Source organism: Cetorhinus maximus, chromosome 1 (genome assembly GCF_964194155.1).
Source record: "Cetorhinus maximus chromosome 1, sCetMax3.hap1.1, whole genome shotgun sequence".
NCBI classification, from domain to species: Eukaryota; Metazoa; Chordata; class Chondrichthyes; order Lamniformes; family Cetorhinidae; genus Cetorhinus; species Cetorhinus maximus.
Window position 1 is genome coordinate 144,516,472 of NC_135879.1, and position 144,179 is coordinate 144,660,650.

At 44.1% G+C, this 144,179-nt stretch overlaps 1 protein-coding gene across 2 annotated transcripts; it reads left to right on the top strand.

Moving 5' to 3' along the window:
- The first annotated feature begins 13,112 nt into the window (after window positions 1-13,112).
- pdgfra (platelet-derived growth factor receptor, alpha polypeptide) lies at window positions 13,113-72,827 on the top strand. Of its 2 annotated transcripts, none has more exons than XM_078547924.1 (23): window positions 13,113-13,249; window positions 33,099-33,174; window positions 34,974-35,285; window positions 37,791-38,057; window positions 40,525-40,655; window positions 44,445-44,619; window positions 48,163-48,352; window positions 50,257-50,372; window positions 51,720-51,846; window positions 52,097-52,293; window positions 52,893-52,987; window positions 53,774-53,906; window positions 54,804-54,908; window positions 55,475-55,585; window positions 56,084-56,237; window positions 58,796-58,962; window positions 64,816-64,934; window positions 65,073-65,195; window positions 65,554-65,665; window positions 66,539-66,638; window positions 66,760-66,865; window positions 67,717-67,955; window positions 72,532-72,827. In XM_078547924.1, the coding sequence occupies exons 2-23, from the start codon at window positions 33,114-33,116 to the stop codon at window positions 72,677-72,679; spliced, it is 3,288 nt and encodes a 1,095-aa protein (XP_078404050.1). In that variant the 5' UTR covers window positions 13,113-13,249; window positions 33,099-33,113; the 3' UTR covers window positions 72,680-72,827. The 2 variants fall into 2 exon arrangements, with proteins under 2 accessions (XP_078404050.1, XP_078404044.1); XM_078547918.1 differs by lacking the exon at window positions 13,113-13,249 and adding an exon at window positions 13,411-14,083.
- Window positions 72,828-144,179: the final 71,352 nt, after the last annotated feature.

Sequence of the window (144,179 nt, forward strand, 5' to 3'; positions counted from 1 at the left end):
GTCTCCTTAGGCAGCACCTTCTAAACCCACGACCATCTAGAAGGGCAAGGGCCGCAAACACATGGGAACACCACCACCTGGAAGTTCCCCTCCAAGCCACTCACCAACTTGGCTTGGAAATATATCGCTGTTCCTTCACTGTCGCTGTGTCAAAATCCTGGAACTCCTTCCCTAACAGCACTGTGGGTGTACCTACATCACATGGACTGCAGCGGTTCAAGAAGGCAGTTTGCCATCTCCTTCTCAAGGGCACTAGGGATGGACAATAAATGCTGGCCTAGCCAGAGATGCCCAGATCACGTTAAAAAAAAACACTATCGTCCTGATGGCTCACAATACTTCCAAGTTTCATATTATGTGTAAATTTTGAAATTAGGCTTTGTACACCAAGGTCTGCATCATTAATATATAACAGGAAGAGCAGGAGTGCTAATATTGATCCCTGGGAAACTCCACTGTAAACCTTCTTCCAGTCCAAAAAACAATTGTTTACCATGACCCTTTGCTTCTTGTCTCTCAGCGAACTTTGTATCCATGTAGCTACTGTCCCTTTTATTTAATGAAAGCTAGCTTTGCTCACAAATCCATTGTGTGACACTTTATCAAATGCCCTTGGAAGTCTATATACACCACATCAACAGCATTACATCATCAAGCTCCTCTGTTACCACATCAAAACCTAATTTGCTCTTAACAAATCCATGTTGGCTTGTCTTAATTAGCCCTCATTTGACTATTATGTTGTCCCAAATTAACATTTCTTAAAGCTTCCCCACCACTGAGTTTAAACTGACTGGCCTATTGTTGCTGGGCTTATCTTTACACCCTTTTTTGAACAAAGGTGTAACATTTGCAATTCTCCATCCTATGGCACCATCTCTGACTTTAAGGAAGATTGGAAAGTTACGGCCAGTGCCTCCACAATTTCAACTCTTAACTCATTCATTATCCTTGGATGTATTTCATCCGGTCCTGGTGCCTTATCAACATTAAATACAGATCGCCTGTCCAACACCTCATCCTTATCAATTTTAAACCCTTGAAATACCTGAACTACCTCCTCTTTCACCGTGACCTGGGCATCATCTTCTTCCTTGGTAAAGACAGATACAGAGTATTCATGTAATACCTCAGCCATGCCCCCTGCCTCCATGTGTAAATCCCCTTTTTGATCCCCAATAGGCCACACTCTTCCTCTTACCACTCTTTTATGATTTACAATAAAATCCTGTTGAGTCAAATCCCAGAGGATCCACCCAGACATTCATGTTAAGTGGAGCTTTGTGATAGTCGAGGAGACCCCATTCCCACATGAACGCATCTCTGTGTGACCCGATATGCCTAAAAACATGGCCTGTGTCAAAAACAACAGATTCAAATGACAAATGAAAACAGTAAAGCAGTAAATGTGTGAAAAAGCTTTTATTCAATTTGTTCATACCTTACAATGGCCTGACCTTGGAAAAGGCTAGAGCTTTGCATTGAAAAATGTCAGGAGTTACTTTTGGAAAATCTCTGTGATCTTTCTCTGCTTGGTGTGATGGCTTTTGACCTGAGCGATACAGTTTGCTACGTCATCAATGCAGCCAAACATGTTTCCAGTGTTTTCGTGCTGTGGTGTGAAATCCCAGAGTTTCTCTATAGCCTTTGCGGCATCAGCTAGGGAAGCATGCTAGTGAGGGGACAGGCATTCATCAGACTCCTCAGGATCATCAGCCTCTTTGGGCTCCCCAGTTGAAGAACGTACCACATCTGTCAGTTCCCTGTGCGGCTTGCGGCATCGTTCACATCCATGTGAGTATCCATGATTGTCTCTGTGCTGGCCTCCAGCAGATGAGCAAAAAGGTTGGTTGGCCTCAGCCTCCTCCTCCTCATTCTCGATGTCTTGTGTAGTCATAACCTGTTTGAACTCAGTGTGATGGAGGCTGTTGGCAATTATGGCATCTGTCACCAATTCCATGCTTTGTTCATCAGGAACATGGCCTCTACAACAGTTGGATTGTACTTCGCTTCTTAACAATGGTGTCAATAACCTGACAGATCAGCTGCCATCGGTAGTGGGTTTTCAGGTTCCCAATTACCTCCTGCTCTATTGGCTGGAGTTTGGCTATGGTTTTGGGAGGCAAGAACATCAGCTTGATGCTCATGAGGCCAGCGATGTCACGGTGTGCGGGGCAGCTGTGTGTAATGATGACAATCTTCCTTTTCTTTCACTGATATGTTTTGTCCATTTTCCTGATCTATGTCTCAAGCATGCTGGAGGTCATCCAGGTAGTTTTGTTAACCTCGTGCTGTGTGGGTAGAGTCTTGACATTTGCAAAGCAACATGGCTCACTTCATTGTTCCACTTTCCATCATTGCACGTTTCACTTTAAACATCAGAGAGTTGTCTGCAAAAGACAGTAAATAGTCCAGTTTCATCCATGTTAAAAATGTCTCATGGTGCATATTTTTTCAAGACCTGGACGAGACCATTTTGGAGCCTATCATTTGTCATTGCTGCGGTAACCACCGCACCCTCAATGCTTACTGCGTGGAAGATGATGCCGTTTCTTGTCTTGAATCAGCCCAGACTTCTGTCACTGCAGATATGGTCCATGTGGCTCAGCTTCTTTGCCAAGGTGACTCCCCTTCCCTCCAGGATTGGACCAGAGATGGGAATGTTCTGTGCTCAGGCTATCTTGAACCAAGTTAACAGAGCTTCTTCAACATTGGGATAGGCAGCCATTCTCATCCTCTCCCTTGCTGTAGACAATGCCTGTTTGCCAAACTGTTCAAAGATGTTCACCTTGTTTCATAATGGTGGACAAGCTCGATGGTGGAATCTCCCATTCCTTCACAACATCTGCTTTCTGTTTCATGCCATGGGTTTCCACCTGCTGCATCAATTTCACCTTCTCTCTGATCAACGACACATTTAACTTTCTCACAGGTTTAGCCATACTCACAGGCTCTGCATGTTTTTTCCACAGGGAGATCTTGATGTCAAATGATGGCTTGCCCAGCATTCTATGATTTTACGCGCTTGTGTGGTCTATCTCTGCTCTGATTGGTCGGCACTGTCATATGACAAGCTTAGTCAAGCTTGGCTAGTTCAGAGTAGCCAGTGTGGAATTTCGGCTTACCATAGACATGGTTCTGTGAGATTTTCTGTTCTGCCAATGGGATTGGTTGATGACTTCGACTGGAATTTCGTGTCATCTGAGTTTGACTCATTGTGGTTTCATTGTATCTGCCTATAGAATACTTTTGGTTTCCCTTTTATGTTAGTTGCCAGTCTCTTCTCATACTCTTTCTTAGCTTTTATTTGCTTTTTTAATTCCCATCTTTACCTTCTATATTCAACCTCGTTCTCAATTGTATTATCCACCTGATATCTGCCATAAGCACACATTTTCTGCTTCATCTTAATCTCTATCTCTTTCGTCATCCAGCAAGCTCTGGATTTGTTTGCCCTATCTTTCACTTTTGAGGGCGTATACCTTGACTGTATTTGAACAATCTCATCTTTAAAGATAGCCCATTGTTCAGTCACAGTTTTGCCTCCTAATCTTTAATTCCAATTTATCTGGGCCAAATCCATTCTTAACCCATTGAAGTTGGCTTCCTCTCAGTTAATTATTTTTATTCTGGAGGGCTCATTGTCCTTTTCCAAAGCCAACTAAACCTTATGATACAATGATCACTATCCCCTAAATGTTCCCCCACTGACACTTGATCTACTTGACCTACCTCATTCCCAAGAACCAGGTCCAGCAGTGCCTCCTTTCCCATTGGACTGGAAACATACTGTGGTAGAACATTCTCCTGAACATACTCCAGCAAATCTTTCCCCTCTCGGCCCTTTTACACTATTACTATCACAGTCTATATTTGGATAAGTAATGTCCCCTATTATAATTACTCTATATTTTATTTGCATCTCTACAATTTTCTTGCAAATTTGTTCCTCTACATCTTTCCCAGTAGTTGGTGGTCTATAGACTACACTGAGCAATATTCCTTAGCTCTGGCCAAATAGATTCTGTCCATGACCCATCTGGGGCATCCTCTTTCTTCAGCACTGCAATGTTCACCTTAATCAATGCCATCACCCCATCTCCTCCTCTCCTGAACACCTTTTATCCAGGAATATTTAACACCCAGTCCTCCCTCTCTTTGAGCCAGGTCTCTGTTATAGCATCAACATCATATTTCCCCATGTATTTCTGTGCCTGTAACTCATCAATCTGATTTGCCACTCCATGCATGCATAGTAACCCTGATTTGGACTTTATTACTTTTTCCCTTAACACTGACCCCCATCTAATAACTTACTGTTTCCTCCTCTAGTATTATCTGTTTCTCCCAGCATTCTTTGCAACTTGGTATTCATCTTTTGTATTACAAAAATTGCAACAGCAATTTTTAAAAATTATACATTCATCCATGGGATACAGGCGTCACTGGCTAGGCCCTTATTGAGAGGCCAGTTAAAGTCAACCACATGGGTCTGGAGTCATATGTAGGCCAGACCAGGTAAGGATTTCCTTCCCTAAAGAGCACCAGTGAACCAGATGGGTTTTTACAACCCATCATCAGACTTTTATAAAAATTGGACCTCAATTTCACATCTGCTATGACAGGATTCAAACCCCTGTCCCCAGAACATTACCCTGGGCCTCTGGATTGCTAGTCCAGCAACAGTACCATTACACCACCACCTCCCTACAAATTGCCTGCAAGGAAATTGGTCCTGGCTCTGGTTAGGTGCAACCCATCCAGCCTGTACAGGTCCCATCTCCCCCAGAGCTGGTCCCAATGTTCCAATAATCTAAAGCCTCCCTCCTGCACCATATTTCCAGCCACACATTCATCTGCTTTATCCTCTTATTTCTATATTCACTTGTGCATTTTACTGAGAATAATCTGGAGATTACTACTTTTGAGGTTATGCTAGGCAATTTCCCACCTAGCTTCCTAAATTCTGCCTGCAGGACCACATCCCTCTTTCTGCCTATGTCATTCGTACCTTTGTGGACCACAACTTCTGGCTGTTCACCCTCCCCCCTCAGTGCTCTGCAGTCACTCAGTGACACTCTTGACCCTGACACCAGAGAGGCAACACACATTCCTGGATTCCTATTTGTGGCCACAGAAACACTTGTCTGCTCCCCTAACTATTGAATCTCCTATGGCTATTACTCTTCCAGTCTTTGTACCATCCTGTACAGCTGAGCCAGCCGTGATGCCACGGACTTGCCTCTGGCTACACTCCCCAGATGAACCATCTCTCTCAACAATATTTAGAACTGAATACTGGTCGGAGATCAGGATGCACTGGGGGACTCCTGCACTACCTGCCTGTTCCTTCTTGATTGTCTGCAGGTCACCCACTCCCTGTCGGCATACTCTTAAACTGCGGGGTAACCACACCTATAAATGTGCTATCCACAAAACTCTCAATCTCGCGGATCATTTACCCTTGTTATAATATACAGAATAGTAACATTAAGGGGAACGTCTTCAATATTGAAGTCTGAACCATTAATATTCAAAATTCCATTCTATTTTCGTAAAGGTCCCTCCTGTAATTTAAAAAGAAACCCCGATGTGGAATTGAGTTCGGAAAGGACTCCAGGGCCTTGTTCTGCGCTTTGCAACGCTCTCGCTGTAGAATTGACAATTCGCAGTGTCTCAATTTTCCTTTATTATGGAGCAGACTTTTCATTTCAGCTCCAGTGTCAACGAAGAACAGATTTTCATCTGTTTTTTCAGACACAAGAGTACTGACCATTCGCTCCTGCAGCCGCACATCCTCCAGAAGCTCCTCCACATCAGTAATGTGTCTGCCGGACTCAGGCGTCCTCTGCTGGCCATCATCTGATCACATTGAACAGCGTCTGCAGTCACCAGCAAGCGCTAAAGCGGGCTGTCTGGTACAATTTAATCGGACGCACAGGGACCAGGGCCTCCTACATTGCTAATCTACACAACTACGGGACCCGGGCCATGTCACCCGAGATTTACTAAACACAACCGGGTCTGTTCGTTTTCTGCTATTTAACAACAGAGGCGATCTCCGTGAAGATATAGGTATCTTCAGCACCGCGAAAGGACATACATTTCAGGATTGACAAAGAGGATGGAGCGGAATAAAGAGACAAAGTCCAAATGAAGAAACTCGAACACGGAAGTATATAGATGTACAGTATACATTTTAATGATATACACGTCCATCTTCTGTCTGTTTTACTATGAACTGTTTTCTTCTGATTCCATGGATTGCAATTTATATTTGCCGTCTGTAATTTAGGATATGAAACAATGCAAACACATTGCACATTCCACAGCAACATGTCTCTATGGCCGATAGAATGCTTCAAAATCCAAATCGCATCCCCCTTAACTACTTAGATAGGTGCTGTTTCTTTTACACTCCACATATACACACTACAATAGAACCCATAACACATGGGTCCACTTGGGCTCCTTATCAGCTGTCTGGTGCCTCATCTAATTCTTTTGTTGGATTTGACTTTGCAAAGCACTAGAGTAAACATAATTTCTGAATGGATTCACCCATTGTGTAACTCGATTAATTACATCAATTCGCGTAAAAATCATTGCGAAATGACAATAGGCCGTTGCCACATTTACGCAATTAAGCCAAAATTCCTACAATTTTGTGATGATTATTGCGCCAGGTACTTAGCAAAATAGACAGTCCGTACCCGGAACTCTTACATCGGGAAATAACAAATGTAGAGCTGCAAGGTCAGAATGTCATGGTTCTGAGAGGCAGACATCTCTCTAGTCACCCAGAAATGTGCCAAGCTCAGCAATGCCATTGTCTTGTTAGTGTTCATTCAGGCTCTCGACTTTACAGTCGCTGCCCTGTTTTGTGAGCACCGTTTTGTCTCTCCCTTTACTGAATCCTTTTGCTCGTAGTTCTAAATAATACAACGAACGATGCAATACAAAATGTCTTATAAACTTACAAGATCGCTGTAATTCTTAGGCAACACGTAGTAATGAGGCCAGATTTATCTACTGGATCTCATATTAAATGAATTAACCCCATACTTTTCGGCTTGGGTAACATTCCTTCCTAGATTTGGTAAATAGCCTGTAAGCCGTCGATAGTCACGTCGGTTCAACACCTGATATTCAGACACGATTTATATCGGTCTGTCAGTCTCCCTGTTGCCTATCGCTTTTTATCTCTCTTTGACTATCACCTACGGATCTATCTGCCTACATATATCTATCACACCCATTCTGCTGCCTTCTATTTGTTTACATTCCGATTTACCTCAGAACTGTATTCAACATGCTGTTTTTCGATATAAAAAAGTATTTCGTGTAATGCTACATTTCGCACCACTTGTGGACAGGCTTCGAGCTTGTTCTGACCGTTAGAAATCATCGAATCAGCACTAGGACCCCGGGTAAGCACCGAGAATGGGCAGGACTCAGTTTGCATCCGAGGATAGCAGTAGATCTTCGGGATACAAGGAAAACTGTCGCTGCATCGCGCTACTGCTGCGAGTTTGTCATATGTAGAGTCTGAAGTACTGAGTTATACTGCAGGCTGCGATTCGCACCCAGTCGATAGAGGGAGAGAGAGAGAGAGAGCTCTCCACATTCATGGCCAAAGTTCCACTCCGCTTGGCTACAAGTTGAGATTCAGCTTTCTAAGAGAATTCATAAGCTAATGCTAAGGTTATGCAGCGTCCAAGCGCCTCGACAGATTATTTCAGCATTTTCTAAAGCCGGGGTTTATACCAGATAGGAGTTATATTTACACTTGCTAAATTCAACCGATGGCGAGATAACCTCCTGGCAGGGAACTGGGAGTGGGGGTTGGGCGGTCGTTGGGGGACGGGGGCAGCCTCATACTATCTGACTTTAATACACTAGGTAGATACTTCAGGGTGTGATTCTTGAATTATACCATCGATCAGTCCCAATGTTCAGCCCCAATCAATCTGCAGCTCACAAAACTTTCAAAAGGAGAAAAGCTATATGCATATGCTCCAGAAATAGTCGGAATATTGAATAAAAACGCAAATGGTTGAAGAGAGAATGGCATTATTGAATGGTATTCTAGTTTATATTGAAGGGTTAACCAGTGATCTGGATTATGGTGGAATGAGTTAGATGGGAGATGGCCTTTACCCATTCCTCACTCCCAGAAAATACTACAATCATAAAAGCAAAATACTGCGGATGCTGGAAACCTGAAATAAACGGAAAATGCTGGAAAAGCTCAGCAGGTCTAGCAGCATCTATAGAGAGAGAAAGAGTTAACGTTTCGAGACCATATGACTCTTCTTCAGAAAATACTACAACTCGTGGTCTAATGTGAAAAGACATTAAAAGGCCCCGTTTCTTAAAATTGAGTTAGTGGCTCGGCCAATGCTGTTACCGACTGTTTGAAGAATATTCGTGATGAAAACAGACAGGACGATAGTTTGCAGCCAAGTAGGTGCCTTCCTGCAGAAAGGAGTGTTGAAGGATGCAATGAGGAGACCAATAGGGGCAGCTAGTCGATATGAAAATGTTTGTGCCTCTCCCTAACTAAATAGTTAATTTATTCCTACATTATCATGACCTAGACTGATCAAGTTGGGGAAATTCAGCACCAGCAGAGTTATTGGGACAGTGCCACTGAAAATTAGTTCAACTACCACCTTCAGGAGCGAATAGGGAATAATCTGGGAATAGTAAAGACCTAATTTCAGCCAGCATCAAATTACAGATACCCTAAAGCTGACAAACCACTCAAACTCCGAAACAAACCTGATCGATTATGGTCATAAAAGCGAGCTTGCACATTGGAAATCATGGAGCTACTTGTTGTAAATGTTAAGCATGAGCGAGCATCAGCCTGTAAAACTACTTTTTAAAGATGGGGTCGCAAGCTTACAGTGGAGTCCTGATGTCATTGTGCGCGCTCACACTCACAACTCCGTCTAGTTTGCAACTTCAAACTTTACACACAAAAAAATAATAAAACACCCCCTCCCCCAACCCCCAGCTTCAGGCATTATTCATATGGAGCAAATGATTTGCCCTGAATAAAGGAACAACACTCACTGCAGGGGCTGTGGCTACGATATGTCACAGAGGCTGGCCTGTAATAGTGCAGGAAGCTAATGTTTTACTGAATATTCGACAAAAACATTTGGCATGGTGTGTGCTCATTGTGATTGGTCATTTTGTCTGCCAGCGCTGTGTGACATATGGTCAGGGGAGCTGGCATTGAGGTGACTGGGGGAGGACCCTCAGCAAGCCATCGAGGGACACATATGGTGTGCATTTTAACGCTTTCTATCAGACGTATGGCCTGATAAGAAACAAATAAACAAACAGACCTGTCAATTTGGGAGACATTTTTACCCTCCCTTTACCCATTAGGACCACACAGAGCTACCCTGCTTGTTGGGCAGTTTCTTTAATTGCTTTTCCCGGTAGATTTATTCATTCTACTGTCAGGAACTGACTCCAGCTGCTCCGACTTACTGATCAAACCGCGCTAGGCAAAAGGAACGAAAAGTGAAGGGGCTGCTTTAAATAAAGGGATTCGCAAATACCTGGTAAAATGTTTTTCGATACTGCCATGATAAAAATCGAGGCAATGAAATGAGGAGTTTGTCTTCTCTCATTAAATTAAATGGAGCAGATTAGCTGCAAGGAGAGGGGTAATTGTGTTTCAGGCACAAAGCCCTTGTGCCAAACTCCCAAGATCTGCAAATAACTTCTCACACAGGGGAGCCGATTTTTTTTTTGCGAAATGTTTGTTGAGGAGCGCGAACCAGAGATGGTTGGAATGAGACTGGTAATTACAGTTAGGTGGGCTCAAAGCAGCCAGGGTCATTGCTCATTCTCCCGTGAGTGACAGGCTCCGCTCTCGCTGGCTGCGGGCCCACCAGGAAACTGCATCTTCATCGACCTGGGTGATGAGAAACAGGTCGATCCTTTGATTTCCGTTCTGTAATGCTGTCGTTTGGGGCAGATTTATTTGCTTAAAAGAGATGCACATCGAAACATCCATTTTGAACAAGGTCACAATACAGATGGAAAATGAATTCCAGCTAGCCGCCGGAGTGTGGACCCAGGCAGCAAATTGCATGTTATCGAAGGGAATGGAGTGAAATCTAGGGTGTCGCCTCGTCTCAGACTGTGTATAAAAACAATGGCTGTACCCGTGATGTTCAGGATAAAACTTGATGAGGAGAAAGCATTCGGTTTATTTGTGTTCGATTGGAGTGTCATCTTCAAAGATTTACACGGTTGTGCTGTCGACTGTTTGTGTGAAGATATATGTATCACTGCAGACCCGGACCCTTTATCTATAGCGTATCGATACATATCTGGATTGGTCGAGTGCACAATAACGCTAGCATTTCCCCTGATCTATGAAGAAACATTCTGCGCCACTGTTTTCCTAACATGTTTGTGCACGATTACAAAAATATCCCAATCCAAAACGCAAGTGTTGCTCTGGGGTTAGGTTTGAACAGAACAAGGACAGATGATGAGGCAGGTTTACACCTATGTGCTGTGTTCCTGCCCCTTGAGCTCAGATGCACAGCAGCAAATGCGAGGGGCCCTCTGCACTAGGGCAATGAGGAACCTCAGTTAAGACCATAAGACATAGGAGCAGAAATTAGGCCATTCGGCCCATCGAGTCTGCTCCGCCATTCAATCATGGCTGATAAGTTTCTCAACCCCCATTCTCCCGCCTTCTCCCCGTAACCTTTGATCCCCTTACCAATCAAGAACCTATCTCGGTCTTAAATATGCTCAATGACCTGGCCTCCACAGCCTTCTGTGGCAATGAGTTTCATAGAAACCCATAGTTAAGCCCCATCAAGGGACAAATTATCTCCCCAGCCAATCTTGTCAACCTTTGCTTTCATCCACCCGAACAACCGTGAGCATCCTCCCGAGGTGAGGGGGTCAAGGGTGCCCCTCTAGAGTTGAATTGCCTTCAAGGTGACACGTTTAGTGGTGAGATGTTGAAATTAGAACCCCCATGACAGATACCCGAGTCAGACAGGTCTGCAGTGTCCAGGGCACTGATGGCTACTGACCATCCAGCCAGGCTCACTGTGAGGAGCTGGAGAGGTAGGCTGGTCACTGGAGGTCACACTCCTCCAAACTGCCCTGGACAATTCCGCAGCTCAGTACGCCGAGGGGTATGGGCCTGGGTCGAGGCGCAGGGGGTGACCGAGTGCTGGCAAATGGCATTTTAGTAGCCCAGCAACAAATGTCCCACCTTCGCTTTGCATCAAGTTTACTCTGCGCTTGATCCATGTACTGTACGCATTATCCCGACAGTCATCTGTATGTTTGCAAGGGCCAGTAATGGCTTTCAGGATGCAATAATTCACTCACTTGGAAACAAAGTATCATTCCGTCTATCCAACAATGTACAACCCAGTACTATAGCTATACTTGTAATATAACTGCACTCTAATCACAGTGGCTCATTCTCATTCACAGACTGCCTGCAAGTTAACGGAGTTGGACGTTAAAGGGCAGCTAAAAGAAACTTAGTTAATTTCCTAATTTGAAAATCGTTGAACAAACCTCGCGCATATACAAACAGAAAGAGTGAACACTGGACAAACCCGAGAGAAAAGGACCGAGAAAAACAGTGAAGTACACAGGAGGCAAAAGGGGTCAGAAAAAGTCGATAGAAAGAGAGGAGGGGGAGGCAAAAAAATACAGATGCAAAAAAACCTAGAACTTTTCCTGTTTGAAAGCCCAGCTTATTGATCAGCGCATGTACAGTCACTATTACTTGATAACATGTCCATGTTTACATCAAAAACATTCCAATGTGTCCCAGATAACGAGTGCTTTCGGGGTAATACGGTATCTCTGAGAGGCTCCCCAGATTGGCCTCGCTGTTGCCTCCAATGATTTCCTGAAGCACATGTGGAAGTAATAGTTGGCCTGTACTCACAGAGCTGAAGATATATTACTGCAGCTAGCGGCTGGAGGCAAGATGAGAAACAGCACAGAGCAACAAAAAAAAATAACAGGAGAACTAACCAAGCCGCTCCTTCTAGCGGACACCCAGAGCAAGCACGTACTTTACACACTCATTTACAACCCCCACCCCCCGTCTTATTTCAATATCTCCCCCCACTCCCCACCCGCTCTCCCCTCCCCACTCCTTGGGCTGTTTTTGCCCCAGTGATGATCTGCCCCTGCTGAAGAGGGACAGGCCAAGCCTGCTAGACAAACAGACATTTTAGAATGACCATATCGTGTATCCAAATTGGGGTTTTCAATGCAAAGAGACGAGGCAATTGTTGGCACCACCTCAGATCTGGGCAAAACACCCCCCCCCCACCCCCACCACCATACAGAACAAGGGCGCCCCCCTCCCCACCATACAGAACAAGGGCGCCCCCCCCACCATACAGAACAAGGGCGCCCCCCACCCCCACCATACAGAACAAGGGCGCCGCCTCCTTTCACCGATGGAAGTTGTTTTATGTCATTATTTAAAGCGATCGGTTCACCACATAGTGAATAATTATACCTAGTGTTAAGGAATGCCTGGTTTTCTCTAACCCTAAAACAATCTGCCCTTCTCTCTGCAGATTCGTTGTGGTTGAAAAGTAAAAACTTTCTATGCAGTTCTTCCCCCCCCCCCCCCAATAAACTCGCCGAATTCCCCCTCAACTTCAGGCAGTTTTCATTTCTGTACTTTCTGTAAGGGTACATTTGTACTGAGCACTTATGGCCAACAATTCAGCAGCGGCTTAGTATGAGATGGAAACCCATTCATAAGGAGCAGCAGTTCGTGTGAGCGCATTCTCACAAGGTGGGGGGGGGGGGGGGGGGGGGTATGCAAAAGAGAAAAAAAACATTTCCCTCCATATAAAACTTTCTTCAAAAAGCACATATGGCAACTTTCTGAGCAAGCCAGGCCTGGATGTGACTGTGCCCTGCGTGGATAAGAGTTTCGGAGGCCCAACCTTCACAGTCAGAAAGCAACAGGGCTCCAAGCGCTGACTGAAAGCTGCCGACTCTTATTCTGAAGCGACCACAGGGACTTCATTTCCTGACAGTTATTTACTTAGAGCAGATGATTAGGTTTTTGGAAGGATGGACTGCAACATTGAATCAATTACAAGCCGCCGTTCCTTGCGCCCATTAACAACCTGAGCCCAGCTCCAGTGTTAAATTGTACATGTTGCCACGGGTTGGAATTGGACTTTGTGGATTTTCCACTTTGAGCAAGGTAAGGGAAAGGAGGAGGAGGAGGGAGGAGGGGGGGGAGGGGGGGCGGGGGCGAGATCAATTTATTAAGGGGGGGGTGTGGGGGGCGAGATCTAGATTCATTAGGGGGGAGGTAGTTTGTTTTATCTCCTTGTGTAAAGCAAAGCGTTCCAGAGGAGGGACGGGGAACCCAGATTGGGACCAGAGCTGCCTTCGCCCAGCCTGGATGGACACAAACATCCAAACACTTGTAGAATTGTTCCGACTTTATTCTTTGAGAGCCTTGAGCTGGTTGTGTTCATATCGCCGACTGCTCTCAGAAGACTGTTGACTTTGGCAAGGAATGGTGTGTGAAAATTGTGCGTTTCTTTGACTTGGGTGCGCGTTTGAGTTTGGAAGTGAACTGCTTATCTGGGACTGTGGCATGTTTGTGCTGTGTTGCTGTGGGGTGGGGGAAGTGTTCCCTGGACCGTGTTGTGTCACGTTAGCCCGCCCGCTGCATTTTACTTGGACAGCCCTTTAAGCTGATGGCTCCATTGCGTAAATTCTGTAATGACAAACACATTGGCGCTCACTGTGGAAGCCATCGGGTGCCTGCGTCAGGGATTTAAGGAATTTCGAACGAAATAGAGGCTTTTTTTTTGGGAATACTCCGCTGTCCTGGGATCGAGGGTGGCGGAGGGAGAGATTTTGGGATTGTTCAGGAGCCCCTGCCATGCGGATGAATCACGTAAACAGGAAGGAAAGAAGAAGTGTGCCAGCAAAGTTAGACAGTCTGTGAAGCGAGGCGATACCGGGAGGTTTGTGTGAAACTATCGCTGGGGCGAGAAGGGAAAGTGGCATTGGGGCAATCGAGGTAAGAATCACAGTGCTTTATTTTAGTTCTGAGTCTCTTTGTTGATTTTCTATTCACCTCGCTCTTCATCACTTGGCTCTATTTCCACTTACAACCCACTCTCAACATATCTGACTATTTCTTTGAATCCTCTCCTTCATTCAACCCTTTATCCATGTCGATGGGAATGATCAATAAGCCCTGAGCTTTTCCCCGCAGTTAATTCAGTCCGAGTTGCCGTCTTTACCCCCACTCTCTCATCTATTCCCCTCTCTTTTTCCCCCTCACACGTCCTCTATCCTCTTCTCTCTCTCTCTATTTCTCCCTCCTCTCTCCCCCTCTCTGTAATACATCTGTCATCTATTATATGTTCCCCCACTCTTCCACTTCGGGACTTATCTTTAAAAAAACACAGCATCTGATTTCGGAGTTCCCCAGCTCCGCTTGCCCAGCTGCACGGTTCCCCTCTTCCTGTGTCCGAGATTCACGGTGCAATCTCTTCCCCCCCCCCCCCCCCACCACCACACACACACACACACACACACACCCCCTTCCCTTTCCTGTCATTCTCTCCCACATTGTGCCAGATTTTCGCACAGGAGATTGAAAAGCAGCAGACGGGCGAGCAAGCAGCCATTTGGCCCGGAGCTCTCAGTGCCTTTTCCCAGTGCCAAAACGCAGCGGGAGGATTGGAGGAACCGGGGCTGTGCTCGGTGGCACTGGAAGGGTTAACGGGAGCCAAGGCGATTAAAGAAACCGCGCAGAGAGCGGCTACCCGTGCTCTGTTGGTAGCTGGCACTTTAAGGGGCAGCATTATTTAGATATGTAAAGTCTGAAACAATGGAGCTTCTGTAAGACTATCTTGATAAAACAATTTCTCTCCCAGAGAAACCCTTTCTGTTTGTCTCAGTTTGATCCCTTTAGGCGACTGTTATAAACCATTATAACCTGGTTTTTTTTTAAAAACGATGGTGATCCTGTGGTCATGTAGTTTGATTCTGTGAGAAGAGTTCAATCCTTTATTAACCCCTGGCTGTGTTGAGTAAGATTTCTAACCGGGGTTCAAACCAGCCAGTGATGCAAGTCACTTTCTCAGAAGTTCGGACTGGGAGAGGAGAGTTGCTCCTTAACCTATTCAAGTTGCCAGCTCAAAGAAGCCCAGGAGGGGTTTCACTGAACAGACCCTTCCTTCATTTGTAACATGAGAGAGGTGCGCTTTGCCCAATCGCTCCTCTAAGTTTGTGAGGGATTGAATGTAGGATTTGGCGGTGGTTTTGGTTCTGCCCTTGTCACCCTGGAGTCTACACCCCTTTTTGATGGACTCCAGAAGCTGAACATTCAAGGGCGGTTCGCAGAATCTGATAAATAAGTACAGGGATTGTGTCAGACTTTTACTACAGTAAGCAGTGCAACCTTTCAGACTGAACTCAAATAGTCTCCAAAAGCACTCGGGGTTACACTCTGCACAGATAGTGTGAACCCTCTTTGCACAGGGCACCTCATGTCCCCGTGAACAGCCTCTGGCAGGCAAGATGCTAATGGCAGGGTGGGGGATCAATCTTTTCACTACAAATCACAAGCTGTGGGTTCCAAATCAGAAACCCCAACCTGTGCAGGCTTGAATTGCCTAAAGGTAGAACTGAGTGGCATCGACCCTATAGCTCTGCAAGATGCTTGTGGGCATGTTGTTATTATATTTCTCTGTAGCATGGATGAAATTAAACGTGTTTATCAAGTTTTTTCTTTGTCTTCTTCAAAGGGCACGTTGTTTGCAATGAAGAATATTGGATAAATAATTTAAATGCTGAATATATCACTTTCTGTTCAACTCACATCTTGCAACCATTAAAAGAGGTTTAAAAGTGTCACGGCAGCAAGACAAATGGCGGCCTCCCACAGATTAACACGCATGATGGGAAAACTGGTTGTATTTATTTTCGCCCATACTGATCAAAATATTTCAAGAACAGAATGTGTGTGCACATATATCCCTAACATAATAACGTACACCAGCTCGATCCCTCGCTGCGCATCTCACTTTCGCCTGCACAAGTAAATAGAATATAAATTTACATACATGTAAATAAAGCCCCATGCGTACACCTATCACTCCCCCTCTGGACCAGGGCAGAATTGCAGGTGGGATTGAACAATAAGTAACTCATTTGCGCCACTCTCGTTCCCTGCTGACTGCGAATAAATGGTAATAACTAGATTCCAGGAAGTGACATTTCCAGGGGGTAATCGAATTGACAAGGATTGTTTCCACTCATTGTTGTCTCTGTGATATCACAATGAGATTGTTACTCGTGTCTGCATCGAGGGAGCGATACACTCATGGGCTTCTATTTACAAAAACGGACACTAGTCATAGACTATCCACCTATAAGGATTCGGTGCCCTCAATGCTCTGGCGAGTTACAACAGACCAGTCAGAGAGGCAGAACAAAACTAACACTGACAATAAATGACATAATATTGACTGACAGATTACTGATATTACCTCGCTAGTGCAGCAATAGCTAGTTTGATAGACTACACATGTACACCCATTTACTCCACGCAGGTTATTGGGAAACACGAATAATATAAACTTCAATTACAATTAATGAAAATTTTAAAATCTGGCGTGCTTCACTGGGCTTTGCTTGAAAGGTGTTGAGAGAATTATATGTTCCCAGATGTATCAGAGAGCCATACTTTGGTTTGATGCAGTAATGCAAGCACTTCTATGGTAATCCCACAGCGCCAGGGTCTCCGAAAGTGTTGTGTTTGTAAACAACTCTGCTTATTTCATGTTTACCATTTTTAGTTAGCATTCATCTAAGGGACAGAGTATATCTTGAAACTAAAATAGCCGTTTCTACTTGCTCTCTGAGCCTGTGTTTTAAAGTGGGGAAATACTCCCACTTCTCCGAAGCTCGATGGCAAGAAAAGTTAATAATGGGAAAGTTAATAACACGAGCTCATGATTGAAATTTAGTTCAGAAATCTGACAGTTTGTTTTGTTTGATTGCTCGGTTTCTCAGAAATAATTTTAAAAATATATATCTTTGTTTGTTCGGCCTGGTTACTGGGATACCCACGGGCGAATCGCCTCTGTATTTGGAAAGCAACTGAACTTCCAAGAAAGGCTTGTTTTTTTTTCCACTTTCCTGTGCAATGGGTTCCCGTTATAAACCATCTGTTACAAAGGATGAGGATTTCTGTTTATTTGGTTTGGAAAAGCCAAAAAGATGTTAATCTGATTGGGTAAATAATCCAATAAATGATTAAACAGATTAATTAGAATTTTGTTCAAGGTACGTGCATTTGACTTATTGAGAAGGGGTGCTTTTTAATGTGCTGCCCTTCACATAATGTGGAGATTTTGCTTCTGGACTTGTATTTTTACTGGGCCGGAGTTATATAGATTTATTTGGCTAACATTGTAACACGTTGACGGGTTGTTTCCCCTTTCAGAGGCTAAACTGCAAATACAGTAGCATAGCCACGTTAGGAAAAAGTACAAAATTACAGTGTTGAAAGTAAATATATACAGCAAAATATACAGTTAGAGTAGGATGTTGTGTCTGTGCAAAGGACTTTTGTGCGTCTACTGCCTTTCTAAATGATAGGGTGGGGGTTGGTTTGTACCCTAACTGTTTAGACAACACCCTGCTGCATCCAGACTGCTGTTCAATGGAGACACAGCTCCCCCTCGTGGACAATCTCCCGCAGTGTGAAAATTTACACTTTCCACCGTTCCTTTTCCTGCTTTTCCAGCGAAGTTCTCAATGGGCTGCTTATCATTTTCTGGCAGAACGCAGTTTTAGCCAAAGGCGATATGAGGAAAAGCTGTTTTATGCAGCAGTGAGTGGTTAGGGTCTGGACTGCACCTCCTGAGAGAGTGATGGAGGCTTTCAAAAGAGAATTGGATAATTATCTAAATAGCGATAAAAAGATTGCAAGACTAGGGGGAAAGGGCACACAAATGGGGCTGGCTGAGTTGGTCCAGCAGAGATTCTGCACTGACACGATGAGGCGAATGGCCTGCTGCAGCGCTGGAACCATCTTATGAATTTGTAAGTTCATAGCAAGACAATCTATTTAAATGGTAATGCTATAATTGACATTATAGCAATATAATTAATATCAATAATACTATTTAAATGAATCTATTCATAAGTAAGTGAGCTAGTACTAAATTTGCAATAATTTGACTGAAAATGCAGCTGCAAAAGTGTTAAGAAATTGATTATCTAGCCTCAGTCCCAAACCCTCATATGTCGAGTCCTGGCTGGCAAAATTAAGGCACGTTTACTAAATGTATAGTAAAGAAAGTGCAATTTGGTTAAGCATATATTTCAAGATTTTTTCTGTGTAACAGTACAGAAGATACATTCAGTGCAGCCCAAACCAATTGAACAAATCTCCCATCACAACCTCCCACCCCCCAAATTCAAATCGACAATTCTGAATTCAGATTTTAGTTTTACAAAGCAGCATTTTGCCTGAGTTGAATAATTGCCTGCATTTACCTGCTTGGTTCTGCAACCTATCTGTGATTTTGATCACAGTTTTGTGACTGTGCTCTAAGATCAAAGTGAGAGAGGATGTAATGTTGTGGATGATGTGTATTCAAGGTCTGGGGACCTTATCTGCAAATGCTGTCTCCGGGGTGGGGGGGGGGTCAGTATACTGCCAGTTTACCAGATTTATTGTGTTAGACATTTTCCTCCCATTCACCAATCACCTGCTAAATAATTACAGATGATGTTATGCCAAGCAGGACCTAAACAGGAATGTACAGAATCCTAGTTGGTGGGAGGAGGGGGGTGGGGGAGCGGTAGGGGGAGTCGTAATTTTCCTGTAACCTGATGTATCACAGCAAGAAATCAAGGGAAGAGGATGAGATGAAACTCATACCCCACCTGACACTAAGGAGAGGGACACATTTGTCAGTATTCTAGTGAAATAGAAACACACCTTCAAAGGTTATAAATTTTGCTAGATATCCCTAATATCTCCTTATGTGCCTTGGTGTCAAATTTTGTTTGTTAATGCTGTTGTGAGTTCCTTGGGACGTTTTACAATGTGAAAGGTGCTAGGTAAATGCAAGTTGTTGTTGCTTCATAGTATATTGTTTGAATAGTTGAAAGTTGGCACAATCTACTCATTTTTAATGTATTTGAATTTCTACTCTATGCCCCTAATCTCCCCCATCCTATATACTCTTATTATAGTATAATTATAGGAATTAACCATGGAGCAATAGAGGTTAGATACCTCTCTACAGCAAGCACAGTGGTCATCAGAATTTTACCATTGCAGGACATTTCTGGTGTGCTGTATGTGTAATGAAAACGGAAACTGATTCTTTATTAAACAAGTGTCACGATCCTTGACCGGACACCCGAGCTTTTTGGTATGATTCCTGTTAGGGACCAGTAACTTTTTGTTTAAAGTAGGCAAAGTTTGAGATTTAAGACACTTGTTTAGAAAATAAAGCCACAGGATTCTACAGGTTTTGAACAAACAAAAATAAACTTCACTATACAAGGTCAGAAAGATAAAACAATTTACAATATCTACCTTACACTCTATCATTCATGGTTAATATGAGGTACATGTGAATTAACAGGAAAACTGTGGTTGAACACACCACACTGCAAAATAAGTGGGAGATGCGTCCATGGATTTCTCAACAATCCACCCAGATGTCAGTAAACATTGTGAGTCAACCAATCTCACTAAAACTCTGTCTATCTCACGAGGGAATCCAGTCTTCACCTTTGAAGATCTTGCCTTGGAATTCTCTCCAAAAGTCACTCCAACTCAGATGGCCTCAATGATGGCTCACCTCACAAGGTTTCAATCTTATTTTCCTAGATTCCGTTCCCTTGGATTCCCAAGCATGCACTCAAGCACAAATTCATAAGCACAACTTCAGCTCTTTGGCTGCACCGAGCAGAATACTTCTGCCCCAAAGGGCTTTGCCTCAATGGCCCCAGCATGGAGTCATCAACATTCTACTGCCTTCTTCAATCTCCAGGGCTCCTTCTAAGCCCTCTTCAATTGCTAGGGCTTTTCCTGAGCCACTTAAAGTCTGCCGACTGTCGCCCTTATTCTGTTTGGAGCCTCTTTCACTGCGCCTCTTTCTTAGCTGGGGCGTGAATGAGTACATGCATTGCATTAACTAATGCCTGTGAATGTGATTGAAAGCTGATACAAGCTGTGGTAAAACTTTGGCAATTTTCGGATCTACTTGCATTTTTCCAGTCTTTCGTGGGATGTGGGTATCGCTGGCTCATCCAGCATTTATTGCCTAACCCTAATTGCCCTTGACCAGGTGCTGGTGAGCCACTGCCTTGAATTACTACAATCCATGTGTGGTAGGTACAACCATAGTGCTGTTAGGAGGGAAGTTCCAGGTTCTTGACCCAGTGAGAGTGAAGGAACAGTGATATAGTTGCAAATCAGGATGGTGAATGGCTTGGAGGGGAACTTCTTGGTGGTGGTATTCCCGTGCATCTGCTGCCTTCTAGGTGGCAGAGGTTGCAGGTTTAGAAGGTGCTGTCTAAGGAGTCTTGGTGAGTTGTTGCAGTGCATCTTGCAGATGGTACACACTGCTGCTACTGTGCATCGGTGGTGAAAGGAGTGAATATTGAAGGTGATGGATGGGGTGCCAATCAAGTGGACTGCTTTGTCCTGGATGGTGTTGAACTTTTTGAGTGTCGTTGGAGCTGGATTAATCTAACAAATGGAGAGTATTCCATCACACTCCTGACTTGTGCCTCATAGATAGTGGACAGGCTTTGGGGAGTCAGAATCACAATTGTTACAATGCAGAAGGATACCCTTTGGCCCATTGTGTCCATACAGGTTCTCTGAATGAGCAACTCATTTAGTGCCATTCCCCTGCCTCTCCCTGTAACCCTGTACATTCTTCCTTTTTAGATAACAGTCTAATTCCCTCAATGGTTCAGTTGAACCTGCATCCACCACACTCTCAGGCAGTGCATTCCAGATCCTAACCACTAGCTGCGTGATTTTTCCCCTATCACTTTTGCTTTTTTTACTAATTACTTTAAATCTGTGCCCTCTCATTCTTGATCCTTTCATGACTGGGAACAGTTTCTCCCTATCTACTCTGTCCAGACCCCTCATGATTTTGAATACCGCCATCAAATCTCCTCTCACTTTCTCTCCTCCAAGGGAAACAGTCCCAACTTTTCCAATCTATCTTCATAACTGAAGTTCCTTATCTCTGGAACCATTCTTGTGAAACCTTTCTGCACCCTCTCTAGTGCCTTCATATCCTTCCTAAAGTGTGGCACCCAGAACTGGACACAATACTCTAGCTGAGGCCAAGCTGGTGACTTATACAAATTCAATATAACCTCCTTTTTCTTGTACTCAGTGCCCCTATTAATCAAGCCTAGGATATTGTATGCTTTATTAACCACGCTCTCAACCTGTCTGCCACCACCATTCACACATACACCCATGTCCCTCTGCTCCTGCACCCCCTTTAGAGTTGTACCCTTTATTTTATATTGTCTCTCCATGTTCTTCCCACAAAAATGAATCACTTCATATTTCTCTGCATTGCACTTCATCTGCCACCCAGTCCATCAACTTGTATATGTTCTTTTGAAGTTCTACACTATCCTCCTCACAGTTCACAATACTTCCAAGTTTTGTATCATCCGCAAACTTTGAAATTTTGCCCAGTACACTGAGATCTAGAGAGTTACTAGATTACTCAATGCTCAACAGTGTTTGCTGAGTCTATTCCCTGAATTGTTTCTGTCTGCATTCATTACCACAGATGTAATCGCTACAATGGCTTTCTCAATCCAGTAGGAGATGGGGTTTTGGAGAGGGAGGTTGGGTCGAGAGGGGGTGGATGGGGTTGGAGATTGGGTGGGCAGTATCCTTCTCACCGACCACACCAAGGTCTTCCTCTCCTAAAGATCGCCTGGCTGAGCCTGGGGAAACTCGCCCTTTGTAGGAAGCTGCTGTGAATGGAGGTCAAGCCTGGAACCTGAACTTTACAAATGTAAGTCCTATTCTTCCCTTTTCCGTTGTTCTTGAGTCTCTTACTCTTCAAGCAATACTTTCAGAGTATTACACTCTAATATGTCACAACTAATAGAGGAGATTGTATTTTCCGGTCATAGTATAATTGAGAGCTATTACCTTACTGGAGCTTTCAGATCCAGGCTATCAGTCAATCAAAACAATTAAATAAAACTCAAAACATGTATCTATGATATCTTTAATTTAATTTATGGGTATTACTGTAGCACAATCAAAGCGGAAATACAGATCAGTGAAATTGCTTTAGGGAACCAATTTTTAATGCTATTATTGAGTGATGTGTTGCATCCTTTAACAGGGAGTATGGGTTGGTATTTGATTCTTGAGGTTTTAACTAAATGCGTTCAGCAATTATCAGTACAATAAAATGAAATACTTCCTAAAGTCCATTTGTTTGTTCAAGGATTGTAATGATTGACAGTTTCCTATCCTCTCCCCTCTTATCAAATGCTGCTTCATTTTCAGACCTTATTTTGCCTTTCCGCTAAAAGATTATAGTGGGGTCACCATTCTTCAAATAAAGGAACCTATTGTGCTACACACAGGATAGCATTGAATGAGATAATAGGAACTGTGTAAGATAAAACAACAAATTTACCAAATGTTCCAGTACAAGATGATCACTTTGTAAGCATTGATAGTTGAATTTCTGTGGACTGGTAACTTTGTGGGATAATGTTAAATTGTAATTGATTCTCTTTTACAAGTCTCCATATGCACAAACAGGTCCCCTGGACACAGATATACTCTTTCATCTCTGCACAATCATTCACACATGTTTCATGCACATATACATATCTCTACATCTACGCATGCACAGAATATGTAAGTGTTTACATACAGTACTTAGCGGGGTGTTCGGGCTGATGGTTCCTCATACAAGAAGGTCTGATGGAGCAAGAACCAGTAGCAATCACAGAGTGCATTATTGGATTGAAGCTAGATGCCGGAATGACCAGTCAAAAAGTAGCTAGTACTGGTGCATCCAGTATTTGAATGTTGCATGTGAATTATAATTGAAAATCCTGGTGTGCTTTGGCTAAACTCAATGCAACTATTGTTTCAGGTGGCCATCAATGGTGATATTTTTGACTGTTATTTAATAGGAGTTCCAGCTCTGGGGAACTTGTCCAAAAAGAACCAAATTACTAAAATGTTGATGTTGTATTCTAATTAACTGATTAGCAGTCTGAATACAAGCTGAATATATTACATGTCCTAATTAGCCCTATTTTTTCCATAAACATAATATATCAGACTTGGTCTACTATTTATTTTGAAGAATGATATAAACTGAGGGCTCCCAGATTTCTTCACAAAATCAAATAAGTAATTCCTTTCTATTTCACACACTTTAGTTTGTGATGAAGACCATGCAAGATAAAAGATAATAACTGTATTTTACATTAAAGTCAGGTTTACAAAATTAATGGAGTTTTCAAAATGGGTGTCAGCTTGCATGTCTCACATACAGGAAATGACACCATTGAGTTCGCGATCAGCTCACTATGTCATAACTAAAACACCCTGTGCTTTCCAATTGGAATAGTTTTCTGCTTAAACTGGATGTAAATTAAGAACTGCAACTTTAGAAGAATAATTCAGAGTGAGCTCCTACCATAATTCTGCTCTGAAGAATGACTGAGGTGAGGGGGAATTTCTTCATTCAGAGAGTGCTGAATCTTTGGAATTCTCGACTGGGGGTGGAGAGGGTTGTGGAAGCTCAATCATTGAGCACCTTCAAAACAAAAACCAATAGATTTCTGGATGCTGATGACATTAAGGGTTATGGGGGTAGTGGGAAAAAATGGCATAGAAGAAGATGATCTGTTTGAATGGTGAAGCAGGCTGAATGGCCTACTCCTCTATGTTACATCCTGAAAATTTCTGCTGGCTGTGAGAGCTGCAAGTGAGAAGCTCCATGCAATGGAATGGCAGCTTTTATCATCTTCAGGCTCCTTTGTAATCTGCTCAACCTCCATTTGATTTGCTGCAGATCAACCCAGGGTTATTAAGGTTGCAGTTAAGTACATTTACTCTCACTGTCTATTCATTTGCACTTCACACTGATACAGCAAGTCCTTGCTTAAGATGTGTAGTGTGTTCCTGAAAAGCGCAACTTTAAATGAAACAATGTTTAATGCATTAGATTTTCCCATTATAACCAATGTAAAAGCTGTCGTTGTGTTCAGTTGGACCTTTCTCATCAGTAAAAACATTAAAACATTATACCCTGTAAGTTCAAATACTTGACATTGCTAAATTCCCATATTTGTAAATGAAATAACTTTCAAAATAAATAAAAAATGAAATATGCTGACTCTTTCTACTCACCTCTGGCACGCTGACTCTCCGGCTCACTGTCTGCCTGGCTTGCTGCCTTTTCTGCTCCCCAACCCTTCCACTTGCTGCTTCTCCCGCTGCCCAGCACTCCAGCTTGCTGCTTCTCCCGCTGCCCAACCCTTCCACTTTCTGCTTCTCCCGCTGCCCAGCACTCCAGCTTGCTGCCTCTCCCGCTGCCCAGCACTCCAGATTGCTGCCTCTCCCGCTGCCCAGCACTCCAGCTTGCTGCTTCTCCCGCTGCCCAGCACTCCAGCTTGCTGCCTCTCCCACTGCCCAGCACTCCAGCTTGCTGCTTCTCCCGCTGCCCAGCACTCCAGATTGCTGCCTCTCCCACTGCCCAGCACTCCAGCTTGCTGCCTTTCACACTGCCCAGCACTCCAGCTTGCTGCCTCTCCCACTGCCCAGCACTCCAGCTTGCTGCTTCTCCCACTGCCCAGCACTCCAGCTTGCTGCCTCTCCCGCTGCCCAGCACTCCAGCTTGCTGCCTCTCCCGCTGCCCAGCACTCCAGCTTGCTGCCTCTCCCGCTGCCCAGCACTCCAGCTTGCTGCCTCTCCCACTGCCCAGCACTCCAGCTTGCTGCCTCTCCCACTGCCCAGCACTCCAGCTTGCTGCCTGTCCTGCTCTCTGATCCTCTGGCTCGATGTTTTTCCCACTCCCTGACCCTCCTGGTTGCCGCCAATCGTGCTCGCTGTACCTCCCTCTTGCTGACCCGCCCCCTTGTCGACCCTCCCTGTCGCCAAACCTTTCACCTTCTTGCTGACCTGCCCTCTCACTGACCCTCCTGCCTCCTCGTTGACCGTCCCTTTCACTGACCCTCCTGCGTCCTTGGTGAAATTGAAATCACTAGGGAAACGGTACTGAGAAAATTGATGCAGCTGCAGGCTGACAAATCTTCTGATCCCGATGGACTACATCCGAGGGTCTTAAAAGAGGTGGCTGATGAGGTAGTTGATGCGCTGGTGTTAATTTTCCAAAAATTCGCTAGATTCTAGAAAGGTTCCATCAGATTGGAAAGTAGCAAATATAACCCCTCTATTCAAGAAGGGAGGGAGGCAGAAAACAAGGAACCATAGGCCAGTTAGCTTGATGTCTGTCATGGGGAAGTTATTAGAATCGATCATTAAGGAGGTTATAGCTGGGCAGTTAGAAGAGCTCAAAGCAATTGGGAAGAGTCAGTATGGTTTTGTGAAAGGAAAATCATGTTTAACCAATTTATTGGAGTTTTTTGAAGGAGTAACATGCGCAGTGATAAAGGGGAGCCTGTAGACGTGCTGCCCTTGGATTTCCAGAAGGCATTTGATAAAGATTATTACAGAAAATAAAAGTGCATGGTGTAGGGGGTAACATATTAGCATGGATAGAAGATTGGCTGGCTGGCAAAAAGCAGAGAGTATGCATAAATGGGTCTTTTTCTGATTGGCGGAATGTGACGAGTGGCGTCCCACAGGAGTTTGTACAGGGGACTCAACTTTTTACGATTTACATCAGTGACTTAGATAAGGGGAGTGAAGGCATGGTAGCTAAATTTGCTGATGACACAAAGATAGGTGGGAAAGTATGTTGTGAAGAGGACATGAGGAGGTTGCAGATGGATATAGATAGTTGAGTGAGTGGGCAAAGATCTGGCAAATGGAGTTTAATGTGGGAAAATGTGAAGTTGTTCACTTTGGCAGGAAGAACAAAAAAGAATATTACTTGAATGGAGAACGGCTGCATAATTCTGAGGTGCAGAGGGATCTAGGTGTTCTAGAATATGTGTCACAAAAGTTAGAATGCAGGTACAGCAAGTAATTAAGAAGGTTAATGGAATGCTATCCTTTATTACGAGAGGGATTGAACATAAACGTAAGGATGTTATGCTTCAGTTATACAGGGCATTGGTGAGACTGCACCTTGAATATTGTGCAGTTTTGGTCTCCTTATTTAAGGAAGGATGTAAATGCAAGGTGGACATGGAAAGGATGTTTCTTCTTGTGGGTAAGTCCAGAACTAGGGGGCACTGTTTTAAAATTAGGGGTCACCCTTTTAGGACAGAGATGAGGAGAATTTTTTTCTCTCAGACGGTTGTGCAACTTTGGAATTCTCTGCCTCAGAAGGTGCTGGAGGTGGGGTCATTGAATATTTTTAAGGCAGAGGTAGATAGGTTCTTGTTAGAGAAGAGAATCAAAGGTTATCGGGGTTAGATGGGAATGTGGAAATCGAAACACAAGAAGGTCAGCCATGATCTTATTGAATGGCGGAGCAGGCTTGAGGGGCTGGATGGTCTACTCCTGTTCCTACTTCTTAAGTTCTTATGCTCTTAGTCTCCCTTTCACTGGCCCTCCTGCCTCCTCGTCGACCACCCCTCTCACTGGTTCTCCTGCTCCTCGTCAACCCTCCCTCTCACTGACCCTCCTGCCTCCTCTTCGACCCTCCCAATGACTGACTCTCCCTTCTTCTCGCCGCTTCCCTCTTCTGAACTCTCTGACAAGAGGCAGGAAAAGCAGGTTTGAGTTTCAGGGTTGCAGAAGTAAGCTGCAAGCTGGAGAAGCAGAGAGAAAGAGGGTCGGTGAGAGGGAGGTTCGACATCAACTGGGAGGGTCAGCGAGAGGGAGGATTGGCAGTGATGGGGAAGGTCAGCAAGAGGGAAGGTCACTAATGACCATGAGCAGATCAGGTAGTGGAAAGGCCGCTGCACGTTGCTGTCATTTGACCCTATGTCAGACCTGGCATGAAGCAATGTTAAAATGCAACTCCCGACGCTAAACACAAAAACAGGACCTATCAACTATCCAACCTTAATGCAGAACACTTTAAAATATGGATTTACTGTACTGAACTTGCAGTTTAAATTTGGAATCAGAACCTGACCTCATCTGAAGTGGTAAAGGGGTTGCTGGAGATGGTAGTCTCACAATGTGGCAGTTTGATATTGCAAGGAATGAGCCCAGGAAACATAATTTAGAAACATAGTAAATTTACAGACAGATGGAGGCCAATTGGCCAGCCGAGATCTAGCCTAATCCAACTTGCCAGCTCTAGGTCTCTAGCCATGTAGGTTAAGGCACCTCAAGTGCCTTTCCAAGTACTTTTTAAATGCACTGAGGGTTTTTTGTCTTTACCACTCTTTCAGGCAGTGAATTCCAGATCAAACCCCATTCTAGGTGATAAAAATCCTCTCCAACCGCCCCCACCGACCCTTTTACCAATTACTTTGGGCAGGATTTTCCTATTGGCGGGGGTGGGGACGAGGCCCGCTCGGCGATGCGTAAAATGACGCGCGGTGATGTCGGGCGGAACTCCCGACATCACCGCGCTCCATTTAAATTTTCTGGTAGGCAGGAGCGCAGCAAAGTCAGCTGCGCGCCCGCCGACCTGCCAATGGCCAATTGAGGCCATTGACAGAGTCATTTAGCTAATTAATGGACCTGCCCGTCCAACCTTAAGGTTGGTGGGCAGGCCAGGAGCCCCGGCAGGAATTAGAAAAAGCATGAAACCTCATCCACGGGCGGGATGAGGTTTCATGTAGGATTTAAAACATTTTATTAACGTTTTTGTAAAAATAATGTCCCAACGCATGGGGACATGTCAGGAATTTTTTTTTCTATTTTTAATATTTGTCACAGAACAGCCGATCCCCCTGAGGCAGCACTTGGCCTCAAGGAGGTGAGTGCGCTCTTTCATGCGCATGCGAAAGAGTGCACTCTTGATTTAGGGATTTCCCCCCCGCCCGGAAAGGGAGCGCACAGCACTTCCGTGTGGGCGCCACGCTGGGTGGGCCTTAATTGTAAAATGGCACCGCGCCCCCCCAATTGGAGGCGCGCCTGTGCACGCCCACCATTCAACTTCGTCCCCGACAGAAGGAAAATCCTGCCCTTTAAATTTATGTCATCTGATTGTTGATCTCTCTGCCGAGCGAAATAGTCAGTCCTTTACATTTCATCTAGTCTCTTCATAACTTTATACACCTCCATTAAATCTTCCCTCAACCCCTGCCTATCCATCTTAGCTAAAATATTCCATCATCAATATCCTGTAAACCTCTTCTGTATTGGCTCTGTAGTATGATCGCATCCTTTGTGAAGTACAGTGATCAGAACTGTATATAGCGCTCTAGTTGTGGGCTAACTAGTGTTTTATACAGTTCACAAAGTCACAGAGTGCAGAAGAGGCCCTTCGGCCCATCGAGCCTGCACTGATATGTGAGAAACACCTAACTTACCTACCTAATCCCATTTACCAGCACTTGGCCCATAGCCTTGAATGTTATGACGTGCCAAGTGCTCATCCAGGCACTTTTTAAAGGATGTGAGGCAACCCGCCTCCACCACCCTCCCAGGCAGTGCATTCCAGACCATCACCACCCTCATCAACCCTCCTCAAAAATTCAGTCAAATTAATTCGCTATGACCTTCCCTTAACAAATCTATATTGACTGTCCTTAATTAATTGGTAGCTTTCTAATCGACAATTTGTACTGTCCCTCAGAATTATTTCCTGAGGAGTTTGCTTGCACCACTCTTTCAGGTAGTGTGGTCCAGATCTCTGCAAAGAAAAATTTCTGTATTTCCCCTGTATCTTTTTTGATAATTATTTAAAATCCATGACTGCTGACCCACTTGTCAGAGTAAACAGTCTCTCCCTATTTGCTTGAACAAAGCCCCTCATAAATTTGAATACCCTTATTAAATCTACTGTAACCTTCTCTGCTCTAAGGAGAACAATTTCAGCTTCTCCAATCTCGCCACAGAATTAAAGTCCCTTATCCCTGGTGTTATACTGGTAAAGCTTTTTTTAAAATTCTTTCATGGGACATGGGCATCACTGGCAAGGCCAACATTTGTTGCCCATCTCTAATTGCCCTTGAACTGAGTGGCTTGCTCAGCTATTTCAGAGGACAGTTAAGAGCCAACCGCATGGGTCTGGAATCACAGTAGGCCAGACCAGGTAAGGATGACAGATTTCCTTCCCTCAAGGGGTTCAGTAAACCAGGTAGGTTTTTACAACGATTGAAGATAGTTTCACAGACACAATTACTGAGGCTAACTTTATAATTCCATATTTTATTAATTGAATTTAAATTTCACCAGTAGCCATGATGGGATTTGAACCCATGTCCAGGAACATTAGCCTGGGCCTCTGGATTACTAGTCCAGTGACATTAGCTACTATCTTCTCGCAAATCTTCTCTTGCAGTCTCTCGACGACCTTGATAGCTTCTTAAAGTATGGTGCCCAGAATTGTACACAACACTCCAGCTAAAAAAGAGATTTGTTAAGGTTTAGCATGATTCCCTTATTATATTCAATGCTCCTGTTTACAAATCAAGTATCTGACACACTTCCTTAGCTGCCTTATCAACTTGCACTGCCACCTTCAAAAATGTGTGTATATGTATCCCAGGAGCCTCAGTTCTTACACTCTCCTCAAAATAGTAAATTTAAATTATATTGTCTCTTAATGTTTTCCTCCCAAAATGCATCAACTCACATTTATCTTCATTAGATTGTATCCGTCATCACTCTGCCTACTGGCAGTTTAAGTCCTCCTGGAATCCGCTGTTATCCTCCTTATTATTTACTACATTAAAAAGTTTAATATCATCAGCAAGCTTTGAAATTTCACTCTTCATACCCAGCCCAAGTCATTTATATATAACAAGATGTGTCCTTGATTTCTTCCTTACACGGGTAGAGGTCATGTTCCATTTCTGACACAAACTCGCTCATCAAGGGGAGGTGAATATGAATGGTACTCCACATTGAGGTTTGCACTGTGCTTATTAGGTAGGAGGTTCAGACCATTCAGTAGGTGATCCTCAACCAACTATTTACATTTCACTTAATCTTATTACAATGTAAACAATGTTTTACTCTTGCCAAAGTGAATATTTAATTTGAGTCCCATATGTGGCTTTCTAGCCTTTCATGACACCAAGAGCCTGACTGTTCTGCAACTGATAATCATTAAGGGAAATGAGGGAACCCCTTAACCAAACATTAATATGGAATGAGGACTTTAATTCTTCTATGATCACCAAACAGTTTGGAGATAAGAGCATCCTGAGATTGATGCTGCTAAGAACTAAAGCCCCAACAGAATGGACTGAAGGTGTACAGTCCATCCCCTTCCCTGAATGGGATTCTGATAAATGCATTCACTGATTCAATACATTTATTCAACTTTACATTCTCTGTGGATTTTCTTTTTACATCTATAATAATCTTGTAATACTCAGCTTATATAGCTTCATTTTCCTATGGAGTATTGGACCTTTGTCTAGACCAGTGCTCATATTCAGCTTGCAGAATGTGCATTGCCGCACATATCAAATCGCAAGCGGGTAGAATTACACCAATGGAAAAACTGACCATGCCCCTTCCACATCCCTACAGTGGGCTTTCAACCAACTGATTCCAGCCAGCATTGACATCACAGTCTGCAAATGGTTGGAGACTTGTGGTTGCAGGAAGAAGTAAAAAACCTAAAGAGAAGAAGGGCATTCTGCAAAAAAACAACTTTGTGTTGTCATCTGTTTGAATGTGCTGCACTCAGTGATATATGTTCAGCATTTCTGAGTTGAGCTGATTTTATCCTACACACATACACACAGATAGAGGAAGAGAAACTGAGAGAATGTATAGTGAGAAAAAAATGTCAAATACCTGGTGGAGTAAAATGTCATTAGGTTAGGCGGGTGATGCCCTGTGGAATGCTAAAGAATAACAGTCCAGGTCTGAAATTCTGCACTGGCGTCCAGTAGGAATGTGGGTGTTTTTGGCAATGTAGGCAGAGTTTGTGGGTGTGAGAAAAAGAACGAGACACCCTGTGAAATGATCAATAGACAAATCTGAGTTTATTTAATTTTCAAACTGTGGTCGCATAAGGTACACATCCTATGCCAGCTGCAATGTTCAAAATCCTCACAGTACATCTCCCATGAGATGGATTGCTTGGAATGGGCAGATTTCCCTCTGATTTTTTGGCTGTGATGCTAACAGCATCAAAACCAAGCTGCTGCATATTAGCCCGATCTGATTAGGCAATGAAGGAAAGTCCGATTTGGATAAGACCACAGAGTGCCTGATGATGGCAAAGCAGTGACCCTCCCAAAAAAACATCAAAGGACAAATGGTTGCTCTGAATCAGCTGAATGATATCTAGAGAAGATGAACTAGTAATCCTGACGAGTAGCTTAATGCTCTGGGGACATGGATTCAAATCCCATCATGGCAGCTGGTCGAGTTTTATTTAATTTATAAAGCTGGTTTAAGTTATGAAACTATCGTTGTCATTAAAACCCATTGGGCTCACCAATGTCCTTTAGGGAAAGAAATCTGCTTTGCTTACCTGGCTTGATCTGCATGTGAATCCAGACCCACAGTGCTCTCAAATGGCCTGGTAAGCCACTCAATTCACGGGCAATTAGGAATGGGCAACAAATGCTGACCTTGCCAACGATGCCCACATCTCATGAAAGAATAAATTAAAAATGTAATTCTCTCCTAAGCACTGGGCGGCTGCGCAAGTTTAGATAACTGAAGATTCTCAAGCCTTTCAAGTCTAGATTTTATAGTACTATACTCACAGTGCTTGGGAATGATTGGCTCAGAAATTGGCGGAGTGGCACATCTCTTGACAAGCACTATGAATTGCTTATTTTACCTCACCCTTCAGCTGCTTCGATTTTGCACTGCTAATTACTAGAAGTGCAAGTTGATAATGATGTAGCAATGCCAATTGGGCATCTGGGTCCTCATGAACGTTGGGTTCTATGGTTTATCTCACCCTATGAAGTTTATGGATAGTGAAAGGCACAGGATAAACAACAGAGCGGGAAATGGGGTGAATTGGAGTCAAATTAGATACAGAAAGAGAAGTAGAGAGAGGAAAACAGTTTGTTGATTAAGAGAGAGAGAACAAAGAGAAAGTAGAAGTATCAGGAATTCTTGTTCGATCAGGTCTGGTTGAGGTCAGTTTAGTTTGGTTCAGTTTTGAATATCTTATAAAATAGCAGATTTCTCAAGAAATCCAAGCTCGAGTTGGCTGAAGAGATAAAGAGTCATGATTCCTACTTGGGCTACTGTATATAGTATACCATATAGTATATCTAAGTGCAGTATTTCAGGTTCTAAAGGGTTTGCAGAGACCAAACTGATTGAGGGTAGGGCCCTCATCTGTTAACAGGCTGATATAAAGGTAGATGGCTAAGCAATCCATATAGGTTTCTATTATAAAGTAGTTGAAAAGATTCATTTTAAATTTATAATGGTGCAGATTACAGAGTGGTAAGGGGAAGTGACTGAACTACAGAAGCTTTCTCTTCCGTGGTATTACCTGAATATGCGGATCTACAAATCAAAATACTATTTAAACTAGAATTAATCTCTCATACCCCAAATGCACTCCTGTGTATATAATTCTGCAATTTTCTGAAAATCAGTAGTAATATTAGGCAAATGGCTGTAACTCAAATGGTAGTGACCTGGTATCAAGTGAGTTATACAGGCTCTTACTGTTTGAGTGTAGCAGGGAAATAACATTCATTGTCCATAGTAATGAACTATAGAAAATCTACCAATGTTTTTGGAATAATGTACAGACTGCCTCCTTTTTCTTTTTCTTCAGTAATTTTCCACAAAGATGGGCATATTCTGGAAGATATTCCTGATAGTGGACTGTCTCTTCTTGGAAGTCTTCAAAGGTAACTATCTCAACATGTGTTCTAAGTGAAAATTAAAAAAATGCATCTTTGGTTGTGCAGTACAATTGAAAATATTAAATTGACTTAAAATCTTAATATGAAACAGAAAAAATGTTCCCCCTTCTGTTTGTTGTGGGTCTGGCCTAGTCAGGAATTAAAATCTCCAAGGAGGGTGAGCATGTACTCTCCTCCTTTGAAGACAAGGAAATGGTTTGGTGCAGATTTTCATAGTATTTCTTCTCAGTGCCATTGCTTGTTTAGTGTGTGGGTAGGCACTGAGGATTGTAGGGTCAGATTTTATGAATTATAAGACCATCGCCATGAATCAGTTACTGAGCTCCTCCGGGAGGATTTTTCATCTGTTCATAAGTGGAGGAGAAATACAATGTCAAACTAAATCTGTTGCCCTTGTCCAAAAACAATAATATCTCATGGTTGCCTCAGGGAGGTGACCATCATCAGTAGCCTAGGCTTTTCTGCCAGCTCTACCACATGGGTTTATTTACCTTGTATTCATTAATGGCCGAATCAGTAGATGCCCATATTGAATTTTGTTGGTCATCTGAGGCAAGTTGCCTATAGCCAATACAAAAGCAACTGTGAGGAACTAAAGTGAAGGTTGTAAGGGGCGCTGAAAGTAATGGGAATAGTCACATTCTTCTGATGGTTCTAGATTTTGATTCTTACATGGCATTCAGCTCTTATCAGAATAATACATACAATAATGAGAACATTTTCCTATTTTCTAGGAAACTAGAAAACTGTTCTAGGAGAACAGTTTCTATTTTCCGAATCCATGCTTCGGCCTGGAGCTTTACCAACCAAGAATAGATAGTAAGAAATAATAAGCATGTTCCCTATGACTTACATCCATTTGGTCAGAAAATCAAGGACAATCTGTTGAAAAATGTACAGATTATGTGCTCCTAGTGGGTGAGGTTTCACCTTGGATACATTCATTTGGAAAATGGTCCATTATGTGTTTCCATAGCTTGCATTAATTCCAACATTCTATTTTTATTATTCACTTTGTATTGATGACAAATAATTTGAGCTTGGTTTTTTTTCCTCAGAATTAAATTAAAAATAACATTTTTAGTGATCTGGTGGCATAAAATTTGTTTGGGAATGAAAAATAGATTTGGGAGCCCTGTAGATGATTATTCCTTGTTTGAGCATTCCAATGTTTGAACTTCGTCTCATTCTGTTTGAGGTGATATTGAAGCAATTAGTTTGTAGATCAGCATATTCAGATAATACCATGAAAGAGAAAGCTTCTATAGTTCAATCACCTGTAGCTCAGTCACTTCCCCATACCACTCTTTATAATATGCACCATTATAAATTTAAAATGGTGCACTTATAGATTGTGCTATGGTAACATATTCAATGCTTGCCTTGGTGACCTTCCAATTTCAGCCAGGGCTTCAGGGGAGGAGCCAAGCAGATGCAAGTTACTTGCCTGTGATAGAGGATATTTATTGGAAACACTACCATGAACCGTCTAGCAGAGTGTTAAAGAAATTGACTGGTGAAGTCTGCTGCCAGGGCACTCACCCATCCCCTCAGCTTGTGAATGGCACTGGGGCCCTTTCATAGACCAAAGTATGGGGTTGAAAAGTGGATTTAGGAGCCCTGTAAATGATTATTCATTGTTTGAGCATTCCAATGTTTGAACTGCATTTTGTTCTGTATGTGGTGATATTGAAGCAATTAACCTTGACAGAAGATAATTGAGCACAGCAGAGTATCTGTTTAGTTCTATGAATGATGACCATACTCCTTTTTCTTGCTTTTAGGGCCCCAACTGGCCAAGTGCCAAACGTTACCAGATGTTTACCCTAACAAAGCTGAAATAAGAGTTGCTCTCCATACATCGTTCAGCCTGAAGTGCTCTGGGGAGAATGAAGTGGGTTGGGAGTTGCCATTTTATGAACCTCATGAGGAGAATATCAGTAGCAAAGATGAAAACAACAACAGTGGAAACTTTGTGAAAACGCTTGAGATCCTTAATGCAACAGGAATCTATACTGGCATATATACCTGCTATTACCCTGCACTCCAGCATGATGATGAGATCGAGGGACGAGATATCTATGTTTTTGTTCCAGGTACGTGGATGTGTAAGGGAACAATTCAAGTTTGTACACAAGAAACCATGATGCTTAACTGCCAGTGGCTTTATTAGCTGCAATTTTCCCATCCCTCCTACACTCTTTTTCCCCCCAATTCTTCTGAAAGTCCTGTGCTGCTGTGGTAAACTTACAAGGGTACCACTCTTTTTGGTACCTCAGCCCTGTGGTCACTCTTTAAGTGTGAGCCAATCCAGTGAGTGCTGGCAGCTTATCAATCATTGCAAGGATTGCAACTGAGATCTCGCATGGCTGCAACTCATGGCCTCACAAACACACCCTTTCCAGCAAGACCTATTGGAGAGCAATCAACAAAAAGGAACTTTGGCTAATTTTCTTTACTTCCTCTATAGCCTGAGCACAGATATCAGTTATAACAACCTGGCTGAGATCAGCTAACTCAGACTGAAGATTGAATCTGGCACTTCTAAGTGGCTCAATTTCATGCTTGGCATTGCCTATAACTACTGAACTGTCAGGGGAGCTACTGCTACTTATCTTTCATTTTGGAATTCCTGGGTACCTAACTACCTTTTTCAGATTTGGGTTCAGACCTCTAAAAGTTTATCTCAGAAATTTGTGCTAGCTCTACTGACTCTGATATAAGAAATATATGTATTCCTTAGCAAATTTCTCCTTCCTTCCTCTCCTGAAGGTCTTGACTCTTTTCTGGGGTACAGATTGACAGATGCTGTTTTCTGGCTTATGTGTGATGAGTATCAGCAGGCTAGTCAACTGCAGAGGACCAACACCAGAAAAACCTAAAGGCAACATAAACACCTGCCAAAGATACTCCAGGGAGGATGTCACCAAAATCAATCGGGAAAGTCAATGTCTTACACACATTTCATGAATTTTGAATCTTTCAGGTTTTTATAACATGGACTGAAAAGAGAATAACATTTTAATTGGGGGGATGTGGGGGAGAACACATGATGGGACTTCAAAATTGGTGGCATTACTATTGCATGGCTTTCCTGCTTACACCGCTTCTAATATCAGAGGAAAGTAAAGATGAGCATAGATTTTCTTTGCCGCCTGTATGTGGAATGCCACACACACACACACACACACACACATATTATATATATATATATATATATACACACATGCAGTGATATGTTTAAATTATTTACCAACAGTCACTGGCAGCCCTTATCATCTATATCTCAACAGGCCTGTCCTCCCTCGCCTACCCTCCCTAAGCCATAAATAATGACAACGGCTAATGCCCATCATGTTATCAGTGCTCTCAATTCCTGTAATCAGCCTTGGTTTGCCAACTCTGTCTCCCATGCCTGATCGTCTACCCTTAATTCTTCCTGGCTTTCAAGGACTCCCATCCTGCCTTTAATCTCTCCCAGCTTCCATCATTAATATTTCCACAGCTGCCCTGCTATGCCACTTTTCCCCTGGTTACAACAATCCACTCCCCCTTCTATTATATGCCTACTGAAACTGATTGTGAATCTCCACTGACTTTATTGCAAAAACACAGCAGTTTTTAAACAAGCTGATCACATCAGTTTCCCACCAGGCGGGGTAGGTTAAAATGTTTTGGCTGTTTTAACATTTTACTTGCTAATTGAGGGGCTATACATTGCAAGACCACATGCCTGTTACTTAAGAAATGCAGGCTTCAGTTCAAAAATCCAACAGTAGCTTCAGAAGGACAGGAGGGTCAGAGGCATTCTTGTTTATTCCAAAGATTTATTTATAAAAGCAGAAATTCTTCTAATTAGATTATTGCATTCTCCACAGCTAGTTTATGTAAAAACTGTGACCTCTCTATCTGGAAGGCGAGGACAGTTTGAATTGGATGCTTTCCAGGATGCTCTGTGCTTGGCTGGTAGAAGTCAAATATGAATGACAGGTTGGATGACATCACTTTTTCCTTTTCTCTAGGCTGCACCTCCCTGCTGTAAATTGGCTGTGAACAGCTGAAAGCCATTCAAACCAAGAGAAATTAGTTGATGTCACAACCTTTTAGCTGCCAAACACTGAGCAGTTTGAATTAGATTGCTTTCTGTAACGATAGCTCTGGCTAAAGTCCCTGGGTATCTTCTTGGTGTGGCACTGGTGCAAAGTTTTGTAATCCAGAGTTCATTCTGGAGTTGAACAATGCTGGACTCCGTTCATGAAAAGCTCAGTAGTGAAAATGAGGCACAATATAATAGCTCTTACTGAAAATCTGCTGGGCATTGTGTCTAAATTCTTCTTCTAACAGAAGCAGTGTTATAGTGTATAAGTGACAGTCACAGGGTGCAAATAGTGCAAGGTTCTAATGTGAAATGAAAATACTCTCCAGTACTATATAAACTGATTCCAGTCAAAATATTTTTGATGTAGGTTATTAGAGAATTGTGATACCCTGTGAAATATATCACATATACATTTTGACTTAATACCACATTCGTCTTAAATTGTCATTCTTTCAAACACTGCCAAAGCAGTTTATTGTTAAATACATTGGTCTTTTTACAGATCCCGACTATCCTTTCATCCCGCCAGCGAATTTTGAAAATATAGTCATGGCGGCAGAAGGTGAGGTTGCAGAAATCCCATGTCGTGTGTCCGATCCAGATGTCCATGTCACCCTGAGGAATATTGATACTAAGAGCATGATTTCTGCCACCTATAATAATAAAGAAGGATTCAGTGGCCTCTTCAAAGAGGGGACGTACACCTGTATTGCAACAATCAATGGTGTGAAGCACAGTTCAGTACAGTACATTGTTAATAGATTTAAAGGTAAAGCAACACTTGAACTTATTGTCTTTCATTGGAGCAACACTAGCTGTGATGTAATTAATGCTACCTTCTGGGGTTATATTTATTTGTTATCAATTCAAAATAAACCAAATCTACAGGCAGAGTTAGAGAAATATTATTTAATATTTGGATAATATTGCTAGTTAGTGAAAGGTTTTTGGTATTGAAAATAAATGCATTTATTTTAAAGTTAAACTTCATTATTTTTTTAAAGGTTTTTTTTCTTGTTAATGTAAACAGTACCAGTGTTGAGGAATGGAAGCATTGAGCCCACTTAGGTCAGGTGTAATACAGAGAGATTCAGCATGAGCTCCCTGAACTATCCAATAATGTGTCCCAACTGAAGATTCAGAACATTGTTGTCTGCTATATTAGTGTTAATTCCCCTGCATCCCCTTCCCTCCACCACCCCGCCAACATCTGCACTCCCCCCCCCCCCCTCCTCCCCCCCCCCCCCCCCCCCCCCCCCCCTAACCATTATTCATCCAGTTGTGGCTCCGTTGGTCCTGAGTCTTAAGGTTCTGTGTTCAAGAGACTTGAGCACTAAATCTAGGCTGGCACTCCAGTGGAGTCCTGCACTGTTGGAAGTGATACCTTTTGGGTGCATGTTTAATCGAGGCCCTGTGTGCCCTCAGGTGGATGTAAAAAATCCCATGACACCACGTTGAAGAAGCAAAAGGGAAATATCCGTGGCCAACGTTAATCCCTCAATCAAAATCACAAAAACAGATTAATTGGACATTATCACGTTGCTGTTTGTGGGAACCTGCTGTGTACAAATCAGCTGCTTAATTTCCTACATTATAACAGTGACTACACTCCAAAATAGATTCATTGGCTGTTCATTGGGATGTCCTGAAGTTGTGAAGGGTGCTATATGTTATAAGTCTTTCTTTTCCCTATATCTTTTCCTTGGAGACTCTGGGTGACATTGCTAAATTTGGGGCAATGAAGCCCAGACCAATTAGGAACTAAATGGAGGCTGCTAAAACCAATTTCATATTAGTCCTTTATAATGAAAAATCAGAAGAGATTTTCATTCCACTGGACTTAATTCATATCAAACCTGGGTTGCATGGTGTAAACACATTGTACTACATCGTCCCTATCACAAACTTTTGTATAATCACCTGATAACATAATGGGCAAAAACAAAATGCTCTGGTCACTAAATGTAAAGACAATTAAAGGAAATTGGAACATAGGACCTCAGAGTAGGAGTAGGCCATTCTGCCCTTTGAGCCTACTGCACCATTGATAAGATCATGGCTGATCTGCTTGTGGTCTCAACTCCACTTTCCTGTCTGACCCCTGTAACCCGTGACTCCCTTGTCTATCAAAAATCCATCTAACTCAGCCTTGAATAAATTCAATGACCCAGCCTCTACTACTTTATGGGGAAGGGAATTCCACAGACTAATGACCCTCAGAGAAAAAAGATTTCTCCTCATCTCAGTCTTAAAAGGGAGACCTCATGGCTTTCCTTCCTGTCAACATAATAGGGGAAGAAGTCCTCTTTTTACCACTTGTGGTAAAACCATAAATGTATTCTACAATTTTGTAACAAATAACAAACGGAATCTTTTTCTAAAAATTATGGGCATAATTTTACGTTCCGCGGGCAGGTAAAATAGTGCGCGATGGCGTTGGGCGAGTGTCCCGACGCCATCACGCACTCGTGCGATATTTCGGTCCGTGGGCACGTGTGAGAGTCAGCAGCGGTCTCCCGACGATTGAGAGGCCTATTAAAGCCATTAATGTAGTAATTAGTCTGGAGGTTTTGCTGCTCGTCCAATGTTACGGGTGGCGGGCGGGCGAATCAGCCAGGCGGCCTTTGGATTTTTGAGGAAACCTCATCCAAGGGTGGATGAGGTTTCCAATATTAACTTAAAAAAATAAAAATGTTTGGGCACAATTTTCACCATCAATATGTTTAGGTGTGTGATTCTTATGGGTGGAAATTTGGTTTGGAATTTCACGATGTTTACTTTTGGTTTTAAAGTTCTTCAGCTCCCTGAGGCAGCTCTCTGCCAGCAGGGAGCTTTCATTGCACGCATCCCTGCGCCTGCGCTGACTTCAGCACTCGCCCTCTTCCCACCTGCACCCTGGCAGCACTGAGCTTTTCAGTGCGCCTTTCATGCTGGCCGGCCGTTAATTGACCAGCCAGCGTGAAATCGCGGTCGGGGGCTGATCGTGGACGGTTTCCCGGCCACTCCTGGGCCCGCCCACCGCGCCCGCCAGACGACCCGAAAATCCTGCCCTATAAATTACATTTTTTTCATTCCTGAGCAGACAATTGGTATTTCTAAATTAAAAGTAAACTCCATTAAAAATGAAAGTCAGTGTGCCTATTCCAAAATACCTGAAGAGAGACATTAGAAGTATTATTATACCTGTTTCCACTGAGATGGGTTTTAACATTAACTTTTTGTACCCTATATTTCAGTGGCAAAGGACCTTAAAGTTGAAATTGAAGCTAATAAAACAGTAGTGAAAGTGGGCGAACCCATCTTTGTGACGTGTCTAGTAATGGATAATGAAGTGGTGAATATAGACTGGAATTATCCAAGAAAAAGTGTAAGTAAAACGGGTTTTCCTTTTTTTCTTAATATTTTCATGGTGCAATTAATATTTTAGCAGTATGTGATGGTATAAACCTGAAGATAATTGTTGCTGTATTGGTTTCAGTTTATTATGAGATTTAAGCAATTAGCATTAGCATTAGCAAAAGGCAGTTTTCTAGGTCAGTATGTCAAGAAACCAACAAGGGCATAGGTAATTTTAGATTTAGCACTGTGCAATGAGACAGAATTAACTAATCTTAAAGCAAAATAATGTGGATGCTGGAGATCGGACATAAAAATAGAAAGTGCTGGAAAAACTCATGGGTCTGGTAGCATCTGTGGAGAGAGAAACAGAGTTAATGCTTAATTAATAACCTTGTAAGAAAGGGACCTCTTCGGAAGAATCTTAGAATTTTATGTTGAATTTGAGAGTGATTTAGCTAAGTTGTAAAGTAAAATCTTAAAACTGAACAAGGCAAATTACGTGGGTACGAGGGGTGAGCTGGCTAAGGTTGATTGGGAAATGACATTAATAGATCTGATAAACGATGACAAGCGTTTAAATAATTAATTTGTAATGCACAAAAAATATCAATCCCTTAAGGAATAAAAACCCCACAGGAAAAGTGGTCCAATGATGGCTAATAAGATGAGTTAATAAATAACATTGAAGGAACATTGTGTTACGGACAGGAGGGTGGGTTAAGTTAAACAGCCCTGATTTCTCCCCCATCACCCCTCCGTAAACAGAAAGGTGTTTTTTGATTTGATTTCTCCTTTTATAAGCAGTGGCGTATTTCCCAACCCCACAGTTTTGGTGTGATCCGATTTCTATTATAATAACCCCAAAGCAAACTCGAGATAGGGTAAACTCAGAGGGTTAGTTTATTCACACTGACTCAAACACGGGCTGCTGGTCGTGACGTAGCCCCCTGTGCATTCATACAATAAAAGAGCGATAGGGAAAGAAAGATTTATAGGGCAAAGACTACAGAGTAAAGAATTATTGGGGGGGTTGGGGGGGGGTACATGCAAACATGCCTCCCCCACCCCACCCCTCCCCCGACCCCGTATCATTCAGTCCATGGTTTACAACAAGTTTACATTCCTTTGAGGTACAAAACTCAGCAAGTAGGGTGATCCAACCATGGCTAACAAGAGAAGTTAAAGATTGTATTGGATCAAAGGAAGAGGCTTATACAGTTGCCAAAAAAAGTAGTAAGCCTGAGAATTTGGAGCATTCCAGGATTCAACAAAGGAGGACCAAGAAACTGATAAAGAAAGAGAAAATAGAATGCGTAAGTGATAGCGAGAAATGTAAAAATGGACCATACAAGCTTCTATAGGTATGTACGAAAGGAATAGATTAACAAGGACAAATGTTGGTCCATTACAGGCAGAGACAGGAGAATTTATAATGGGGAATAAAGAAATGGCAGAGAAACTAAACAAATACTTTGTGTCTGTCTTCATGGAGGAAGATACAGAAAACCCTCCCAGAAATACTAGAGAACCAAGGGACTAGCGAGAATGAGGAATTGAAAGAAATTAGCATGAGGATAAAAGTAGTACCAGATAAATTAATGGGACTGAAAATTGATAAATCCCCTGGACCTGATGATCTACATCCCAGTGTTGAAAGAGGTGGGTGTAGAGATAATGGATGTATTGGTGGTCATCTTCAAAAGTTATATAGACTCTGGAACTATTCCTGCAGATTGGAAGGTAGTAAGTGTAATGCCACTATTTAAGAAAGGAGAGAGAGAGAGAAAACAGACCTGTTAGCCTGACATCAGTAGTAGGGAAAATGTTAGAATCTAGTACAAAAGGATGTGATAACTAGACACTTCAAAATTAATGGTAGGATTGGGCAGAGTCAGCATGGATTTATGAAAGAGAAATCATATTTTACAAACCTGTTAAGAATTTTTTGAGGATATAACTTCTGCACTGTGATTCTGTGATTCTGTGATAACTAATAGAATAGATAAGGGGAACCAGGGAATGTGGTGTATTTAGATTTTCAGATGGCTTTCGATAAAGTCCCACACAAGAGGTTAGTAAGCAAAATTAGAACATCTCATCAGAACAAGGAGCCATAGGCAGGGAAACATTCTTGGGAGTTTATTGAAAATAGTGAAGATTATGTACAAGTGATTAACACTCGTGCCCAGGCTGTGCAACTACATCTTCTTAACTTTCCTAACACTGCCGCTACGTCTTGGTGCTCCCCAGACATCCACAGTGGAGGTGGAGGCATCCTGCTGACTGCTACACTCTGTATGTGATGACCTTGGCGGGCATCTCTGGAGGGCCGAGACCTGGAAAGCCCTGGCCTGTTTTTGAGCCCCTGCTGTGTGGCAGCGGCACCCTCCTCGGCCTGTGGAGCTGGAGCTGCTGTGGTCACAGGAAGAGGGGATTCGGATGGGTCAGACTCTCCTAGAGTCACCTGGATGGATGGTCCCAGGGGGTACACCTGCTGATCTTCCTCCCTATGGGTGCCCAAGGGCCCTTGGCTGACTCCCTGAGGAGAAGTGATAGCTGGAGTGGAACCGGGCTGTCCCACACCCTTCTTGCGTACACAGTGTTAGAGATCAACTATGGCGTCGGCGATGGAGTTCAGCAGTGCAGGAGTGACGTCCTGGACCAAGGTCTCCATGGCAGCCGCCATCCTACCAGTGTTGACCTTGGTGCATTGGCATGCCGGTGCTATTACCTCAGTCTGAAGGCAGACGGGCTCCTTCACCGTGCTTTGCAATGTGAGGAGTGCAGCGGACATCCCTTCTTGATGTTCCTGAGCTTGCCTTTGCTGCTCCATCAACTGTGACATGACCGAGTCCAGAGGCTCATCATCTGACTCGGACTCAGCAAAGTTCTGGCCTCCAGCAGTCCTCCAAGTGCCGGACATCTGGGAAGTCTCTGCCGCGCCTGCTGTGGATTAGAAAGTGCGATACACTCACCAGATTGTGACCCCGACGCTACTCTAATGCTAGGTCCCACCGAGGTGTGTGTTTCTGCACTGGTGGAGGCTGTGGGTGAGCGCAGTGATGGGACTTCCAGGGGGGTGCCTTCAGGGCTTGACTGGAGGTCCTGGGTCGTGGACGCCGTCAACTGTTTCCCAGATGTGCCTGCGGAAGCAAGTGGAGATAATTACTGCATGACAGTGGCCTGTGAAATAGGACATATCACTCACAGTGTGGTTGTCTGATGAATGTTGCACTGCTGGACCCTCACTTGGTAGAGCAGCACCAACCTCACCGTCAGCACAGGAACGGTCCAGATCCTCGCTGGCCAGCTGGATGGCTCTGTTTTCAAAGTCCATGAGGACCTTGATTTCAGGCATTCCTCCACCAGTCTGCAACCTCTGCCTCTTGTTGTGTGCCAGCTTGTCCTGCATGAATAGAGATGGAGAGAATGTAAGCACGACGCTTGTCAGGCCAGATGAGTATGCCTGGCATGTGTGGGTGGTGAGTGGTCCCATGGACAGGATGAGGACAATGAAGGTGTGTGAGACAGTGAATGGTGATGTCTCTTGAGCTGGCAGAGAGTGAGGGCCCTGCGGATGTGTGATGAGTTTGTGAGCGTGTGAGTTGAGAGTGATGAGAGGAGTGACTTACCTTGGCGGAACGGAGGAGCTCATTCATCGTCTTGCGGCACTGGGTGGCTGTCCTCTATTGCAGGGTGTTGGTGCTGACCACCACTGTCACCACCTCTCAAGAATATTTTGTGTGGTTGTGTTGTTATTTATTAATTCTAAAGGAGAAATCATAAGCATTCACACAGAGTCCTTATTTTATTGCAGAAGGGAATTGTGGCACACCAAATTCTTAAGGAACTAAGACAGCCAAGTTTCAAAATAATGAAAACTCTGCAAATTGAGAAAGCCACATTGGAAGATGCTGGAGTCTATGAATGTTCCGTGTTCCATGCAACACAAGATACCAAGAAATTAAAGCAGATTCACATCCATGTTAGTGGTGGGTATAAGTTACTAGTGTTTGACTATATTTCTTTCTTTTTATTCTGGTGCATGTGCACAAAGACATACACACTTAGAATAGGTTCTCAATGATAAGTTTTCTAATATATCGTTGCCTGCCGTAAAAGGCATTTTTATGGTATGATTACCGAATGCTTCATTCAATGTGATAAATGATGTTGGATTCACATTTTGAATTCCACCAAATGTAATGGAAATGAGCTGCTTTTAACACCTGGCTTTAACTTCCTGACACCATTGCACTGCCTCCCCCACCACTCCCCTTAACACCGCCACCCTATCCTTCCACCACCACCCTTACACTTGGGGTTGAGACCTATCCTATTTTGGAGTACAGACCAGTGATTGAGCAGGGAGGAGGCAGTAGCATGGTGGTATTGTTGCTGGACTGGTACTCCAGAGACCCAGGGTAATGCTTTGGGGACCCAGGTTCAAATCCCACCACTAATAGTGAAATTTGAATCCAACAAATATAAGTCTGATGGTGACCATGAAACCATTGTCATAAAAACCCATCTGGTTCACTAATGCCCTTTAGGGCAGGGAATCTGCCACCCTTACCTGGTCTGGCCTACATGTGACTTCAGACCCACAGCAATGTGGTTGACTCTTAAAATGCCCTCTGAACAAGGGCAATTAGGGATGAGCAATAAATGCTGGCCTAGCCAGTGATGCCCACAGCTTATGAATGCATTTCATTTCTTCTCTTTACATTCATTGGCACTCCCATGTAGCAGAAGCAGATGCTCAGGTACTGAATGACAATGTTGCCCATATTTTACTATTTTATCAACTTTATAAAATCCAGATTTCTTGCTGCAGCCAAATAGGTAGAAGAAAAGAAACACAGTGTGAGATTGGGATTACTTCAGAGAAGTGGGCAGAGCCAACATCAGAATTGACCAATGTTCTGCTCTCTGTTGGTTTGCTGGATAACTTCTGCTATAAACAGAGCACTCTAATAACCAGCAGAAAGGGCACATTCCCCTAATAACTCTAATTGTCAATGCAGTATTACATTGAGTAAAACATGGGAATGAACGTATGAATTTATGAAAATGAGGGGCAGGAATAAAACAGGTGGCCCATTAAACTTGTCCCATCCAAACATGGGCCTGAATTTTTCCCTTGTCGGGCACGCGCAATAGCCGGTCCGGAAGCGGATGTGAAATGCACTTCCGTCTGCGATTGACCCCCGACCGTGATCTTACACTGGCGTGAAATGCGCCCCCAGAAAGGCTCAGCACTGCCATTAGGAGCAGGAAGAGGGCGGGCGCTGACGTCACTGCGGGTGCTGGTGAGCGCTTCCACTGAGCTCCCTGAAGGCAGACAGCTGTAGATGTAGACCTCCAAATAATAAAAGAAAGCACAAAAATGCTGCAAAAAAATGTCCATGCAGCACAATCAAGCATCTGAAAGCAAACTTCGTTTAAAGAAAACGGTCCCCAGATATTTCTTTTCATTTTAAATCCTAACGGAAATTTCATTCTGCCCTTTGATGAGGTTTCATCAAAAATGTAAAGCCCATTGGGCTGATTTGCACATCCGCCAACTGTAAGCTGACAATTGAGCCATTAATGGGCTTAATTGCCCGCTTAATTATCAGCAGGCGCTCTTCTGACTTCTGCACGCACCTGCCGAGCAAAATGTTGTGCGAGTACGCAATGAAGTTGGGATGTTTGCCTGACGTCATCTTGCGCGATTTCATATCCGTTCAGGTCGGGCGCGCGCCCGCCCGTGGGACGTAAAATTTTGGCCCATGGTGAAAATCCAAACCCCATTGACACCTTCTCCAGCCACACAATCTCCTGGAAAAGGCTATATTTTTGTAACTAGCAGCAGCAAGTAGAGTAGGGACAGATGGATTGTTTCCAAGGCTGCTGAAGGAAGTCAGGGCGGAGATAGCAGATGCTCTGAGGATGATTTTCCAATCTTCACTAGATACAGGGGAGGTACCGGGGGACTGGAGAAATGCTTCCATTGTTTAAAAAAGGATCAAAGGAAATGCCAAACAATTATAGGCCAGTTAGTCTTACATCAGTGGTGAGCAAATTAGTAGAATCAATCCTGAGAGATAGGATTAACTGTCATGTGGAAAGGCATGGGCTAGTCAGGTTGGTCAGCATGGATTTGTTAAAGGAAGGTCTTGCCTCCAAATTTGATTGAATTCTTTGAGGAACTGACAAGAAGGGTTGATGAAGGTAGTGCAGTGGATGTTGTGTACATGGATTTTAGCAAGGCAAGACAAGGTCCCACATGGCAGATTGGTCAGGAAAGTAAAAGCCCATGGGATTCAGGGTAATGTGGCAAACTGAATAAAAGGTTGGCTTTGTAACAGAAAACAAAGGGTAATGGTCGATGATTGCCCTTGCGAATGGAAAGTTGTCTCAAGTGGTGTTCCACAGGGCTCGGTGTTGGGACCCTTGCTGTTTGTGTTACATATTAACGATTTGAACGTGAACGTGGGGGGCACGATTGGGAAATTTGCAGATGATACAAAGGTTGGCCGAGTACTGGATAGTGTAGAGGATAGCCATAGTCTCCAAAACGATATAGATGGGCTGGTGGAGTGGGCGGTAAAGTGGCAGATGGATTTTAACATAGAGAAGTGTGAGGTCATACATTTAGGGAGGTCAAACAGTTACAGAGATTACACAATAAATGGGAATATACTAAGAGGGGTAGATGAAGTGAGAGATCTTGGCGTACAAGTACACAAGTCCCTGAAGGCAGCAGTTCAAGTAGACAAGGTTGTAAAGAAGGCATATGGAATGCTCTCCTTCATTGGCAGAGATATAGAATATAAAAGTAAGGATATAATATTGGAATTGTATAAAATACTGGTGAGGCCACAACTGGAGTATTATGTGCAGTTCTGATCACCACATTACAGGAAGGACGTAATAGCTCTGGAGAGAGTGCAGAGGAGGTTTACAAGAATGTTGCCAGGGTTAGAAAAGTGTAGCTATGAGGAGAGATTGGATAGGTTGGGGTTATTTTCCTTAGAACAAAGAAGGCTGAGAGGTGACTTGCTTGAGGTGTACAAAATTATGAGGGGAATAGATAGAGTGGGCAGGATTAAATTGTTTCCCTTGGTGGAGAATTCTAGAACCAGGGGATATAGATTCCAGATAAGTGGCAGAAGGTGTAGGGGGGACATGAGGAAGAACTTTTTTACGCAGAGGGTAGCGGGTGTCGGGAATTCGCTGCCCAAGTTGGTGGTAGAGGCAGAAACTCTCAACTCTTTTAAAAAGTACATGGATCTGCACCTTAAGTGCTGTAAGCTTCAAGGCTATGGGCCAGGTGCAGGAAGTTGGGATTAGAAGGGGCACCTGGGTGTCCTCGGGCTGGCATGGACAAGATGGGCCGAAATGCCTCCCTCTGTGCTGTAACTTTTCTATGGCTCTATGGTTCTAATGCTAGATCCTCAGTTTAAAAATGATTACCATATTTTGGAGAATTACCATGAGTCTTTCTGGGCTGATGCGATTTACTTGCCATTCTATTTTCTCATTCCCAGAAAAAGGATTTATCCATTTGGATCCCAACTATGGAACAAAAGAGTTTGCAGATCTACACGAAGTCAAGCAGTTTGTGGTCAACATTGAGGCTTACCCAAAACCCACTGTATTGTGGCTGAAAAACAACATCACCCTGCTTGAGGATAACAACGAAGTGATGATCAACACAATAAAAACCCAGGAAATTAGGTAAAGCAGAAGGCGCACCACACCACAGCACCAGCCCAATATATAGTCAACAATACATGAGTCATTTTTTGGAAGAAACCCATAAAAACTATTTAACTTCTACATCAATGTTAAGATCATAAGTTCTCAGCTTCCTGTTTCTTTGTAATAGCAGGTTAGAAACAATGCAATCTAGAAATTCCATTCCTTGTTGGGGCAGTTGTCAAGCCTTAGGCAGTGGGTGAAAAGGAAATTGGGACCTGCCCAGTCTCTGCTGGGTTTCTACCCCCTGGAACAGCCATGGTAATTTCTAATGGAGGAATAATAATTGGAGCAGGAGTGGGCTCTCTGGCCATTTGAGCCCTGCTGCACCATTCACTAAGATCATTGCTGATCTTCTAACTCAACTCCATCTTCCCACACTATCTCCATGTCCCTTGATTTCCTCAGTATCTAAAAATCTACCAATCTCTGTTTTGCATATTCTCAACGGCGGAACATCTACAATTCCAAAGACTGACAGGAAGAAACTTCTCCTCACCTCAGTCCTAAATGGCGGACCTGTTATCCTGAGACTATGCTCCCTAGTTCTAGATTCCCCAGCCACGGGAAACAGCCTCTCAGTATCTACCCAGTAAAGCCCTCTCAGAATTTAAAGTGTTTCAATGAGATCACCTCGCGTTTTCTAATCTCCAGAAAATACCTCAGGCATCAACCTTTGCTCAGTGGTAGCACTCTCACCTTTGAGTCAGAAAGTCATGGGTTCAAATTTCATTCCAGATAATTCAACGCAAAATCTAGGTGGGCTGTTCAGTGCAGTACTGAGGGGTTGCTGCATGGTTGGTGGCATTGTCTTTCAGATGGGGGAGGCCATGGCATAGTGGTATTGTCACTGGACTAGTAATCTCAGAGACCCAGGGTAATGCTCCAGGGACCCGGGTTTGAATCCCACCATGGCAGATGGTAGAATTTGAATTCAATAAAAGTCTGGAATTAAAAGTCTGATGATGACCATGAAATGATTGTTGCAAAAACCCATCTGGTTCACTAATATCCTTTAGGGAAGAAAATCTGTTGTCCTTACCTGGTCTAGCCTATGTGTGACTCCAGACCACAGCAATGTGGTTGACTCTTAAGTGGCCTCACAAGCCACTCAGTTCTAGGGCAATAAATGCTGGCCCAGCCAGCAAAGCCCACATCCCATGACTGAATAAAAAGATGAGATGTTAAACTGAGGTCCCATCTGCCCTCTCAGATGGAACATAAAATATTCCATAACACTATTTTGAAGCAGGAAGTTCTCCTGGTCAACAGTTATCCCTTAACAAAATAACAGATAATCAGATCATTTGTCTGAATGGTTTTTGTGGGATCTTGGGCAGAATTTTGCCGTCAGCGAGCAGGGGGTGGGGCCTGTTCACCGATGCGTAAAATGACGTGGGATGATGTTGGGGGGATCCCCCGAAGTCATCCCGCCCCATTTAAATTTCCAGGAAGGCAGGGGCACAGCAAAATCAGATGCGTGCCCGCCGACCTGTCAATGGCCAATTGAGGCCATTGACAGGATCATTTAAACAATTAAAGGACCTGCCCGTCCAACCTTAAGGTTGGACGAGCAGGCCAGGAGCCCCGGCAGAGAATAGAGAAAACATGAAACCTCATCCACCGGCGGGGCCCGCTTCTCTGGCGGGGATTGGCTTCCCGCCCGCCGGAGATTGGGTCGGTCCCGCCCGCCCGGCAGGCAGAAAATTCTGCCCCTTGTATGCAAATTGTCTGCCCTGTTTTCTGACATTGAAACAGTGATGATATCCTGAGGTCACTCTACATTACAATCTCTCAATTCACTAAAATTTAAGAAAGTGAAATATTTGGTGCCACTTCAAATTCTGACTCCCTACTTGCTATTTGCTGCTTACTTTATCCAGGTATCAAAGTAATCTGACCCTGATTCGTGCAAAGAAACAAGACAGTGGGGATTACACCATTGTTGTTGAAAATGAAGATAATAGCACCACTTATACATTCAACTTACAGGTTAAAGGTAAGCCCACAAGCTCCATTGTATCCTTTAACTAGCCAGTACTTGTAGTACCTGGTTGCAATCCATTCGGATCCGATACTTTATTCTCTTTGAGTTTGATTTGTTTCTTTAATACAGCCTCTTTCTGGACTTTAAATTGACTTATCTCATGAACCATCTCATCATTCAATGTCACTAGGCTATTTTAACGTGAATATTTGAAGTAGTGGTACTTCCAAATTTAAAAGATTAAAAACACAATTTATCATGGTGAAAATCTTATAAAGGCAGACACTGGAAATATACAGCAGATCCTCCAGCATCTCAAAAGAGAAAGAATAAGCTTATGTTTCAGCTATGAACCAATTGTCAGAAAAGGTAGGATCAATTTGAACCCCTAGCAGTTTGCAGCCATTGGAGTAGGGATGTGTGCAAAATGCCTTTGCTGGCCTAAGTTTGAGGTTCAGCACATTTTAACCACCAGGCCTCAACTACATGTCACCGATCAGCTGCCCTGCTCAAAACAGCTAGCACAAAAGGGAATTTTGTCAGCAAGCAGATAAACTGTGGAATAGGGGTTTTAGGATGGTCCCACCAGAAGATAGGAGGATGGGAAGGTATGCATGTTAGGCAGTGGAGCAGCAACTTTCCATATGGATCTTGAAGGAGTACTCCTGTTTCTGCAGGTCACATGTAAGAAAGTTTCTGCACTAACTTTGGACCTTCTCCTTGTCCTTTCCGAAAGCTTCTGATCTGTTTTCATCCAGTAGGCCAACCATGACAGCTTCGCCAATTGCACCTGGGTTAAAATACAATCAGGGTCCTATCCCTGATTATATTAATTCATGAGGCCAGTGCCTGCTTAACCCTGCAGTTAAGATCACAGGTGGCAGGAAAGAGGTGACTGCCAAGCAGGTAATTGAGTTGCTCAGTGTTAACTGCCTGTTTGCCTGGTTTTTGCCAAGCAGGGACGCAGATTAAAATTGATCTCCGTGGGTCCGCCCCTTAGTTCTAACAATTGATCTCATGTTAATCTATCTGTTCACTTTTCTCAAGCCATTTAAACAGATTGCCTTTCATGTTCAAGTAAACTCAATGAAGTAAAGAACAAAATGTGACAGGAATTTTATTTAATTAAAGGTCCAGGACCTTAGGCATTTTGCCTTATTGATCAGATACCTGATATTCTAAGTCACCATATCAGTGACACTTTTTAATAAAGTGCAATTATTGGCAATTCTCTGCGTCATCTATACCTTTGATGATGTAGGTGCAGACTATTTTGAAATTTGCTATGCCTTCTATTGTTTTTTGGCAGACAAATACAGATTAAGATTTTTCATGTCTTTTCCTATTTTCGTTTACAAGTGCCAGCAAAGATCATCAATCTTGTTGACGTCCATCATGGTTCCGCGAGTGGGCAGATAGTTTCATGTTTGGCAGATGGGACACCCAGCCCAGAGGTCGAATGGCTCATTTGTACGGACCTAAAAAAGTGAGGACTTAATCATTCAATCATGCAGCATATTTAAGTGAGGAAAATACCTACTTTGATTTAAAAAAAATTAGTTCTATTAATTTTCACTTCTGTTGGAAAACCAAATGAAAAGTTGCCATTGAGTAAAAAGTTCCCTCATTCCCTCCATGTAGCCAATAAATTGTATTTTAAATGATTTAAGATACAAAACTTTCCAATGGGTAATGAGATGAAAACAAGCCTTAACAATCTTTATATCTTCCCATAGGTGTGCAAATGACTCATTGCTGTGGAATGTTCTCCACAGCAATTCGAGTGACATCAGTATTGAGACCCATCAGACAAAGAAAAATACTGTGGAAAGCAAACTGACCTTTCAGAAAGTTGATAACACAGTGGCAGTGAGATGCATTGCAAAGAATGAGCTAGCAGCCGTTGCACGTGAAGTCAAACTGGTGGCTCACAGTAAGTAAGGACTTCTATTCCATCCCATACTGTGGGGAACGGTCCCTTGTGCGACAATGTCTTTCAATAAAACGCACTGCAGTTTGTTTCGTTTGGACTTGGGTAACTTCAGCTGTATAAATACCATGCAAAGTTGTGCACCCAAGGTGGTTGCATGGGAGAAGGACCTGGGGTTGTAGTTCATGAAACATTGAAGGTCCATGGCCTTGTCATGAGGCTGTTGCAAAAATGTTAGGTTGTAGAGCTAGGACATTTCAATATAAAACTAGAAATATGTCATACCTTGTACAAGGTTTTGTCTTGTCTACATCTAGAATACTGTGCCTACTTTTGGCCATCCCCATATAGAAAAAAATCTGTGGGGTTTGGCAATCAATTCATATCTATTTTAAGAACTTTTGATATGATATGTTTAATGAATTGGGACTTTTTAAAACTCTAGCAAAGCCAATTAACACTTTGCAGCTGTCTCTTCTGGTGGTGTCATTGAAGACCCTACCATTAGTTAAATTCTACCTTTCCTTTTTTAATTTCCAGATGAAAATCATTAATAAAATATATAACTCTTGGAATAACAGCCATTTAAAACTTATTTACAGATCTCCATTCTGAATTGACGGTGGCTGCAGCAGTCTTGGTGTTGTTAGTTATTGTGATAATTTCTCTGATAGTGCTCGTCGTAGTTTGGAAACAGGTAAATACATTTTGCAAGTTCAATAATGTTAAAATTCTTAAAAGGCTTCTTAAAATTCTTAATTGAAGCAAACCTTTTTAAATGTGAAAAGTAAGTTAGCCCCATAAGTTGAGCAAACGCTCCCTGATTGGAAGAACAGAGGCTTGAGACTTAGACTTTTTTCCGCTTGAAATTTCCATGCCCAGCCAAGGAGTAGATGTGTGATCCACCTGAGGGTCTGGCCTAGAATCAGGACCTAGAACCCTGAAAATTCATTTTTTCAGTGTAATGATTTCATTGTGATCCCATCACTAAAAGGACCACAGAGGCAACTACAAAGCATTTCTGGAAGGGACCAACCTGCCTCTCCCCTATTTTGGACCCTCTCAACTGGACTTCCCAAGAGGAGGAATGCCCCAAAACCACTGAAGGCATTGGTCCCACCCTTTACCTCACAAAATTGGCGACATCAGTGTTGAAGATTGGGAATAGTCCGATCCTAGTATTTATGCCAAAATTTGCTGCCTCACAATATACTGTTTAGAACTCTTAGATGATTCCTACAGCAGCCTGATATAACCCCAAAGAACTTATACATTCTAAAGATGTAACTGTATTTCATTGGAAATGTTTTAATCACAGATAATTTGAAGGCAACCAGGATATTGGTGTTAATATAAATAAATATTAATGGTGCAAAGTAGATGAATTTTAATGGATATTTACAATATATTCTGCTTAAGACCGGAGAAAATAAGGATTCTCTCATTCCAGTATTGTGAACCATTGATCTATTGTTTTGTACAGAAACCAAGATATGAGATAAGATGGAGAGTCATTGAATCAATAAGTCCAGATGGACATGAATATATTTATGTTGACCCAATGCAACTTCCCTATGATACACGATGGGAATTTCCTAGGGATGGGCTTGTCCTTGGTAAGTCTTCATTCCTTTGGATCTTAGAGGTACTCTTTTTAAACCATGAATCCTACTAATTACTACTTGCAACTGCTCAAATATAAGGTGACAGGACTGTTGAACTGTAATGCAAAATGCTGCTTAACCTTTTAAGTAAGGTAAGCTTTTCACTCCTTTCAGCCTTGGTTCAGTGATAGCACTCTGAGTTACAAGGTCAGGGGTTCAAATCCCACTCCAAAGACTGGAGCATAAAACACTAGGTGGACACTGTCAACAAGGTTGTCTTTATGATGAGATGTTAAACTGAGGTCTTGCACCTCAAGTGAACATTAAAGGTCCCTTGGCACTGTTCATTGTTGAACAGGAGAGTTCTCACTGATGCCCTGGCCAATTCCTCTAGCAATATAATTGTAACAGATTATCTGGTCATCATCTCATTGCTGTTTCTGGGACCTTGTTGTGCAAAGATTTGGTGCCTCATTTCCGACTGATGAAAGGTGCTATATAAATGCAGGTCCTTTCCTTTCTTTTAATCAGGGCTTCTGCCATTAGCAATATGTAATCCCCCTGTAATTACCTAAAAGTCACTATAATAAAGTAGAATTCTAGGAAACTATAGCAGACACTTCAACCCAATTGGTCCCTATGGTACCCTTAATACTAAACCAATTTAGTTTCTTTTTCCTAGGTGCGTGAAAAGTGCTGTTTCTCTTAGAAAGTTACATAGTACATCATCACACACTTTTTTTTACAAAACAAATAATCAAGCTTAATTTACAATCTGGAATGGAATTTGACCATCTTGACTTTTTTGTTCTGTCAGCTCTGGTAGTTTACGATAATGTCCAGAATCATAAATTATTTATTAAATTATTATTACTACTTTAATTATTATATTCTTTGTGCTTTTTTAAGGACGAATTCTTGGGTCTGGAGCCTTTGGAAAGGTAGTTGAAGGAACTGCGTACGGCTTAAGTCGCTCACAGCCTGTTATGAAAGTCGCCGTAAAAATGTTGAAGCGTAAGTTACCCTATGTTATTCATTGCACAGCTGGGCTTAGTCCGACATCAGTTTACTTTGAGGAAATCTTATAAACTGCTGTAATACATTTTTATATGGGTTTTTTGGTATATGTGAAACAAATTTGATTTTCTTTTATGGGAGTTGCCAGTTTACAGAGATAAATATTTCATTAAGTGCTGTGCCAGCAGGCTGGAAGAGACAAGTGGAAAACACACTTCCTCATGTGTGGGAAGCTAGATTACAGGCAGAGCTATTTTAAATTGTTCTATTGCACTTTGTCATGGAATTGAAAGAGACTTAGGAGCAGCTATAACATAATGGTTGGTAGAGGAAGACTGACAAAAGGGAAGAAAAGAAATAATATTAAACAATCTTTAAAAAATGATCCAAATATATGCCTTGCCATTTAATGTTATTTGCTTTCAAAAAGTAAGGTATTTTGATAAATTTGTAATTTTGTTTCAATAAAAAGTACATATCTTACAAATTTTGAATTGTGTTATTAACAGTGCCATTTTCAATTAGCCTTTTACAGCTGACTTGTATTTCAAATGTTTTCACAGCTACAGCTCGATCTAGTGAGAAGCAGGCCTTGATGTCAGAGCTGAAGATAATGACTCATCTGGGCCCACATTTAAACATTGTCAACCTGCTAGGAGCTTGTACCAAAACAGGTGAGTTTTGTTTTTCATGTTATTTCCCCTGTTCCCCCCCCCGCCCCGTCCCTCCACCTTTTCTTTGTATTGTGGTCTGAATCCATCTTTAGAATAGGAACTATAAACATTACAAGGTATCAAGTTGAGATTAGACCATAAGACCATAAGACGTAGGAGCAGAAGTAGGTTATTCGGCCCATCGAGTCTGCTCCACCATTCAATGTGATCATGGCTGATCTAATTCTCAACTCCACTTTCCTGCCTTTACCCCATAACCCTTGATTCCCTTACTGATTAAAAATCTGTCTATCTCAGCTTTGAATATACTTAACGACCCAGTCTCTACAGTCCTCTGCGGTAAAGAATTCCACAGATTAACAACCCTCTGGGAGAAGAAATTCCTCCTCACCCCTGTCTCAAATGACCAATCCATCCTTGTACCACTGAACACAACATCGAGGAAAATTTGTTTTATTCTGAAATGCATGGTACTAATTTTATTTTTCTATCCACTAGGTCCTATCTACATTATCACTGAATACTGTTTCTATGGCGATCTGGTAAACTACCTGCATAAGAACAGGGACAGCTTTATAAATCGATACTCTGAAAAAGGAAAAAAGGAAATGGATATTTTTGGCATAAACCCTGCTGATGAAAGCACAAGAAGGTGAGTGAGTTGAATGACTAAATAGGAATACAGCCTCTTATAATTTACTTTTTAACAAGATTATAATAAGATCAATCAATTCAATTTATCATCTTAACAAAGTGCTCTCTTTAAACAAACCATGATATCACTTGATTGATTTGCACACATTAACAGTAATGTGCGGACCTAGTGAGAGCTCTTCATAACAGAGTTACTAAGCAAAGACCTACTTTCAGAGACCCGATGTGGTCTCTGGCCATCCAGGGGAACCATAAACATGTTCGTTGTTGCATGAGAAATCCAAAAGAGTATAGAACAATGCAAAGAGCTCTACATGGCCTTTATTGATCTGCCAAAGACCTTTGACTCCATGAATCACGAATACCCTTGGGAAAGTCCTCCAGAGACTTGGATGTCCAGTAAAATTTGTTACTATCCTGCGACTCCTGCATGATGGTATGACAGCAACCACCCTTTGCAATGGAATGGAGACCGAGCCCTTTCATATCCAGATGGGCGTCAAGTAATGCTGTGTGATTGTAGCAACACTCTTCACTATTTACCTCAGTCTGGTCATGGAACTCACTCCTGGCCAACTTTCACATGGGGTCATGATTGAGTTTGGACTCGATGGGAAGCCACAGGCTGAGAGACAAGACTAGGGTGACTTTCTAGCGCATCCATGACTTATAACATACTGACGACTGCGCTGTTGTGGGCCAACTGCAAGTGACATTCAGACCACTGTCAAACTGTTCAACTCTGCATACAATAGGGCTGGCCTCTCACTCAACATGAGCAAGACCAAAATCCTCCACCAGCCGTCCCCCAGACAAGTATCTCCGTCTTCATTGTTGTTGTTGGGGAGACTTTAGAAGTCATTGAACACTTCCCATATCTCAGCTGCTACTGTTATTAAGTGGCCACCATCGAAGTGGAAATCCAGTACAAGATCAGCTGTGCCAGCCCAGTCTTCCAAAAATTGCACAACTGGGTCTTTGATAACAGAGATTTCCAAAAGAGGACAAGTGTTTAACCTACAACACTATTGTTGCCTTCTATATGGCAGTGAGACTTGGTCCCCTTCCAAAGAAACCTCCGGGTGCTGGAGAATTTCCACCAGCGGTGTCTCCTCAGGATACTCAAAGTCAAGTGGGAAGATAGACAAGCAAACTCCCGCATTTTTGTTGTCTTGCAACCATGATCATATTGAATCAATTGGTCTGGATACTGCATCCGACGCAGTTCCACTTTTCACAGTTAAAGGATGGCATCCGATTTTGAGGAAGACAGAGAAAATGTTTTTGGACACTCTGAATACCTCATTAAAAAGGAGACTAAATTACATTGGTGTGCAGGAGAAGCTAATCTTGCCATGTGGCAGCACCTCATCCAATAAGCTGCACGCAGTTAGAAGCTGACCTCATTAACTCTGCTGTGGAAAGCAACAAAAGCGGAAGGAGAGAGAGTGAAAACCTCTGAAGGCTTGAGAGCGTCCCTTCCTCATGGTAACTTCTGTCCTCTCTGTCCAAAGAGCTGTGGCTCCAGGATTAACCTGCTGAGTCACCTGAGGACACACAAGCCTGGCAGGCATCACCCTCGTTTCGAGGGACTGATAATGATGACTTTTATTATATCCTGAATGGGTTTTTTAAAGCTAGTAAATGAAAGGCATGAAAACTAAATAATTGGTAAATTCAACATTTCCATTTAACTGTTATTAAATTCAAGTTAATTATAATATATCAGAATGCATAGAAAATGAATCAAGAGTCCTTTTCAAGTCCTATAACCAACTTTAAAACATTTAAATAGTAGCTTGACTCAATTAATGGCATACTCACTTCTGAATCAAAAGGTTATGTTTATGGACTTGGGCACTATTTGAGGCTTTGAGCATATAATCCAGGCTGGGACTCTAGTATAGTTTTGAAGGAGTGCAGTGCTGTTAGATGTGCTATTATTTGAATAGGATGTTAGCCAAAACTTGTTCCAATCATTCAAATGGTTGTTCCTGATACCATAGCATCATTCAGAGGAGATCGGCAAGTTCCCTTAATGTCATGGCTAACATTCCTCCTAACCAACATATTCAAAACTCAAATTAAATTCTTTTCATTGCTGTTTGTGCTATTCTGCTGTTATCTTGCCCTACATGGTATCTGTCACTGTACTTCAATGTATTTCATATGTGAGACATTTCTAAAAGACCTGATAAGGTGCTGTATGTACGTACCTTTTTGAAATTGAATGAAGGACACAACAACATTAGAGGGTAACATTGGTCATTGCCATGAAATGTGCTCATAGTGAGGTGGCAGCCTTTTTAAACCATGGTCGATTTTCTTTCTAGCCAGTGTGCGTTGACTGTATTTTGTGCTCATAGTGAAGATCAATTTCTTCCCAAAATTGCAGCTAATACAGCAAGGACCATTATCTAAAAAGATGGGGGTAAAGATCCTGCAGTGGCTAATGCAAAAGTGTTAAAGGTTACTGTATGATATCCAGAACAAGCCTCTGGAATTAGGAAAGTTGCTTGTGTGTTGAAGATTAAAGTTATGCTATTGTATCTGTAGTTATGTGATCTTGTCCTTTGAGAACAATGGGGACTACATGGACATGAAACAGGCTGAAAGCACCCAATATGTGCCAATGTTGGAAAGGAAAGGCAGTTCCAAATACACCGACATACAGCAGTATATGTACGACCACCCACCATCACAGAAAAATAAGTCATTGACAGGTAAGAGCCAGCTACCCTCTTGTTCTATTTTATTCAATGATACTTGAAGCATGGTGGACTTGTGAGAACATCTGACTGAAGAAGAAGAGCTGAGCCCAGTAACTGACTGGATTGGAAATTACTTCTGAATCAGTATTGATCATTTTGTAGAAATTAGTACCCCTCAAAACATAGGGCAGAATTTTCCTATTGGCGTGCGGGGGTGGGCCCCGCACGTCCACACCTAAAATGACGCACAGTGATGTTAGGCGAGCGTCCCGACGTCACCCCGTGCCATGGCGATATTTCCCTGGGTGGGCGCGCGATGATGTCCGACACGCGCCGCCATTAATTAATGGGCCACTTAATACCCTTGACTCACCAATCGATGCCGATTTTTCGGTGCCCGTGCAATCTTCGGGTTGGCACACAGGCGCAAAGGGCAGGCGGTTAGGACACATTCGTATAAACCTCATCCACACATGTGGCCACTGGGGTCTTGAGTGTGCACTGTCAAGCATTTGTTTTTGAAAGTTTTTGAAACTTGCCTGTGTGATCTGCAATACTTCAAAACGCATACCAGCTGCTTTTTCTGGACTCCTAACCTTCAGGTCATCACTTTGCAGTGAGGAATCTTTTCTGGGCCTGCAGGTTTCAGGAAGCCTTCCCTTAGCCTGGGAATGGGAGCTGAACTATCCACTGGAGGCAGCTCCTCTGAGGAGGAAGGGAGGACTAGAACGGGGAGGAGGCCAGGAGTGCAAATTCAGCCTCCAGTGCAGCCACCTTTGGGAGGATAGGCGCAGGCACAAGGGGCGCAGGGCCAAGAGGTAGTCCAAGGCGGAAGGGGCCGCAGAAGACACCACTATCCTGCTGCCAGGGTATACAGGCGGCGAAGCAGCTACTCAGTATGCCTGAGCTACAGTGCCGAAGGAGGCTCCGTCTCTCAAGGGAGACAGTCAACTATATCTGTCAGATGATAGAGCCTGAGATCTCCGTGAACTTCTGTGGGTGGATACCCCAATACAGTGGCTCTAAAGGTCACAGCTGCCCTCAACTTCTATGCCTCTGGCACCTTCCAGGGCTCAGTGGATTATCTTTGTGGTGTCTCCTAATCAGCTGTCCACACTTGTGTCAAGCAGGTTACAGACGCTCTGTTCAGGTGTGCATTGACCTTCATCTACTACCGTTGGGACCAGGCAAGCCAGACACAGTGAGCCAGAGGCTTCGCAGCCATTGCTGGCTTCCCCAGTGCCCAGGGTGCAATAGACTGTACACATGTGGCCATCAAGGTGCCAGCAGGTGAGCCCGGTGCCTTCGTCAACAGGAAGGGCTTCCACTCCATGAACGTGCAGATAGTGTGTGACCACAGGATGCTGATTCTACAAGTCTGTGCAAGGTACCCAGGCAGCTCCCACGACGCCTACATCCTCAGACACTCCCAGGTGCCGAGTGCTCCAGCCCGGCTGGATGGATGGCTGCTGGGTGACAAGGGTTATCCCCTCAGAAGGTGGCTCATGACGCCTCTCCGCCATCCAAGAACAGAAGCTGAACAGCGGTACAATAGGAGCCACGCCTCCACAAGGGCTGTGGTGGAGAGAACCATTGGTCTTCTCAAGATGCGCTTCCGATGCCTGGACTGCTTAGGGGGCGCACTCCAGTACCCCCAGATCATGTATCGCTGATAGTGGTTGCATGCTGTGCTCTCCACAGTCTTGCACTAGAAATGGGGGACGCTGTGGACGATGAAGACGTTGACGCAGTGGCTGCTGCTGCACACGATGAGTCCAGCAGTGAGTCTGAGGATGACCATGCACAGAGAAATGCTGAGGGGGTAGACACTGACCTGAGCATACTCCAGGGAGGCAGGGACACCCAGGATGCTTTAATCCAACGAGCCTTCAGCTAGCACACCACATATGGACCTCCAGGACAAGCCTGGGCTGCAGGCTCGATACTTGACACCTAAGTGCAAAATCTGCCTGGTTAGGAACAGTTACTAATGGCCTTGTTAATAAAGCTGAATGTCAAACAACTCACTCATTACAGTTTTGGAAACCATACACATGCAGAAGAAAAGAGGCAACCTCAGCCATGGTGACATGTCTGAATTTAATATGTCAAGCAAACCAACTTATTCCAAAAAAAAAACAATATTGTTACAAATCAAAACAAATCATCTCAGGCAAACACAAAAGCACCAGTGATAAACCCGTGGTGTGCCTAAGGTGCCTTATTCTTACGTTTTTGGGTGCTACGTCTTGGTGCTGCCGCGTCGCTGGGAGTGGCATCTGAGACAGCCTGCTGACTCTGCTGCCTGTTGGCCTTGATGACCTTGGCAGTTGTCCTCTGGGCCGTGGAGCCTGTGCTGGCCCCGCCTGGGAGGGAGCTGCCAGTTCCACAGATGGCATCTCCCCAGTCGTCACAGCCTCACCGGATGCTACGGTCACTGGCAGAGGGGCAGAGGAGCAGACGCCCTCATCCGGAGCGCCCTGAGAGGAGCGTGCAGAGACAACAGGCAGCTGCTGCGTCAACGTGAGGTCGCTTCGGACCTCCCTGCTCACCGTGGGATGGATGGGCACCGAGCTGGGAACGTTGATGCCCAGACCATCTCCCACATGGCACTGACCAGCTGAGGTCAATGCCGATGTGAGGGCTTGCTGGTCCGAGCGCATCCCCAGGAAGCCCTGATGGGTCTCCCGGAGGAGGCTCTCCACGAGAGTCACCACTCTCTCCATGGAGGACACATAGTGCTCGGACATGTGGCTCATTGCTTCAGTGATCGTCCACGTTGACTCCTCCTCCACGGATACCATGCCAAGCATAGCCACATGTATCTCCCCCAGACGCTCCCGCACACCCAGCCGCATTTCTTGCACCTGCTGCGTTGCGGACAACTCCAGAGGCACATCATCAGGCACCGACTAAGCATGTGCCTGGTCCTCTGCAGTCCTCCGACAGCTGGCACCATGGGCACTCTTTGTCTCTGCCAGCTCCTCTAGCAACTGTGAAGCGTCCTCACTGCTGTGCCCCGGGACACTAGCTGATGTTCTAATTCCCGCTGAGGTGCTAGTATCTGCGCTGGTGCCTGCCTTGCAGAAATGGTGTGACGCTGGTGAGACTTCAGGCCCCTGAGATGTGAGAGGAGGCCTCTGCTGTCCCTCCTCATGGCCCTGCTCCGATGATGCTGAAAGGAAGAACAAGGACAGTGGATCAGTCAACGTGGAGACAATGTCAATGTGCATCCCTGTCCCCCGGATCATTATGCGCTCATCCTTCCATAACTAATGGCCAAGCCATGTTGCAAAACTAAATCAATTAACATTCAGCACTGCTATGGCTGTTGGGAGAACAATGCTGACCTCACTGTTGGGCATAAATACTGGGCCATGGCACCCCAGCCTCACCGACACCAGTGGACCTTGACGCATGGTGCCTCTCCAGATCCAGGACCTCCTGCTCGAAGGGGCTAAGAATGGCGATCTGCACCTGGCCGCCACCAGTCCTTGCACGCTCTGCTGCGTTATGAGCATTCTTCTCCTGAAAATGAGAGACGAGCATTGATTAGTGCAAATTACACATGGACTCTCTTCGCACACAGCCCACCCCAACCAGAGTGGGACATATCAGGGCTCCCGTGTCTTCTCACCCTGCTGCTGCTGAAACACTCACACAAAGATGCTCGGCCTGCTCCCTACACGCCCCCCCCACCCCCCACCACCCCACCCTTGGCCACATGCTGCCTACATTACATTAGGCACCACATGGTATATCTTTCCATAGCAAGGAGGCGCAAGCACGTGGAGCACAGAGGGCAGCAGATGGTTCATTGCCAAGCCTCCTTGAAGCTCCCTTCCTAGCATGTCATCACCCTGACTTTGACATGTCCTGGAGTTCAAACACTACGCCTAGGTACAGCTCCTCCAGGTTGCCCCCACACCAGTCATGTGGGGTTCAATGTAACACACACATGCTGTGGGTGCAAAATGCATCTCTTCATCACCCTCTCAGGCTGACCTCAGCATGGGCAATATCTGCTGGCCCACCCAGTAAAGGACAAATGCCGTCAATGATTCGATGAAGTCACTACAATCAGACTTGGGGGTGTGGTGGAGCAGGGGAGTAAGCCGACCTGCTGGGTTACATGACCAATGCCAACATGGTACTCCCCCTGCCAGAGCGCAACAAATTGTTGAAGCGATTGTGACACTGGACCCAGGTGCGCCGCACCACGTCGTGGGAGCTCACCACCTCCGCCACCTCCTCCCAGCCACATTTCATCATGTCGGGGAGCCTCCTCCTCCCATCCTGGGGAACCAGCACTTCCCATCGTGCTGCCACCTCCTCGAGGAGGGCAGCAAGGCAGCCTTCCGAAAAACGAGAGGCACACTGGCCTCCTGCCCTACCCTCCGGCCTGGCCTGTCCCGCTGCCACCCTCCAGCTTCACCTGCTCCGCTGGCCTACCCTCCGGACTGACCTGCTCAATAGAAGCCCTCTGGTGAGCCCTTCCACTTGACATTGTGAGCAGCCTTGCAAAGGCTGCCAGCGCTTTATATAAGTAGGCCGCCGGATTGCCACTGGACCCGACAGACAGTGCACTCCTGCCGCCGCCTGCCCGCTCCCACTATCCTTGGGAGTCACGCATTACACTGGGTGGGCCTTAATTGGCCCGCCACGTATAATGATAGTGCAGACCCGATCCTGGGCGGCGATCGGGTCTGTGCCCACCCGCGCCCGCTCGACCCCCCCCTCCCCCCGCTGACCAGAAAATTCAGTCCATAGTGAGTTGAAATTTTGTTGTAGTTGAATCTTCTGAACCTTATTTGTGCAATTGTCTTAAATTTATTGCAAAAACAATTGCCATAATATATAGCACCTTTGAAGTAGCAAAAATGCCCCAAGCTGTTTCACATGAGCGTTATCAAACAAAAACTTACACTGAGCCACAAAGGAGATATTCGAGCTGAAGACCTTTAAAAAAAATACCTTAAAAGAGGCAGGAGCAGTTGAGAGGTGGAGAGGTTTAGGGAGGGGAGCTTAGGGCATTAGCAGCTGAAGGCACAGCCACTAGTGGTGTAGTGATTACAATTGTGGATGTATGTAAGTGGCCAGAATTAGATAAGTGCAGATATCTCAGAGGGTTTAGGGCTGGAGGAGGTTAGAGAAATAGGGAGGGGCAAGGTCATGGGGGGGATTGAAAACATGTATGAGAGTTTTAAAATCAAGGCCTTGCTCAATCTGGAGCCAATGTGGGTCAATGTACACTGGGGCGATGGATGAGTGGAACTTGGTGTAAGTGAGCAGAATAGGCAGCAGAATTCTGAATGACCTTAAGCTTGTGAAGGATGGCAGGTGGGAGGCCAGCCTGGAACGCATTGGAATGCATTGAAATCTAGAGGTAACAAAGGTGTGGTGACGATTTCAGCAGCAGATAAACTGAGACAGGGGCAGAGTGGGGCTGCTGGCTATTTATATAATAGTTTTTAAAATAATGCAATTTCTAAGAATTTAAGGAGGTAAAGGCTGCATAGAAAATGCTTCATATTTTGTTTCCATTTTTGTTTATGAATAAGGGATGCGATTAAATAAATTGCCTTAAAATACACCATAGCATTAGTTGCAAATGATAGAACCCTTCACACAATGGCGGCTTTCCTCCAATAAGTGCTGCTTCGGGTTGGGAAGTAGTGCTCACTGGTGACTGGATAAAGTCACTTCACTTATTCCCAGCTCTAAGGAGCAATATCCAGTTCCCCATTCTTGCTCTTTTTCATTAAACCTCTCGCTTCATTCAGATTGTTTATTGGCCATTATTATGTAAGTAAATGCAAGCTCATGATCACGTCCCATAGCTAACATTTATCATTTATTCCACAGAGACTACTGAAACCTGGAACCCTCTCTTAGATGACAACTCAGACGGCCTCTCTTTCATGGATCTAATCAGCTTCACCTTCCAAGTTGCACAAGGAATGGAGTTTCTGGCTTCTAAAAATGTATGTATAGATTGTTTTACACAAATAACTATTAATGCAGGTCCACAAATGCTCTGATTTTATTTTGACAGGGAATCTAATACGATTTGCCTTTATGGTGTAGTAAAATTGGAATTTTTGCTCTTTGTTTTTACACAGTGTGTACATCGTGATCTGGCAGCTCGTAATGTTCTCCTAGCACAAGGAAAGATTGTCAAGATCTGTGACTTTGGTCTGGCACGAGACATCATGCATGACTCTAACTATGTTTCTAAAGGCAGTGTGAGTACCAGACATGTCATCTCAGATCTGAAAATACTTTCATAACAAATTCTGCAATCTGAGAAGAAAGAAAAGTAAAAAGACTTTTCAAGCATGGCTGTGTCTTAGATCAGCAATTGCAAAATCTCTATTATTGTGTTTTTGTAGTGACTGCAAGAGTAAAGGCTGCATTGAACTGTAGCTATGCAACTGTTGCAGTACAGGTTCTTATAATTCCAATGTTAGGCTTTAATCTTAGGTTCTACACTATTGTTTACTCTCGTCTTATAACTGTTGTATAATGTCATGTTAACAATAGCCTATTTAAATGATTGTCACTTTTAAAGTCAACTTGGATCTTTTCAATTTTTGTTTTCAGACCTTCCTACCAGTTAAATGGATGGCTCCCGAAAGCATATTTGACAATCTGTACACTTCATTAAGTGATGTCTGGTCTTATGGCATTCTTCTGTGGGAAATATTCTCCTTGGGTATGTGCAAGCTATGTAAATGATATTAACCTCCTTATATTCTAACAACAAATTCACTTTTTATAAATAGCTGTTTTATGGAACCATATTCAATGTATAATCCATATTTTTGGGAGTAAGGATCGGTAAATACTTTGGGAGACAGATCACAGTGCAGTCTGGGTGATTGCTACCCTAATAGCAACATCTTCCAATAAAAGTCAGGAAGGTCCAAGTACCTTTGTTGCCTTTCTGCGTCCTAACACATACTGAATGCAATTGTATTGCCCTTACCCCCAGCCTGACTGAGAACTGGCAACTCAGCATAGACCATGATCTGAACCTGGGGCATCTGGTCTGTAGGGATCAATTATTACTATCTTTCACCAGTTGACCCATCCTAGGAATAGATGCCTCCCTTTTTGGTAGGAAAACACCTAGGTCACTGTGTGGGCCATTACTTTACTAAACTGTGTTGTTGCTATTTCTAACGTACTGCTCACGATTTAAAAGATTGAAGAACTTGCTTCAAGACATTTTGTGAAAGATTTTGTGATTTAGTTAGAAATAATTTTCAGCTGTATTAAATAATTAAGGTATTAATTTTCACTATATTCAAATATAAATTTCAATTATTTACATATTAGATTTCCCTAATTTTGGTAATTCGGCATTTTTTTTAAGTTAATAACTGATTTCTCAATGAAACTGAAAATTCAGTTTTAATTTAATTGGTTAAGACTAGTTTTCTGCATGATCCATGGTAACTGCTGAAAAGATTATAGTAGCCATTTGAAGCTTTTAATGTCAACAATGAATAGCTGTCCTACAGCTTTTTAGGTAAAATAATCTCATCTCTCATGATTTCTAACTGGATTATCTTGTCTGTTTTAGGTGGCACACCGTATCCAGGAATGATGGTGGATTCCAACTTTTACAACAAGATAAAGAGTGGATACAGGATGACTAAACCAGAACATGCTTCTTCAGATGTGTATGTTTACAGCTGATAAGCTGTTGGCTTTTAGTTTCCAAAAGAAAATAACACAAATAATTAACTGTCTTGAATTTTAAAGCTAAATTTGTGTTTCCTGTTTGAATCCTCCTCTATGTAGCTATGACCTGATGGTGAAGTGTTGGAATAGTGAGCCCGAGAAGAGGCCTTCCTTTACACATCTGGCTGAAATTGTTGGCAGCTTGTTGCCAGAGAACTACAAGAAGGTTTGTTCTTTTGCTTGTAGTACAAGACCAGAGTTTTAGTTAACAGAGACCATGGTAATCAGTGGGGAAAGAACCTCGGTTACTGCTATTCCTAAAATGAAATCATCCTCACTAGATCACAAGATAGATACAAATGAGGAAGACCATTCACCCCATCTTGATTCATCCGTCCAGAAAGATCACAAGGTTCCCCATTACAATATTAAACTGTTTCCTAAATTGTATCAAGACTTCTGCCTTGAATTACATTAATCTAAGTAGAAGTCCCATCCCTGTGTTGATCGCATTTTGTGCAGAAGGACATCCTTATATCTGTCCTAATTTTTCCTTTTAATTGTTTGAACTTGTGGCTCTTTGTCCTACATTCACTGTCTCTTTGCGACAGAAACTGTTATTTTGGTAGTAACACATTTTCTTTGCTACAAAGCGACTAATCATGTAATTTACTGAGCTATTGAAAATATTTCATTCAGGAGCTGGCCCCGTGACTCATTGGGCTAAATCATCAATACCACATTTCTAATAATTTGTGCCTCAAGGATTCAGGCAATTGCTACCATTTTGAACCATGTTAAATGTGAAAAAAAAGGACTGTTAATGATGGCACGTCCTGAAAAGGTGGAATGCTACCTGACAGTAATAGATGACCTGATCAGGCATTTAGTAGGCATCAAGTAGGCCAAATCTAGACACTGCTTGTTGCTAGGGACTCAGCTTGCCCTGTTTGTCATTGTTGTGAATAATATTGATGAATGATTCATAGGGTGTCTCCCTTAGTGCAGAAGCTCATTTTATCCAAATATAAACTTTGTTTACAAGCCCTCTAATTATGTTTTTTTCTGACTGAACAGAGCTACAAACAAATGAACGATGACTTTCTGAAGAGTGACCATCCTGCTGTTGCTCGCATGCGAGCAGAATCCAGTGAGTCTTACATTGGAGTTACCTACACCAATGAAGATAAAAAGAAAGATCGGGAAAGTGGATTTGATGAGCAAAGGCTAAGTGCTGACAGTGGATACATCATCCCACTGCCTGACATTGACCCAGTCACAGACAGCGAACCTGGTTCTGCAAGAAACAGGCACAGGTACAAGTATAATAATATGTACCACAAGATGAAGCATGCTCTAGCGTGTCCTAGTGTGGCTGGAAAATCTCAGTTGTTTCACTGTAAGCTAGATAAGTATATCAGTTGGACCATTTTATCATGAAGACCCAGAAGGCAGCAATGGTGGTGTCTCTTAGCCGCAGCAATTGTCCAACTTATCTGGATTAAATTCCATTTGCCACTGATCAGCCCATCTGACCAGCCGTCTATATCCTCCTAAGGCTATCCTCCTCACTATGTACCACCCCACCAATTTTCATGCCATCTGCGAACTTACTGATCAACCCTCCTACATTCAAGTCTAAGTCATTACATATACCACAGACAGCAAGGGACCCAACACCGATCCCTGTGGAACCCCACTGGGCACAGGCATCCAGTCACAAAAACACCCCTCGACCATCACCTTCTGTTTCCTGCCACTCAGCGAATTCTGGATCCAATTTGCCAAATTACCTTGGATCCCATGGGCTCTTACCTTTGTTATCAGTCTCCCATGCGGGACCTTATCAAAAGCCTTGCTGAAGTAGACTACGTCAAATGCATTGCCCTCATCTACACACCTGGTCACCTCTTCGAAAAATTCAATCAAATTGGTCAGACATGACCTCCCCTTGACAAAACCATGCTGACTGTCCTTGATTATTCCTTGCCTCTCCAAGTGTAGATTAATTCCATCCCTCAGAATTGCTTCCAATAGTTTCCCCACCACTGAGGTTAGACTGATTGGTGTGTAGTTCCCTGGTTTATCCCTTCCTCCCTTCTTGAATAATGGTAGGACATTGACTGTACTCTAGTCCTCTGGCACCTCACCTGTGGCCATAGAGGTATTGAAAATTATTCCTAGCACCCCTGCTATCTCCTCCCTTGCCTCACTCAGCAGCCTGGGATAAATTTCATCCAGGTCTGGAGATTTATCTACTTTTAAGCCTGCCAGACCACTTAGAACCTCCTCCCTTTCTATGCTAATTTCTTTGATTATATCACAGTCGTTCTGCCTGATTTCCATACCCATGTTGCCCCTCTCATTTGTGAACACTGACACAGAGTATTCATTTAGAACCCTACCTACTTCTTCTGGCTCCACACACAAATTACCTCTATGGCCCCTAATGGGCCCTACTCTTTCCCTAGTTATCCTCTTACTCATAATGTACTTGTAAAATAACTTCGGATTTTCCTTTATTTTACCTGCCAATGTTTTTTTGCTCTCCTAATTTCCTTTTTAAATTCCCCTTGACACATTCTATACTCCTCTGTTTTGAGCCCTCGGTATCTGCCATAAGGCTCCCTCTTTCTCTTTATCCAACCCTGTATATACCTCGACATCCAGGGTTCCCTGGATTTATTGGCCCCACCCTTTATCTTTACTGGAATATATTGGCCCTGTACTCTCCCTATTTCCTTTTTGAATGAGTCCCACTGCTCTGACGCAGATAGAAGTAGCTGCTCCCAGTCCACTCTGGCCAAATCATATCTGATCTTATTAAAATCGGCCTTCCTCTAATTTAGAACTCTGATTTCTGGCCCATCCTTGTCCTTTTCCATAACAACCTTGAATCTAATGGAATTATGATCACTATCAGCAAAATGCTCCCCCACTGATACCTCTACCACTTCATTCCCTAAAAGCCTGGCTTCATTCCCTAAAATTAAGTCCAGCACTACCCCCTCTCTTGTAGGACCTTCTGTGTACTGGCTTAAAAAACTCTCCTGGATGCATTTTAAAATGCCACTCTCTCTCAACCTATCACACTATGACTAACCCAGTTAATGTTGAGGAAGTTGAAATACCCCACTATTGCTACCCTATTATTTTTATACTTCTCTGAAATTTGCCTACATATCTGCTCTTCTATTTCTCTCTGACTGTTTGGGGGCCTATAGTACACTCCCAGCAATGTGATTGCTCCTTTTTTGTTTGTAAGTTCTACCCACATGGCTTCATTTGAGGAGCCTTCTAAGATGTCATCCCTCCTTACTGCTGTAATTGATTCCTTGATCAATATTGCGATACCTCCTCTTTTACTTCCTTCCTTGCGTCGTCTGAAGACCCTATATCCTGGAATGTTGAGCTGCCAATCCTGCCCCTCTCTCAACCATGGGTAGCATTTTCCGGTCGGCGAGTAGGGGCGGGGCCCGCTCGCTGACGCGCAAAATGATGCGGGGATACGTCGGGCATGTGTCCCAACGTCACCCTGCGTCATTTAGATTCTCAGTTCGGTGTGCACGCAACCAATTTGGCTGCGTGCCCACTGAACTGTCAACAGCCTATTAAGGCCATTAAAAAATTAATTAAGATGATTAAGGGACCTGCCCATCCAACCTTAAGGTTGACAGACAGGCCGGGAGCCCTGGCGAGCTGCGGAAAAAACATGAAACCTCATCCACAGGTGGGATGAGGTTTCATGAGGGTATTTAAATTTTTATGACAAAAACAAAAACAAAAATACCTGGAAAAACTCAGCAGGTCTGGCAGCATCGGTGGAAAGGAGCACAGTTGACGTTTCGAGTCCTCGTGACCCTTCAACAGAACTAAGTAAAAATAGAAAAGGGGTGAAATATAAGCTGGTTTAAGGGGGCGGTTGGGACAAGAAGAGCTAGGTAGAGGGCCAGTGATAGGTGGAGATAACCAAAAGATGTCACAGATAAAAGGACAAAGAGGTGTTAAAGGTGGTGATATTATCTAAAGGAATGTGCTAATTAAGGGTAGAAAGCAGGACAAGCAAGGTACAGATAGCCCTAGTGGGGGTGGGGTGGGGTGAAGGAATCTAAAAAGGCTAAAAGGTAGAGATAAAACAATGGATGGAAATACATTTAAAAATAATGGAAATAGGTGGGAAAGGAAAAATCTATATAAATTATTGGAAAAAACAAAAAGGAGGGGGAAAAAATGGAAAGGGGGTGGGGATGGAGGAGAGAGTTCATGATCTAAAATTATTGAACTCAATATTCAGTCCAGAAGGCTGTAAAGTGCCTAGTCGGAAGATGAGGTGCTGTTCCTCCAGTTTGTGTTGAGCTTTACTGGAACAATGCAGCAAGCCAAGGACGGACATGTGGGCATGAGAGCAGGGTGGAGTGTTGAGATGGCAAGCGACAGGGAGGTCTGGGTAATGCTTGCGGACGGACCGAAGGTGTTCTGCAAAGCGGTCACCCAGACTGCGTTTGGTCTCTCCAATGTAGAGGAAACTGTTTCAATAAAAGTTATGGACATGTCCCAACTCATGTGACAGTGTCACATGAGGGGACATGGCAGGGAAATTTTTTTGTCACCTTCATTTAAAGTTTTCAATTGGAGCCGATCTCCATGAGGCAGCACTTTGCCTCAGGGAGATCTGTGCACTCTTTCGCGCGCATGCGTGAAACAGTGCACTCCCGGCTGAGGGAATCATCCCTGCTCGCACAGGGAGCGCATAGTGCTTCCTGGCGGATGTCACACTCGGTGGACCTTAATTGGCCCACCCACACAAAATGGTGGCGCCCCCCCCCCCCTCCGGACCGGGGGCGCTGATTGGAAGGCCGCCCGCTCCCGTACTTCCCCCTCAATGGGGGGAAAATGTTGTCCCAGTGTCTCTGTGACAGCAATGACATCACACTTCCATGTGTTAATTTGTGCCCTCAACTCATCTGCCTTATCCGTCAGACTCCTTGCATTAAAATTAATACCATCCGACCTTGCCAAACCTCTTTGTGCCTTAACTGGTCTATAATTTCTATGCCTTCCACACTCACTTGCTCTCTCTTCTATTTTCGGCTGCGCATCTCCCCCTGCTGAACCTCCTCTCAGGATCCCATCCCCCTGTCGAGTTACATTAATATTGCCTGTTAACTAGTTGTAGTGATGCTTTGTTAAAGGAGAGACATTTTAGGGCGCATAAAACAATAGTTGTAATATATGTTCATCCTCCCTGGCAATATAAAAGCACATCTCCAAACTGGAGCTTTCAATCCATGTAGGGCCCATTGTAGAAATGCTGTTTGTCGGTTCACCCTACCCTAAGAAATACATTGCTTAAATGCTCTGCAAGCTATTACAACAGTGCCATTGCTTCCATATCTGATGGGTATTCACTTTCAGTTTTCACACAAAACAATTACTGGAAATAAACGAGTATACAGGAAAGAATCTTAGTTACCAAAGGTGCCAGAGGAAAGTTTATCATCTAGTTTGTTTGACTGTTCAGAGAAAGCATGTTTTAGCTTAATTCAAGGAATATTTTTGAAATTCGAATATATATTTCCCTAAGTTTTTACATTTCCCTTCCTTTAGGATGCCATGCATCATTCCTGGTTTAAAGGGCAGGAAGCAATCTGTTTCCTATCCTCTTCAAATGTCATGTTGTTATCTGTTGTTAATGGATGATGCCAGAAAGACTTCCATTATTTTTTATTGAACCTAAACAATTGGAAACTCACTACAGAGTGAATCGTGACATACTCACCACACCATGCCAGTCTATGGCTCAGCACAGTACACAAACTCATTGTACTACCAGGGTATTTGCTTATATTACTCTTGCTTGCCTTTTATTTTGACACTGTCTTTCCTTTGCAGTTCCCAGACGTCCGAAGAAAGTGCGATAGAGACAGGTTCCAGCAGCTCAACTTTTATAAAGCGTGAGGATGAAACCATAGAAGACATGGAAATGATGGATGACGTAGCAATCGATCCCTCAGACCTGGCAGAAGACAGCTTCCTGTAACCAGTTACATTTATTGTGGGAAAATAAACTGCATCTTATTACAGACATGACTTTCTTTATAACCACTTTTTGAGGCATCCCCAAGGAGAGAACTTCGAGATGGGAACTTGATGGCATATCTCATAACAGGGCCCAGCTTGTCAAGCAATCCTGAGAAAACAATATGATTTCTATTGCAGTACATATCATGTGCATATTTCAGTGCATTATTTTTCTATTATGGTACTCACTATAGTGTTTTTTAGTGTGTTGCACACTGCTATTCCCATGAACTAAACATAAGGCTATACAAAGTTAGTTGTGTGTTTCAAAGGCCCTTTGCTACATGGAAGATGGTTCCTTTATTCAGATAATTGACTACATTTATTATTTTAGTGGTTTGTACATACACAATGATAACCATTACTAAGAATGTATGCTGATGTTGCGTCATACCATTATCCCTGTAGCAGTAGATAGACAATGGCTATATCGCTCCCCAGGTGGGTTACAATAAGTTGTTTATCATTGTGTTCAAATTCCAGCGCACATCATCACCGAACATGTGTTCTCTTCAGTGCTCACTTCCTACTCATTATGAATTATGATGTTTCTTTTGCAAAGCACAATTTTTTGGAAGTTATTACATGTAAAGAACACATTGCATCATTGCAAGATTCTACACTTGACTGTTTCAATTGCTTGTACAAATTCAGGAAATCCATAAAAGACTACAAAAATGGAGCAGCCCTATTGCACCATACATTTTAAAGCTACGACTTTGGAACCCACTGGTATCACTGGGTTGAACCTAAGTCTAAATGGACCTGTTTGTTAATGCAACTGCCATATGATTGAAAGATTTACCAAGCTTGGAAAACTGACGTAGTTGACCAGCTGTATGAATGCATTTGAGGAATAATGAAGAAGATTGTTGCCGAACAAGGTTCTCTTTCAAGTGAGCTGAAAGGAAAAGCAAAGTGCCTCTTCTTTGAGTCAGGAGCTAATGGACAAAACTGGCACCAGAAGAATTCTTTTCTTTAAATGTAAACAAATTGTACCAACACAGTAAGGGTCGAAAATCTTAAAGAGATTCCTTGCCCGCAACCATTCCAACCAAGGGGGTGCCACAAAGCCCAGAATTCCACATGTAAATATTGTAAATGCTGTCATATTGACTGATATGCTGGAAGTCAATTGGTTTCCAGGCACCATAAGATGTTGATTGAATAGATGATGTGATATCACACTGGTGTAGGAGAAGAGCTCAATAGATAATCCAGAGTCTGAAGCTGGAAAAATGAAATATATTACATAATACTGTCCAGAACTGACATCTTTACAATGTATTTGTGGTGGATGGACTTTCTGATCAAATATGAAATCATCATGTAGTGGCAGGTGTATTATTGAATGGTTTTCTTGTAATAACTCATGCATTGAATAATTTGATGGTAATAGCTCTTTTAAGAGCACAATGTGTTCATACATATTCCTGACATTTACAAACAGCAAGTTCCAGGTATGACAAGAATGATTGAGTTTTGTTTGTGTACTGCAAGGGAAGGCCTTTATAATCCATCCAGGACCTGGATTAAGTTTTCTGATTTTCTGTGTACACCATATTTACGTATGTAGATACCATGGAAACTTCCAGAGTTGGTCATTAGTTTGAAATCCTCTGAGAAAGTATTTGTCAACTCAACTCAATTAACAACCATTATCTACATTTATATAATCACTTCCTAATCTGTTGAGTTAAATTCAAATTGCTCATCAAGTTTTCCTACATGAATTGCTTCATATAAACATTGTCATTGAGATAAACTAGAAGATTAGCAAACTCCACTGTGGGCCCCCCTCATTACTCATTTGGCTTGCTCCTAATTCAGTGAGACGCTACACATGCACATCTATCTTTGATTAAACCAAGTGCATAATGACCCTTTCCAGCTCTAAGGTGTATTGACTTTCAATAAGACATCATTGTTACTGAGCTTTTTATTTTTATATTTTCTTGCCTTCTAGCATCCTTGTTATTGCAATACACAGCAGATCCACTGGACATGACTGACATACTCTAACTTCTGAGGTACTGCGATATAATATACATTCCATAGCACATTATACTTTATGTATTAATCGTGGCATTATAGAATAATCACAGAGGGAAACTGGCAACAAACTACTTTTCCAACTGCATCCACTTGTCTAGGCACATATTCTGATGTTAGCGATGTTACACATCTCTTAATGCTCAGGCCAATGTTGGAAATCATAAAACATTTTCCTCCATATCCAGTATTAAAAAAACAAATCACGTGTCAAGTGACAATTGGAACACACATAAATATTATAAAATGTAAGATAAAATGTAAAGAAAATAATACGTAATTTTACAGGCTTAATTGTTCAATGTTTCCATTTAAAGAAGGATTTCAGACAATACCTTAAATGAGCAAGTTAATGCAGCAGAAGAAATTGACGTAGCATTACCCACGAAACATGACTTTAGCTTTGAATGGCTTGAATGTTAAAATGTGGTTAAATTTTATCCAATGGTCTTACTCAGTGACAAGGGTCATTGGATATATATAATGATGTTATACATCATTTCTGTGTGTATATATATATATATATGTATTTCAGTGTAGTCATCTGAGTTACTGCCATACATTTATGTCTAGCTGTATCACTGCCTATGTTTATATTTTTGACTGTGATGTACTCCACAGGCACGTTACATGTTGCACTTTTGAATGTCTAAAGAAAAATTATATTTTAAAATTTACAAAAAAAAGTAAAATGATTTCAAAGGGATCGAATTGTGAATGCGTGGCTGGACTGTATGTAGGTTAAAGTCTCAAACATTTTATTATGATGAAATTACACAAAGTTTTAAAGACCTTTTTTTTAAAAAAATCTTTATGTTACATCAAATACACATTGTCTAAACTGAGAATCTCTATTTCAATAAATTCAGATGAATTTATTCATTGAGCTTGTTCCATCTTTCCCTCTCTCTTACCGTAAAATGAACATTATACTTATCCATTTCTGATTGTGCCGTTAGTAAATCCCTCCATAATAATGTTACCTCCACAATGTCTGAAATTTGTGACAGACAACTAATTGTGGCTGTGCAATAACATACATAGTGGGGAGAGGCAAAGCTGTCCCTGCGTGTGCCTCATGTACAAAAAATATGTAATGCACAGAGTAAGACTTCCCCCATTGTAACAGTTCATTTTTCAAATGGTGTTAACCATCTAAACGTACATGCTTAGATCGAAGAATATACTTTATATTCGGGTCTATTTCATCTTTTGGGTGACTGATGGCAGTATACGCTGGTTGACTGTCCATCCTGGCGAAGGGGCCCTGGCGATTTTGAGTCCCAATCTCTAATAAATCTAGCGGGCGAACTATGGGATGTCAATCAGGCATCCTGGTGCAACCTGCTGGGTTAAGGCCTTAAGAATGGCCCAAGTGTGCTGTAAAGTGGGAGTGGGAGAGGGGTATACCCAGAGCATTAGGCACCAGTTATTTTTATGGTCCCACGAGGCCACTTGGTTCTATCATCTGCGGAACTTGTCAGTGTCTACATTGCACAAGCTCCTAACAGTTTCAACCAAAACTGGCAAACAGGGTCCTGCATCATGGGGCCCCAATATCCATATGAACATAGGCTGAATGCTTGAAACAGGTGGGCACTTTGGACACCCACTGGTAGGTCTCTTTGAAATGGAGCCAGAGGTATTGCTGGCATTAATGGTCCCACTAAGCCTAGTGCTATCATCATAGGTCATGGTTAACAGGTAAGACTGTCAAAATTGGGTCCATTGACTTCAACATTTTCAGTCAATCATCTTGGGATGAACTGTACATAAATATTTATACATTATATCACGATCACTAACTTTTTAGCCTGGATGCCTTAATGGCTTACTGCTTGTTGGCTTCTACTACAATGTTGCTACAGAGAAATGGAGTAACAGCATACTGGTGAATTTTACTGCTTTGATTTAAATGTTAATAATGATTTTAATGCTATTGTTTTACTTCAGGATTTGAATGGTAGCAAAAGAAGCAGAGAGGAGATGAGAATTTTATTTTACACAGGAAGATGTTATCATCTGGAATGCACGCCTATAACCACTATAACTAGATTAAATAGTAACTTTCCAAAGGGAATTGAATATATTCTTGAAAATGCAAAATTTGCAGGTCAATGGAGGAAGAACAGAGGTGTTGAACTATTTGGATAGCTCTTTCAAAGAACCAGCACAAGCACGATGGGTGGAAGGCCTTCCTCTGTGCTGTAAGATTCTATGATTTTAGATACAAAAGTGTTGAAGATTCAGTGTCAAGGCTTTTGATGCCTAAATTGTTCAAGTAAATCACTACTTGGCTGTTCCAAAAATTAAACTGGTACAAAGACCTCCTAATGCAGTGACACTGGGCAGGATCTTTAGGTCGGTGAGTGGGGGGCGGGGCTCGCTTTCCGACGCGTAAAATGATGCGGGATGACCCATCGGGTGGAACTCCCGACGTCACCCCACATCATCTCCATTTTCAGGTCGGAGGGGGCGCAGCCAAATCAGCTGTGTGCCCGCCGACTTGTCAACGCCCTGGCGGGCTTCAGAAAAAGCATGAAACCTCATCCACAGGCGGCATGAGGTTTCATGAGGGTTTTTAAAAATTTAATAAATGTTTGAGTTAAAGTGATCAACATGTCCCAACTCATGTGACAGTGTCACATGAGGGGACATGTCAGGGAATTTTTTCAACATTTACCCTCAAAGTTTTAATTCTGAGCTGATCTCCCTGAGGCTGCACTTAGCCTCAGGGAGATCAGTGTGCTCTTCTGCGCGCATGTTTCCTGGCGGACGTCGCGCTGGGCTGGCCTTAATTGGCCCGCCCATGTAAAGTGGCGGTGCGTCCCTGATCGGGGGGCTGCCGATCAGAGGCGTGCCTGCCCATGTCCGCTCCTGCACTTCCCCCCTGACGGAGGGAAAATTCTTCCCACTGATCTTTGCATTTCTATGCATCAAATACCCATAGTCACCTATTCAACTGAACAAACATTGTAGAGCACTGAAAGAGTGAACTGATTCTTCAGTGGATGTTTTGCACAAATGTAAGTTGCCTTTAATTGGGTGCTCATTAAAAGACGTTTACTATAAACACCAGCAGAAAACAGCGGATGCAAGTGGGGCGAGGTTGTGGTATCTTCCTTTACATCTGTTCATTCTTGCGCAGACCACTGGCTCCTGTCCTATCTCATCTTGTTCCCCTAACTGATAAATTATGTCTCATTAGGCCCTGTTCTTCCACTAGCTCCTTTATTCTACTAACTGATTAAATAATGCTACGCACTTATCAGATGGCATCCCTGTGAGAAAGCTGCATTGTCTCCTAAATTCACAACGGACTCTGAAGGCATTATTTGTGGACTGCTTCAAAGTCAATATAGCCTTAATACTATTAAGCTATGTGGAAAAATGATGTCAACTTCCAATTCAACGAAAGTATTAGAAATGCTTATACTATATTCGGAGTGCCTATTGACAGCACTGTGTCAGACATTTCTTTAACTGAATTCAAATTCACATGGTAGGATTTGAAATCACGTCTTTGGATTATGAGTTCCAGACACTGAAGGAGTCATCCTAAAGCAGGGATGAAAGATAGAATACGCTGTTCATCACCTCAAAACATCCCATGATGCTTCATAACCTATTAAGTACTTAGGCAGTATAGTCACTAATTTAGGTACATCTGGGTCACACAAATGGTAATGAGGTGAATGACCAGATAATCTGTCCTTGTGCTGGTAGGTGAGGGATAAATTTCCCACTTCCTGTGTGGCGCAATAAACAATCACTTTGTCCACATCACAGTGGTGTCAATAGACACAGCTGCTGTTGGGCCAACTGACAAACAAAATCTTTTCTTTCTTTCATGGGTTGTGGGCATTGCTGGCAAGGCAGCATTTGTTGCCCCTCAACAAAAATAAAAATACCTGGAAAAACTCAGCAGGTCTGGCAGCATCTGCGGAGAGGAACACAGTTAACGTTATCCAGCTCTACCTGTCCCACACCCACCCCTTAAACCAGCTTATATTTCACCTCTTTTCTATTTTTACTTAGTTCTGTTAAAGAGTCATACAGACTCGAAACGTTAACTGTGTTCCTCTCCGCAGATGCTGCCAGACCTGCTGAGTTTTTCCAGGTATTTTTATTTTTGTTTTGGATTTCCAGCATCCGCAGTTTTTTGCTTTTATCTTATTTGTTGCCCCTCCCTAATTTCCCTTGAAATGAATGCCTTACTAGGTTATTTCAGCGGACAGTTAAGGGAAGGATGGCACATTTCCTTCCCTAAAGGGCATTAGTGAACCAGATGGGTTTTTATAACAATCAGTGATAGTTTCATGGTCACTTTACTGAGTCTAGATTTATATTCCAGATTTATTAATTGAATTTAAATTCCACCAGCTGCTATAGTGGGATTTGAACACATGCCCAGGGCCTGGGCCACTGCCTGCCCTACTGTTGTATCACTGCCCATAGTATGTTTTACTTCAACCTGAAGAATCATCTGATTTGCTCATCCCAAAATAGACAGAAGCAAGAGGAGGGAAAAAAATGAGAAAAGGAGGAAAGCCATCAATCCGCATTGCTAGGCTGAATTTTAACTTTTGGACTTGCTTGCAGTGGAAGAGGCTGACAGTGATTCAGAAATGCAGAAGCTTGTGGAGCGGGTTTTGCCATGGCTCTTCAGCTCAACCAATTGGAGGGACAGGCCTGATGGCGACTCACATCTGACCATGCAATCCTGTATTTCACACAATTTGATTCTGTTAGGGCTTCAAATGGAAAGCGTGTAGTGACAAGAGATTTTCAAATAAAGAATTTTAAACCATTGGTGAAGGAAGGGAAGTAGCAGAAAAATAAAATTGAGGTTCAGAAGATTGCTTGAATAGTTTAAAACCCAAAGAGCATGGGATCTTTCCTTCAGCTTCTTCCTTGGCACAGTGAGGCATTCGATTCAATAGCTGAGACAGACAAATGAGGGTGGATTCCTGTTTCAATTCTTAGCCTGTGTTGCATTTGGTGAATTGCTTTTCTTTCCCCTTCATCTTGCCTTTTTCCTCTCTATTTTTCTTCCTTAGTGAAAGGTCATATTTTCGCAATCAGCTCCCTCTCAGTTGTCACAATGACACACTATCTTCCTTATTCCAGTTTAAAAAAAACTGTTCACAACATTTAATAACAATTGTAAACAAGGAATGGAGGCTAAAATAAGTTTAACCTAGTCCACATTACAATAAATTTACCTTGATGGAACATCCACAAAACCTTATTGGTTTTGCCCCACATCAGAGTTTAGAGATATCACATGTCTGGTAGAGCTGCTGAGGTTTAATTGCCTCTCTTCCTAAATTGGCTGCAAGGGTATTGTTGTAAAATGAAAAGTGAGAAATGGGACCCTGGCTATGGTAGGATGCGAGGCTCAGTGGAGGAGGATGGTCATGGTGGAGGCTGGGGTGTCCAATTGCAGAGGTTCCTCAGGCAGGCACCTGGATCCTGGAGGTAGGTATAGAGGCAGTCACCTCCTGAATCTGTCAAGCTCTTGCCTCGATGCAGCTGATAGGTTTCCTGAGACTAGGGAAAGCCGGATATCAGCAATTAATGTTGAAAAATAGAATGACAATGAGGTTGACAGGCCCTCAATAAAAAATCATTCCAGGAGTGCCAGATAGTCAACTACTGTAAACCCACTATCTGGATCATACATAAAGCAGGCTGGGAGAAAGTAAGTACTTGGTTCCTTTCTCTGTCTCCTTTCAACAATTTCAGACCCTGGACACTGCCATTTGTCAAACAGCAGATGCTGATAATGTTGCCGTATACAGCACCTCTAGACCCATCTTTCGTTCCTTGACTTATCCCATTACCACCTTTTCAGCCTTGCAACATCCATTTTGCCATTTAGGGGGACTTTTCAAATCTTAGTTCTTGGTGAAATGGTGGGCTCTGTAGTGGATTGGGAATCCGATTGTTGCTGGAGCAGGCTTTGCTGAGACTCTAACTGTGCCACAGCATTAAAATCCCGCTTCTGGGTTTCCTGGCCAATCAGAGAGGATGGGCTGGATGGGGGTGTGCCAAATGTGTCAAAGGAAGGGTTGCTAATGAAAGGGCGGTGGCCCAAAAGGCTGAACTGGGCATGGATTCCTGGGGCTGCAGCAACCATAGGAATCGAGAACTGACCTAGGAAGGCTGCTCCCCAGGTGTCACTCTTGCCTGGAGGGCCTGCTGCAGGATCTGAGGGTCTGCAGTGAGGCGAGCTCGCCCAAAGATGGGAAGAAAAGGGCAGCCGCTGGGTGGAAGTGGCCGAGGAAGTCAGCAGCAGAAGTGTGGTCGCTCAAACCTGGAGACAGTATCAGGACCTTACGAGGGTTGGAAAGGTGAATGGCATAACGCCTTCAGGTGCCTCACACTCTAACTTCTCCAGCATTCTCCTGAAAAGCACTCCTCAGGATAGCATACCCCTTGCATCTCCACTCATCCCTCTCTCTTCAGGCACCTCCTCTCATCTGAGCAGCCAATGCTCATACTCACTCTAATCCTATTGGCCTCTTGCTCTCATGCCTCATGTCACCCTTAAAAATGTTGTCCTTCCCTTCTCTCCACACAAGCCATTTCTAACATTCATAATTCTATGGGGAGAATTTGGGAGCGGGTGCGGGGTGGTGTGGAGCCGATCGCCGCTTGTGATCGGCTGCGTGCCATGATTTTACGTGAGCGGGCCAATTAAGGCATGCACGCGAAAGGGTGCAGAAATCTCCCTGAGGCACAGAGCTGCCTCAGAGAGATTAATTTCATTATCAAAAATTGAAAAAAACAACAAATAAAATTATTCAGACATCTCCATTGTCACATGAGCTGGGACATGTTTATGAGTTTTCTTGAAACATTTTATTGAATTAATAAACCCTTCATGAAACCTCATCCCTCCCGTGGATGAAGTTCCTTGAAAAATGTGAAGGCCGCCTGAGCCCTTCGCCTGCCCGCCAACATTAAGGTTGGGTGGGCAGCCCTGACAATTACTTCGATTAGATTATTAGCGGCCTTAACAGGCCTTTGACAGTTCGGTGGGCGTACAGCCGACTCCGGTGCGTGCCCGCTCAACTGAAGGTCGGAATGATGCGCGGTGATATCGGGACACACACCCGATGTCACCGCACGTCATTTTACGCGTCAGTGAGTGGGGCCCGCCCCCGCACGCCAAACAGGAGATTCTAGTCTATGCTTTCTCTCCTTGCAGGGAAAGAGATTACACAATCTTGGCAAGAGGCAGAGGCTTGGGGTAATGTAGGGTGGCACCTTACTGGCCACTGGCAATGTGTACCTACCTGATCCACTGGGAAGGAGGTCTTGTTCCAGGAGGCTGCAGATGTCAACAGTGACCTGATGTAACAGCCTGGGGAACAGGTGCTCAAACATGTTGGGAGAGCTGCTCATTTGCCTGTAGACCCTGTACTGGGGCTCCTTCCAGCTGGATCTCTGTGTCCATCCCCCTGCCCTGTGGATTGGCATGTGGCTGAGGAGAAACAGCTGGTACTACAGCTGCTGTTGGTGCTGTTCCTCTTTGTCCCTCAGCAACGATGGAAAATGCCACTGCATAGGTTACTCCTTTACCACAATGAAGGCTGGCAGCAGGGAAGTGCAACTGAAGGTGAATGAACTGCAAGGCAGGCGAAGCGCCTGCCAAGAATTTAGCAACCACCTGTCAAGCTGTGCTAGCACTCTGTGATTGAGTGCTTCGAACAGAAGCCTTTCACCTGGCCATGGCTGTAGCTCTTCAATTTCACTGTCTTCCCAGCCTGTCAGTTTCATTGACGAAGCTCTCTCTCATCTGTGCACTCACCTTGGAGGCTCTGATGAGTTGCCAATAGCTCAAGGAATAGGTGTGCTGCCTGTTAAACCAGAATGGTTGCTGAAAACAGAAGTTAATGCCTTATTCACACGTCACCCAGCTCCAAGTTGGGTGAAGGGTCATGAGGACTCGAAACGTCAACTCTTTTCTTCTCCGCCGATGCTGCCAGACCTGCTGAGTTTTTCCAGGTAATTCTGTTTTAGTTTTGGATTTCCAGCATCCGCAGTTTTTTGTTTTTACCCATGAAACCTGCCCTGGTGAAACCTATATGTGGCAGGATGCTGTCGGGATCCTGACCCAACATCACTTTTAAGGGATTTAACTCCCTCATGCATCTAACCACACCTCCCTTTGCCCATTAAAACTCCCCCCTTAATCTCTCCTGCTTTCCACACTATCTCAAGCCTTCCCTTTTGTTCCTTCCTCCCTCCCTTACTCTCCCTGCCTCTATACTTGCTTAACAATTATTCCAACTCTCACATTGTTCAATTCTGATAAAAAGTCATTGATCTAAAATGTTAACTTTTCTCTGCACAGATGCTGCCGAATATTTCCAGCATTTTCTGCTTTTATACCAGATTAAATCCACTCCACAGATTAGATTTGATCCAAATTGGAAGGTTATTTGAGTTGGATAGATTAGGGAGCATTAGGAGAGATGAGCATTTGTCATGTGAGCAGAGAACTAGGTTAGGTGTTATAAAATATTGCATTTCACAGAGACTTATTGCCTCTGATAAAATTTGCCAGCACATGCAGTGAGAATTGCTGCATATGTTGAAAAAGAAGCTGAACAATTTCCCAAGTGCAGCCCATAGAAGGTAAGTTAATATTAGGAAATGGGTCTTAATTGTGATCTACTGGAACATGTTTGATCAAAGATGGGAGAGGAATTTCCCAGGTTTTTTTTCGTAAATTGGTTCAAGGTTTTTCCCCGACCCTCTTCCAGGAAATTTTGGGACTGTTGCTTTTGGGAGCAGGAGGGCTGGATAAGGTGGGATCATTTTGTGCAGAAGTTACACCATGCCCAGGAACATTGGATGGAAAATGATATTTTCCTGTGATATGTGTTTGTATGCTTGTAAATAACATTAAGTGGTGCTTGGAATGTGTAAAACAATGTGAGCATAGTTGCAACTAAATCATAACCAGAAACAAGTACTTGGCAGTACAGAACTTGAATATTGCTGAAAAGGGTGTCATGTTGCCAAAACTTTTTGTCCTGCATTAATCAGGACAAACACAAGAATGCCAAATTTCAAATGACCACAACAATTTATACTACAGGAAAAAATGGTTCTGATTAGTTGGTAAGTCAACTCTGATTGGCTGAAGCATTGCCATGGAGAAAGCAAGGGGGAACCAAAGGGTCTCCATACTTCCAGTTAAGATGCAAGAGTTGGTTAAAGGTTTGTTCTTTTTTTGAATTACCTGGAAGCACGGAAAGACTTTGGTTCCCCATTGCTTTCTCCATGGCAATGCCTCAAACAATCAGAGTTGACTTGCCAACCGGTCAGCACCCTTTTCTCCTGTAGTATAAATTGTTGTGATCATTTGAAATTTGGCATTTTTGCATTTATCCTGACGAATACAAGACGAAAAGCTTTGGCAACATGTCTCTCTTTTCACCAATATTCGTATCCAGAAACTTTTGGCACGACTTTATTGAACATCCAGATTGTGGAAAAAAGGTAACTAAAGAGGACATTTGCTTACAAATACTTTGGGAGCATAAAAACGAATCTATGTTTCTATTTCGGGTGCTAACTATCTTGTAAATTTCCTACATTTTTTTATTTCCGACTTCTGCATTGATAGTTTTCTCATCTTGTGTCTCTGTTTTTCATTCCAGCAGATGACTGGTCAGAGTCCTTCTCACTGAATCTTGAGAATGATCTGGTGTGTTTGTGAGCAGAATAATGATTACAGAGGGCGACTATTCCAGCTTCAAGCAGTTGTGATCTATACACGGAGCTTTAAATGGGGACTGTCTGGAAAAAGCGAGTCACAAAGCATTTACACTGTAACCACATTATCTTGTGTAATAAATATGTTGTAATAATGCATCAGCACACTATTTATGTCTGTGGTTTGTGGTTTTGGCAATGAAGGAAAAATTGTTTGAGAAATGTGAAGGCAGCACACCTTTAACTGGCTCATGCTTGTCCTCGTTCGCCCAGAGTAATTCTTATTTAAATATTGTGGGGTAAGTGGATACTCAAATGACCAGTCACACAGCTGTTATGATATGGCAGGTGGTATTTGCCAGGCTGACCAAATTCGTAAGGGAAACTTGGCCACGCTATCACAATGATTTTACAATTTGTATTTATTACAAGAAGGCTTGTGCACTGAAGTCAGAAATAATGAGTCCACTACCTTTAGAGATTTAAAAAATTAAAATAAAACATTTATTAACAAAAGAAGAACAAACTTAAACACACACACAAGATGACAGTTTCACAGTCATAACAGTTGCCAAAATTTCTACTTAGCTAGACCCCTAACTACACACCCCCTTTAAGGCAACAGTCCAAATAGATTAAAAGCAACATACTGCAGATGCTGGAAAACTGAAACAATAACAAAAATTGCTGGAAAAACTCAACAGGTTTGACAGCATCTGTGGAGAGAAAGACAGAGTTTACGTTTCGAGTCCAGATGACTCTTCTTCAGAACTAAAGAGAAGTAGAAATGTGGTGAAATATATACTGTTGAAGGGAGTTGAGACAGATGAATCACAGAATCACACAGAATCACAGGGCAGAAGAGGCCCTTTGGCCCATCTAGTCTGCACTGACATGTGAGAAACACCTAATCCGATTTACCAGCACTTGGCCCACAGCCTTGAATGTTATGACGTGCCAAGTGCTCATCCAGGTACTTTTTAAAGGATGTGAGGCAACCCGCCTCCACCACCCTCCCAGGCAGTGCATTCCAGACCGTCACCACCCTCTGGGTAAAAAAGTTTTTCCTCACGTCCCCCCTAAACCTCTTGCCCCTCATCCTGAACTTGTGTCCCTTGTGACTGACCCTTCAACTAAGGGGAGCAGCTGCTCCCTATCTACCCTGTCCATGCCCCTCATAATCTTGTACACCTCGATCAGGTCGCCCCTCAGTCTTCTCTGCTCCAACAAAAACAACCCAAGTCTATCCAACCTCTCTTCATAACTTAAATGTTTCATCCCAGGCAACATCCTGGTGAATCTCCTCTCCATCCCCTCCAGTGCAATCACATCCTTCCTGTAATGTGGCGACCAGAACTGCACACAGTACTCCAGCTGTGCCCTCACCAAGGTTCTATACAACTCCAACACAACCTTCCTACTTTTGTAATCTATGCCTCGATTGATAAAGGCAAGTGTCCCATATGTTTTTTTCACCACCTCACCAACATGCCCCTCTGCCTTCAGAGATCTATGGACACACACGCCAAGGTCCCTTTGCTCCTCAGAACTTCCTAGTTTCATGCCATTCATTGAATACTTCCTTGTCAAATTACTCCTTCCAAAGTGTATCACCTCACACTTTTCAGGGTTAAATTCCATCTGCCACTTATCTGCCCATTTGACCATCCCATCTATATCTTCCTGTAGCCCAAGACACTCACCCGGCCAATCTTTGTGTCATCCGCAAATTTACTAATCCCACCCACCACATAGTCATCTATGTCGTTTATATAAATGACAAATAATAGGGGACCGAGCACAGATCCTTGTGGTATGCTACTGGACACTGGCTTCCAGTCACTAAAGTATCCTTCTGTCATCACCATCTGCCTCCTACAACTAAGCCAATTTTGAATCCACCGTATCAAATTACTCTGTAGCCCATGTGCATTTGCCTTCTTTATAAATCTCCCATGTGGGACCTTGTCAAAGGCTTTGCTGAAATCCATATAAACGACATCAACTGCACTACCCTCATCTACACACCTGGTCACCTCCTCAAAAAATTCAATCAAATTTGTTAGACATGGCCTCCCTCTGACAAAGCCATGCTAACTATCCCTGATCAAACCTTGCCTCTCCAAGTGGAGATAGATTCTCTCCTTCAGAATTTTCTCCAATAGTTTCCCTACCACTGACGTGAGACTCACTGGCCTATAGTTCCCTGGCTTCTCTCTACAACCCTTCTTAAATAGTGGAACCACATTAGCTGTTCTCCAGTCCTCTGGCACCTCCCCCATGGCCAGAGAGGAATTAAAAATTTGGGTCAGAGCCCCTGCGATCTCCTCCCTTGCCTCCCTCAGCAGTCTGGGACACAAATCGTCTGGACCTGGAGATTTGTCCACTTGTAAGCCTGCCAACACCTCCAATACCTTGTCACTCCCTATATCAATTTGCTTAAGAACTTCGCAGTCTCTCTCCCTGAGTTCAATACCTTCATCCTCATTCTCTTGGGTGAAGACGGATGTGAAGTGTTCATTCGACGCTCTAGCAATGTCCTCTGGCTCCACCCATAGATTGCCCCCTTGGTCCCTTATGGGCCCTACTCTTTCCCTGGTAATCCTCTTCCCATTGATATATTTATAGAATATCTTGGGATTTTCCCTACTTTTACCAGCCAGAGCTTTCTCATATCCTCTCTTCGCTCTCCTAATTGCTTTCTTAAGCTCCACCCTTCACTTTCTGTACTCCACTAATGCCTCTGCTGATTTGCTTCCCTTGTACCTGCTAAAAGCCTCTCTTTTCCTTCTCATCGTAACCTGAATACCTCTGGTCATCCATGGTTCCCTGGGCTTGTTACTCCTTCCTATCACCCTAGAGGGAACATGTTGAGCCCGAACCCTCCCCATTTCCTTTTTGAACACCCCCACTGTTCCTCTGTAGATTTCCCCACAAGTAACTGTTCTCAGTCTACCTTGGCCAGATCCTGCCTTATTTTACTAAAATCCACTATCCCCCAATCCAAAACATTTTTTTGCAACTTGTCGATTTATTTGTCCATAACAAACTTAAACTGTGCCATGTTGTGGTTGCTATCGCTAAAATGCTCGCCCACCACCACTTCAGCCATCTGTCCGGCTTCATTCCCCAGAATTAGGTCCAGCAAATATCGTCCCTTGTTGGGCCGTCTACATATTGACCTAAAAAGTTCTCCTGTACACATTTCAAGAAATCCACTCCATTCAAGCCCTTAATACTATGTCTTTCCCAATTAATGTTGGGAAAGTTGAAATCACCTAATATAATTACCCTATTGTTATTGTTTTTACACACCTCCACAAATTGTGCACATATTTGCTCCTCAATTTCCCACTGGCTATTTGGGGGTCTATAATAAACACCTAATAATGTGGTTGCCCCTTTTTTATTCCTAAGCTCTACCCACAAAGCTTCATTCGATGCCCCCTCCAAGATATCATCTCTCCTTACTGCAGTAATGGACTCCTTAACTAATAATGCAACGCCTCCTCCTCTTTTACCCCCTCCCCTGGCTCGCCTGAAGATTCTATATCCCGGAATCCTGCCCTTCCCTCGACCATGTCTCAGTGATGGCTACTATATCACAATTTCATGTGTCAGTCTTCACCCTTAACTCATCTGTTTTACTCCTGGCACTAAAGTAGAGGCCATCCAGCCATGCCTTACTCCCTTGAAACTTAATACAGCTGTACACCCTTGAACTTGATCGTTTTACTGTATTATGATGTGTCCCTATTCTGCTAACAGTCTGTGTCCCCTCCCCCTGCCGAATTAGTTTAAACTCCTCCCAACAGCACCAGAAAACCCACCCACAAGGATGTTAGTCCCGCTCTGGTTCAGATGTAGACCGTCCCGCTTGTACAGGTCCCACCTTCCCCAGAAATGGTCCCAGTGATCCAGGAATCTAAAACCCTCCCTCCTGCACCAACTCTTAAGCCACATATTCATCTGCGCTATTCTCCCATTTCTGAGCTCGATAGCATGTGGCACTGGGAGTAATCCAGAGATTACAACCCGAGAGGTCTTGCTTTTTAGTCTACTGCCTAACTCCCTGAATTCTTGATGCAAGACCTCATCCCTCTTTCTACCTATGTCATTGGTACCAACATGTACCATGACCTCTGCCTTATCACCCTCCCCCTTCAGGATGCCCTGCAGCCGTTAAGTGACATCCCGGACCCTGGCACCAGGGAGGCAACATACCATCCTGGAGTCACGTTGGCAGCCACAGTAGCGCCTATCTGTTCCCCTGACTATAGAATCCCCTATTACTATTGCTCTTCCTCCCTTCCTCCCCTCCTGTACAGACAGGCTTCTTGTGGTGCCAGAAGCTTGGCTCTGTCTGCACTCCCTGGAGGAACCAGCGCCCTCATCAGCCTCCAAAACGGAATACCGATTTGCAAGTGGGACCTCAGGGGAGTCCTGAACTACCTGCCTGTCTGATTACAGAGCAATTTTGGCTTTGCCACAAGGCAAACTGGCAAACTGACATCAAGTCACTCAAATAAAATGGTGCCAGGGGCTATGAGTCCACCTGGAACAGTCTTTTCTTTTCTTTGTTGATGGTATGTGGGTGTCACTGGCTAGGCCAGCATTCATTGCCTGTCTGTAATTGCTCTTGTTCAGGGGCCATCATCTGAGTCACATGTAGGGTAGACAAGCTCCTTCCTGACACAACATTCAAGAACCAGATTGGTTTTTACAACAATCAGCAATGGTTTCATGGTCACCATCAGATTTTTATTGAAGTCAAATTTCACCACCTGCCCATGGTGGGATTCAAACCCAGATCCCCAGAGCATTACTCTGGGTCTCTGGAATATTAGCCCTGTGATACCACTGTGACACCACCTCCCCTATCTCACATCACTTCAGCTCTGCACTGGCTGTGGTGTAGCTGTTTTAAATAAACTAAATAAAAAACTAAACAAAATTAAAAAAACCTTTTCAAACTTCCTGTTTGTGCGCTCATCAAAGTGAGAAGGAAGAGAAGGAGCTCAGTGCTGGAGAATTTGAACACTTTCCATTTTAGGCTCTCAGTGTTCCTTTCCAGGTCAGATGCAGGAAAGCTCTCATTACTCTGTCCCAACAGCATGTCTCAACATGAGAAAAGCATTCTTTCATGCACCAATGGGAGATGTTTTCCATTTCCCGTGCCAACCATGCGGAGGTCTGTGTGGATGATTTTACCAATTAAAACCAAATTAGTGAATTAGTGATAGTTATGTTTGTTTATAAAATAAAATTGCAATTTTAACTGATTCCTTGCCCCTGGTGTGGTCCAAATATGTTAACAATCAATGGATTTCTGACTGACAAAATGAGTTCCAATATCCATGAGTGGTTGTGAGAGTTGAGGTGTTGGTACACTGCCCGACTGAGTGGTGAATTTTCCACTCTTCAAATAGCTTGTTCTGAGGGTTTGTCATATTTTCATCAATGGCATTTTAGCAGAATGAGAGCTGCTAACACAGCACCAATGCTACTGACTGAGTCAAGTATTTAAGCACGTTGTGATAAATATTCAAAGGTGATAACCATTTAAAAGATTGTGGATAAATAAAGATTATTATGTAGTGTGAGAGGAAATGGACAGCGCTTAAAATTTTGCTGGAACATTTAATTAGATAGTTTTTGGCAATATTTACTGTCAAGGATCATATACCACATAAGTCTTTAAAAATTCATTCTTTGGATATGGGTGTTGCGGACAAGACCAACATTTAGTGCCCATCCACTCATTACCCACATCCTCCTTCCATGCCCCAACCCTATCTCCTTCTGTACCTGACCCTGGAAAAAAACTATCTTCCTATTCACTTACACTGACATGTTCAAAATCCCATCTCGCTAGCCTTTGTCCCTCTGTTTCATGCAACATTTCTGCAGTAGCTGATTTGCTCAACCATACCCTCACCTCCACCTTTGATGCCCTAGTCCCCAGTAAAACTACTACTCTCTCTCACCCTGACCATTGCCCCTGATAGGGCTTTCGTCTTTACTCCCTTAATTCCAAGAATGCAGACTTGAATGGATATGGCAGACAACTGGTTTAGCCCTCAATCATCAGATCTGGCTGGACCACTTAAAACACCATTGGGTCCTGCTCTCGTCTGCTAAAACTGCTCATTACTCCAGGATCATCCTGGAATGCAAAGATGACACCCCAGCTCCTTTTCTCTACTGATAACCATCTTTTTAAGCCCCTCTCTCTTGTTCCCTCCACGCTTGTGGATTCCTTTGTCGCTAAGATGGAGACTATCTGATGAGATGCCTCTGCCGCATCACTCCTTCCCATTGGTCCATCAGGCCAAAGGTCCTATAATGCACCCATCCTGTCCCAGCCCTGAACTGGCATCTCTCTCTAGTCCCTCCTAAATCCCCTCATTCTCTCTCCAAGATCACCTTTCTCATGTGACTCACCTCCTGTTCCCTTGATCTTATTCTCACTAAACTGCTGATCACCCAACTCCCCCTCCTGGCTCCAATGTTAGCCGATATAATGAATAATTCTCTCTCTTCAGGTGTTGTCCCCCTCTGCTGTAAATCTGCTGTCATCACCCCTCTCCTCAAAAAAAAATCCCTTGACCCCACAACCCTTGCAAACTGCCATCCCATTTCCAACCTCCCTTTCCTCTCCAAAGTCATTGAAAATGCTGATGCCTTCCAAATCCATTCCCATCTTGTATGGAACTTCATGTTTGAATCCTTTCAGTCAGATTCCCCCCCTATCACAGGACAGAAACAGCTCTCATCAAAATCACAAATTATATCCGATGTGACTGTGGCAAAGGTAAACTTTCCCTTCTCACCCTTCTCGACCTGTCTGCAGCCTTTGACACAGTGAACCACTCTCCATCAGTGCCTCTCGTCCAGCTGGGTTGGACTGCTCTCACCTGGCTCTTTTCTTATGTATCCAACCATAGCCAGAATCACTTGAAATGGCCTCTCTCCCTGCTCCTGGACCATTACCTCTGCTGTCCCACAAGAATCTATCCTTGGCCCTTCCTATTTCTCATCTACATGCTGCCTCTCAGAGACATCACCTGAAAGAACAGCGTTAGTTTTCACATGTATGCTGACGACACTCACCGCCACCTCTCTTTATTCCTCCACTGTTGCTAAATTATTAAACTGCTTATCTGGCATCCAGTCCTGGATGAGCAAACATTTCCTCCAATTATATATTGAGAAGACTTAAGCTATTGTTTTCCATACCCACTCCAAATTCCATTCCCTAATTACCCACTCCATCCCTCTCCTTGTCAACAATCTGAGATTAAGCCAGTCTTTTCGCAGCCTCGCAACCAATATTTGACCATGAGATGAGCATCTTATTCGTGCCATCACTATGACTGCCTGTTCCAACTCTGTAACACCACATGATTTTTGCCCCTGTCTCAGCTCATCTGCTGTTGAAACCCTCATTCATGCCGTTGTTACCTCTAGGCTCAATTATTCTAATGCACTCTAGGCTGGTCTCCCACATTCTTCCCTCAGTAAACTTGAGGTAATTCAAAATTTGGATGCCTGTGCTTTAACTCAAACCAAGTCCCATTCCTTTATCACCGCTGAGCTTTCTGACCCACATTAGCTCCCGGTCAAGCAAAGTCTTGATTTTAAAATTCTCACCCTTGCTTTCAAATGCTTTCATGACCTCACCCCTCTCTATCTCTGTAATTTCCTCCTGCCCCACAATCCTCTGAAATACCTGCATTGGTCTAATTCTGGCCTCTTTTGCAACTCTGATTTTAATGGCTCCACCATTTCTGGCCTTGCCTTGAAGTGCCTAAGACCTCCAAGCTCTGGGATTCTCTTTCTACACCTCATTGACTCTCTACCTTGCTCTCCTCTTAAGATACTCCTTAAAACCTATCCCTTTGATCAAGCTTTTGGTCATCTGTCCTAATATCTCCTTATGTGGCTCGGTGTGAAACTTTATTTTATAATGCTCCTCTGAAGTGTCTTGGGATGTTTTAATACGTTAAAGGTACTATATAAATATACGTTGCTGTTGTTGTTGTTCTCCCTGGTCACCCTTGAGAAGGTGGTAGTGAGCTTTTTTCTTGAATACCTGCAGTTCCAAATATTTGAGCAAAGGTGGCCTGTAAATAAGACATCATTTTGTTTCATGTTTGAGGATTTTGTTTTAGCATAATTAGGTTTCCCTACTCCTGAATCTGGGCCACAGACACAAATGGAGGATTGGAGCTCATTCTCAGGGTTGAGTGTATTTTCTGTTGTGGACTCTGTAGGGCGATATATTTGGGTAGGATTTGAAAATGTGAATTAGTCAATTTGTTACAGTTTGAGTCAACTTTTTAAAAATAGTGCTCACTAACTGATTTGAATGGCTGCATAGTGGTAGGTGCTAATAGTCTTAGGAATGATGATGGCAGGTTCAAGGTGAAAACTGGCAGCAATCTCAGGTACGGCTGCAATAGCGAAGCAAGCCCAAGGGAGGGAAATAATGGCCACTTGGAGAGAGTTATGGTGATTTGGTGAAGATAGCAGTAGATATAGGAGAGCACCACCAATTTAGGAGTAAGAATGAAGAAAAATATAATAAATTGATCTAGTTTGAATGAATTGTTTTTGGAGTTTTGAGCTACTGCTTTTATTGTTCTTCTCAAACTTCAAACAGGCAACAGGGTCCTGAAGCTCAGCAGGGACAATATTTAAATGCTTGGTTTACATTACGTGGGCGGTTAGATTACAGTAAGTATTTTACAAAATTTCTTCAAGTATATTGCGTTTTTTCAGTTAAGGCATTTCCATTGTGCAACAGTGCCACCTATTGGTCAAAATGCATTTGGAACGCGTGTCCTGTGATATGTCCAAAGTCATAGATGCTACCGGTGTCCTAGACAACCACATGAGCAGGAAGTGCTGCCAGCTGCAGAAACTTGAGCTCTGGGTTTCAGAGATTGAGCGGCAGCTAGAGTCACTGTGGCACATACGCGAGGCTGAGAGCTACATGGATAGCATGTTCAGAGAGGTGGTCACACCGTAGATTAAGGGCCTTGAGACAGAGAGGGAATGGGTGACCACCAGGCAGTCCTAGGGAAGTAAGCAGGTATTGCAGGAGCCCCCTGGGGTCCCGCTCACAAATCGGTTTTCCATTTTGGAAGCTGGTGAGGGTGCTGGTTCATCAGAGGAATGCAGTCAGAGCCAAGTTTGTGACACCATGAATGGCTCGGCTGTACAGGAGGGGAGGAAGAAGAAAGAAGAGCAATAGCGATAGGGGATTCATTGGTTAAGGGAACAGGCAGACGTTTCTGTGGCCATAGACTTGACTCCAGGATGGCATGTTGCCTCCCTGGTGCCAGGGTCAAGGATGTCACAGAGCAGCTGCAGGACATTCTTCTGGGGGAGGGTGATCAGCCAGAGGCTGTGGTCCACATTGGCACCAATGACTTAGGTAGGAAAGGGAGTGTGGTCCTGCAACCAAAATTTAGGGAGCTAGGTCAAAAATTAGCAATCAAGACCTCAAATGTAGTAATCTCCAGATTACTCTCAGTGCCACATTCCAGTGAGTACAGAAATATGAGGATAAGGCATATGAATGCGGGGCTGGAAAGATGGTGCAGGAGGGAGGGCTTTAGATTCCTGGGACACTGGGACTGGCCCTAGGGGAGATGGCACCTGTACAAGGGTTGTGCCTGAACAGAGCTGGGACTGAGTTCCTTCCGGGGCGTTTTGCGAGTGCTGTTGGGAGGGCTTTAAAATAACTCAATAGGGATGTGGGAACCAAGAGAAAATGTTAGAGAGGAATACCAGCATGCACAAAATACTGGGAGGGACAGATAGCATTAGATAGAGAATAGTAAGTTAATAGGTGAAGTTGGGGGTGAGGCAAAAAGTAACTAAATCTAAATCAGGGTTAGTATACATCTATGTGAATATACGGAGTATAGTAAATAAGATTGGGGAGTTACAGGCGCAGATTGCCATGTGGAAATATGATGTTGTGGTGACAACAGAGACCTGGCTCAAGGAAGGACAGAACTGGGTGTTAAATATTCCCGGGTACAAGGTATTCAGAAGAGACAGGAAAGGAAGGAAAGGAGGAGGGGTGGTGGTGTTTGTTAAGGAGAGCATTGCAGTGCTGGAGAAAGAGGATGTCCCAGAGGGTTCAAGGACAGAATCAATTTGGCCAGAGCTATGGAACAAAAAGGGTGCAACTACATTGCTCAGTCTAGTCTACAGACCACCAAATAGTGAGAAGGAAGTAGAAGAACAAATTTGCAGGGAAATTACAGAAAGATGTAAGCATTATAGAGTAGTTATAATGGGTGACTTTAATTACCCAAATGTAGACTGGGACAGTGGGTAGTGTAAAGGGCAGAGAGGGACAAAAGTTCCTAGGTTGTGTTCAGGAAAGTTTTCTGCAGCAGTATGTGTCCAATTCAACAAGAAAAGACACGTTGTTGGACATGGTTCTTGGAAATGAGTGGGCGAAGTAGATCAAGTGTCAGTGGGGGAACATTTAGGAGACAGTGATCATTGCATTGTACATTTTAGGATGATGATAGAAAAGGACGATAGGCAATCCAGAGTAAGAATAATTAACTGGATGAGAGCCAACTTCGATGGGGCAAGAACGAAGCTGGACCAGATAGACTGGAACAAAAGATTGGCGGGAAAAATGGTAGCTGAACAATGGGCTACCTTCAAAAAAGAATTGGTTCAGGCACAGTCAAGGTATATTCCATTGAAAGGGAAGGTAGGGCAAACAAATCCAGAGCTCCTTGGATGAAAAAGGAGATTGAAATTAAGATAAAGAAGAAAAAATGTGTTTAAGACAGGTGTCCGGTAGAAAATACAATTGAGAACCAAGAGGAATACAGAAGGTTCAGAGGGGAGGTGAAAGAGTGTATTAGAGAAGCAAAGAGGGATTATGAGAACAGACCAGCAGCCAACATAAAGGGGAATCCCAATGTCTTCTATAGGCATATAAATTGTGAAAGGGTGGTAGAAGGAGGATTAGGGCCGGTTAGGGACCTAAAAAGGAATTTACATATGGACGAAGGGGCCAAATGAATCAGTCTTTACCAAGGAGGTAGATGCTACCCAGGCCATGGTGACAGATGAGGAAACTCTGTCACTAGAAGAGTTCAAAATTGATAAGGAGAAGTGTTGAATAGAGTGTTGGTACTCAAGGTTGACAAGGCACTGGGACCGGACGAGATGCATCCAAGGATATTGATGGAAGCGAGAATAGAAATTGCAGGGGCACTGGCCATAATCTTTCAGTCTTCCCTAGACTCAGGGGAGATGCCAGAGGACTGAAGAATTGCAAACGTTACTCACTTGTTCAAAAAAGGTTGTAAGGATAAGCCCAGTAATTACAGGCCAGTCAGTTTAACTTCAGTGGTGGGCAAGATTATAGAAACAATTGTTCGGGATACAATTAGTAGCCACGTGGAAAAATATGGGTTGATAAGGGAGAGCCAGAATGGATTTCTAAAGGGGAAATCGTGCTTAACTAACTTGCTGGAGTTTTTTTGAAGAGGTAACAGAAAAGGTCGATGAGGGTATTGCTGTTGATGTGATGTACAGGGACTTTGAAAAGGCATTTGATACAGTACCACACAACAGATTTGTGAGAAAAGTTATTGCTCATGGAATGAAAGGACAGCAGCAATGTGGATAGAAAGTTGTCTGAAAAATAGGAAGGAGAGAGTCATGGTCAATGCATATTTTTCAGGCTGGAGGAAGGTTTGTGGTGGAGTTCCCCGGGGATTGGTATTGGGACCCTTGTTTCTCCTGATATATAATAATGATCTAGACCTTGATGTGCAGGCGACAATTTCAATGTTTGCGGATGATATGAAGCTTGGGAGTGTTGTAAACTGTGAGGAGGACAGTGTAGAACTTTAAAAGGACATAGACAAGTTGGTGGAGTGGGCAGATAAGTGGCAGATGAAGTTAAATGTGGAGAAATGTGAGGTCATGCATTTTGGTGGGAAGAACACGGACAGACAACATCAAATAAGGGATGAAATTTTGAGGGGGGCACAGGAGCGGAAAGACCTGGGTGTATATGTGCATAGATCATTGAAGGTGGCAGGACAGGTGGAGAGAGCAGTTAATAAAGCATATAATATCCTGGGCTTTATTAATAAGGGCATAGAGTACAAGAGCAGGGAAGTTATGCTGAATTTATATAAGACACTGGTTAGATCTCAGCTGATGTATTGTGTACACATTTCTGGGCGCCACATATAGGAAGGATGTGAACACATTGGAGAGAGTGCAGAAGAGGTTTTCAAGAATGGTTCCAGGGATGAGAAACTTCAGTTACGAAGATAGATTGGAGAGGTTGGGACTGTTCTCCTGGGAGAGAAGAAGGCTAAGAGGAGATTTGATAGAGATGTTCTAAATCATGAGGGGGTTGGACAGAGTAGATAGGGAGAAGCTGTTCCCACTCATAAAAGGATCAAGAACGAGAGAGCACAGATTTAAAGTGATTTGCAAAAGAAGCAAATGTGACGTGAGAAAAAGCTTTTTCACACGAGTGGTTCGGGTCTGGAATGCACTGCCTGGAAGTGTGGTGGAGGCAGGTTAAACTGAGGCATTCAAGAGGGCAATAGATGATTATTTGAATGGAAACAATGTTCAGGGGCACAGGGAAAAGGCAGGGCAATGGCAGTAGGTCATAATGCTCATTTGGAGACCAGGTGCAGACACGATGCGCTGAATGGCCCCCTTCTGTGCTGTTAAGATTCTGTGATTCTGAGAAAGCTGTTTACTACAGAGCGTCCATAATAATAATAGTTTTTGTCTGTCTGCCTTTTCTGATGGGTTGGTGGGTTGATTTTGTGGGCAGATCCCCTGGCACACACACCATGGTTACTAGGCACTCCCTGCTCCCCAGCCTCGGTTACTGAGCTTTGGCCCCCAACTCTCACTGCTGCCCCGTCTCAGTTACTGGGGGCTAGGCCCCACAGTTCTCATTGTTTTCCAGCCTCCGGCATGGGAGGGTTGGGACAACATGAGATAGATGACGGGGGAGGCTTGGGAAGTAGGGATGGCCTTGAGGGAATGGCACTGGAGGGTTAGTGGGAATGCATGGGAAGGTCGTGCGAGGGGGTGACAGCATGGAATGGTGAGGTGAAGTGGGTAATGACATGTGGGGGAATGACATGAGAAAGGGAGAGAAGGGATTGCATGGAAGAGCTGGGAAAGTGGGAACAGCATGGGAGGCGGAGAGGGTGGGACAGCATTGGGGAGCGGCCTGCAATGGCGATGGGGGAAGGCATGGGAGGGTGGGCGGTAGCATGGTGGGGGGAGTGGAAGGATGAGATGGGGGTGATTGGATGGCATGGGAAGGGAGGAGGAGGGCAGCATGAGAGGAGGAGGTTGTTAATGTTGCACATGCTGTGACAATTGAGTGCATGCTCTTGTTGTGATTAAGAGCAACGGATACTAATTGGGGAAAAGTTAGAGCACATATCTAGGAACCAATTTCCATCTGTGTTGGGGAGAAAACTGTGTGGAAAGGAAAAGTAGTCTGCACTTACATTACACTGGGTTTTGTGATAAACCTATGTTGAAGACAGACTGGCTCCAGCTTCTTCCTTTAGCAGATGCCTGCTCTGTGCATTAACAGGGATTCCTCCTGGGAAGTGTGGAATGGGGATTGGATGTCATATTATGGAAGGAATGGGGGTTAGGGATGGCATGGAAGAAGGGATGAGGGATATGATGGGTATGATATGAGAGGGATGAAAGGCATGGGATGGGTATGGCATCAGAGGGAAGAACGGAATGGAATGGAATGGGGATGTAGAGAAATAAGGTGGTATAATTTGCAACCAGGGAAACACAGCCCACAATATTGTGGTGAAAAAACCTTCAGATTGCCTTTCACACTTCAAAGTTATATCAGCGTGCATTATGTCCATTCATACTTCATTTTGTGGATATTTTACTCTGCTTTTTATAACTGGATTTAAAAAAAAATAAATATGATTTCATATAGACATAGAAACATAAAAAATTATTGCTATATTTAATAGACAAATCATCTTACCCAGCTACAAACCTCCCATTTATTTTTTGTCCAACCTCTTCCCTTTGCTCTGCTGAAGATATTGGAGACCTATAGGGCAGGATTTTTCATCCTGTGGACGGGCATGTGACCGGCCTGATCGGGAATAAAATAGTGCACGATGATGTTGGGCGAGTGTCCTGACGTCTTCGCGTACTCGTGCGATATTTTGGTCGGCGGTATGTGTGAGAGTCGGCAGCATGCCCGCCGACAATTAAGAGGCCCTTAAGCAAGTAATTGAAAGCTTTTTATTCGCTACCCATCTAACCTTACGGATAATTGGTCTGTTAAATAAATTAGTCAAATTAATGTTTCTAAACTACAGGCAGTAACATCCAAAACATTGAAACATCTAGTGAAATTGAAGTTGATGTTTGAATGAACAGATATTAGCAGAAACTCCATCCCAGACCTGCCCGGTAAATCCTAGTATCATGTCACGTGACTACTTTCCAATCCTGAGAAAATATAGCAATAACTTTTTATGTTTCTATGTCTCTATGAAATAATATTTATTCTTTGGTGGATAGGCGAATAGGCCAGGCGCCCGTGGATGAGGTTTCCAACAGTAAATCGAAAAAAAAAAATTTTAACATCATTTTTAACATGTCCCTCTTCATGTGACTCAGTCACATGTGGGGACATGTTTATATCATTTATAAAATCTTTACTTTTCATTTTAGAATTCTTCAGCTTCCTCAGCAGCTCTGTGCCTTCAGGGAGCTTTCAGTGTGCACTCATCCGCGCGCAGACTTCAGCACTCACACTTCTCCCGCCCCCACTCTGGCAGCACTGAGGCTCTCAGTGCGTTTCACGCTGGCTGGCCATTAATTAGCCAGCGTGAAATCGCGGTCAGAGCCCGATCATGGGCAGCGGCCCGTTTTGCGGCCGTTCCCAGGCCCGCCCACCGTGTCCACCTGACGAAGAGAAAATCCTGCCCACAGAGTTATAGTTCCAAGGCAGCCCACAATCCTCCTGTATCTTGGTCAACTTCAGGTGTAAGTACAGGCAGTGAATGTCAGCAGATTCCTCAGGAACAAAGGCATCAAAGACAAACCAATTCTGTCCTCACCCAGTGTCCACACACATACACACACACACTTGTAACTGCCTACTCCTGCTCAGATCAGTTATCTCAGTACAGGTCAGTGATGGAGCCTGACACCTGTACCTTATGGCTGCAGCCTTGTGTATACATTGAATGCAATCTGGATACTATTCTCAGGAAGAAAAATTGGTGAATTTGTCCAAGGCTGAAGGCATTGGATATAACAAAGGCAATGGGCCCTGACAACAATCCAGTCACAGTACTGCAGACTTGTGCAGCCACGCCCCTAGCCAAACTGTTCCAGTGCAGCCACAACATGGGCATCTACCAGACTATGTGGAAAATTGCCCAGGTATGTCCTGCCCACAAAAAGCAAGGCAAGTAAAATCTGACAAATTACCAATCCATCAGTCTACTCTGATCATCAGCAAAGTGATGGAAGGTGTCATCGACAATGCTATCAAATGGCACTTAAACAGCAATAATCTGCTAACTGATGCTTAATTAGGGTTCTTCCAGAGCTACTCAACTCCTGACCTCATTACAGCCTTGTCCCAAACATGTACAAAAGAGCTGAATTCCAGAGGTGAGGTGAGAGTGCCTTTCTTTGACATCACAGCAGCATTTGACCGAGTACAGCATCAAGGAGCCCTAGTGTGGTAATCTACCTTTAAGAAGAATGTTATAATAGAAGATCATGTGACCTTATTATCCAGTGACTGAGTAGCGCAGGCTACTTTAGTAGTCTGTAGTCAGTAGTGAGTAGTCTAGAGTAAGAGTCTGTAATGTAGAGACAGGATTTTAGTTGTAAGTACACAAGTGAAGCTGCTGAGTTCCTTTGTAAATAAATAGAATGTGTTCTACATAAGAACTGTCCACTGATCTGCTATGTCTATGGTACCAACTCGGTCATCCTGAAACAAGCGTGCAATCCAGATCCATTAGTCTAACTAAACTAGCCAACACCTAGTAAAATTGAAGTCAATGGGAATCAGGGGGGAAACTATCCACTGGTTGGAGTCATACCTAGTACAAAGAAAGATAGTTGTGATTGTTGGAGGTCAGTCATCTCAGTCCCAGGACATTGCTGCAGGAGTTCCTCAGGGTAGTGTCCTAGGTCCAACCATCTTCAACTGCTTCATCAATGATCATAAGGTCAGAAGTGGGGATGTTCACTGATGATTACAATTTTCAACACCATTTGGGACTCCTCAGATAGTGAAGCAGCCTGTGTTCAAATACAGAAAGATCCAGACAACATTCAGGCTTGGGTTGATAAGTGGCATGTAACAGTCGTGCCACACAAATGCCAAGAAACGGTCATCTGCAACAAAAGAGAATCTAACCATCTCCCCATGACATTCAATGGCATTACCATCGCTGAAACCCCCACTATCAACATCCTGGGGGTTACCATTGACCAGGAACTGAACTGGACTAACCATATAAATACTGTGGCTACAAGAGTGAATCAGAGGCTGGAATTGTGCAGCGAGTAACTCACCTCCTGACTCCCCAAAGCCTGCTCACCATCTACAAGGCACAAGTAGGAGTGTGATGGAATACTCTCCACTTGCCGGGATGAGTGCAGCTCCAACAACACTCAAGAAGCTCAACACCATCTAGGACAAATCAGCCCACTTGATTGGCACCCCTTCCACAAACATTCATGCCCTTCACCAACAACAAACAGAGCCAGCAGTGTGTACCATCTGCAAGATGCATTGCAACAGCTCACCAAAGCTCCTTTGACAACACCTTCCAAACCCATGACCTCTACAACCTAGAAAGATAAGGGCAACAGATACATGGGAACATCACAACCTCCAAGTTCCTCTCCAAGGTACTCACCATCCCGACTTGGAACTATAGTGCCATTCCTTCACTGTTGCTGCGTCAAGACCTTGGACATCCATTCCTAACAGCACTGTGGATGCACCTACCCTATGGGCAGCAGCTGTTTGAGATGGCAGCTTACTACCGCCACAAGAGGCAGCAATAATCACATAATTATAGCTGGGTCCTAGCAAGCTCAGATCTATTTATTAATGTGTTACTGTTGATCTACAGAAGTTCCCAATTTGCCACCTTAAGTGCAGGTTCCTGCACAAATTTGTAGTTGCAACGCCCTGAGCCTCAAACTCTCACCTAAGGAGAAGTGGTGAAGGGTGTGTGAAACCAACAGGATGAAGGAGCAGGACCTGATCATGGGCCCTACAGATCAACAACCCGGCTTCACCAATAAAAATACATAAGTACATGATAACCATTACATAGATGTGGTTGCAAGATGACCAAGGCTGGGACTGAATATTCAGTGGTACTTGATACTTTGAAAGAACAGGAGGAAAGGAAAATGATGTGCAGTAGCTCTATTAATAAAGGATAAGGTCAGTACAATAGTGAAAAAATATCATGGCTCAGAGATTAAGGTGTCGGTTCAGTTTGGGTGGAGATAAGAAATAGCAAAGGAAGGAAGTCACAGTTGGGAGTAGTTTATATGCCCCATAACAGTAGCTACACTGTAGGGCAGATTAAATCAATAAATAATGGGGGCTTATAAGAAAGATCCTGCAATAATCGTGGGTGACTTTAAGCCTCACATCAATTGGCTAAGTGAAATTGGCAAAGGCAGCCTGGAGTCCAAGTTCATGGAACATATTTGGGACAGTTTCTTAGAACCTGTCATGAATTTGTTGTGGGGAAGGTGTTAGAATTGATCATTAAGGAGGTTATTGCGGGGCACTTAGAGAAACTGAAAGTAATTGGGAAGAGTCAGCACGGTTTTGTGAAAGGGAAATCATGTTTAACCAATATATTGGAGTTCTTTGAAGGAGTAACTTGGGCTGTGAATAAAGGGGAGCCTGTAGATGCGCTGTACATGGATTTCCAGAAGGCATTTGATAAGGTGCCGTATCAAAGGCTATTTCAGAAAATAAAAGCTCTTGATTTTGGGGGTAACATATCAGCATGAATAGAAGATTGGCTGGCTGAAAGAAAACAGAATACGCATAAATGGGTCTTTTTTTATGATTGGCAGGATGTGATGAGTGGAGCCCTGCAGGGGCTCTGTTGTGGGGCCTTAACTTTTTACAATTTATATCAATGACTTAGATGAGGAGAGAAAAAGCATGGCAGCCAAATTTGCTGATGACACAAAGGTAGGTAGGAAAGTATGTTGTGAAGAGGACATAAGGAGGTTGCCGACGGATATAGTTGGTTTGAGTGAATGGCCAAAAACTTGGCAGATGGGGTATAATGTAGGAAAATGTGAAGTTGTTCACTTTGGCAGGAAGACTTAAAAAGCAGAGTATTACTTAAACAGAGAATGGCTGCAGAATTCCGAGGTGCAGAGGGATCTAGTTGTTCTTGTGCACGAGTCAGAAAAAATTAGTATGCAAGTACAGCAAGTAATTAAGGAGGCTAATGAAATGCTAATTTTTATTATGAGAGGAATTGAACATAAAAGTAAGGATGTTATGCTTCAGTTATACAAGGCATTGGTGAGACCACAACTTGAATATTGGTGTGCAGTTTTGGTCTCCTTATTTAAGAAAGGATGTAAATGTATTGCAGGTAGTTCAGAGGAGGTTTACTAGATTGATACCTGGAATGAGCTTGGAATGGTTGTCTTATGAGGAAAGGTTAGACAGACTGGGCTTGTTTCTACTGGAGTATAGAAGAGTGAGGGGTGACTTGATTGAAGTATATAAGATCCTAAGTGGTTTTGACAAGGTGGACGTGGAAAGGATGTTTCCTCTTGTGGGTGAGTCCAAAGCTAGAGGGCACAATTTTAAAATTAAGCGTCGTCCTTTTAGGAAAGAGATGGGGAGAATTTTTGTCTTTCTGAGGGTTGTGCGACTTTGGAATTCCCTGCCTCAGGAGGTGGTGGAGGCGGGGTCATTGAATATTTTTAAGGCAGAGGTAGATAGATTCTTGTTAGGCAAGGGAAGCAAAGGCTATCAGAGGTAGATAGAATATGGAATTCGAAACACAACAGGTCAGCCATGATCTTAATGAATGGTGGAGCAGGCTCGAGGGGCCAAATGGCCCACTTCTGCTCCTATTTTGTATGTTCGTATGTTCATATGTAACCTACCAGGGAACGGGTTATTTTGGACCTGGTAATGTGTAATGACACAGGATTAATTGATGACTTCATAGTAAATGATCCTCAAGGCAAGAGTCATCATAACAAGACAGCTTATATATTCAGTTTGGGAGTGAGAAATATGAGTCCATTATTAGTGTCTTAAACTTAATTAAAGACACTTAAATACAAGGGTATGAAGACAGATTTGGCTAAAGTGGACTGGGTAAATGGGGTAAATAGAGACAGTAGAGAAGCAGTGGCAGACATTTAAGGAGATATTTCATAACTCTCACCAAAAATATATGCTATTGAAGAAGAAAGACTCTAAGAGAAGGATGCACCATCCATTACCAACTAAGCAAGCTAATGGTGGTGTCAAATTGAAAGAAAGACATAGACTGCTATGAAGTTTAGTTGTAGGCCAGAAGATTGGGCAAGTTTTAGTAACTAGGAAAGGTTGATTAAAAAACTAATAGAGAGAAATTGGAGTATGAAAGAAAACTAGCAAGAAATATAAAAACAGACAGTAAAAGCCTCTACAAATATATAAAAAGGATAAGTGTAGCTAAAGTGAGCGTTGATCCATTAGAGAGTGACACTGGGGAATTAACAATGGGAAATGAACAAACGGTAGAGGCTGTGGACGAGTGTTTGTGTTCGCCTTCACAGTAGAAGACACACAAAACATCCCAAGAATAATAGAAAATCAATAGGCAAAAGGGAGGGAGGAACTGAAAACAATCACTATCACTAGAGAAAATGTGATGGGGAAACTAACGTAACTTCAAGTTGACTAGTTCCCTGGACCTGATGGCTGCATTTTAGGGTCTTAAAAGAAGTACCTGCAGAGTTACAGGATGCATTGGTTGTAACCTTCCAAAATTCCGCAGATTCTGGAAATGTCCCAGCAGATTGGAAAACCACAAATGCAGAACCTCTATTCAAGAAAGAGGCAGAAAGCAGAAAACTATAGGCTGATTAGCTGATTATCTGTCATTAGGAAAATGCTGGAATCCATTATTAAGTGGGAGAGAAGGTGGTGTGATGGTAATGCCATGGAACCAGTAACCTAGAGGCCCAGGTTATGACCTCTGGTCCTAGACTCTCCCACAAGGGAAACAACCTCGCAGTAGCTACCCTGTCAAGGCCCCTAAGAATCTTATATGTTTCAATAAGGTCACCTCTCATTCTTCTAAACTTTAATGAGTACAGGCACAACCTACTCAAACTTTCCTCATAAGAAAATCCCTCCATACCCAAGATCAACCTAGTGAACCTTCCTTGGACTGCCTCTAATGCTAGTATATCTTTCCTTAGATAAAGGGACCAAAACTGTTCACAGTATTCTAGGTGTGGTCTAACTAATGCCTTGTATAGTTTTAGCAAGGCTTCCTTATTTTTATACTCTATTCCTTTTGAAATAAAGGTCAACATTTAATTTGCCTTCCCTATTACCTGCTGAACTTATATGCTAGCTTTTTGATTCATGCACGAGGACCTCCAAATTCCTCTGTTCTGATGCTTTCTGCAGTCTTTCTCCATTTAAATAGCATTCAGCTCCACTATTCTTCCTGCCAAAATTCAACTAGTACATTATAGCATATTTCGATTTCGAAAAGGCATTCAATGAGGTGCTGCTGTCTAAAAGGTTACTACACAAGATAAGATCTTGTGGTTTTGGAGGTGATACATTACTAAGGTTAGAGGACTGGCTAACAGGAAATGGAAAGCCAGGATAAATGAGTCATTTTCAGGATGGCAAACTGTAACTAGTGGAGTGCCACAGTGATCAGTGCTGGCGCCACAACTATTTGTGATCTATATTAATGACTTGGATGAAGGGGCTGACTGTACTGTAGCCAGGTTTGCTGATGATATGAAGGAAAGCAAGTTGTGAGAAGGATTCAGGGTCTGTAAAAGAATATAGATAGGTTAAATGAGTAGACAAAAATTTGGCCAGGAAATGTGAGGTTGTCCACTTTTGGCAGGAAGAATAGTAAATCAGAATATTATTTAAATGGAGAGAGACTTCAGAATGTTGCAGTACAGAGAGATCGGGGTGTCTCTATATCTGAATTCCAAAAGGTCAGCACGCAAGTAATTAGGAAGGCAAACAGAATGTTGTCTTTTATTGCAAAGATGATGGAGTATGAAGCAAGGAAGCCTTGCTATAACTATACAGGGCATTGATGAGATTTCACTTCGAGTACTGTGTACATTTTTGGTCACTTTCAGGAGGGGCATACTTGCATTGGAGCAGTTTAGAGAAGATTCACAAGGCTGATCCCTGGATGAAGGGTTTGTTTCATGAGGAAAGGCTGAGCAGGTTGGTCTACATTCATTGGAGTTTAGAAGAATGAGAGGTGATCTTATTGAAACATATAAGATCTTGAGGGGGCTTGACAGAGTAGATGCTGATTCTCCTCTTGTGGGAGAATCTAGAACTTGGGCACACAGTTTCAAAATAAGGGTCTCCCTTTTAAGACGGAGATGAGCAGGAATTTATTCTCTCAGAGGGTCGTTCGTTTTTGGAATTCTCTTCCCCAGTGAGTGGTGGAGGCTGGGTCATTGAACAAGGCTGAGTTAGACAGGTTTTTAATTGACAAGGCAGTTGAGAGTTATGGGCGGTGGGGTGGTGGTGGTAGGGCGGGGGTTGTGGCAGGGGGAAGGCAGGAAAGTGAAGTTAAGGCCACAATCAACTCAGCCATTGATTGACGGAACAGGCTTGAGGGGCCGAATGTCTATTCCTGCTCCTATTTCTGATGACCTCATGTTCACCATGCTGCCTAAAATTTGGATCACTGAACTGCATCGAAGTTGCCTGGTACCTAAATGGAAGATGACAGATAGCCCAATGTAAAACTGTGGAGAGACTATCCAAACCATAGAGTATTCTGTGAATCATTCCCTTTAAGATCTTTCTCTGGTAGAATGATTTCTATTCATTCCCCATCACCAAAAACCATTGAGTGGATGTCATACTTGGACATCTGCATTTGATGTTGCATTTTAAGCTGCCATTCTTTCTGTGTCCCATTACCATCCCTTAATCTCTCTTGCCTTCACCCTTTTACAGACCTTCCCTTTTGTTCTTTTCCCTCACATTTCCCCCCACTCCTTCCATCCCTGCCTCTGTACAGGCTTCAAGCCTGTTATTTCTCCAAATTTTTCGGGTTCTAATGTAAGGTCATTGACTTGAAACATTAAGTGTTTTTCTCTCTTGCTATGTGTTTCCAGTATTCTCTGTTTTTATTTCTGATTTCCAGCATCCACAGTATTTTGCCTTGAAGAAAGCCTTTAATAAGCAAGTGGAAGAGAAATTTGAGTTTGCATGCAGCTCTGGTTTCTGGCCACAGTGTGATACTGTGGGACAATTTTTAAATTCTGAAATTCCATTTGCCTTTTTGGCTTTCTACATGCACATGTAAACACCGAGTTACTTATACAATTTAATTATTTGTTACTATCAGTTTTTATTTTTCTGCACTGAGTTGATTTTCAGCTGTTCTGTCCAATTACCTCTTCAACTCCAATCTGTCACTTGACCTGGACGTCCTATCCCTACGCCTTCAACACCGGGCCTCCAACAGTGCGGCCTGTGGGTTCTCAGCTTCTTCCTTGAACAGAGACCCAAACAACTTCCATCTCCACCACGCCCCTCTGCCTGGCTGAACTTGTTCTCTCACTGAACAACTCCTTTCTTTGCTCCACTTTCTCCAAATGAAAGGTGTTGCTATGGCTATCCAGCCCTAGCCTGCCCTTTAGTAGGATATATCTGAAACATCCTATGTTCCAGCTATACTCAGGTCTATTTCCTCACCTCATGTTTGTTACATTGATAACTGTATTGGTGCCACTTCCTGCTCTCACCCTGAACTGGAAAATATAATCAATTTTGCTTCTAATTTCCACACTTCTCTCAGCTCTAACTTCTCTGGGACCCATTTCCAGGGGTAGGCTATCAAACATTATCCATTAATAACCCATTGACTCCCACAACTTCCTTCACTACATTATTTCCATCCCATTTCATGTAAGGATTCTATCCCATTCTCCAGGTTTTTACATCTCTGACATAAATGGCCTGATGATGCCAACTTCCATACCAGGGCTTCCAACATGTCTTCCTTTTTTCCTCAAATGAGAAATTCCTTCCACCATGGTCAACAGAGCCCTATTTCCTGCACTTCTGCTCTCACCCCTTCCCCTCCCTCCCAGAACCACGATAGTGTTCCCCTTGGCCTGACCTTCCACCACCCGCAACTTCCAAATTCAATGGATCACATCCACCATTTCTGCCACCTTCAGCGTGATGTCATTACCAAACATATCTTCACCACCCCTCCCCTTTCAGCATTCCAAAGGGATCATTCCCTTCGTGATACCCTGGTCCACTCCTCAATCACCCCCAACCACCCCCTCCCTTTTGGTTCGGCACTTTATAGACTCCCAGACTCAACATTTAGTTCATCAATTTCAGATCAAAATCACTGCCTCCCTTTGTTTTTCGATGGCAAATGTTGCTGACAGTTCTGCTTTTTCCCCATTTACATCTCTTATTTCTTTACTTGTACCTTTACCCCTTTGCCTTACACCATGATCCCTTTTGACAGTTAATCTCTCCTGCCTTCTATCCTATCACAGGCCTCCCCTTTTGTTCTTTTCATCCCTCTACCCTTTCTCTGCCTATGTACTTTCTTAAAACTTGTTATATCTCTAACTTTTTCTAGTTCTGACGAAAGGTTATCCACCTAAAATGTTAACTCTGTTTTGCTTTCCCAAATTGCTACCTGGCCTGTTGGGTATTTTCGGCATTGTCAATTTTTTATTGTCTCTCAGACCCGGGTCACCTTTTCCACCTTTTCCTGTTCCCTGTCAGGTCTGGGCCGTTTTTAGCTCAGGACAACCTCACAAGCTGCAATAAAATGGGAATTTCTATGAAACAAGAAACAACCAAAAAGAAGGCTGGTTTGATGTAAAATAACCTATATTTGCTTAGAAATAAAGAAAAATGCCCATCTTTCACCGTTTTTTAATGCTGCAAACAATTCTATTTTTGCACTTTTCTACCAGGGAATCAAATGTAACAAAGATTTCACTGTCTTTTAACTCAATGAATCGAGGTATAACACACAGTGCAGCATCTGTCTCGAACTTTGGAAATTTCCAATTTTGGCAGGTCTTCACTTAGATCCTCAGCAGCCTCTGTTGCTGAATCTTTCAGAGAAGAAATGACTCCTGTGGCTGTAATCTCTCTGCCCATTTCAAGGTGATTATTTAGCAATGCTGAATCGGACCTCACTCAGCCACTGGGAATCTCTTCATTAACTCCCATTGGAACTTCATTGTTTTCCTTGCTGGGAAACAATACACAGTTTTGAAAGCCGTTGCTTTTGCAGCTGGGAGTGGTTGTATTCCAAGCTATTCTGGCTAAGTGCATAGCCTCCAACATGCTGGAGTTATGCACAACCTGTGAAGTGACAGTTTCCTCAGTGGAATCTAGTATTAAAAGAACCATACGTGGGAATTTCATCCTGTAGTGTTGGGGACTGAAGGGCATTGAGTCAGAGGCAGGCAGGACAGCAGGAGTACCATTCTCCTGGGAGATGATAGGACAAGTGGCTCCCATGGAGCCACTGTCACTGTCATGAGGCTTGAAAGGTTCTCAAAATTCCCACATTTTTCATATCATCAACAAGGATATGACTTTTGCACTTTTATGGCAGAGGACCCAACTGCTGAGTTAAGTGTAGAACCCTGCAGACAGGAGGCTAGGCCCATGAAGGCCTGGGACTGGACATGCCCGGGCTTGTTGAGTGCAGTGTGGATTGTTGCCTGACACCAGACAACGAGAGGAGACAGAATATGCATTTTTCCCTTTAAAACAATCAACCCAGAGAAAGACTTCATTTTACACGAAACTAAAGCCCATCAAAATCTTGCATAAATAATCGCTACTAATTACTAAGGCAGGAAGGCAGCAATCAATGCAATTATGCGAACCTATCAATACTCCACATATACAATGGCTTTCAGTTCAAGACTAGTTACGGGGGCAGGAAGACAACGATAAACATCATGCAAGCCCACTAAAAACAACGAGACAACAATCACCTGAAGAAGCCCACCAAAATCTAACCTTGATTTGGATTGAGATAAGAAATTCGAAAAACAGTATAACTGGGCCACCAGTTACGAAGGGTGGGAAGTTTTTGGGGGGTGAGAAGTTTTGGAGCTGTTGAAGCAGAGTTTAAGCAGGGAGAGGTAGCGAGCCAAGCGTAGGAAGGAGATCTGGAGGTTTGCAAGCCCGCAAGCAACATCACGGCGAGGGGCACGGGGTGGCAGGCTCAACCAAAGACAACAAGGCTGCAACCGCAGCCCTCCACGAAGATCAACCACCCACAACCGCGTCCTCCAACAAACTGAAGAACCTTTGCAGATTCCACAAACCAGGACCATGTGGGGACGGCAGGCCCCAGAGGACACAAAGAGCGTATGCCAAAACTGCAACCGGCTTACCTGGCTGGATTTTGAACTGTCAAGGAGCCCTGGTTGGTGAGCATGATCCCTGACCTCTCCTAGTTCAATTTAGTTAGGTTTTTGGGGTGGGACAAGGGTAAGCGGATCAGTAGTGTGATTTTCCCTCATTATGCCATGTGTTCCCCATTCTTAACTAAGTGTACTTTGTAGGTCTGTATAATCTCAGTGTAATCCTAATGTTATAAGTTCATTTGTGACTTCAATAAACCCAGTTTTTTTTTCTTGCACCAAAACCAGTTGTCTGCTGCACCTTGTCACAACCCCCAAATAAGTTCAAGGTCTAGAACCCAGGGAGTGGGAGCGATTCGGACCACTCAGAAGTCAGAGGTGAGGCTGACACACACCACCACCCCCTACAGGCTGCATGTCTACAACCTATTTCCCTGGAGGAGAACAGCATGAAAGAGTATCATGTTCTTGAGTCACTATCCATGTTCTCCAGACTCCTGGCTGAGTTCTCCTGAAAAGCTGAGGAGATGCCGGTCCCCAGAACTACAATGGCAGCAGTTTGAACTCCCAATAAAGCTGTCAGATAAACAGCATTTATTATTCTACTGCATATTTTATTCTCATTGAATGGTTGCAATTATAAATTTGACCCTCACCCTGAGCTTGAGGCCCCAGTATAGTTGTATCCATTTTCCCGACAATCGGCAATGGTTCATTCCACATTTTTTTTTATTGAATTCAAATTCCACCATCTGCCGTGGCAGGATTTAAACCTGGGTCCCCAGGGTGATGTTCTGGGGATCCAAGTTCAAATGGATTACTAATCCAGCAACAATATCACTATGCCATCGCCTCCCCGGCAGCCATCAAATGGGATTTTCTGAACTGTTTTGTGATTAAACCACCTAAGCAGCACTTCATTGGCATTGGCCATCTTCCTAAGAATATAAGATGATAAGAAATAGGAGCAGGAGTTGACCATTCAGTCCTTTGAGCCCGCTCTTTTGAGACCATGGCTCATTTTCTACTTCAACACCATTTTCCTGCACTATCCCCGTATCCATAGAGTCATAGAGGTCTACAGCACAGAAAAAAGCCCTTCAGCCCATCTGCGCTGGTCAAACAAGTACCTAACTATTCTTTTCCCGTTTTCCAGCACTAGGCCCATGGCCTTGTATGCCATGGCATTGCAAGTGCACATCCAAATACTTCTTAAATGCCGATTGACGGTTCCTGCCTCGACCATCCCTTGATGTTTTTAATATGTAGAAATCTATCAGTCTCAGTCTTGAACATACTCAATGCCTGAGGCTCCACAACCCTTTGGGGCAGAAAATTCCAAAGATTCACCACGCTCCTTGCCTCAGTCCTAAATGGCCTGCCCCTTATTCTGAGACTGTGTCCCCTCGTTCTAGACCCCTAACCTTCCTGCATCTGCCCTGTCGAGCCCTGTAAGAATTTTGTATGCACCTCTCATTCTTCTAAATGTCAGAGAATAAAGGCCCAGTCTATTTAATCTTTCCTTATAGCCCAGAAGGAAAAACAATAAAAACTGGGAAATAAGAATACTTGTCCGAACTGTTTTTTCCTTCTGGGAGGACATTCCCTCCATCCCAGGGATTAGTCTGGTGAACCTTCATTGCACTCCCTCTATGGCAAGTATATCTTTCCTTAGGTGAGGAGACCAAAACTGCACACAACACTCCAGGTGTGGTCTCACCAAGGCTCTATATAATCTCAGTAGGATGTTTTTATTCCTATACTCAAATCCTCTTGTAATAAAAGCCAAAATACAATTTGCCTTCTTAATTGCTTGCTGTACCTGCATGTTAGCTTTCAGTGACTTATGACCCAGAAGGAAAAATAAGTTGAAACTGGTTTAAAACTGTAACCACATTTAACTGGAATAACCAGTGTACACCGGAGGGAGGAGGTGGGGGGGTGGCGGAGGCGGGGGGGGGGTGGGGGGGGGGGGTGCTATGTTGGGTGGAAGGGTGGTGGGGGGAGGGTCAACTGGAACGACTGGGAGATCCAACCTGTACTCATTTGGCTCTTAATTTTGTCACCCAACTTCGCCCATGACCAGTTGGCATTTATTTGGAGCAGCTGACTTGAACTGGGGATGGCTGAAGTCAACCATACCGCTTCTTGTGTACCATGCCAGATGGTACCCAACAGGTATTTGTCAGGCTGTCACTTTCTGTGTGGCTGCATTCGTTGCCAATGCCGTGCCTGCTAGTGATTAACTCCGTTACGTCACTTTGAGCAGCTATAGGCAACAGCCAGCATCTGCTTAGTGTATACCATCGATAAATTATTTTAATGCACCAAGAACGCCCTGCGCGTCTCAGCAATGTTTGTTGCCATCTCATTTGTAACCGCACAATTAAAAATTAAAGGGTCCGAATCATCCTCATAAAATGCCCGACCATTTTATCTGTCTGAAGGTTGATGTGATGATACTGCTTTAGAATCCAGCCCTGTCAGGAGGCAGGGAGAAAAAGTGCACTGTCACATTATTGATATCACCTCAATGATGTTATTGGTAGAAGAACGTGACTTAGGATAGTTCCTGTTCACCCCCAATCCCAGCAAAGTAAAATGGATTTGCTCCTATATTTTATCAGTGCAAGGCCACATCGCCTGTTCCACAACGTGCAACACTTGGCAGCCTTCAAAAAAAATCCGAGGCTGATTGAACAAACACACCTACATCGCTTTGAAGTTCAACACTTCCTAGCCTTTCATCATTTAAGAAATACTCTGCGGCCAGAAACCTACCTATGTTGGGCGGGCTGGGCGGGAGTGGGCGGGGTAGGCGCAGAGCCGATCGCCATTTAACATGGGCGGGCCAATTAAGGTCTGCCCAGCGTGATGCACAGCCGGTAGCACCCAGTGCTACCTGTGCAGGCGGGGGGAGGAGGGAGAGTTGCGCATGCGCGCAAAAGAGCGGAGGAATCTCCCTGAGGCACGGAGCTGCCTCAGGGAGATTAACTAAAGAAAAGTTTTTATATAATAAAGTTAAAAATTATTTAAGCATGTCCCCTCATGTGACAGTGTCACATGAGCTGGGACATGTTTGTGAATTGTGCAAAAGTTAATTAATAATTTTATAAAACCTTCAGGAAACCTCACCCTGCCCGTGGATGAGGTTTCCTGAAAAATGTGAAGGCTGCTTGGGCTCTTCACCTGTCCGTCAACCTTAAGGTTGAAAAAAAAATTCTTTCAAGTTATCAACAGTCACAAATTGCAACTCTTTTGAGTACAATCACAGTTCTTGGTTTCCGGGAGTGGGACATGAACACACAACCTTCTGATTCAAAGGCGAGGGTGCTATGGACTGAGCCACAGCTGACACCTCCAACCTTAAGGTTCAATGGGCAGCATTGATAATTACTGTAATTGGTTTTTTAAAGGCCTTAATAGGCCTTTGACAGTTTGGTGGGCACGCAGCCCCCTCCAGGGCACGCTCGCCGAACGTAATATCTAAATGACATGCGATGATGCCGGGATGCATGCCTGAAGTCATCGCGCGTCATTTTGCGCATTGGCATGTCAGGCTCGCCCACGCATGCCGACTGCAATATACAGGCCCATATTTTTGTTTTTCCTACCTACCAAAGTGGATAACCTCACATCTTCTCCAAATTGTATTCCATCTGTCAAATTTTTGCCCACTTGCTTCACCTCTTCAAATCCCCTCGGAGTATCTTTGCAACCTCCTCACAACTCATACTTCCACCTAGTTTTGTGTCAACTGCAAACTTGGAAATATTACATTTAATCCCCACATCCAAATCATTGATATAGATTGAGTAGCTGCCACCTAAGCACTGATCCTTGTGGTGCCCTACTAGTCACAGCCTGCCAACCTGAAATGGCCCATTTATTCCTTCTATGTTTTCTGCCCATTAACCAAATCTTAATCCATGCCAGTATATTACCCACAATCCCCTGTGCTGCACTTTGTTTATTAACCTCTTACGTGGGACTTTATCAAATGTTTTCTGAAAATCTAAATATACCACATCCACTGGTTCCCCCTTATCTATTATGTTAGTTACATCCTCAAAAACCCTCTAAAAGGTGTGTTAAACATGATTTCCCTTCTGTAAATCCATGTTGACTCTGTCCAATCTGACCATTAATTTCTAAGTGTTGTGTTATCACATCCTTTATTTTAGATTCTAGCTTTTTTCCTATGGCTGATGTCAGGCTAACAGATCGATAGCTCTCCGTTTTTTCTCTCCCTCCTTTCTTAAAAAATGGGGTTACATTTGCCACCTTCCAATCTGCAAGCACCATTCCAGAGTCTATAGAACTTTGAAAGATGACCACAAATGCATCGACCATCTCTGCAGCCGCTTCTTTCAACACTCTGGGAAATAGATCATCAGGCCCAAGGGATTTATCTACTTTAAATCCCACTCATTTCTCTAGAACTTTTTAAAACTAATATTAATATCTTGTAGTTCCTCATTTACACTAATCCCTTGATTCTCTATTATTTCTGAGAGATTTTTAGTATCTTCTTCCATAAAGGCAGACACAAAGAGCAGAACCATCCATGCCCACTGTGGTGTGGGTGGACAATATGATGACTGCCCACATTTGCGTGATTGCACTTTGAGGGGAACTCGGAGGTGAGTGCACACTAACGTTGCGGAGCGCTTGCGAGGGACATCTGTTTGATTTCAAGGTTGAGGCTCGATGAGGGGGGGAAAGGCTGCCCTGCAGTTGAAGGTAGCTCATAAGCTCATGAGATGAGCGGGGGTGCTCCTGCCCTACAGGCCGAGGAGGGTGCCACTGCCACACAGCAGGCCCTGGAAGCAGCCCCATCTCAAAGGTGCTGAGAGCACACAGAGAGAATGACAGAACTCTGTGACGTCTGCCCACAACATTCTGACAGTAATGACAAGCACCATCGAGGTGCAGGCATCACTAATGTGTTCTGGGAGTGTGAAGCCGGACCATCACCTGGGCTCTCCAAGGGACACTCGCCAAGGTCAACAAGGACAGGGCGCAGAAGTCAGCAGGCTGCCTGCACCTCCGTGATGGATGTCAGGGGAGCACCAAGACGTAGCGGCTGGTTCAGGAAGGGTAAGAAGATGTAACTCTTTCGAGTTATCATCAGTCACAGATTGTAATTCTTTCGAGTACATTCACAGTTCTTGGTTTCCGGTAGTGGGACATGAACCCACAACTTTCTGATTCAAAGGAGAGGGTGCTATGAACTGGTTGCACATCCTGGGCATGGGTGTTAATCACTTGTACAAAATGTTCACTATTGTAAATAAACTCCCAAGAATGCCTCCCTGCCTATGGCTCCTTGTTCTGATGAGCAGTGTTCATGTCACTCAGATGTGAAACCTTTCTGCACAAGATAAAGGCAGGTGCCTCAGTCCAGAGCGTCTTCCCTGTGCTTTGTGCAGCCTTCAGACCAAAGTGATGGTCCGGCTTCACACTCCCGGAACACATTAGTGATGCCTGCACCTCGATGGTGCTTGTCATTACTGCCAGAACGTTGTGGGCAGACGTCACAGAGTTCTGTCATTCTCTCTGTGTGCTCTCAGCATCTTTGAGATGGGGCTGGCCCCCAACTCTTCAGCATCTGTGACCAGTGACGCTGTGTTCCTGAAGGGCTCAGGTGCTGAAGGCGGACAAAGGATAAGGTGCATTCAAAGTTTCATGGTTGCATCTCCATGATCCTGATCACAGAGCACAAACGAGCTGGCTTTGGCCAGACAGGAGACAGACATTCACACAGAGGCTATGTGAAGATCTACTATATGTCGTCATCATCCTCATGGAATTGAGTGACTATTAGGGCCTCTGCTGTGTCTCCATGACAGGAGCCTTATCACAGAGGGTATGTGCTCTGCCGCCAGCCAGTCTGGAATCAAACGTTCACAAATGTGAGGATCTATGGTGTCTCCTCACTGCTTGTTGTCATCATCCTCCACAAATCTAGCAGCTATGAGGGACCTGCCTCTTCTGGGCCTCATCGCCATCATTGGCACCTTCAAGGACCACCTTGCCCTAATTCGCATCAACGTCATCCTCATCGGAGGAGACCTCCAGCTCCTCCATCTCCTCCTCAGCCAGCTCCTCTCCCCATTGCAGCGCCAGGTTGTAAAGGGAGCAACAGACGATGACGATGCCTGACACCCTCTGTGGACTGTATTGCAGGGCTCCACCAGACCGGTCCAGGCACTGGAACCGCATCTTCAGCATCCTGATGGTTTGCTCCACCAAGTTGCGAGTTGCAGCATGAGCCTCATTATACCTTCGCTCTGCTGCAGTCTGAGGCCGCCGCACTGGTGTCATCAGCCACGGCCTCTGTGGGTAGCCCTTGTCTCCGAGGATCCATCTCTGCAGCTTCTGTGGACCCTGGAAGATGTCAGAGATCTGTAACCGACTGAAAATGTAGGAGTTGTGGACACTCCCTGGAAACTGTGCACAGACCTGCAGGATGCGTTTGTGGTAGTTGCACACCAGCTACACATTCAGGAAATGGAAGCCTTTGTGGTTGACGTAGTTGACGGAGATCTGACCGCCACATGAGTCCAGTCGATGGCACCCTGCACCTGTGGGAAACCTGAGACCTGGGCAAATCCGATCGCTCTTGCATCCTGGCTGACCTGGTCCCAGGCAAAATGCACAAAGTTGTGTGCTCTCGCAAAGATGGCATCCATGACCTTGTGGATGTATTTGTGGGTGGAGGCTTGCGATATCCCACAGAGGTCACCTGTGGAGCCCTGAAAGGAGCCACTGGAGTAAAAATTGAGTGCCGCGATCACTTTTACAGCGATGGGCGGTGGATGCCCTCCATGCCCCCTTGGCGCCAAATCCTGCAGCAGGTGGCAGATGTGACCGACCAGTTCCCTAGACATGCGCAGTCTTCAGCGACACTGGCTCTCAGTCACCTGCAGGAATGAAAGGTGGCGTCTATAGATCCTGGTCTAGTTAGGCACCGGCCTGCGACGGCTCGCTGTGGCTAATCTGTGGCACGTGCAGGAGCCCCAGGTGCCCCTTCTTCCTCAGGGCGCTGCTCCTCCCTCTGCATAGCCAGGAGCCTCAGTCACTCGCTTCTCCTTTGTCTCCGCTCTCTGTATGCAACTAGGCACACAGCTAGCTCACCAGGCTCCATACCCCTAATGTATTCCTCCTGCAGGGTGAAAGAAAGAGATACGTGGGTTAGCTTGGATGTTCTAAGAACCTCTCTTGGTTAAGTCTGAAAGCCCCTTAACGCAACCCGGAGAATGCTGGCCACCACTTGGATGGCCAGAGTTTAGTGCATTGCATGGCTGCCCGAAACCCCACCCACCTCTGCCCCACTCCACCCGACCAATTGGCATCAGCTTTGCCCACTGGACTGCATGCTGTGCTCTCAGCTCAGGTGCAGGCATTCTCCTAACCCACATTGCAAGGCTGAACTGTTAGCTTGAACTGTTGGGGAGACTGGTTCAAACCGGGATACTGACGTTGCAAGGGGCTGTGAGCGCCTCCACCAGTGACTACTCCATGGCCAGCTTTAGCAAGGAGATTGTACAACGTGCGCAGTCATCCAACTGTTCCGCAGTCCACTAAATCGTTCATTAGCTTGCAGCCTGTGCCCGAGGGGTGAAAAGCTCTGGAGAACTTGATGGCACCTCCACACCTCTGTGTTGCTTGAGTGGGCAGACCCAACTCCATCCATGTCAATGTGGCTGCATCTGACCTGTCTCAGCTGCAGAGGAATGGTCACTTTATACAAGGTATCCCTGATGCGTGGCTGATTCCTCCAGCTCCACCCCGCATGTCGTCTCAACCACAGGGCAGCCCTTGCGCCCCACCCCCCCCACAAGTGGCCTCAACTTCAGGGCAGCTCTTGCCTCCTCCCCAAGTCACCTAAACTGCAGGGCAGCCCTTGCCTCCCACGACTCGCCTCAACCTTGAGGTCCAACAGGCGATCCTTGGAACGTTAATGTGCACTCACCTCCGAGCTCCCCTTAAAGTGCAGCCCGCCAGGTGTATGCCTTATATATGCTGTTGCCAACGTGGGTGGACGATCCAACCTGGGTGGGGGGAATGACTCCGGCGGGCTAGCCTTATAATGATATGCAGATGTATTAGAATGAGGCTCCTGACGTCCGATGGCAGGAAACGCGGCCCGCCATTGACAGGCAGAGCAGATGATTGCAAACTGATTTCACCATGGCGTGAAATTGATTCACTATATTGTTCGCTCAAGCTGCTGAACACACCTGACGCCACAGAGAATTCCGCCCAGTGTCTATCCCCACTGACTATACTGCTTCCTGCTGCCACTACATTTCTTTTAACTTCTCCAACTTGAATGGCTTCCTGTACCATGGTGCCATGATCAATCTGCTCAGTCACATTACAGCCTCGCTCTTATCCATACAAACTGCAGGAACCACAAACTTGTTGCTCAGTTGCAAGGGCTAAGGCTCCCCCACTCTCACCTTCTCGATCTCCTTTCCTGCCTGTCTCACAATCACCAAGAACACGGCATCCAGGTAACTTTCCCCATCCCTGATGCATTGCAATTTCTGCAGCTCAGCCTCTAGCTCATTAGTTCTGAGCCAAGACTTCTCAAGCCACAGACATTTACTACAGATGTGGTTGCAGTGGATTGCAGCGGCATCTAGGAGCTCCCACATGCTGCAGATATGACACATTCTGCCATCCTTAATGTGTTAATTAAATGTATTTTTCTGAATTGATTTATAGTTCCTGTCTTCACCAAATTCCTTCACTTATTAGCTATGTGGAAAATTGTCCAGGTATGTCCTGTAGACAAAAAAGCAGGACAAATCTAACCCGGCCAATTACCGCCCCATCAGTCTACTCTCGTTCATCAGTAAAGTAATGGAAGGGGTCATCAACAGTGCTATCAAGCGGCACTTACTTATCAATAACCTGCTCACTGGTGCTTAGTTTGGGTTTCGCCAGAGCCACTCAGCTCCTGACCTCATTACAGCCTTGATTCAAATATGGACAAAAGAGCTGAATTCCAGAGGTGAGCTGAGAGCGACTGCCCTTGACATCAAGGCAACGTTTGACTGAGTGTGACATCAAGGAGCCCTAGCAAAACTGGAGTCAATGGGGGAAACTCTCTGCTGGTTGGAGTCATACCTAGTACAAAGGAAGAAGTTTGTGGTTGTTGGAGGTCAATCATCTCAGCTCACGGACATCACTGCAGGAGTTCCTCAGGGTAGTGTCCTCGACCCTATCATCTTCAGCTGCTTCATCAATGACCTTCCCTCCATCATAAGGTCAGAAGTGGGGATGCTCGCTCATGATTGTACAATGTTCAGCACCATTCATGACTCCTCAGATACTGAAGCAGTCCATGTATGAATGGACGAATGGTCCAAGACCTGGACAAGTGGAAAGTAACACGTACCACATAAGTGCAATGGCCATCTCCAACAAGAGAGAATCCAACAATCACCCCTTGACATTCAATGGCATTACTTTCGCTGAATCCCCCACTATCAACATCTTGACTTGAAACTGAACTGGACTAGCCATATAAAAACTTTGGCTACAACAGCAGGTCAGAGGCTAGGAATCCTGTGGTGAGTAACTCACCTCCTGACTCCCCAAAGTCTGTCCACCATCTACAAGGCATAAGTCAGGAGTGTGATGGAATACATCCCACTTGCCTGGATGAGTGCAGCTCCAACAACACTCAAGAAGCCTGACACCATCCAGGACAAAACAGCCCACTTGATTGGCATCACATCCACAAACATTCACTCCCTCCACCACCGACGCACAGTAGCAGCAGGGTGCACCTTCTACAAGGCGCACAGCAGGAATTCTTAGACAGGCTTAGAAGGCTTCTTAGACAACACTACCATCTGGAAGGACAAGAGCAGCAGACACATGGGAACACCAGCACCTACAAGTTCCCCTCCAAGCCACATGCTATCCTGACTTGGAAATATATCATCGTTCTCGCCCTGTCACTGGGTCAAAATCCTGGAACTCCCTTCCTAACAGCACTGTGGGTGTACCTACACTACATGGACTGCAGCAGTTCAAGAGGGCAGCTCACCACCATCTTCTCAAGGAAAATTAAGGATAGGCAATAAATGCTGGCCTAGCCAGCAATGCCCACAATCCATGGATGGATAAACGGAGGGACGGACGGACGAACGGGGCACACCCTATGAATTTAGCAGTGGGACCAATGCCAATGCAGGTAGGGTGCAGGCCTGTATCAAGTCTTAAAAACAGGTACAACGCACACTAATTTCTCCTGCCACCTATTCCTAAAAATTAAAAATGCCATTGTCCTAGCTCTTCAGTAACTTTCAATCAGTAGTCTATGATGAAATGCTTTACATGGGAAATAAACTTCACAGAGTTCATGCAAACCAGCAGCCATGAAGTAGATACAAAATACTTGTTCAAAGCCTTTGCCATTCCCTAGTTTCCCATCATTAATTCTCTAGTCTCATCCCCTGAGGGACCAACGCTCTCCTTAGCTGCTCTTTCCCTTTATAAAAAGGAAAACCTAAATCCCGTAGAAGCTCTTACTGTCTGTTTTTATGTTTGTTGCTAGTTTACTCTCAAATTCTAATTTATCCCCCTTGTTTTTTTAGTCATCCTTTGTAGGCTTCTAAAACTTTCCCAATCTTCTGGCCTATCAATATTCTCCGCAGCACTGTTCACCTTTTCTTCCGATTTGACATCATTGTTAACTTTCTTAGTTAGCCATGGTGATACATCCTTCTTGTAGGATCCTTCTTTTGCAAAGAAATATGTCTTTGTTAAGAGTTATGAAATGTCTCCTTAACTGTCTGCCATTGCTTGTTTTACCTTTTAACCTGTTTTCCCAGTTCACTCCAGTTAACTCTGTCTTAATATCTTTTGTAGTAATTACGGTTTTGCTAAATGTTGAACTGTACTTTTAAGAATAATCCTGTGGTGTAAGATAACATGATCTGTGTAAACCAATGTGTTAGCAGCACAGGCCACCTCCACAGTCAGTGTAGAGATAGAGATGGAGTTGAAAGCAAACGTGTAGTTGTTACTGGCTGTATTGTAAATAAACCTAATATTTCCACTTAGAAAGTTGCCTGCAGATCAACTCTATTACAAATGCGTGACAAGGCCACACTGCAACAAACTGGTGAAGAGGATAAGTCAGGATAAATCAAGATAAATTGGAATCGGTACTGTACCTCACCCAGCGATTGTGAGTGCCAACGTTCATTAAAATGCAGAAGATACACTCACCCAAAATGCCACAATTTGGTAGAATTGATCTCTTTGAGTCAGTCACAGACGATTGGTCTCAGTGTATAGAACTCCTTGTGTTCTTCTTTCAAGCGAACAAAATCACAGGGAAAGAGAAGAGGTAAGTGATCCTCTTGAGTATTTAAGGGAGCAAAACCTACAGTTTGATTCAAAGTTTGATGGCACCCAGTGCCCCAGTTTGGAAGGATTTCGGAGAATTGGTGGACCTCATGAGGGGACATTTCAACCCAAGCCCTCAGTCACCCTGCAGAGGATCTGGTTCAATTTGCGAAATAGAGCCCCGGATGAGACAATTGCTAGCTAAGTGGTGAATTTGAAGCAACTAATGGAACATTGTGAGTTTGATGAGACCCTGAATGACATGCTCAGAGATTGTTTAGTGTGTGGCGTGAAAGAAGACACTATTCAGAGAAGATTGCTGGCTGAAGTGAATCTGGATTTTAAGAAGGCGTTAGCAATAGCGCTGGCCATGGGAAGCACTGTAAGAGATTCACAAGCAATACAAAGGGCGCAAAATGGCGCCGTACTCCAAATCCGACGGGAGCAGTCAGCCAAAAGTGGCGTGAAAAAGCGAGACCCCACCACAAAGTGGGAAACAGCCCCCGCTGAACCAGAACCTCTGCATGGTGACTGAGGGCTTGGGTTGAAATGCCCCCTCATGAGGTCCACCAATTCTCCGAAATCTATCGAAACTGGGGCACTGGGTGCCGTCAAACTTCGAATCAAACTGTAGGTTTTGCTCCCACAAATACTCAAGAGGATCACTCACCTCTTCTCTGTCCCTGTGATTTTGTTCGCTTGAAAGAAGAACACGAGGAGTTCTATACACTGAGACCAATAATAAGAAGAAATGAGATGAAAAATAAGAAGAAATAATTTAGCAGCTAAATCAAAGAACAATTTTAATCAACGCGGAAACAATTAGTCTTTTAGTAATTGGCAGTTTAAAAAAGTAGAATGTCACCTTTGTCACAGAAGTGGACACATAATGGGACAGTGCAAAGAGAGATTTAAACAGGCTTGCAAACAACAGAAGAAACCCAATGAAATCTATAGCGTAGAAGAGCCTGAAACAACAAATTCTGACATTTATTCATTGTTTAACGTGAAAGTTGGGAAGACAGGGTCAATATTTGTTACAGTCCAAGTGAAAGGTAAACCAGTAAAATTAAAAGTAGACATGGGATCTTCCACTGCAATTGGAGAACACACTTCCATATAGTTAAATAATGGTGAGCATCAATTAGATTTGGAATAAACATCTGCCAAGTTGAAAGTGTACACAGGCGAAGAGATCCAAGTAAAAGGCATCAGCAGAGTAACTGTCCATTATACAAACTAATTGGCACAGCTACCAATGATGGTGGTAGTAGGTGAAGGGCCAAGCCTTCTTGGACAAGATTGGTTAAAGGAGGTTAAATTAAACTGGTCTGAAATCTTCCAGCTGAGAGCAAATGGGCTACCAGAGCTACTTAAAAAGTATGTCACCATCTTCAAGGATGAACTGGGAAAAATCCAAGGCCTGCAGGCCAAGATTTACGCAGATTCAGAAGCAACCCTGCGCTTCATGAAAGCCAGACCAGTGCCATTCGCCCTGAGAGAGAAGGTTGACGCTGAATTGAACCAGCTAGAGAGGTTGGGTGTTATAAAAGCGGTTCAGTTCTCAGAGTGGGCAGCGCCCATAGTCCCTGTCCTTAAACCAGACCAAAGTGTTTGAATTTGTGGGGACTATAAACTAACGGTCAACAAAGCATCAAAACTGGACAGGTACCCCATTCCAAAAATCGAAGACCTACATGCCAAGCTAGCAGGAAGGACAACGTATACAAAGCTTGACATGAGTCACGCACATCAGCAATTAGAGTTGAATGACGCCCCCCGGAAATTCATCACAATTAATACCCACAAAGGGTTGAACCAATGTACACGATTGCCTTTCGGTGTTTCCTCAGCTTGTGCCATCTTTCAGAGAACAATGTAAAGCTTACTGCATGGACTGCCCCAGATTGTACTCTACTTAGGCGATGTGCTGATAACTGGATTCATTGAAAAGGAACATTTGGCTAACCTGGAGGAAGCCCTAAAACGCTTTTGACAAGCACGAGTGCAACTGAAAAAGGATAAGTGACTTTTCAAGCAAAGGAAGTAATCGATTTGGGCCACCAGGTAGATTCTCAGGGTTACACCTGGTTGAAGAGAAGGTTAAAGCAATAAGACAGGCACCTGCACCCAAGAACGCTTCTGAACTTAAATTATTTTTAGGAATGATAAATTATTATGGGTGATTTTTACCTAATTTATCTAATTTATCTACAGTTTTGGCCCCTCTGCATTCAATGCTAAGAAAAAACCAATGTTGGCCTTGGGAGGCACCCCAGAACGAAGTTTTCATGAAAGTGAAACAGCTCACACACTCATCCAATCTGTTAGTGCATTATGACCAGACGAAAGACTTGGTGCTAACATGCGATGCATCTCCCTATGGAGTGGGAGCAGTACTATCTCAGAGAATGGACAATGGTACAGGGCGGTCAATAAGCTATGTATCCAGGACACTTACCACAGCTGAAAAAGGATATTCATAGATAGAAAAGGAAATTCTGTTGATCATTTTTGGGGTAAATAAATTTCACCAATACGTGCATGGTGGGCATTTCACGATTGTATCAGACCACAAACCACTATTGGGTTTGTTTAGTGAGGAAAAGGCTATACCACCCATAGCCTCAGCAAGAATACAATGATGGACCCTAATTTTGGCAGTGTATGAACACACCTTTGTGTGTAGGCCTGGCATTCATATCGCAAATGCCGATTCTCTGAGTCACCTGCCCTTACAAGAGAATGACGAACACGTCCCAGTTCCACAGGAACACGTTTTACTGTTAAATTTTCTAGATTCCTCACCAGTATATGCCAGTCAGATCCGAGACTGGACGAGTTGGGACCCAGTCCTATCTCAAGTGCAAGGCCAAGTGTTACATGGTTGGCCCCAGGAACCAGTCTCCGATGAAATGAAACCATTCTTCAACCAAAGTCACGGGATGAGCACTCAAGATGGCATTCTATTGTGGGGTGCACATGTAATAGTACCTCCAAAGGGAAGGGAGCCACTTTTAGGCAAATTACACAACGCCTATCCAGGGATCTCCCGAATGTAGACCATAGCGTGCAGCTACCTACGGTGGCCAGGGAATGTTTGGCGCTCTTAAAAACGTGGTAAAACGCTGTGTGCAATGTCAGCAGCTGCAAAAATTGCCGGTGGCAGCTTCATTGCGCCCATGGGAATGGCCTGGTAGACCCTGGTTGTGGTTACACATTGACTACATTGGACCCTTCCTTGGAACCATGTTTCTACTGATTATGGATGCCTATTCCAAGTGGTTAGATGTTTATGAGGTGACGTTGGCTGCTACAATAGAGAAACTACGCCAGAGCTTCACCATCCACAGACTACTGGATGTAGTCGTATCTGATAACGGTACTGCATTCACGAGTGCTGAGTTCCAATGATTTATCAGCCTCAACGGTATCACCCATGCACTGTACCATCTGTCATCAAACAGACTGGCTGAAAGGGCAGTTCAAACTTTTAAGGTGGGCATGAAGAAGCTAACAGGTGATATGTTGGAGACCAAGCTTGCACGCTTTCTTTTTCACTGCAGGGTGACCCCCACATGACAACAGGAGCAACGCCTGCAGAATTGTTGATGAGATGCTGTCTTAGGACAAGACTGAGCCTAATATTTCCAAATTTGGAGGGGAAGGTGGACAAGAGTCAAGAAAACTAAAATGCTGCGCAAGACTTGCATAGCTATGAGAGGCAATTTACTTTTGGAGGAGTAGTATATGTAAGGAACTTCGGTGGAGGAGCGGTTACCAGGTAAAGTAAGTTCAGTGACCGGACCATTACCATACCACGTGGAAGTGGAAGGCCAGGTCACCCATAAGCATGTGGATCATTTAAGAAAAAGAGAGATACCACAACAAGACATGGTTCCACCTGTAACCATTACTGAACCAGTGATTCCTGTTGAAGAACTGGCATGTCTGATATCTCTATTTGAGTGGGGGACACTGAACTGCAAGTCCCCACTGAGGTACTCGATGTTCATGCAGTTCCAGAGAATGTGATTCCTGAAAATGAATCTGAAGCTGTGGAGCTGTGACGTTCCACACGAATCAGGAAATCACCTGAAAGACTGAACCTGTAAATTTCATGACCTGTGTAAATATTATAATGTTATGATATAAATATATTTGTAAGTATTATATGTACAGCAAAGTTAAAGGGGGAGGAATGTAGTAATTATGGTTTTGTTAAATGTTGGACTGTACCTTTAAGAATAGTCCTGTGATGTAAGATCACATGATCTGTGTAAACCAATGTGTTAACAGCATGGGCTACCTCCACAGTGTAGAGATAAAGATGGAGTTAAAAGCACACGTGTAGTTGTTACTGGCTGTATTGTAATTAAACCTAATGTTTCCACTTAGAAAATTGTCTGCAGATCAACTCTATTACAAATAGGTGACAAGGCCATACTACAACGCCTTTGTAATTGCCTTTAGTTAAATTTAAGATGCCAGTTTCTCATGGATGCCTGTTTTTGAGCTGCAAGATCTATGCTGAATCTTCCTCATTTAGCACTGAGCTAGTGCCACACAAAACGGGGGAGGGTTTCCTCGCTGTGAAGATGGTGAGATAGCAGGCTGTTTTCTCATCCTTGCATAAGATCATAATATGCTCAATCTCAGCAGCAGAGGGCGACAAAGCAAGCATGGATACTTGACAAGTTTCTGCAAAGCATTAGTGATAACATTAGGCTTTGATGACAATCTAGTTGCTTCCCTGGTCATTCACTTGGTGCTAAATTACCAGACTTACTTAATTCCTTTTCAATGCTTGGCATGAAATTTGGACCCCATCATTGTGCTCTAAGTAAAACTGATCGAGTAGTGTAGCTGCCACTTGATTATAAATAATGGGCAGAATTTTCCCCCCGTCGGGGTGAAGTTGAAGAGCGGGCACGCGTAGACGTGCCTCCAATCGGAGGCCCCGATCAGGGGCGTGCCGCCATTTTGTGTGGGCGGACCAATTAAGGCCCGCCCAGTGTGACGTCCACATGGAAGCGCTATGCGCTCCCTGTGCGGGCGGGGGGCTTCCCTAAACCCGAGAGTGCGCTGTTTCGCGCATGTGCACGGAAAAGCGCACTCATCTCCCTGAGGCTAAGTGCTGCCTCAGGGAGATCGTCACTACTGTAAAAAATCTTAAAAATGGAAAAAAAAATGTCCCTGACATGTCCCCTCATGTGACATGAATTGGGACATGTCCATAACTTTTAAAAACACTTTAAATAAAGTTTTTAAAACCTACATGAAACCTCATCCCGCCCGTGGATGAGGTTTCATGCTTTTTCTGAAGCCCGCCAGGGCTCCTGGTCTGTCTGCCAACCTTAAGTTTGGACAGGCAGGTCCATTAATTACTTCAATGACTCTGTCAATGGCCTCAATTGGTCATTCACAGGTCGGCAGGCGCACAGCTGATTTTACTGAACCCCCGTCTACCTGAAAATTGAAATGGGACACGGGGACGCCGGGGGCTCCGCCCGACATCACCCTGCGTCATTTTACGTGCCCCGCCCACTGCTCGCTGACGGGAAAATCCTGGCCAACGTCTTTGGTTCAAGGAACAGGTTTTATAGTTGCGACCATTATTGTTTCCAATGTAGCTGAGATGATAAATTATTCTGAATGTGCTATGAGAAGTTATTTTTTTAATCATGAGAATTAATCTCAGAAAAAAGTCTTAAATCTATTCAAATTAAAGTTTGTTTTAAAGATATTACAGTAAAATGTCAAAAAACAGGATAATTCAGAATTAGATCCATTTTAATTTTGATTCTTTTTCTATTGATACAGAAATTCAATACATTTATTATATATGTAAATTTGCTTTCTACCAGTGAGACTTGGCAATATGTCAAATATTTGCATTAGAAATCCCAAATTTTTGTCTTTCAGCTCCCAATAGTTTATATGTTCGGCAATTTTCTTCTATAAGTCTCCTCAATTAAAAAAGGTTGCTGACCCCTGCCATAGTAATTTTATTCTTACCTCAATTCACATTTCAAGGATGAATACAGGAGGCAATTCTTCACATTTATAAATGTAATACAGCTACCTATATGCAACATTTGTTTTTCTAGACTGAAGGGGCCACCCATTCCTTCTGCTGAAGTGCCATGTCAATCTCCTTTCCACCCATCTTATTTGGCAAAGGACTCCTGCTCAAGAGTACACAGATAACTGAATCACCAACCAAGTGCAGATTCACAGCTGAATATCAGGTGGGCTTGATGCTGTTTTGTGGCATCTGATAGTAGGGCCTCCTTCTAAGCAATCCTTTCTCATCTCTGTCATTCCACTGTTAACTTGTTTGAACTTCCTCTTGCCCTGCAAAGTGGCCTCCCTCAACGAATTTGTTTCACTCTGCTGTTCCGCCAATATTAACTGTGCCTGTCTTATTGCCTCTTACAAAGTCTCTCATGAATATCATCTTGTACATTTAGATTAGCTACTATGCTCAGGCTCAGTGTCTACTCTGAAAGACAAACCCACCCAGGATGAAATCAGCAAAATTAGTGAAATGTAGACATCCTACCTCTGCATTGAAACTTTTGTTGCTTTAGTTTCCCCCATTCCCCATGTTGTGATTGCTATTGGAAAGCTATGTCTGTGCCACCATAATTCTAACTAAAATAACTATTGTCTAAATGTTTTCTTTTATGTAAATGCCTCTTCCAAGGCTTTGGAAGTTTATCTTGTTTGTAATTGAGCCATATAGCTTAGGGAGATGCTAGATTTGATCCTTGTTCTGAGTTGAGTTAGCTGATATAAGGCAGGTTGGCTGCTGGTGGGACTGAAATACCCCCAGTTTTTCTGGTTTGGGAACAATCCATGAGGCTTATCACTCAAGATACAACGATTCCTTTTGGAGGTGTGTTGAGCATTGGGTGACGACAGCCTCAGACTTAGATGTGTTGCTATGTTAGAATAGCCTGCCACTGCCAAGGTACACAGATGAATAATGGCCACTTTGGAGGAGTCAGAAGGTGACGGGCAGTGTCCATGACCCCAGAAAGGAATTAACACCTTTTGAAGGAGCAACACATTGAGTAAATTGGAGCGAAAAGCAGTTCAATTTCTAATAGAGAATGGGTGTATCAAGAACTAGTGCTGTTGTAGCCATCCTTTCTCATTCTGTAGCCAAAGTGCAGCAGTACAAAACTGGAAAAATGGTAGAGCAAATTCAAATCTTGATATTCTAACAGAAAAAGGAACTTGTGATTTCTCTATTGAATAGGCTGCTAATAAGAACTGAACTTGGCATTCCCTTTCATATCAACACCAACTACTGTAATAACATCCAAGTGTATTAATGATATTAGACTAATAATCTTCCTGAACAGAGCTTGCCATTCCAAAATAGGTTATCTGCTCTGTTTATGGAAGCCAAACAGGTTAAACATTTAAAATTAATATATGAGGTTTCCAAATTGGTTTCCGTGTAATGTGCAGTATCAGCTTTCTGCATAGTGAAAGTTGGTTTTGCATATTCTTCCAAATAAAGAAAATAACCATTGCGAGTGTGGGTTTTAAAATAGATAGTAGGAGGAAGGGAGGACTGAATAAGAAAAGGAATTCCAGAGTTTTGATGTCCTGGAAAAAGAAAGATAAAATATGAGGTGTTATGAAGCATGGCCTACAAGCTATTCATGGTAAATGTTTTAAATACACATGCGTATTGTTCGCACACTGCCTCAGTTGTGAATGGTATCACCATGAGCATTACAATGCGTGTGCCTGTACAGGCTTCATTGCAGTGCTACTTCTTTGTTATTCATTCAGTCAGTTCATTGACTCATGCTTTATTTGCATCATGTCAAAATATGTTCTCCTTTGTTTTCCATGTTAAAATGAAAATTATGATCGTTGGTTCAGTAGCATTTTATTTGCATACATGAAAGCTAACTCAGGCAGTGTAAAGCAAATGGAGTGAATAAATAATCCTTGTTCACATTTACAATGAATAGCTTGTTATGGCTGCTGATCCAGGCTGTCATTACCTATCAAACTCTTTGTTCGGTGCGGTGGCCTCCTCCATCTCTGGGGACAAGGGTGTCCCTCCTAGCAGCCACCTCCTCCTTGAGGACCACAAGGCTCTCATTAGTAAACTGGGGGGGCCGAGTGCCCACCCGACCTGCCCTCCCACCTGGTGTGTTCAGCCACACTTAATTCCATAACTTCAGTGTTCATAATACAGAACATATGTTCTTCCCTGGCAGCCTTCAAGGAGCTGCCTGTGCCATTTTTAAACCGGCCGCCAGGTTGTCATTGGACCCAGTGGCCAACAGGCCCTCACTCCTGCCCACCTCTTCCCAACCATTTGGAAGACGCATTTCATGCTAGGTGGGCCAGACAGCGTGAAATCGCGATGGGGGACCGATCGCGGGCAACAGCCCGTTTCCCAGCTAATCGTGAGCCTGCCGAATGAGACTGCTGATCACGCCCGCCCACCAAGGGTAAAATTCAGGCCTTAAAAATTTCACCATCAGTAAGATGCAAATCTTTGTTATGTTTGGCACTTTCTCCCAGTATTTTCCTCCACACTCACGGCAGGAAGGCAGCTCCGTTAAACAGGCTGAACCTCTTATGAACTAAAGTCTGCTTTATTACATGTGCTGTGAATGGGATAGTGCAGGAGAATATGTATAGGCTTTCTAGCTATGGTATATAAGACTGATTTGGGGTGATGCTCTCAGGGAGCAGCTGCTTTCTACCACTGCACACACCCTGTGCAATAAAACAAGTGGCTTCAGTTCATTTGGTGCTGAATTCCCAATTTTGAGGCAGGGCTATGTGCATGTAGTGACCTGATTAGCACCTACTAAATTAATGTAAATTATTGTAGAGGAGACAAGCGACTATGCCGGATTGAGACAGAGACTGAGTAAGTAGTGAATTAGGCTCACATGTTAAGTTCCGGTAAGTCCGTTTTAGGTTTAACTATAGATTAAGAATCAAGATCTGACATAAGTAAGTTAGGCTAGCTTGTTAAGGAGAGAACTTCCTGTGGTGTAACCCTCACTTTCGGAGCTGAATTTGAAAAAAAATATCGAACAGTGATATCACAGGAAAACCGTAAGTTCATTGACTAGTAAGAAACTGATGTTAGGGAGTGTCTTTAAATAGCTGTAAATTAGAGAAGCGTATTAGTTTTACAGAAGTAGGTACTTGGATTTGAGTAAGAAGCACTAGGAATAAAGGGAAGTCAGGCCAGTAAAGTAACATAAGTACACCAGAATAAAATAAAGTTAATGTAAGGGAAGTAAGGTTAAGACATGACAGGGCAGCTCGGTCATGTAGAATGCATGTCCTGTAATATGTGGGAAGTCGTAGACGCTATTGATTACACAGACAACCACATGTGCAGGAAGTGCTGCCAGCTGCAGAAACTTGAGCTCTGCATTTCGGAGCCTGAGTAGAGACTGGAGTCACTGTGGCGCATCTGTGAGGCTGAGACCAACATGGATAGCACATTCAGTGAGATGGTCACACCACAAGTTAGGAGCATGGAGGCAGAAAAGGAATGGTTGACCACCAAGCAGTTCAAGAGAACCAGGCAGGTAGTGCAGGAGATCCTTGGGGTCCCACTCACTAATCAGTTTTCTATTTTGTATACTGGTGAGGGCATTAGTTCCCCAGAGGATTGCAGTCAGAGCCAAATTTGTGGCACCACGAGTGGCTCAGCTATACAGGAAAGGAAGAGCTATAGTGTTAGGGGATTCATTAGGTACGGGAACAGACAGGCATTTCTGCAGCCATAGACGTGACTCCAAGATAGTATGTTACCCCCCTGGTGCCAGGGTCAAGGATGTCACCGAGCAGCTGCAGGACATTCTTCTGGGGGAGGGTGAACAGCCAGGTCCATGTTGGTACCAACGACTTAGTAGGAAGGGGGATGTGGGCTTGTAGACAGAATTTAGGAAGCTAGCAGGACCTCAAAAATAGTAATCTCCAGATTGCTCCCAGTGCAAGTGAGTACAGAATTAGGAGGATAAGGCAGATGAATGCGTAGCTGGAAAGCAGGTACAGGAGGGAGGGCTTTAGATTCCTGGGACACTTGGACTGGCTTTGGGGGAGATGGCACCTGTACAAATCGGATGGGTTGACCTGAACAGAGCTGGGACTGTGTTCCTTGTGGGGTATTTTGCTAGTGCTGTTGGGAGGGCTTTAAATTAACTCAGCAGTGGTGTGGGGACCAGAGAGGAATACCAAGATGCACAAAATACTGGGAGAGACAGATAGCACTAGAATAGAGAATAGTAAGTTAATAAGTGGAGGCGGAGAAAGGGAGAAAGTAATGAAGTCTAAATCAGGGTAATACTGCATGTATGTGAATGCTCGGAGTATAGTAAATAAGATTGGTGAGTTACAGGCGCAGATTGCCATGTGGGAAATATGATGTTGTGGCGATAATGGAGACCTGGATCAAGGAAGGGCAGAACTGGGTGTTAAATATTCCTGGGTACAAAGTGCTCAGGAAAGATAGGGCAGGAAGAAAAACAGGAGGGGTGGCTGTATTGGTTAAGAAGACCATTGCAGTGTTGGAGAAAGAGGATGTCACAGAGGGTTCAAGGACAGAATCAATTTGTCCAGAGCTAAGGAACAAAAAGGGTGCAAATACAGTGCCCGGTGTAGTCTATAGGCCACCAACTAGTGGAACAAATCTGCAGGAAAATTACAGAGAGGTGCAAACATTATAGAATAGTTATAACAGGGGACTTTATTTACCTGAATGCAGACTGGGATAGTGGTAGTGTAAAGGGCAGAGAGGGGCAAGGGCTCCTAGAGTTTGTTCAGGAGAATTTCCTACAGCATTGTGTGTCCAATCCAACAAGAAAGGAGGCACTGCTAGACCTAGCTCTTGGAAATGAGGTGGGCCAAGTAGATCAAGTGTCAGTGAGGGAACATTTAGGAGAAATGTGATCATTATATTATAAGGTTTAGGATGACGGTAGAAAAGGACAATGGGCAATCCAGAGTAAGAATAATTAACTGGGGGTGAGCCAACTTCAATGGACCAAGAACGGAGCTGGGTCAGATGGACTGGAACCAAAGGTTGGTGGTAAAAACTGTAGCTGAGCAATGGGCTACCTTCAAAAAATAAATGGTTCATGCACAGTCAAGGTATATTCCCTCAAAGGGAAAGGTAGGGCAAACAAATCCAGAGCTCCCTGGATGAAAAAGGAGATAGAAATTAAGATAATTAAGAAAAAGTGTGTTTATGATGGGTGTCAGGTAGAAAATACAGCTGAGAACCAAGCTGAATACAGAAGGTTCAGAGGAGAGGTAAAGAAGCAATTAAGAGAAGCATCGAGGGATTATGAGATAAAACTGGCAGCCAACATAAAGGGGAAATCCAAAGCCTTCTATAGGCACATAAATAGTAATAGGGTGGCAAAAGGCGGAGTAGGGCCAAATAGGGACCAAAAAGGGGATCTACACATGGCGGAAGGGGGCACAGCTGAGATGAAACGGCTACTTTGCACCTGTCTTTATAGGAAGCAGATGCTACTCATGATGACAAAGGAGGAAACTCTTGTCACTAGAAGGGTTCAACATTTATAAGGAGGAGAAATTGGGTGGAAACGTCAGTTCCTAAGTGCAGTAACTGGCGTGAAAAACAATGTTTTCCGCAATGGCAGGTTTTCGTGCCGTATTATCCCCTTCTTGGAGCGTCTGGCCTCATTAATAATGCATTCACAGGAAACATGCCGGATCGCTGGCGGGCAGGCTCAGATTTGCCTGCCACGCTGTAAGCTCAGCGCTTTCTTGCTCCAGGAGACATATATAATGTGCAACAGACCTCCCTGTCGCTTACCATTTCAACACACCACCCTGCTCTCATGCCCGCATGTCTGTCCTTGGCCTGCTGCATTGTCCCAGTGAAGCCCAACACAAACTGGAGGAACAGCACCTCATCTTCCGACTAGGCACTTTACAGCCTTCCAGACTTAACATTGAGTTCAACAATTTCAGACCATGAACTCTCTCCTACATCCCCACCCGCTTTTTTAATCCTCTTTTTTCAATATTTATTTTCAATTTTTAATTTTTATTTTTTATCCACTTACTTTTATTGTTATTTATTTTCATTTTTATTCATTGTTTTGTCCCCACCTTTCATCCCATTTTCAATCTTTTTTCCCATCACTGTCCCCTCCCCCAACTCCCCCCCACCGCCCCCCCAACAAGGGCCATCTGTCACGTGTTCATGTTGTTCTTTCCAGAGTGCTTACCCTTGTCCAGCTATTACCACATTCTGATTTCTGACCTTAATGCCACTATCAGCACCTCCTTTAGCCAATACCACTACCATTAACACCCCTTTGTTCTTTTGTTCATGAAATCTTTGGCAACCTCTCCTTTGCCTTCTGGCCTTCTATCCAGCTTCACCTGCTCCACCCCCCTTAAACAGCATAAATTTCATTACATTTTTACTTCTCCTTAGTTCTGAAGAAGAGTCAGACGGACTCGAAACGTTAACTCTGTTTTTCTCTCCATGAATGATTCTGTAGGGAGAAGTGTGTGTGTGGCAGTGCTTTTCAGGGCCTCGTGTAAGCACTCTCCAATGCACGTGGAGTCTTCATCCATCACACTACTCATCTCAATGTCCTGAGCATGTTCAATGCCGCCTGCTGGGGTTCTCTTTCAGTTGTCCATCTGAGCTGCCCTGCATCTCCTCCCACCCACTGATTGCACTCCCATGCAGTAAATGTGCTCATCCAACATAAGGCTCCACTCACTTTCTATTTCGACAACCATGGTCGTAGTCAAAAATATTGTCAGCTACCCCATCTTTTCCCCTCCCCCAGTCACCCATATCCTTTCCCCCATCACTGTTGACCCCCTGGCATCACCTTCCAGCTCCCCACCATCACCTACCAACCAGAACCCTTGTCGTTCCAGAATGTCCAGGTGAACATGCACATTTCCTATCTTCCTGAAAATCCCACCCCCCATCCACATTGACTTCCCCGACCTCCTCCTTCCCACCTCCAGTGCCCATGCCTGCCTCCGAGTCCCGACCAACCACCCTCACCATCCTTCTACCGCTATTGACATACCCCCACCCTCCCACCCCAGCGGCTCCCTCTGTCCTCTCTCACACTCATCATTTCCTCCTACCATGCCTTCCCTTAGTTCACTCCCCAGGAGGCAGTCATTGACCCCACAGACCCCCACCCTTGCACATTTACCTGGACATCCCACCCCTCTCTCCCTCCTCCACCCTTACTCCCTCCTTCACTTTTACTCCCTCCTCCACCCTTACTCTCTCTTCCCTCCTGGACACCTTCCCCACTCTGAACTCCCTCCTCTCCCCAAATGCCTTCTCCCTTCTGAACTCCCTCCTCCCCCGGCCACCTTCCCCCTTCTGACATCCTCTGTTAACACCTTTCTCCCGCCTTACACCTACCTCCCCACTTATTGTATTCTCCCATGTTATACCCTCCTCCCCCCCTTCCTCTTTCCTCGTTCCCCCCCTCAACCCCCCGACACCTTCGTCCCCCTCCTCTCAACCTCACCCTACTCCCTGGACACCTTCCTCTCCCAGCCTTCCCCCCAGTACATCTTCCTCTCCCACTCACAGCTGGACCTTCCTTTCCCCTGCCTTTGCTGATCATCCATAGCAGCCCATGGCCAAGACTGTGATGTTCTGAAGCAGACCCAAAGCTTCAACAGAGGCTGCACCCCTTCTGAGAGCTGCTTCATGGCGAAGCCATGTGCATGAGAATCCACCCAGCATGTGATGCATGTGTTCTTCCAGGGTCTAGTCATGTAGGGCTCCAACATCTTCTGCTCCTCGGATGTCCGCGATGTGAGCAAGGCCCTAACAGCAAGTCCCCGACTTCTGCACGTCACAGTTGTCCAGACATGTTCTGGGCCGGCATGTTTTCCTGCCAGTGCAATGGTAAATCTGGCGTGGGGGGACAATTCAAGTCAGGCTTTACTTTGCATCCCATTACCGGGATGCAAATGTGGTTCTCGTTGGCCTCCATGGGCATTAACGTTCCGCCATGGCAGACACTATCAGATGATCCTGCTGTGAATTCACGCCGGCGTGAAACCAATTTTTATCCCCCACACCAAATTCCCGCCCCCCCACCACCATGATGCCCACCGCCAATAGGACCAGACGATTCCACCCATTGGAAAAACTGTCGGTACTTAAAGTTGACAAGGCACCGGGACCAGATGAGATACACCCAAGGCTAATGAAGAAAGTGAGAGCGGAAATTGCAGGGCACTGGCCATAATCTTTCAGTCTTCCCTAGACTCAGGGGTGGTGCCAGAGGACTGGATAATTACAAACATTACGCCCTTGTTCACAAAAGGTTGTAAGGATAAGCCCAGTGATTACAGACCAGTCAGTTTAACTTCAGTAGTGGGGAAACTTCTAGAAACAATTATTCAGGGTAGAATTAATAGTCATATGGAAAGACATGACCATCTATAGATACGTACAGTTCAATGACCAGATCCTGATGTGGCCAACAATGTAATCAGTGCTTAGTGATAAATGCACAGTGCACTATTGAGCATAGAGGTACATGTGCCAATGTTCACAAGCATAGATGCAGGTTAGTGCTTTCCTCCCTCCAGTAGAGTATTTGTGTTCAGTTTCTGACAATGACCACAATGCATAAGCGATTGGCCATTCGCTTCCTTCAATGTATCATGAGAGTACAGCTCCTATCGCATTTTCTGATGCATCTGTTGTGACATACATTTCCCCATGTGGGCTGCAATGTCAAGGACTGATGGAGCTGCTATCTTTGACTGTAATGTTTAAAATGCTGTTTGCTGTGCGCTTGTTCATTCCCATTGTGTATCTTTACGTAGCAGTGTTTGAAGAGGCTCCCAAATCTGCGTATTTAGCAATGGATTTGTGATAAAAGTTGGTAGTACTGAGGAGTGATGCCAACTCTTTTGCATTAGATGGGGTCAGAAGCGCATGAATGGCTTTGACATTGTCGTGTGTAGACTTTACTCCAGCTGCTGTCACTCTTTCCCCGAGAAAGTCAATCTCAGATGCCACAAATGCACATTTGACTTTGTTGAGTATCAAATTCAAGATCCAACAGAGGGCGCTGGATCCAACAGAGGGCGCTGGTGAAAAGTGACTGAAGCATTCTGGGAGAAGTCAGCACAGTCACCAAGACTCAGGAGGGAATCGAGGAGAAGGACTCTTGCATTCAACAGGAGGAAGGGCATCCAACAGAGGGTGCTGGTGAAAAGTGACTGATGCATTCTGGGAGAAGTCAGCGCAGTCACCACGACTTAGGAGGGAATCGAGGAGAAGGACTCTTGCACTCAACAGGAGGAAGGGCATTCACTCAACATTTGAAAAAGAGCGTGGATCTTGAAGGCAGGTCAGTTGAAAAAGGAGCGAGTGGCTATGGTGAAGAGGAAACTGGGCATGTGGGAGCGACGCTCCCTCTCCATTGCGGGTAAGAACCTGGTCATCAGGTGTGAGGTACTCTCGCTGTTGCTGTACGTGGCGCAGGTCTGGCCCATTCCAGACTCCTGCGCGACGGCGATCACTCGAGCCATCTTCCGCTTTATCTGGAGGTCGAAAATGGATCGTGTCCGCAGGGACGCGATGTACAAGCCTCTAGATAAAGGGGGAAAAAACGTGCCCAACATTGCCCTCATACTGATGGCCACCTTTGTGTGCGGCTGCATCAAGCGGTGCGTAGACCCTCAGTACGCAAACACCAAGTGTCACTACGTGCTGAGGTTCTACCTGTCCCCGGTGTTGCGAAGGATGGGTCTGGCCACGCTGCCGCGGAACGCTCCAAGTAGTTGGACCGTGCCGTACCACCTGTCCCTGGTGGAAAAATTTATGCAGAAAAACACCTTTGACCACAAGTCCATCAGGCAGTGGTCAGCACGTAACGTCCTAGAGGCCCTGAGGGATAAGGAGAGGGTGGACCCTGTGGGATGGTTCCCCGAGCAGACTGTCAAAGTCATTTGGCAGAATGCCTCATCGCCAGAACTTTCCAACAAGCACCAAGACGTAGCTTGGCTGGTGGTGAGAAAGGCCCTCCCCGTCAGATCCTTCCTACACGCCAGGAAGCTCACCCCCTCTGCACGTTGCCCTCGAGGTGGCTGTGGTGGGGAAGAGACCGTTGTCCACCTCCTTGTGGATTGTGCCTTTGCAAAGAAAGTCTGGAGAGAGATGCAGTGGTTGCCGTCGAGGTTCATCCCGAGCAGTTCTGTGACACAGGACTCTGTGCTCTACGGGCTGTTCCCAGGGACACACACCGAGACAAACATCAACTGCAGCTGGAGGATCATCAACTCGGTGAAAGACGCGCTTTGGTCTGCCCGAAACTTGTTGGTCTTCCAGCACAAAGAGTTGTCCCCGACCGATTGTTGCGGACTGGCACAATCCAAAGTCCAGGACTACGTGCTGAGGGACGCACTAAAGCTTGGGGCAGCTGCAGCAAAGGCGCAATGGGGAAGGGTCGCTGTCTAAGACCTTTCTACCACAGCGCACCGAGAGACTGGGAACTGTTTAGAGCCCCTCGGGCTTTACAGATCAAAATGAAAGGCTGTAAATGATTGTAATATTGTTTGTACTGATGCACCTGGTGATACATTTTGTAAAAGTTTAACCTGGATTGTACCCTTGTAATGTTGTTTTTGGAATGGTTTTGAATGTGATTGAAGATATTTTATGAATAAAGTATATTTTTACAAAAAAAAAAGGTCAGTTGAAAAAGAGCGTGGAGATTGAAAATAAAAGGAGGGGAAGCTGAAGAGGAGCGGCCAGTGTGTGAGTGGCCCAGTGAAGGAGTGGAGCTTTGAGGCTTTGGCTCGAGAGGCTTAGGCGAGCAGAGGATGAGGGCCAGCTTGCTCCCAGTGGGGTAGGGCCGGGTAAAGTCCTTTTAAGTAAATTAGGAGTAGGTAATGGAGGCAGCAGTTGGGGCAGTCGAGTGCTCCGAATGCAGCATGTGGGAAGTCATGGATAGCACAATTGTCCCTGATGACTACAACTGCAAAAGGTGCATCCAGCTGCAGCTCCTGAGAAGCCGAGTTAGGGAACTGGAGCTGGAGCTGGATGAACTTCGGATCATTCGGGAGGCAGAGGCAGTAATAGACAGGAGTTTCAGGGAGACAGTCACCCCTAAAAGTCAGGAGGCAGGCAGCTGGGTGAATGTCAGGAGAGGGAAGGGGAATAGACAGAACAAGCAGAGCACCCCTGTGGTCGTTCCCATCAACAATAGGTATACCGTTTTGGATACTGTTGGTGGGGACAACCTACCAGGGACAAGTTCAGAAGCTCAGAAAGGAGGGAGGGAAAAGAGGAGAGCAGTAGTGATAGGGGATTTGATAGTTAGGGGGACAGATAGGAGGTTCTGTGGGAGAGATCGAGAATCCCGGATGGTCTGTTGCCTCACTGGTGCCAGGGTCTGCGATATCTCGGATCGAGTTCTCAGTATTCTCAGGAGGGAGGGTGAGCAGCCAGATGTCGTGGTCCATGTAGGGACCAATGACGTGGATAGAAAGGAGGGGGAGGTCCTGCAAAGAGAGTTTATGGAGTTAGGTGCAAAGTTGAAGGACAGGACCTCCAGGGTTACAATCTCAGGAGTGCTACCCGTGCCACGTACTAGTGAGGCTAGAAATAGGAGGATAATGCAGCTAAATACGTGGCTAAGGAGATGGTGTAGGAGGGAGGGCCTCATGTTTCTGGACAATTGGGCTCTGTTCCAGGGAAGGTGGGACCTGTTCCGACGGGACGGTTTGCACCTGTACTGGAGGGGGACTAACATCCTTGCGGGTAGGTTTGCAAATGCTGCTCCGGGGTGTTTAAACTAGATTTGCAGGGGGAGGGGAACCAGAGTGTTAGAGCAGATAGTGAGGTGGAGGAGGATAAAGGTCAAGCAAGGAATGCATGTATCGACAGAAATCAAGGGTCTGTACGTGATAAAAATGTTCTCAGGTGCATCTATTTCAATGCAAGGAGTATTGTCGGAAAGGCAGATGAGCTTAGGGCATGGATTGGCACGTGGGATTACGACATTATTGCTATTAGTGAGACTTGGTTGCAGGAGGGGCAGGACTGGCAGCTCAATGTTCCGGGGTTCCGTTGTTTTAGACGTGATAGAGGGGGAGGGATGAAAGGGGGAGGAGTGGCATTACTAGTCAGGAAAAATATCACAGCTGTGCATCAGTAGGACAGCCTGGAGGGCTCGTCTACAGAGGCCATATGGGTGGAGCTGAGGAATGGGAAAGGTGTGACCACACTAATAGGGTTGTATTATAGACCGCCCAATAGTCAGAGAGAATTGGAGGAGCAAATCTGTAGAGAGATAGCAGACCAATGTAAGAAACAGAAAGTTGTGATAGTAGGAGATTTTAACTTTCCACATATTGACTGGGACTCCCATACTGTAAAAGGGCTGGATGGCTTGGAGTTTGTCAAATGTGTTCACGAAAGTTTTCTAAATCAATATATAGAGGTACCAACGAGAGAGGATGCAATACTTGATCTCCTATTAGGGAACCAGACAGGTCAGGTGACCAAAGTATGTGTAGGCGAACATTTTGGGTCCAATGACCACAATGTCATTAGTTTTAAGCTAATTATGGATAAGGATAGGTCTAGTCCTCGAGTTGAGATTTTAAATTGGAGAAAGGCCAATTTTGTGGAAATGAGAAAGGATCTAGGAAGAGTGGATTGGGATAAGTTGTTTTCTGGCAAGGATGTATTCAGTAAGTGGAAGGCATTCAAAGGCGAAATTTTGAGAGTGCAGAGTTTGCATGTTCCTGTCAGGATTAAAGGCAAAGTTAACAGGCATAGGGAACCTTGGTTTCCAAGGGATATTGGCGAGCTAGTTAAGAAGAAGAGAGAGGTGTATAGCAGGTATAGGCAACAAGGAGCAAATGAGGTACTTGTAGAGTATAGAAAATATAAGAAAATACTAAAAAAGGAAATCAGGAAGGCAAAAAGAAGACATGAGGTTGCTTTGGCAGATAATGTGAAGGTAAACCCGAAGGGTTTCTACAAGTATATTAAGAGTAAAAGGATAGTAAGGGACACAATTAGTCCCCTTGAAGATCAGAGTGGTCGTCTATGTGTGGAGCCTCACGAGATGGGGGAGATCTTAAACAGTTTTTTTGCAACAGTATTTACTCAGGAAACTGGCATAGTGTATAAGGAAGGAAGGGAAACAAGCAGTAGTTTCATGGAACATATAGAGATTAAAGAGGAGAAGGTGCTTGCTGCCTTACAGCGAATAAAGGTAGATAAATCCCCCAGGCCTGACATGATATTCCCTCGGACCTTGAGGGAGACTAGTGTAGAAATTGCAGGGGCCCTGGCAGAAATATTTAAAATGTCCTTAGCCACGGGTGAGGTGCTGGAGGATTGGAGGGTAGCTCATGTTGTTCCGTTGTTTAAAAATGGCTCCAAAAGTAAACCAAGTAATTACAGGCCAGTGAGCCTGACGTCAGTAGTAGGTAAATTATTGGAAGGTGTTCTGAGAGATCGGATATATAATTATTTGGACAGCCAAGGGCTGATTAAGGATAGTCAGCATGGCTTTGTGCGTGGTAGGTCGTGTTTAACGAACCTTGTAGAGTTTTTCGAGGAGGTTACCAAGGAAGTAGATGAAGGAAAGGCTGTGGATGTTGTCTACATAGACTTTAGTAAGGCCTTTGACAAGGTCCCACATGGGAGGTTAGTTCAGAAGGTTCAGACACTTGGTATCCATGGAGAGGTTGTAAACTGGATTCGAAATTGGCTGTGTGGGAGAAGATAGAGAGTGGTAGTAGATGATTGCTTCTCAGACTGGAGGTCTGTGACTAGTGGTGTGCCTCAGGGATCTGTGCTGGGACCATTGTTGTTTGTTGTCTATATCAATGATTTGGATGATAATGTGGTGAATTGGATCAGCAAGTTTGCTGATGACACTAAGATTGGAGGTGTTGTGGACAGCGAGGGAGGCTTTCAAAGCTTGCAGAGTGATTGGACCAACTGGAAAAATGGGCCAGAAAATGGCAGATGGAATTTAATGCGGAAAAGTGTGGAGGTGTTACATTTTGGAAGGTCAAACCAAGGTAGGACATACTCAGTAAATGGTAGGGCACTGAGGAGTGCGGAGGAACAAAGGGATCTGGGAGTTCAGATACATAATTCCCTGAAAGTGGCGTCACAGGTAGACAAGGTTGTAAAGAAAGCTTTTGGCATACTGGCCTTCATAAATCAAAGTATTGAGTATAGGAGTTGGGATGTTATGGAGAGGTTGTATAAGACATTGGTGAGGCCAACTTTGGAGTATTGTGTGCAGTTCTGGTCACCTAACTACAGGAAGGATATCAGTAAGATTGAGAGAGTGCAGAGAAGATTTACTAGGATGTTGCCGGGTCTTAAGGAGTTGAGTTACAGGGAAAGATTAAACAGGTTAGGACTTTATTCCTTGGAGCGTAGAAGAATGAGGGGAGATTTGATAGAAGTTTACAAAATTATGAGGGGTCTCGACAGAGTAAATGCGAGTAGGCTGTTTCCACTTAGATTTGGAGAGATAAACACGAGAGGACATGGCTTTAGGGTGAAAGGGGAAAGGTTTAGGGGGAACATTAGGGGGAACTTCTTCACTCAGAGAGTGGTGAGAGTGTGGAATGAGCTACCATCTGACGTGGTAAATGTGGGCTCACTCTTAAGTTTTAAGAATAAATTGGATAGATACATGGATCGGAGAGGTCTGGAGGGTTATGGACTAGGTGCAGGTCAATGGGACTAGCGGAATAATATTTTGGCACAGACTAGAAGGGCCAAATGGCCTGTTTTCTGTGCTGTAGTGTTCTATGGTTCTATGGTCTTCTGGTGTGGACGTCAACACCAGTAATGGTCATGTCATTATGCTTTCATTGTGTCAATAACATTAACTTTGCTTTGGTTCTGATGGCCTGAGCCTGCTTTACCTTTTTTCATTCTGCTGCAGGGTATGCCAGCATGTAATGCTGTGGACTTTAGGTGCAAAGGTGGAAGCAGATCTTTGGTAGCCGAGCTGAAGGAGCGTTGGCTCAAGACATCCCTGGTGTCCCTGCCTCAGTGGAGATTACCGAGGTCTCCCTCCACACCCTCAGCATTCTCCTCAATGTGCTCCTCTTCTGATTCACCACTGGATTCATCCTCTGGGGCCTGTGGAGCTGCGTCAAGATCCTCTTCCTTCAGGGTCCCCCCTTGCCAGTGCCAGATTGTGGAGAGCGCAGCATGCAAACACTATCAGTGACATCCATTCTGGGAGGGTATCGCACTGTTCCCCCTGAACAGTCCAGGCATCGGAAGCGCATCTTGAGAAGACCTATGGTTCTCTCTACCACCGCACTTGTGGAGGAATGACTCCTATTGTAACACCGCTCATGAAGCGTCATGAACCATCTCTTCAATGGATAGCCCTTGTCACCCAGCAACCATCCATCCAGCTAGGCTGGGGCACTGAAGAGTCTCAGCGCCTGGGAGTGTCTCAGGATGTAAGCGTCATGGGATCTGCCAGGATACCTTGCACAGACTTGCAGAATCTGCATCCTATGGTCACACATTATCTGCACGTTCATTGAGTGGAATCCCTTCCTATTGACGAAGGCAGCAGGCTGACCCACTGGCGCCCCAATGGCCACATGTGTGCAGCCGGTGGCACCCTGGACGCGGGGGAACCCAGCAATCACTGCAAAGCATCTGGCTCGCTCAGCCTGGATGGCCTCATCCGTATGGTAAAGAATAAAGGTCAGTACCCACCTGAACAGAGCTTCTATCACCAGCTTGATGCAACTGTGGACAGTTGATTGGAACACTCCACACAGATCCCCCACTGAGTCCTGGAAAGGCATAGAAGTTGAGGGTCGCTGTGACCTACAGAGCCACTGGCATGGGGTGTCCACCCACACAGCCGGAGTTGATCTCAGGGCCGATCGTCTGACAAATGGAAGACACTGTCTCCCTTTGCACCTCAGACATATTGAGGCAGTTGCATCGCCGCCTGTAAACCCTAGCAGCAGGATAGTGGTGTCTTCTGCGGCCCCTTCAGCCTTGGACTTCCTGATGGCTCTGCATCCCTTGTGCCTGCACCTCTCCTCCCAAGGGTCCATCCCCTGGAGGCTGCATTGGGACACCTGGCCTCCTCTCCCTTCTGCCCCTCTCTTCCTCCTCAGAGGAGGTGTCACCAGCGGAGACTACAATCCACATTACCAGGGTAAGGGAAGGCTGTCTGATACCTGGAAGGGTCCACATGGTCTGACTCCTCCGGGGGCCTGGAAGACGCTGGTATATCCTGAAATGAAACCTGAAAATGCTAAGAATGAAGCCCCAGAGATGAAGCTGCCAAGTACCAATAAGCAACCAGCAGCAAACTGTCTCCAAAACACCTCACTACTCACACTGACAATGCTGCTGACCCTTTTTATCCTGCCCGTAGACGAGGCTTTTGAAATTGTCGGCTGCCTGCCCGTTTTGCCCATGCGACCAGTGTGAAATCGCACGGGCAATGTAAAATACAGCTTAATTGCCTTTTTAATGGCTTTAACTGGCCTCGTAATTGATGGCGGACGCA

Coding starts and splice junctions, on each gene's coding strand:
- pdgfra (XM_078547924.1), top strand. CDS start 33,114: ATGGGCATATTCTGGAAGATATTCCTGATAGTGGACTGTCTCTTCTTG. Junction 65,196..65,553: donor ACTATGTTTCTAAAGGCAGT/GTGAGTACCAGA, acceptor TTTTGTTTTCAG/ACCTTCCTACCAGTTAAATG. Junction 65,666..66,538: donor GTGGGAAATATTCTCCTTGG/GTATGTGCAAGC, acceptor TGTCTGTTTTAG/GTGGCACACCGTATCCAGGA.